Consider the following 115,718-nt stretch of genomic DNA (forward strand, 5'->3'; position numbering starts at 1 on the left):
TAGATTCAGAACAGATCTAGCTGCTCAAAACTGGGCATCCATGAGATGCTGTGGACCGTAAGAAGCAGCAGAATTGAATTCAACCACCATTCTACCATTACCATCAAGCCAGGGGAATCAATCCTGAGCCAATGAGGATTGCAGGAGAGCATGCCAGGAGCAGCACCAGGGATACCTAAAAATAAGGTGCCAATCAGGTGAAGCTACAACATAGGACTGTGTGCATGCTAAACAGTGGAAGCAGCATGTGATCGACAGAGCTAAGCGATCCCACAACCAATGGATCAGATCAAGGGCTGGATTTTACCAGCCCCTTGACGCCGTGGATCGTGGCCAGGAGGCCCGTAAAATGCTAGCGGGAGTGGCCCACCACGATCTAAGACGCCGATTAGGACTCGCCAGATATTAACGGTGGGGGCGAGGCCTCAGTGCGGCCCCCACCCCGCCACCAAGCGGCGGGGCCTTCATAAAAATATGGAAATTTTGATTACTTAAAATGCAAATGAACTTACCTGCTGCCAGCGGCTGTCCCACACTGAATTTACAGCCGCTGGCCACAATTCGTGCGCCTTCGGAACTCTGTATGAGGTTCCGAGGCGAGACACTGGTGGGGAGGAATAAAACTATCAGGGCAGGGGGGGAGCGGGAAAAACAATTGGCTGTGGGGATGGTGGGAAGGGGTTTAGGGTCAAAGGGAATAATAGCACGGGGACTCTGCGGTGATGCTTCTGTGTCGGAAGGCCGCCAGCTTCAGGCGGCGTGCTGATAGAATTCAGCCCCAAAGCTCCGCAATCCTGCCACATCCAGTCGTGAATAATGGTGGACAATTAAATTAAACAGAGGAGGAGACTCCACAAACATTCCCATCCGCACTGGTGGGAAAGCCCAGCACATCAGTGCAAAAGACAAGGTTGAAACAATTGCAAACATCTTCAGCCAGAATTGCCGCATGCATGATCCATCTCAGCCTCCACCTGAGGCCCACAGCATCACAGATGACAATCCAGCCAATTCGATTCACTCCATGTGATATCAAGAAATGGCTGAAGGCACTGGATACAGCAAAGGCTGTGGGCCCTGACAACATCCTATCTATTGTACTGAAGACTTGTTCTCCAGAACTAGCCGTGCCCTTAGCCAACCTGTTCCAGTACAGCTACAACATTGGCATCTACCCGACAATGTGGCAAATTGCCCGGGTATGTCCTGTCCACAAAAAGCAGAACAAATCCAATTTGCCCAATTACTGCCCCATCAGTCTACTCTCAATCATCAGCAAAGTAATGGAAGGTGTCATTGGCAGTGCTACTAAGTGGCTCTCACTCAACAATAACCTGCTCACCAATGCTCAGTTTGGGTTCTGCCAAGGCCACTTGGCTCCAGACCTCATTATAGCCTTGGCCCAAACATGGAAAAAAGAGCTGAATGCCAGAGGTGAGATGAGAATGACTGTTCTTGACATCAAGGCAGCATTTGACCAAGTGCAGCATCAAGGAGCCCTAAGCAAAATTGAAGTAAATGAGAATCAGGGGGAAAATTCGCTACTGGTTGGAGACATACCTAGTGCAAAGGAAGATGTGGTTGTTGGAGGTTAATCATCTCAGCTCCAGGGCATCACTGCAGGAGTCCCTCAGAACAGTGCCCTAGGCCCAACCATCTTCAGCTGCTTCATCAATGACCTTCCTTCCATCATAAGGTCAGAAGTGGGGATGTTTGCTGATGCTTGCAAAATATTCGCCTCCTCAGAAAATGAAGGAGTCCATGTCTGCATGTAGCAAGACATGGACAACATTCAGGCTTTAGCTGAGAAGTGGCAAGTAACATTCGTGCCATACAAGTGCCAGGGAATGACCATCTCCAACAAGAGAGAATCTAACCATTTCCCCTTGACATTCAACGACATTACCATTGCTGAATTCCTCGCCATCAACATCCTGGGGGTTACCACTGACCGGAAACTTAACTGGACCACCCATGTAATACTGATGCTACAAGAGCAGGTTGAGGCTGGGAATTCTATGGCAAGTAACTCACCTCCTGACTCCCCAAAGCCCGTCCACTATCTGCAAAGCACAAGTCAGGAGTGTGATGGAATACTCTCCACTTATATGGATGTGTGCAGATCCAACAACACTTAAGAAGCTCAACACCATCCAGTAGAAAGCAGCCCACTTGATTGTCACCCCATCCACCACCTTAAACATTCACTCCCTCCACCAGATGATGCATTTTGACAGAAGGAATAGGGAGAGGCAATATATACTTAATTGCACAGTTCTAATGAGTGTGCAGGAGCAGGGGAATCTGGGAGTGCATATGCATAGATCTTTGAAGGTGGCAGGACATATTGAGAGTGCAGTTAGTAAAGCTTATGGGATCTTGAGCTTCATAAATAGAGGCATTGAATCCAAAAGCAGGGAAGTTATTTTGAACCTTTGTAATGCTCTGGTTAGGCCCCAACTGGAATATTGTGTCCAGTTCTGGTCACCACACTTCAGGAAGGAGGTGAGGGTCCTTGAGAGGGTGCAGAGGAGATTTACCAGAATCGTTTCAGCGATGGAGGATTTTAGTTACAAGATTAGTTTGGAAAAGCTAGGGTTGTTCTCCTTAGAGCAAAGGAGATTGAGGGGAGATTTAATAGAAATGTACAAGATTATGACAGGCTTAGATAAGTTAGACAAGGAAGTTATTTCCATTAACCAATGGTACAAGGACTAGGGGAAACAGATAGAAAGTTTTGGGAAAAAGATGCAGGGGGAATATGAGGAAGAATTTATTGAAGCAGCGGGTGGTAATGACCTGGAACTCGCTGCACACAAGGGTGGTGGAAGTGGAGACGATCAATGACTTCAAGAGGAAGTTGGATGGCAACCTGAGAGAAATAGACTTGCAGGGCTACAGGGATTCAGCCAGGAAGTGGGACTGACTGGATAGCTCCTTGGAGAGCCAGCATGGACTCGATGGGCTGAATGGCCTCCTTCTGTGCTGTAGATTATTCTATGCACCGCTTCACAGTGGCAGCAGTGTGAACCATACACAGATGCACTGCAGCAACTCATCAAGCTGCTTTCGACAACACCTTCCAAACACGTGGCCTCTACCACCTAGAAGGACAAGGGCAGCAGACGCATGGAAGCACCACCACCTGCAGGTTCCTCTCCAAGCCAAACACCATCCTGACCTGGAACTATATTGCCATTCCTTCACTGTCGCTGTGTCAAAAATCTAGAATTCCCTAACAGCACTGTGGGTGTACCTCAACCACATGGACTGCAGAGATTCAAGAAGGCGGCTCACCTCCACATTCTCAAGAGCAATTAGGGATGGGTAATAAATGCTGATCTTGCCAGCGACGCCCAGATCCCATGAACAAATAAAAAAATCCATTCCTTGATTACTTATGTATCTGTGTTGAGATTAAGAATAATACAGCTGGACGTCCTAGATGTCGCAATTTATATGTCAAGCTTGTCACACACACTTCTGACCTGCAGCCTGAAATTAACCAGCACATTCCAATCTGCATCTTTGCCTGAGCAAACAACAATCACAATGGCACAGATTTTGCAGTCAGTGGTGACCAAATGGCCCTCATCTTTCATTACATTTACCCTTTCCCACAAACTTTCTGTGGGCTTCTGCACTATGTCTTGCAGCTATTAGAAGCAAAAGCAATGTGAACAGGGCAAGAAATGGGTGTGCCTCCTTAACCAATCAGATTGAAGAATCCTTACTGAGACACAGAGTCTAAGCCAGGAAGTGTAACTTAGAATAGTTAATTCAATGACAAATTATGTACAGAAAGCGAATAGAGGGAAAGAAAGATGGGATTAAGAGAGAGAGAGACAAAAGACAGAAATAAAAAGCAAAAAAAACATACATCTTTTAATTTTTCAAGGTCTCCAACAGTAATTAAAATATGAAGGAATGAGTCTCCACACGTGTAAAGGTTAATTTTTACACAATATTGCTTGACAGTAATTAAGACTTATAACACTGTTAAAATGCATTTACACTTAAATGGACAAGTCCTAACATTTTCTGGCATGTTTCATGCATTTCTATCATATATGTATTGCAAATACACACCATGCCATGAACCTCGTTGGCTGTAAACCACTTTGGGAATACAGAGGTCGTATAAGACATTATATAAATGCACATTCTTTATTTCTAATGCTATCACAATGGACTTATCATATTGCATTTGAGCCATAGGGATAATGCAGTTTACTGCAGCATTGAGAATCCTGCTTACATGCAGTCTAGCTGCTTCAAGGAGGCAGAAATTGAAGTGATGACCTTCTAGTATGAAACAATATTCTGCTTTTATTATGAACATTTTTTGCCTTTGTCAAGATGAGCGCATTATACAGCTTTCATCCTCCCAGAATCTCCCACTGGATGCTTCATCTAAGAATAACCAGAAAATCACTTTTATGCTGTTTAAGTGATATTCAGTTGACTTGCTGTAATTAAAAGCCTCTTCTGTAATGGCTTATCAAACATACCAGCGTGATTACTAGTATAAAACTTAATTTTAAAAACATCCCTAGCAGGGCCCATTACAAAAAATAGTCTATGGAAAAGCTGACTGAGGTCAATTGCCACATTCAGTAAATCCACTAATTCAGTGTTTTTAGAGCACAGAGTACATGTGTATATATTAACATAAATGTCCTGTGTGATTGTTAATATATAATACTAAGGTGATGGACAACAAGTCATAAATGGGTCTCTAGGAACAACAATATCTAATTTTACAGGTAAAGCTTTAAGTATGAAAAACAATGACTGTCTTTATATATCAACAAATGAATTGATCATAATCTTAGGTTTTTTTTGCCTTGTACTAAATTATGTTTATGGTACCTGCAAATATGCAAGATTTTTCATGAATCATCATTGATCTGTAATCAATGCTGAGTGAACTAATAAATGCCTGCCACATTAAGATAGCTTTTGTATCTGCACTTTTTCATCTTTAGTCCGAATTTCCAAATAAGTTGAAACTTCATTTTTTTATATATGAAATGCTAAATTGGTAGACCAGATATTTTAATGAATAATCCAGATGAAGAGAAAATAATTAGAAGCAGCCAGCAAGTGTTTCATAAGGGACAACCCTGATAAAGTTCTTTGAGGACATGAGAGATAGTGGATGGGGAAATGCAGTAGATGTGGACTTTCAGAAAGCCTTTGACAAGATACCAGGCAGGAGACTATTGGAGAAGGTTAAGATGTATGGAATTTAGGGGAAAGTAAGCAAATTGGTTTGAAACTTTATTAGAAGGGAGGAAGAAGAAAGTAGGAAGTATGGGCAGTTTCTCAGAGTGTTTCCAAGATTGTAGTAGTGTTCTATTCAGAGATCGCTTCCGTTTATCCATGTGCTGCCCCATGGCTACAGCATCTAAAAACACAATGGCAGGTTCCACATGTTCGCTGTCAACCCCAGCTCTACCTCACCACCAACTCAACCCCTCCACTACCCATTGTTTGCACTGAATGTGAAGAAGGGAGTTTAGTAAGTGAGTGAATTTTAAGGGTTAATCTCTCAAGATTAGTTTTTGTTTTGTTAACAGTTAATTGAAATTCTTGCTTCAGTTAAGAGGTAAGTTAGGCTTCTTGCAGTTTTAAACATGGGTATATTAACACGCTGAGAGTATCTGTAGCTGGTTAATTAGGTAGTTAGGTAAACTGGTTTCTGAGCTCTAGCAGAGCTGACACAGAATTGTTTTCAGAGTGTAAATTCAGAAGACTCTCAGTGCTGCTTGTCTGCATTGAGTGCTGCTGGAGGGCGCAGAGTGTTAAGAAGGAAGTTTGGTAATTGAGGGAATTCAGTAAGGAGGGGAACTATAAATTAAGAAGAAAATAAATTTGAGTGCACAGTGTGTAAAGTGGGAGTTTGGTGTGTGAGGGAGAGGCTCCTTTCTTTCTTTTGTCTACCTTTTTACAGCCTCCAACAGCTGCCTCTCTTTTCGGTACAGGGGAAGAAGTTGATTGGTGAGTAACTGGTAAGTTATTTTACTTCTCATTGTAATAAAAAGTTTTTAAAGTTACGTTATGGCAGGTTAGTTTGGTCAAGTGTCATGTACGTCCTGCGGTATGTGGGAAGTCGTGGATGCACCATGTGTCCTAGACAAACACATCGGCAGGAAGTGTCACCGGCTGCAGAAATTTGAGCTCTAGGTTTCGGAACTCGAGCGGCGGTTGGAGTCACTGTTGTGCATCCACAAGGCAGAGGACTACGTGGATAGCACATTTAGGGAGGTGGTCATGCCGCAGGTTAGGAGCATGCAGGCAGAGAGGGAATTGGTGACCGCCAGGCAATCTAAGAGAACCAGGCAGACAGTGCAGGAGTCCCCTGAGTCTATCTTACTTGCTAATCGGTTTTCCATTTTGGATACTGTGAGAGCGATGGCTCCTCGGGGAAGTGTAGCCAGAGCAAAGTCTGTGGCACCACGGGTGGCTCAGCTGCACAGGAAGGGAGGAAGAAGACTGGAAGAGCAATAGCGATAGGGGATTCGAAAGGGCACCAGACAGGCATTTCTGCAGCAGTAAACGTGACTCCAGGATGGTGTGTTGCCTCCCTGGGGCCAGGGTCAAGGATGTCACGGAGCGGCTGCAAGACATCCTTCTGAAGGAGGGTGAACAGCCAGAGGTTGTGGTTCACATTGGTACCAGTGATATAGGGAGGAAGAGGGATGAGGTCCTGAAAGCAGATTTTAGGGAGTTAGCAAGGAAATTAAAAAGCGGGACCTCCAAAGCAGTAATCTCAGGATTACTCCCAGTGCCACATGCTAGTGAGCATAGCAACAGGAGGATTGTTCGCTTGAACACGTGGCTGGAGAATTGGTGTCGGAGGGAGGGCATCAGATTTCTGAGGCAATGGGACCAGTTCTGGGACAGGTGGGACCTGTACAAGATGTACGGGCTACACCTTAACAGGACCGGAACTAATATCCTCGCAGGGAGATTTGCTCGTGCTGTCGGGGAGGGTTTAAACTATCTTGTCAGGGGGATGGGAATCTGAGGAGTAGCTCAAATTGGAAAGAAGTAAAGCTGGTAACAGGAGGTAGAAAAATAGAAAGTGACATTAGAAAGCAGGCGAAACAAAGGCATCAACTAGGCTTAGAATGCAGAATAATGTCAAGGAGACAAGGTTAAGGGCACTCTATCTGAATGCATGCAACATTCGCAACAAGATAGATGATTTAAAGGCCCAAATAGAGGTAAATGGGTATGATCTAATTGCCATACGGAAACGTGGCTGCAGGGTGGCCAAGACTGGGAACTGAATATTTAAGGATATTCAACATTTAGGAAGGACAGGCAAAAAGGAAAAGGAGGTGGTGTTGCACTCATACTATGGGATGGGATCAGTACATTAGTAAAGGAGGATCTCAGATCATAAGAACTAGGAGCAGGAGTAGGCAATTCAGCCCCTCGAGCCTGCTCCACCATTGAAGATGATCATGGCTGATCTCATCTTGGCCTCAACTCCACTTTCCTGCCCGTTCTCCATAACCCTTCAACCCATTTCCAATTAAAAATCTATCTCCTCCTTAAATTTACTGCACTCTGGGGTAGTGAATTCCACAGATTCACGACCCTTTGAGAGAAGTAATTTCTCATCTCTGTTTTAAATCCTAAAACTATGACATCTCGTTCTACATTGCCCCACAAGAGGAAACATCCTCTCTATCTCTACTTTGTCAATCCCCTTAATCATCTTATATACCTCAATTAGATCTCCTCTCATTCTTCTAAACTCCAGAGAGTAAAGGCCTAAACTGCTCAATCTCTCTTCATAAGACAAGCCCCCCATCTCTAGAATCAATCTAGTGAACCTCATCTGAACTGCCTCCAATGCAACAACATCCTTTCTCAAGTAAGGGGACCAAAACTGTATGCAATACTCCAGGTGCCTTGTACAGTTGCAGCAACACTTCCCTACTTTTATACTCTGTTCCTTTAGCAATAAATGCCAAAATTCCATTTGCCTTCCTTATCACTTGCTGTACCTGCAAACTAGTTTTCTGCGATTCATGCACGAGGACATCCAGATCCCTCTGCACCGAAGCACTCTGAAGTTTCCCTCCATTTAGATAATAATTTGCCTTTCTATTCTTCCAATCAAAATGGATAACCTCACACTTATCCACGTTAAAATCCATTTGCCAAATTTTGGTCTATTTATCTAATCTAACCATATCCATTTGTAGATTTCTTATTTCTTTATTGCAACTTATTGTCCCACCTATTTTAGTGTCATCTGCAAATTTGGCTATAGTACCTTCTATCCCTGCATCCAAGTCACTTATATACATTATAAATAGTTGGGGCCCGAGGACCAAACCCTGTGGCACCCCACTAGTTACATCTTGCCAACCAGAAAAAGACCCATTTATCCCGACTCTCTGTTTTCTGTTGGTTAGCCAATCCTCTATCCAAGCCAATAAATTGCCCCTAACCCCATGTGAACTTACCTTGTGTATTAACCTTTTGTTATCAGGAAACAAAATGTGGAATCTGTTTGGGTGGAGCTAAGAGAAAGCAAGGGGCAGCAAACGTTGATAGGAGTTGTTTATAGGCCACCAAACAATAGTGGTAGTGTGGGGCATGGTATTAATCAGGAGATTAGAGAAGCATGTGGCATGGGTAATACAGTAATCACGGGTGGTTTCAATCTGCATATAGACTGGGTAAAGCTAATGAGCACTAATGCTGTGGCGGACGAGTTTCTGGAGTGTGTTAGGGATGGTTTTTTAGAGCAGTATGTTGAGGAACCGACTAGAGAACAGGCTATTTTAGATCTAGTTTTATGTAATGAGAAAGGGCGAATTAATAATCTTGTTGTAAAAGAACCTTTAGGAATGAGTGACCATAATATGATAGAATTTTACATTATGTTTGAAAGTGAGGTAGTTCAATCTGAAGCAGGGTGTTAAATTTGAACAAAGGAAATTATGAAGGTATGAGGGGAAAATTGGCTGAGGTGGATTGGCAAACACATTCAAAGGTATGACAGTACATAGGCAATGGATAGTCTTTAAAGAAATATTACATAAGTTTACAGCATCTATACATTCCTTCAAGGCACAAAAATCCCAAAAGTAAAGGCAGTCAACCGTGGATAACAAAGGAAGTTAAGGATTGTATAAGATTAAAAGAAAAGGCCTATAAAGTTGCCAGAAATAGTAGTAAACCTGAGGATTGGGAGGATTTTAGAATACAGCAAAGGAGGTGACTAGTGGGGTACTGCAGGGATCAGTGCTTGGGTCCCAGCTGTTCACAATATACATCAATGATTTGGATGTGGGGACCAAATGCAGTATTTCCAAGTTTGCAGATGACACAAAACTAGGTGGGAATGTGTGTTGTGAGGAAGATGCAAAGCAGCTTCAAGAGGATTTGGACAGACTTAGTGAGTGGGCAAGAACGTGACAGATGGAATATAATGTGGAAAAATGTGAGGTTATCCACTTTGGTAGGAGGAATAGATGTGCAGAGTATTTCTTAAATGGTAAGAGATTAGAAAATGTAGATGTGCTAAGGGATCTGGGTGTCCTTGTCAATAAGTCACTGAAAGCTAACATAGGTGCAGCAAGCAATTAAGAAGGCTAATGGTATGTTAAGCCTTTATCGCAAGAGGATTTGAGTACAGGAGTAGTTAAGTCTTGCTTCAATTGTATAGAACCTTGGTTAGACCGCACTTGGAATACTGTGTGCAGTTTTGGTTTCCTTACCTTAGGAAGGATATTATTGCCATAGAGGGAGTGTAACAAAGATTCACCAGACTTATTCCCGGGATGGCAGGACTGTCCTATGAAGAGAGATTGGGGAAACTGGGCCTGTATTCTCTAGAGTTTTGAAGAATGAGAGGTGATCTAATTGAAACCTACAAAATACTTAAAGGGATTGACAGGGTGGATGCAGCTAAGATGTTTCCCATGATTGGGAAGTCCAGAACCAGGGGACACAATTTCAAAATAAGGGGGAAGCTACTTAGGACAGAGATGAGAAGAAATTTCTTTACTCAGAGGGTTGTGAATCTTTGGAATTCTCTACCCCAGAGGGCTGTGGAAGCTCAGTCATTGAGTATGTTTAAAGTAGAGATTGACAGATTTCTAAATACAAATGACATAAGTGGATATGAGAATAGTGTGGAAAAAGGCATTGAAGTGGATAATCAGCCATGATCATATTGAATGGCGGGGCAGGCTCGATGGGCTGAATGGCCTACTCCTGCTCCTAGGTTCCTATTTTCACACTACTTGTCTGGCATCCAGTATTGGATGCACAGAAATTTCTTTCAGTTAAATATTGGGTAGACTGAATCCATTGCCGTCAGCCTCTGCCACAAACTCCATTTCCTAACCATCAATTAAATCTCCCTCTCTGGCCACTGTCTGAGGCTGAACCAGACTGTTCACAACCTCGGTGTTCTATCTGATCCTGAGCTGAGCTTTTTACCCCATGTCCTCTCCATCAACACCACCTAGTTCCACCTCAGTAATATCATCCCTCTCTGTCCCTGCTTGCCATCTCCACTCAACCATTCCAATGCTCTCCTAGCCAGCTTCTCATTTTCCACCCTCCATAAACTGAGTTCATCCAAACCTTTGCTACCCATATCCTAACTTGCACCAAGTTCTATTCACCCATCACACGTGTACTCTCTAAATTATATTAGCTCCAGTGCAGCAACTCAAGTTTAAAATTCTCATCCTTGTATTAAATTTGTTCCATAGCATCACCCAGCCCATTTCTGAAATCCCCTCCAGTCCTACAATCCTCCATGAACTCTGCCTTCCTCCACTTCGGCCCATGTGCATCCCCAATTTTCTTTGCCCTACCATTTGGCAGGCATGCTTTCAGTTTTATTGTATTAAGTCACAGGACGTGGGTGTCGCTGGCAAGGCCAGGATAAATTGCCCAACATTAATTGCCCTAGAGGAGGTGGTGGTGAGCTATCTTCTTGAACCACTGCAAGTCCATGTGGTGAAGGTACACCCACAATGTTGTTAGGTCAGGAATTCCAGGATTTTGACTCAGTGACAATGAAGGATTGGTGATATATTTCCAAATCAGGATGGTGTGTGGAGGTGAGCCTGGAGGTGGTGATGTTCCCATGTGCCTGCTGCCCTTGTCCTTCTAGGAGGTAGCAGTCACGGGCTTGGGAGATGCTGTCGAAGAAGCCATGGCAAGTTGCTGCAGCGAATTTTGTAGATGGTACACACGGCTGCCATGTTATGGCAGTGGTGGACAGAGTGAATATTTAAGTGGATGAGGTCACTGTTGCAGAATTCCCAGCCTCTAACCTGATCTTGTAGCCACAATATGTGGCTGGTCCAGTTCAGTTTCCCATTAATGGTGACCACTGCACTCAACATCCCACCCCAACCCAACTCCAGAATGTTGTTCGTGGAGAATTCAAAAATGAAAAAGCTACCGAGTGTCAAGGGAAGGTGGTTAGACTCTCTCTTGTTGGAGATGGTCATTGCGTCCACTCGTGTGGCATTCATGTCACTTGCCACCTATCAGCCCAAGCCTGGATGTTGTCCAGGTCTTGCTGCATGCTGGCATAGACTGCTTCATTACCTGAGGAATTGCAAATGGAACGGAACACTGTGCAAGCATCAGCAAACGTTCCCACTTCTGACCTTATGATGGAGGGAAAATCATTGATGAAGCATCTAAAGATGCCCTGGGGCCGATAACCACAACTCTTTATGCCAGTTATGACTCCAGCTGATGGAGAGTTTTCCCCTATCTCTCATTTTCAATTTTATTGGGGCTCCTTGCTGCTGCACTCGGTCCAATGCTGCCTTGATGTCAGGGACAGTCACTCTCACCTCGCTTCTGGAATTCAGCTCGTTTGTACACGTTTGGACCAAGGCTGTAATGAAGTCTGGAGTTGTCCAAGTCCTAGACTCTGGAATCCCCTCACTAACCCTCCCCACCTTTCTATCTCTCATTCAAACAACCCTATAGTTCATCAATTTTCCACTGTGTGCTACCTTGGAGAAAATCTTGAAAACCAGTGGATATGAATAAAAGTATCAGGATGTTGCTCCCAAACCAACAGCAACTGACACCAGCTATCAAACATTCGTGTTGTAACATTCCTATTTACAAAATACAAACTGATACCTTTCCATTCATGACATTTCCTTGGAAAGCACCTTGCACAAAGATGCATCCTCTTTATTTGGTCACATCATTCTCCATCTGTAAACCACAATGGAAACAGATGAATTTTTAAACAAGTAAATTAAACGAGTTGGTGAGTATACACTCATGTACCTTGCTGTTGCAAGTTCACAACTACCATGCACTTTTGGGGAATACAGGAGAAAAAGATACAACATACCAAACACTTCAACTTAATGATAATAGTATGAATGTTCTAAATGCCAGTAGGGTTCGAACTGGCAACATATCTATTGCTGCAACACATTCTATCAAAGCTTCCAACTCTCAAACTATTTCTTTTTTTTCAGGTTTTAATGGATTTCTAGTGGGAAAAACACAAGTATCTTACCACAAGAGATCATGTCAATACATTACTTGGTCTCTATTTGTAACCAATATTAATATATTCAATTAATGCAAATATTACAAGACCACTTTAACTTAAAAGACAATGTGTAACTGGAGAGTGCTGGCAATCTCAAATAAAAACAGAAACTACAGCAAATACACTGATCAGTCAGCATCCAAAACAGAAAGATAGTCAGACATGAAATATTAGCCTAGCTTTCTCTCTCAGATGGGGCAGTATTTAATGTAATGCTAAAGACTGTGACCAGCAACAATCCAACAGGGATTATATGTGCTGTGGATGCCAACAAACTTTAAAATAAAACTGTTAACAAGTAAAATTGTTTTGACATTGCGAAGATTTTTGCTTGTGAATGTGAAGTAATTCAGTTCATGGCATATTTGCTTATTTTTAGCATATCTAAATGAAACTGGGGGTTATAAATGTAAAGCTACAGTAGCATTGCAAGGGTCACAAAGGTTGGTGTTCGTTTATGATATGCTGCTATATCTACAGCTAGCAAAAATCAACCTGCAGTTCAAAAAACATTTTACCAACTAGTCCAAACTTTGGTACTAGAAATAAATCCAACACTAACTTTTTGCAACCTTGATAAAGATTAATTTCCGTGCAGAACTCTCCTACAAATAAGTTAGCCAAAACACACAATCTAATGCAATCTTTTTAAAGAGTATCAAGGCCTATAAAATTGTTCTTTTCCTGTTCTCAATTCCTCAATTAATTTTTTTCCCCTCACAATAAAGCACAATCAGAATTTCATTGAGGTTTCGGTTTAATTTTGGGGAAGCAAAATGGTTAAAAATCAATACAGAAAAAGTATAATCTATTACATATATGTAATTCTACTCTATACAGAACATTATAAACAAGTTTTGTTGGAATGATATCCATTTCAAACCACAGGCCTTAAATTTGGAATATATGTATCATTCTTATCCTGAAGTCATTTTATGCAGGTCAGTGTTATAGTTGGAACAGGTTTCAATGCAAACAATACTCCGATTTGATTTATGAAACACTTTCAAAAGAAGCACATCTTTTAATAATTCTAAGCAATAACTGTTTGTTATATGTAAATGCATTACTTTACTAAATAGTGCTATTACAGTTTGTTGAAAGTACATTGGTCCGTAACTGGGGGTACAAGAGAGTACAGTGCTGTCATCCATTTTAAATTGTTCCTTTTGTTCGCATTATTTTTTTAAAAATCACAATTCTATTTTTAATCCATATATCTGACCATGGTAGGTGAATGGACACTCAACCTCACTTTCTTAATTCCTTTCCTTTTCTGATATCACAACAGATCATAGCATGCGTGATACAGCAAGAGTGAGGAAGTCTTCATAACTGATACGGATATTTCCAGAACGGTTGGTGTCTTTCTCTTTGAAGGCATCAGTCGTGCTCTGCAACTGTGTACAGATCTGGATGAAACTGTCCAGCTGAATGGTAGACCGAGCTGCCTTTTGTGTGTACCGAGTTGTGAGGAACTGGACAAACTGTGGGCTTAAGTTGTAACCCATCTGCGAGAGAGCTGCAAAACAGAGCAAAATCTAATATAAACAGCATTAGGTAAAATGTAATCAAAGATTCTAATGAGGAATAATTTGAGTATCCAATTAAAATTCAACTATGAAATATGCTTGCACAACCAAATCATAGAAAACAAATTATTGAATTGGGCACATCAACAAATAGCAGACTCCAAAAGATGGATTTACGAAAAAAGTTAATTTGTTCAAATTATAAAAAACAATGTGACAATTTTAATAAATCTCAACTGCTCGGTATTTTTCAGAACATTTCTATTCAGTCTAATAATTATTTACACCTATTAAAAGAACTTAGTCCTTATCAAATCCACAGGACATCCTAAGCGCTTTATGAACAGTGACTTTTGATGTACTGTCACTGTCGTTATGTGCGAAGCCAGTTTGCACACAGCAAAGACCAACAAACAGATGAATGACCTGATAAACTGTTTTAGCGATGCTGGTTGAAGGAGGACAGTTGGTCAGGACACGTGGACAGTTCCCTGTTCTTCTTCAAATAATGCTATGGAATCTTTTACATCTAACTGACCATGTAGACAGGAGCTTGGTTTAGCCTCTAATCCAGGGTTGTCCAACCTTTTCAGGCAGAGGGCCACGTTTTATGATTTTTGCTTGGTCCAAGGGACCGGTAAGCAAATTTCGAAAGATAAAGGCACTAAAAATATATGTTACGAATGAAAACAACTAATGTGCATTTTTATGAAAAAGCTTTAAATGAGACTAATTTATTGACTTATTTTCTTGTCACTATACTGAAAATTTAGCGACATACCAGGCATTGTTTCTGCTTGCATAAGTAGTCGTCGTGTGTGTGTGTGTGTGTGTGTGCGTCGTTCTCTCTTTCCCCCCCACCCACCTCCTCTCTAGGACTTGGGGACACAGATTGAAAGTTTTGTGCAAAAGATGCAAGGGGAATATGAGGAAGCACTTTTTTTATACAGCAGGTGACAATGGCCTGGAACTCGCTGCCCACGAGGTTGGTGGAAGTGGAGACGATCAACGACTTAAAGAGGAAGTTGGATGGCCACTGTGAGAAATAGACTTGCTGGGCTCAGGGATTGAGCCAGGAAGTGGGACTGACTGCATCACTCTGTGGTGAGCCGGCATGGGCTCAATGGACAGAATGGCCTCCTTCTGTGCCATAAGTAAATGACTCTTAACTCTCTGTCTCCCCCCCCACCTCCGTCTCTCCCTCCCGCTTTGTGTGCCTCCTTCTCCCACCACCCCCCCTCTCTCTGTGCCTCCGTCTCTGCCCCCCTCTCTCTGTCCCCCCCACCCACCTCACACAATTGCAGAGTGGAACGCTTAACAAATGTTTGGTCAGTTGTTTGAAAAAGATCATTGCTAGTGTCACAGGTGACAGCTCCTCACATCGGGAACAGCAGTTTCCTAGCAGTTTTCTGGTGGGCTTTTTGAAAAAAAAGTCAGAGCCCGCCGGAAAACCCCGAGTCTGTTGGGAAACAGCTGTTCCCAATTTCAGCAGCTGTCAGCTGTGAAACAGACAGAAATGTTTTTTTAACAGGCTGCTCTGTAAGAAGGTGATAAAGGGAAATTTCTCATCTTCAGTTACGGTGAGGATGAGGAACAGCCCCGGGAACAGTTTACATCTGCAGGCCGGATGGAAACATTTGGCAGGCCGGATCCTGGCCCAAGAGCCGTACATTGGACAACCCTGCTCTAATCCGAAAGACTTCATCTCAGTACTGCACTGGACCATCAGCCTGGACCTGTGCTCAAGTCCTTTCATGAGGCTTGAACCCACAACATTCTGACTCAAAAGGTGAGAGCGCCATCACTTGAGCCAAGCTAACTCTTGTCAATTATTCATAGATTCTATCCTCAACCCATGATTTTTATTATCATAGACCCTCTACATCCCAGTTAGAGTGTATGGCTGTTGTACTCAAGATAGCCTAACCCTTAACTAAAAAAAAAAACAAAACACACATTAATCCCACTTCTTGAAATCAGATCACAACCGTCACCTCTTCTGTGCTCTTCATTTTGATTAATTCTGTACAATTCAGATACTCTTTCCAGCAAGGTGCTATTATTGTGATGTAGAAACAAGCAGAGCAAACACAAAGAAGTTTCTTTGGCTTACCTTGGTGTAGCTCCTGGGGGTTCATGGCACCTGATCGATCCCGGTCAAACTGCTGGAACATGGTGCGCCACTGCTGAAGAAATCTCCACAGTGCTGAAAATCCGTACAGATCGATCTTACCAATTTTGCTTTTATCAAACATATCTGGAGGAGCAAAAAGGTAAAATTGTTTTAAATGATTTATCACATACAAGCTGAATAGTTGAACTTGGAAAAATTAAAACTACTCTGCTGGTCAATGTGGGGTGAGCATGAGCGAGAACAACTCCAGGCTGGATTTGCACACCTCCTGGTACTAGCTCAGAGTAGCAACAGTGACAGCCTGAAAGTAGGTCAGATGAAAGGTCTGCTAGAAAGGAGAGATAACCCAAGTTCTTTTTAAAAAAGAAACTTACCCTTTAAATGGTCATGATTTGCAAAATGAACACACATTTTATACTGCACACTGAAGCCATCAACAGCATGCAGTGTGTGTCATATTGCAAATGTATTATAAAAAAGTACATTTTTGATAAAAAATAATATATTTTTATATTTTCCAAAGTGATTTTTAAAGGGATATAATTTTCTAGCATGCCAGCCTTATCATTTAAAACACTTGTTCAACACTGAACTGAAAATTTGCCAAAATAAAGAATTCACTAAAAATACTAAATATGCAGGATGACAAATGGGACAAATGGGAAAGGATTCACTGGTCCTCAAAAATACTTGCTTCTCTGCCATTATAATACGATTTAAAAAAAAAAATCTTTGCTTGTTTCAACAGCCCATAAAATTTGGACCAGATGTCACTTTGACCACTGCTGCAGCAAAACAGGCCCTTATGACGCTTAATTTATAAAGGAGAAAGTCAAATTCAAATCTGGTTTAATTGGACCAATAAAATCACCCCATTTAGCAGCAACATTTATAAAGGATAAATAAGGCTTACATTGTGAGTTACTATGCAGGAGAAGACTAGGTTATGATTAACCAAACCAATATGTGCATATTATGTCCAAATGGCATACATTACCACATTAAATGGATACTGAAAGTATCCTTTCATTTTGATGAAGTAGAATTTACAGGCAGTCTGAACAAGATCCCTATAATCAATCAGTCACAAAGTATTAAGATGAACATTTTTGGTTTTATTCTTGAAATGTTTGGATATTTCTGTTCAAACTATGAGCGTTGATAACATAATTGAGATGATTAGCTTTAACAAATTAGTGAGGCTAACAGTTAGACAGCAGCTGTATAGATAGCTCCATCAACACAGTTGACGCCTGACATCATTTGTTTGCTAATTGCCAAAGTACTGAATAATAGAACTGAACAACAGAATGTGATAGCTTACCAGAATCATTTGTAACACAATGATTTTTAGACACTGAAACACAGTTTGAGTCACTAACTGAAAACCTGGAAATGTGTTCAGAATTCTACCACTTCATTCCTTCCCCGCCAATTGTCCTAGACTTTTAGTCTGTAATACAAGCTAATAAGGATTAATAAATGATCTTCAGTTCCCTCTAATGATTTAAAAACTGAAATGAGAACTATGAAAGGCTATGCTGCTTAATTTTATGAAGTTTCAGCAAAAATATTCCATATAGTTTATTTCTGAAAATAAGCCTCTCTGTTTTAATTGCTTCTGTTACATTGAGCCTCTTCTGTAGAATGCCAGAGTCATGAAAGTTTCTATTAACTGATGCTTATTTCACCTTTTTTGAGCGAATTTCTACCTGGTAGATGCCTTAAAGCTATAACTATTTGAGAAGTGTATCATATATACACACAGACACCAATGTACTCTGCCCTCAATGAAAACCTTCCTCCTTCTTGATGAGGAAAATATCAACTGTATGTAAATGCCCATAATGAAAGCAAATTCAAACAAAATACAACATCCTGATGCACCTAATGCAATGCATACACTGAAATTGGTTCCAAGATATATTGACGGTGCACTTTGGTACACCAAAGACTGTGAGGACATGCATTTATGTCACGATTCCCGAAACAGCAAGTTTGCAATCTCAGGTCAGTTGTCATGAGATGGTGCTAATGGAGAATGGGATCTTTTCCATTATGAGGGCAAGTCATTCTGGACTATTATTGTGCACATCCTAGTAATTGGTAACTGCAACATTGGGAGAACTCTTAACAAAAAGTGATCACTTCCCCCACCTCCTGCCCCAATCAAAAAGCATCAAATTCTGTACCGCATTGCCCACATTTGGGTTCCAAACTTACTGAGCAGCATGTAGCAGGTGTCATCATTAAACGTTGACCAGTTGCTGTTGACAAGTGCCTGCTTGAGTTCCTTCAGTGAGATATAGCCACTACGATCTGCATCCACTGACTGGAACCAGGAATAGGCTTCAGGATCTACCCCTGCTGGACCACCACCTGCACAACAGCAAGTTTACTGTCAATGTTATATTAAACAGGGAACAGTCAAAAGCTATGATTATTTCCATCTTTGCAGAGTGCACTACAATACAAATAGCAGTAATGAGCAAAAGGTTAAATTGAGGGCATGTAACAGACTCTCCTTTCACTTTCCACTTAATTGAAAGCGATATCATCACTTAAAAAGGTCTGTTATATACAATAGAAGACATACAAAAATCTAAAAATCTTAAAACCTTCAATGTAGTAAAATGTAGAATGGAAAATTTACAATAGACCAAGTTTTCACAAGATGAAGCTAATGGACAGCTTTGCTCATTTTAATTTGTGTGCCTATCATGACCATGTCAGCATGATTACCGGAACAAATCTTCAAACATGCCTTATTTTTGTCAAAATATAGGTGGACAGTAAAATAAATCCCAAACAAAATCTGTCAATTTAGTGACACAATCCAGTTATGCATAAATCTCTGGGTAAGCAAAAGTAGATTTTCTTTGCAAAAGATTAACTGAAATGGAAGCCAAATGGAGTTCTTTTTTTTTTACACAGGACCCAGCTAATGTATTAAAAAGTTTTTTTTTAAATACTCCTTAATGTGTTAATGAAATGTTTCCTCAGATCTACCACTTTAGGTCTCCTTTCCTCCGGGCTGCTCCAGTGCTGTCACTGAAGGAGAAAAATCCTTTGCGTTCCAAAGCAATTTCAGTTACTTTAATGAAGGTGGCAATTTTCGACTGCACTGGGAGCCAATCTGAAGCTGCCCAACCCCAGGAAAACGTGCTACTGGCTGGGGCACTGCACTTTCATTTCAATTATCCCATTTCATCACACTTATGGCATTCTACAAAATCATAATGTTCAAACCTCTAAGAGTTTGATAGTATCCTCATCTCAAAATACAACATAAAAGGCATGGATATTATTTCAGACCAAATAACTCTAAAAAGAATGTTTTGAGCAAGGCTTTGTAAATACCGCTTTGGGAGTCCATTTACAGAACTTCCATGAGTACCAATTGATCTGTTTACTTTGCAACACATGCCGCTATTATGTGAACACAAAAGGTAAAAAGAGACACCGTCAGATCAAATTACAGTATTTGTCAATGATTCTTAATTGGTACATCAGTACCTGAGGTAGTTCTTTCTCAAATTCCAACGTTCACACACTTGTAGATATAATCGTGCTATTCAAGTCCCTGATATTTGGATCCACTAGTCATGAACAGAAATTCAGATGAGTTCCAGGTCTCAGCCAGCCTGTTGCATGAGATGGCTCAGACGGAAAAATAAATGATATACTTCCTTTTGCCCTACCCCAAAACCAGTCAGCTTACAGATTCCATACTTGGAAACCGAATTAAACCATAGCCCACACATTCACCTCCAGAATGGTTAAATGGGCAATACAACTGCCTTTGAAGAGAAAACCCGATTTGACTCTTCATGTCACTAACATTAGCAGGACCACACCTCGCATTTCTCTCTAGAAATATTCCAGTTTACTACAACACATAGTTACCAGCTGAAGGAGCACCTGATCCATATGGCCCTTGCTGTGGAATTCCAAATGGCTGTCCTCCATATGGACCACCTGGTGCTGGCCCTCCATAATGTCCTGCTGAAGATGCACTTCCATATGGGGCCCCTGGAGCTGAAGGTCCATACTGACCTCCTTGTGCAGGGGCTCCAAAATGCCCTCCTGGTGGTGGAGCTCCATATGGTGCACCTGGTGCTTGGTTTCCATATTGCCCACCTGCTGCTGACGTCCCATAAGGTGCGCTCGGTTGTGGGCCTCCGTAAGGACTACCTGGAGGTGGGCCCCCATACTGGCCAGAATGGGGACCGTATTGACCACCAGTTTGGTGTTGCCTTGAGAAGTGGCTGCCTGGTGGAGCCCCTGGGGCAGGCCCCGATGACCCATTGTAATTCTGCAAGATGAAAGGCAAAATAACCAACAAATCATAACATGATTCACACAACAGCAGCTAAAGGCACCAATCTATATTCCATTCCTCTCAATGTGGAACAGAATAGATTACCAAAGAGTTTAAACCAAATGTTAGCAGCATACATGTCAAAAGGCAGCATGCAGCATTATGATGTTCAAACCTCTAAGAATTTAAAAAGAATGTTTTGGACAAGGTTTTGTAATACAACGGTATTACATTCTTTTTAAAGTTATTTGGTCTTAAATAATATCCATGCCTTTTATGTTGTATTTTGAGATGAGGCTATCAAACTCAGAGGTTTGAACATAGACAGAAATCCCAAGTAATGATTGGGAGATGGAGACCAAGAGTGGAGGGGGAAGATTATGTAGAATAAAAAATTCTGCTATAATAATAACATGAAGTCAAGAGTTTATTTGTTCTTCTTTTACCAGGCATTTACAACTGTTGTGGCAGAATTTAATAGTGGGCAATGCATATTCTTGTAAGATGACAGCAACAGTCTCATAAAAAGGCTCACTCTACCACGTGCAGCCAACAAGCACAAGCCCTGGTCCAAAGAAGGTGTACAGTCAATCATAGTCTTCATGATCTCTTGGACTGTCACCAAAACAGGATATGAACTAAACATCTGAACTAGTGTGTCATTCTGGCTAACCATTATCCTCCTGTAGCACGTCTGTGGAATGAAGTAGAGTAAACAATCTTGAGCTGTTTCTCATGCATAAATGTTAAGTGTTCCTTTTGAAAGGTATTGTATTTCTGAACGCAACATATTAAAATATTTCAAACCACTCGGGTAATGGTGGAAAAATAACATGTACATAGGATAGAAATGCCTGGTAGTGGGAAGGAAATAAGCTTTTGACTTCATGTCATCATTTTTTATTCCACATTGTGATTGTGAGGATCTGCCTTTATATCTTTCCTGCTGTCTGATGGCATATATCTCATTCCAAGGAAGTCTTCAGGTTTTTGTGTTGGCATTATATTTGGAGAAGACAGTGAACAAGGTGCAAAAGCATATTTCCTCCAGCAGCCAGTTCTCAGCCACAAACTGACTATCTTTGGAGCAGTATTCACTGTAGCTAATAAACCCCTCCAAATAAGCTTGCTTGGAGGTACCAATTATCTGCCTTGATGACAAGAAAATTTTGTCTTCTGGTTGTTGGAAAGATAAGCTGCCTTCTGTGGACATGAAAGAGTTGGCTTAACTTAAAATATCTTCAATAATAAAAACAGAAAATGTTGGAAATACTCAGTAGGTCTGGCAGAATCTGTGGAAGAAGAAACAAGAGTTAACACTTCAGGTTGATGACCCTTCATCAGAAGTGAAACGTGAATTCTTTCTCTCGCCACAGATGCTGCCAGACCTGCTGAGTATTTCCAGCATTTTGTTTTTATTTCAGATTCCCAGCATTTTGTTTTTATTTCAGATTCCCAGCATCCGCAGTATTTTGCTTTAATATCTTCTTCACCTCATTTTAGAATGCACTTCCAGATAACTAAATCTGAAAGCTCATTTTTGACTAAAATAGAAATAAAGGTCGATAGGCTCTCAATGGTTTTTTTTTCTGGGAATGAAATACCCTCAACTAACAGGATCACTGCTAAAAGTATACATGGTGCTATTGGATTTACAGTCTGCATCTGGCCATCTGAGCATCCTTGAAGGATTCCAGAACCAAACGATTTAAACATATAAAAGGTTAAGTGCTGAGGCAGAATATAAATTAGCAGATCCCATGTGAACTTAGCAATTCGACAGTGCTAGTTTTCAAGTTATGAAACCAAGTTCCAAGATTTTGCATTCATTACAAAATATTCACACAGAAGTTAACATATGTTAAGCAATAGATATACATAAATCATTGACCCAGATATTACAAAAACTAAATAAAGGTGTGAGGCCCCCTGAGTTCCCTTTAGATTTGGGGCCTACATAGGCAAAAGGGTTTGGAAGCATCTTTCCCAAGTTTACAGACAATTCAGGAATACATTCCAAGAGCGAATTGACGGATTAACCCTGGCCCCAGCCTCACACCTGGAGAGCCAGGAGGGACAGGAGTTATTTAAAAGGGGAATTCCAGCCACCACCTCTTTCCTGAAAGAGGAAACCTCCTCTATCCCTAATCCTGACTTAGGCACAGCAAGACTGGGCTCTCGGTGCACGGCTCCCCGTCCCTCCACCCCCGCGGCGGGACAGGAAAACACAGGCGCCTCCCTCAACTTTCAGCCAACTTCACTAGGAAGAGGCCGCCTCCCGCTCCAAATTAGCGCCTCCAGCCAGCTCAGCGCTGCCGTCCGACGGCGCAAGCCAGGGCCCAGCTGCCCCGCTCGGGGGGTTTAACAGGGAAGCTCCCCGTCTCCTCAGGCACTCACCGATCCGTACGGGAAGCTGGCCATCTCATCAACAAGCCAGCCGCACCAAGCGCCCGCCCATCCCCAGACTCCTTCATCTCATTGGCCCGCCGGCCGTAGCGGCAGTTCCGTTTACCGGCCTGGCTCGGTTTATGATTGGTTAAGATGATTGTCAATCGCAGGTGGCTCCCGAGTGTTATTACGTCGCGCTCTTTCGTTGTGACGCACAATCATCACGTGCTCTTCCGTGACGTCAGGAGGGGGGTTGACCAGGAAGGAATGTACCATATTTGTAACCAGTTCTCCCAATTCATCAGAGGAGATACTTTCCTTTTCACCCAATCAAAATCTTTCATAACTTCACAATTGTTTGTTACTTATTCACTTAACCTTCTCTGATCTAGTGAAAATAGCCCCAGAATTTCAGCTGTCTCATTACTACAGTTTATTATTCTTGGTAGGAATAGGTAGGTACTTGATGGGCCGAAGGGCCTATTTCTGTGCTGATATATGTCTACTGTACCCTCTCTATAGCATTAGTGTCCTTTCTATAACACAGCACCCATATTTGCACCCAGTACCCAGTAACCTAAACATTGCCTTTTACAAAGTTCTCATGGCCTTGTTGTTCTTGTACTTTATGCCCCTATTTATAAAACTCAAAATGCTTCTGATCTTTTTGCTGCTTTGTCTGCCTGCATTCAAACTTTCAACTAATTATGTATTTGTATCATTCGTTCTCTTCTCACCCTTCAGCATTTTTCATTTCATTTGTAATACTGTTCTGTTTTTCTCTCAAAATTGATTACTTCAAACTTCCCTAACTGTTCATTCCACCAATCTGAGTTCTCCTGCAGTCTTCTACAGCCCTCCTCACCATTTGCCAAATGTCCTATTTTTGCATTGTCAGCAGGAATTTTAAGTTGTTTCATATATAGACAAGTCCAATGGCACTGTTAATTTCCCCACAACCCTCAATTTCTTACTCTGAACAGACATCAATTCAGCTTCCTTCTAAATATATCAGTTGACCTTCTCTGAGCGTCTGTTTCTGGTTTCTAGAATATTGTAACCAAAAGTGTTTCTTCTAATCTCTAGCCTTACTCAAGATTTGTATTTGTGCTCTCTAACGCTATGTTTATTATCCAACTTAAGTAAATTGCTTACTTTAACCTTTCATTATTTTAATTTTTAAAAATACCAGGGTTCTGTTCAGTCTTTTCTCCAACGAAAACAAGTCCAGTTGCTTGAACTTTTCATCATAACTTGGTTCCTGAAGGCATGGAATGATCCGAGTTACTCTTCCTTTAATGCTTTCTAAGGTAACTACATCTTGGCGATCAAAGCTGCATATTACATAATTGCCCAAACCATTGAAAAGTGTCTTCTGTGACCAGTGAGTACTGTGTCATTTTTTGTTTTGATTTAACAATTTTGATTTATTTGTGTTATTTTCTGTTAGTTTGTTTAGTTTAGAAGTTATAGTTATAATTACACTTCATTGGTGTAGTGCCAGATGGATAGTTAATGTTATACCTATATTTAAAAAGGGAGATAGAACATGTCCAGGGAATGACAGTCAGCTTAACATTGGTGGTAGGAAAAATAATGAAATCCCTAATCAAGGAGAAAATAGAAAAAATCTAGAAAACAAAAATATAATAATGAATAGTTAGCATGGATTTCAAAAGAAAATTCTTACTTGTCCAACCACGTTGAATTCTTTGAAGAGATAACAGAGGGAGTTGATAAGGGTAATGCAGTAGATGTAATTTATCTAGACTTTCAAAAGACTGTTAATAAAGTGCCACATGATAGACCAAAGAATAAGGTCAGAGCATGCAGAGTCAGGAGACAAATAACAAAATGGATTTCTAGTTGTCTGCAAGACGGAAAGTAGAGAGTAGGGTAGAGGATAGCTATTCAGAGTGGCAGGAAGTGGAAAGTGGGGTTCCACAAAGATCAGTGCTGAGACCACTGTTGTTCACAATTTGTAAACTTTGGTATTAAAAACAATTTCTAAATTTGAGGATGGCACCAAATTGGGGGATATAGTCAATACAGAGGAGGAGTGCAACACATTACAAGAAGACATTAATAAATTTGCAGAATGGGCATATAATTGGCAAATTAATTTCAACAAGCATTACACCTTGGTAAGAAAAATAAGGTTGCATATTACTTGGAAAATAAGAATCTAAATGGGGTAGAGGAGCAAAGTGATCTGGGGCAACAAATTACTAAAAATAGCAATGCAGGTTAATAAGGCCATGGAAAAGCAAACCAACCACGAGAGTTTATTTCTAGGGGGATAACATTGAAAAGTAGACAAGTTATGCTAAACATGTATTGAACCTAGATTAGATCATACTGGTACTGTGTACAGTTCCAGTTGCTATATTATAAAAAGATTTAGAGGTATTGGAGAGGGTGCAAAAAAGATTTACAAGGATGATACATGAAATGTGAGGTTATACCCATCAGGAAATGATGAACAGGCTAGATCTTTTTTCTCTTGAAAAGAGAAGATAGAGGGGTGACCTAATAGACTTCTTTAAAATTATGGAAAGTTTTGATAGAGTAGACACAGAGAGAATGTTTCACCTGTGGGGAAGAGCAAAACTAGAGGCCATCAATATAAGATAGTCAAGAAATCAAGGAGGGAATTCAGAATAAACTTCTTTACCTAGAGAGTGGTGACAATGTGGAACTCCGGGAGTGGTTGAGGTGAATTGTATAGATGCATTTAAGGGGAGGCTAGATAAGTATATGAAGGAGAAGGGAATCGAGTGTTATGCTGATAGAGTTAGATAAGGAATGATGGAAAAAGGGTCAAGTGGAACATAAATGCCAGCATGGACTGGTTGGCCTGAATGACCTGTTTCTGTGTTGTATATTCTATGTAATTTTATGCAATTCTATGTCTACTTTGTCTCCAGTGCTACTTTCCTTCCAACTTTGGCAACCTCCTCAACACAAATGTTTCTTCTGCCACTTTTCCTTCTTCCCAATCTGGTCTAGTGGGCCTGGTCCCATCCCTGAACTCTACCATTGGCCAGAGAAATTTCAGCACTCTTGATCTGACTGTCTGGAATTAGAAATATAGCAACATAGAAGATTTACAGCATAGAAAGAGGCCGTTCTTTCTTGAACTCTCTGCCTTGCAAATTTTCTCCTTATCTTCTAAAGCTTCCTTTTGGTTTCCCTTTATTCAGATGCATTGTTTTTTGCACTTTATTTTAAAGGTTTGAACCTTTTACCTTTTTAACCACCTATCATTCAGAGGAATGTTACTGGGATTTGCAATAGCCAGTAGGATGGGCATTCCTTCTGAAATTCTTCTCACCTTCAGAAAGCTGGAAGACAAGGATGATTTCCCAAAGATGATCAGAAGGAGGTCTACCTGTGCCAGAGGTGGATGGCATGCAGCCCATCAGAGCTATTGAAGTGTATCAGAGGAGGGTGCCTTCACCATTTATGCTTGATCAGTGAGTCCTTTGTCCACATTGGGATTCTACCTCAAAGTGTCATCTTGTTGTGCCAGTAGTAATCTTGAGATGCTGAAGTTGAAGGAGCAGTTACACTGTGATATACATGTGCACAACCTGGTTGCCAATCTTGGTGTCAGCAAATCATTGAGCATTACATAGCTAGGTATATTACGAAGGCCTGAGGTGTTAGACCTTAGGAAGATGTGAATGTGGCAAGATTGCATGTTGCATTTTGAATGTGTGCCCTACTGAGGTATGAGTCATAGAAATTTATAGCACAGAAGGAGGTCATTTGGCTCATCGTGTCAGTGCTAGTTGAAAAAGAACAATCCAGCATGATGCTACTTTCCAGCTGTTGGCCTTGTAGGTTATACGCAAGAACACAAAAAATAGGAGCAGGAGCAGACCATATGGCCCATCAAGTCTGCTCCGCCATTTAGTATGATCATGGCTGATCTTAGGCTTCAATTCCACTTTCCCGCCTGCTCATTATATCCCTTGATTCCCTGAGAGATCAAAAATCCATCTATCCTAGCCTTAAATAAAACGTATTCAACAATGGAGCATCCATAACTCTCTGAGAATTACAAAGATTCATAACCCTTTAAGTGCAGTAATTTCTCCTCATCTCAGCCTAAATGATCGGCCCCATATCTGAAACAATCTCTCAATGTCTACCCTATCCAGCCCTTTCAAAATCTTATATGTTTCATACAAACATACAAACATACGAATTAGGAGCAGGAGTAGGCCACTCAGCCCCTCGAGCCTCCTCCGCCATCCAATAAGTTCATGGCTAAACTGATTACTCCACATTTCCACCTAGCCCGATAACCTTACACCCCGTTGCTTATCAAGAATTTATCTACCTCTGCCTTAAAAATATTCAAAGACTCTGCTTCCACTGCCTTTTGAGGAAGAGAATTCTAAAGACTTACAACCCTCTGAGAGAAAAAATTTCTCCTCATCTCTGTCTTAAATGGGCAACCCCTTATTTTTAACCAGTGACCAGATTCTCCCACAAGAGGAAACATTCTTTCCTCATCCACCCTGTCAAGACCCCTCAGGATCTTATATGTTTCAATCAAGTCACCTCTTACATTTCTAAATTCCAGCGGATACAAGCCTAGCCTGTCCAATCTTTCCTTGTAAGACAGCCCACCCATTCCAAGTATTAGTCTAGTAAACCTTCTCTGTACTGCTTGCAACACATTTACATTCTTCCTTAAATAAGGAGACCAGTACGCAGTACTCCAGATGTGGTATCACCAATGTCCTGTACAGCTGAAACATAACCTCCCTACTTTTGTATTCAATTCCCCTCACAATAAACAATAACATTCTATTAGCTTTCCAAATTACGTGCTGTGCCTGCACACTAACCTTTTGCGATTCATGTACTAGGATACCCAGATCCCTCTGCATCACAGACCTGTGCAATCTCTCACCATTTAGATAATATGTTTCTTTTTTATTCTTCCTGCAAAGTGGACAATTTCACACATTATACTCCATTTGCCAGGTCGTTGCCCATTCAATTAACCTATCTATATCCCTTTGTAGTCCCCTTACAGAAACATAGAAAATAGGAGCAGGAGTAGGCCATTTGGCCCTTCGAGCCTGCTCCGCCATTCATTATGATCATGGCTGATCATCCAACTCAGTAACCTGTTCCCTCTTTTGCCCCATACCCTTTGATCCCTTTAGACCCAAGAGCTAAATCTAACTGCTTCTTGAAAACATACAATGTTTTGGCCTCAACTGCTTTCTGTGGTAGCAAATTCCACAGGCTCACCACTCTCTGGATGAAGAAGTTTCTCCTCATCTCAGTCCTGAAAGGTTTATCCCATATCTTTAGACTATGACCCCTGGTTCTGGACTCCCCCACCATCGGAAACATCCTTCCTGCATCTACCTTATCAAGTCCTGTTAGAATTTTATAGGTTTCTATGAGATCCCCCCTCACTCTTCTGAACTCCAGCGAATATAATCCTAACCGACTCAATCTTTCCTCATATGTCAGACCCGCCATCCCAGGAATCAGTCTGGTAAACCTTCACTGCACTCCCTCTATAGCAAGAACATCCTTCCTCAGATAAGGAGACCAAAACTGCACACAGTATTGCAGATGTGGCCTCACCAAGGCCCTGTATAATTGCAGCAAGACGTCCCTGCTCCTGTACTCGAATCCTCTCACTATGAAGGCCTACATACCATTTGCCTTTTTTACCACCTGTTGCACCTGCGTGCTTACCTTCAGCGACTGATGTGCGAGAACACCCAGGTCTTGCTGCATATTCGCCTCCCTCAGTTTACAGCCGTTCAGATAATAATCTACCTTCCTGTTTTTGCTACCAAAGTGGATAACCTCACATTTATCCACATTATACTGCATCTGCCATACATTAGCCCACTCATTCAACTTGTCAAAATCACCCTGAAGCCTCTCTGCATCCTCCTCACAACTCACCCTCCCACCCAGTTTTGTGTCATCTGCAAATTTGGTGATATTACATTTAGTTCCCTCAACTAAATCATTAATATATATTGTGAATAGCTGGGGTCCTAGCACCGATCCCTGTGGTACCCCACTAGTCACTGCCTGCCATTTGGAAAAAGACCCATTTATCCCTACTCTTTGTTTCCTATCTGCCAAATAATTTTCTATCCATCGCAATACACTACCCCCAATCCCATGCGTTTTAATTTTACATGCTAATCTCTTATGTGGGACTTCTGAAAGTCCAAATAAACCACATCCACTGACTCCCCCTCATCAACTCTACTAGTTACATCCTCGAAGAATTCTAGTAGTTTTGTCAAGCAGGATTTCCCTTTCATAAATCCATGCTGATTCTACCACTGTTCTCTAAGTGCTCTGCTATAAAATCTTTTATAATGGACTCTAGAATTTTCCCCACTACTGACGTCAGGCTGACTCGTCTATAATTCCCAGCTTTCTCTCTACCTCCCTTTTTAAATAGTGGAGCTACCCTCCAATCTGTAGGAACTGTTCCAGAGTCTATAGAATCTTGGAAGATGAGCACCAATGCATCCACTATTTCTAGGGCCACCTCCTTAAGTACTCTGGGATGCATACCATCAGGCCCTGGGGATGTATCGGCCTGCAATCCCATCAATTTCCCCAACACCATTTCTCTACGAATACTGATTTCCATCAGTTCCTCTCTCTCACTAAGCCCTGTGTTCCCCAACATTTCTGGTATGATATTTGTGTCCTCCTTTGTGAAGACAGAACCAAAGTATGCATTTAGTTGGTCAGCCATTTCTTTGTTCCCCATAATAAATTCCCCTATTCCTGACTGTAAGGGACCTACATTTGTCTTCACCAATCATTTTCTCTTCACATACCTATAGAAACTTTCACAGTCGGTTTTTAAGTTCCCCGCAAGCTTGCTCTCATACTCTATTTTCCCCTTCTTAATCAATCCCTTGGTTCTCCTTTGCTGAATTCTAAACTGCTCCCAATCCTCAGGTCTGTTGTTTTTACTGGCAAATTTATATTAATGTTCCTTTGATCTAATGCTATCTCTAATTTCCCTTGTAAGCCATGGTTTGGCTACCTTTCCCATTTTACTTTTGCACCAGACAGGAATAAACAATTGTTGCAATTCATCCATGCGCTGTTTAAATGTTTGCCATTGCCTACCCACCGTCAACCCTTTAAGTAATGTTTCCCAGTCCGTCATAGTCAACTCGCCCCTCATACCTTCGTAGTTTTCTTTACTAAGATTCAGGACCCTAGTCTCAGAGTCAACTACATCACTCTCCATCTTGATGAGGAATTCTATCATATTATGGTCGCTCATCCCCAAGGGGTCTCACACAACTAGATTGTCAATTATTTCTCTCCCATTACACAATACCCAGTCTAGGATGGCCTGTTCTCTAGTTGGTTCCTCAACGTATTGGTCCAGAAAACCATCCCGTAATACACTCCAAGAATTCCTCCTCTACGGTATTGTGATTAATTTGATTTGCCCAATCTATATGCAGATTAAAGTCACCCATAATTACGGATGTTCCTTTATCAGATGCATCTCTAATTTCCTGTTTAATGCCATTCCCAATATCACCTGTACAATTTGGGGGTCTATATACAACCCCCACTAACAATTTTTGCCCCTTAGTGTTTCTCAGCTCTACCCATACAGATTCCACATGGTCAGAGCTAATATCTTTCCTCACTATTGCATCACTTTCCTCTTTATCCAGCAATGCAACTCCACCGCCTTTTGCTTTTTGTCTGTCCTTCCTAAATACTGAATATCCCTGGAGGTTAATTTCCCATCCCTGGTCACCTTGCAGCCACATCTCCATAATCCCGACTATATCATACCCATTTCCATCTATTTGTGCGATTAATTCATCCACTTTATTGCGAATGTTCCGCGCGTTAAGGCATAAAGCCTTAAGGCTTGTCTATTTAACATTACTTGTCCCCTTCCCACTATTTTTCACTGTGGCCCTGTTTGATTCTGGCCCTTGATTTCTCTGCCTATCACTTTTCTTATTCCCCTTACTGTCTTTTGTTCTTGTCTTTGATCCCCCCTCCTCTGACTCCTTGCAAAGGTTCCCATCCCCCTGCCATTTTAGTTTAAACCCTCCCCAACCACTCTTGCAAATTCTCCCCCTAGGACATCAGTCAGTCCCGGTCCTGCCAAGGTGTAACCTGTCCAGTTTGTACTGGTCCCACCTCCCCCAGAACCTGTCCCAATGTCCCAGGAATCTAAAACCCTCCCCCTCACACCATCTCTTCAGCCACGTATTCATCCGATATATCCTGCTATTTCTATTCTGACTAGCACGTGGCACTGGTAGTAATCCTGAGATCACTACCTTTACCTTTGAGGTCCTACTTTTCAACTTACTTCCTAGCTCCCTATATTCTGCTTTTAGGACCTCATCCTTCTTTTTACCTATGTCGTTTGTACCAATGTGTAGCACGAACACTGGCTGTTCAAGCTCCCCCTTCAGAATATCCTGTAACCGAGACATCCTTGACCCTCGCACCAGGGAGGCAACATACCATCCTGGAGTCTCTTTTGCGGTCACAGAAATGCCTATCTATTCCCCTTACAATTGAATCCCCTATAACTATTACATTCCCACACTTTTTACTCCTCCCCTGTGCAACAGAGCCAATTGTGGTGCAACAAATTGGACTGTTGCCGCTTTCCCCTGAGAGGCCATTCTCCCCAACAGTATCCAAAGCAGTATACCTGTTTTGCAGGGGAATAGCCACAGAGGATTCCTGAACTGCCTGCCTAGTCCTCTTGCTCTGCCTGGTGGTCACCCATTCCCTTCCTGCCTGTGGAGTGTGAGCCTGCGGTGTGACCACCTCTCTATACGTGCTATCCACGATACTCTCTGCCTCGTGGATGCTCCACAGTGTCCCCAGCTGCCAATCCAGCTCTGAAACTCGGGCTTCCAGGAGCTGCAGCTGGAGACACTTCCTGCACACATGCCGGTCCCGGGCACTGCAAATGTTCCCGGCTTCCAACATGGAGCACGAGGAGCACACCACGGCTTTGAGCTTTCCTGCCGTGACTTAACCCTTTAAATTAACCTTTTGGAAGATCTTAATGTCAAATAATATCAGTTACTCTAGGGCCCTTCTTTTCTGGTCCTCTTTACTACAGAACTCCCTAAAAAAAACACTACTTACTGTATATGAAATAAACTGTAAACCTTTCTTACCTTAGATACTTACCCAGCTATGTCCTCTTCACAAGTTACTTTCCTACCTATCTTTGTGTCATCAACAAATTTAGCAACCATACCTTTGGTCCCTTCATCTGAGTCATTTATATAAATTGTAAAACGTTGAGGACCCAGCACAGATCCCTGTGGCACACCACTTGTTACATCTTGCCAAACAGAAAATGACCCATTTATGCCTACTCTCTGTTTCCTGTTAGCTATCCAATCTTCTATCCATGCCAATATGTTACCCCCTACACAATGAGCTTTTATTTTCTGCAATAACCTTTGATGTGGTCCCTTATCAAATGCCTTCTGGAAATCTAAGTACAATACATCCACCAGTTCCCCTTGATCCACAGCATATGTAACTCCCTCAAAGAACTCCAATAAATTGGTTAAACATGATTTCCCTTTCACAAAATCATGTTGACTCTACCTGATTACCATCAATTGTTCCAAATGCCCTGTTATACCATCTTTAATAATAGCTTCTAACATTTTCCCTAAGATAGATGTTAAGCTAACTGGCCTGTAGTTTCCTGCTTTCTGTCTCCCTCCCTTTTTGAATAAAGGAGTTACATTCGCTATTTTCAAATCTAACAGAACCTTCCCCAAATCTAGGAAATTTTGGAAAATTAAAATTAATGCATCAACTATCTCACTAGCCACTTCTTTTGACACCCTAGGATGAAGCCCATGAGGACCCGGGCACTTGTCAGCCCGCAGCTCCATCAATTTGTTCAATACGATTTCCCTGGTGATTGTAATTTTCTTGAGTTCCTCCATCCCTTCCATTTCCTGATTTACAGCTAATACTGGGATGCTACATGTATCCTCAGTAGTGAAGACCGATGCAAAATATCTGTTCAATTCATCTGCCATCTCCTTATTATCCATTATTAATTCCCCAGACGCACTTAGTTAACTATTTTCTTTTTAAAATATCTCTTACTATCTATCTTTATATTTCTAGCTCGCTTTCTCTCATACTCTAATTTTACCTTCCTTACCAATCTTTTAGTCATTCTTTGCTGTTTTTTATATTCTGTCCAATCTTCTGACCTGCCTCCCATCTTTGCGCAATTATAGGCTTTTTCTTTAAGTTTGATACTATCTTTAACAGTTTTAGTTAACCACGGATGGCGGGTCCCACCTTTGGAATTTTTCTTTCTCGTTGAAATGTATCTATTCTGTATATTCTGAAATATCCCCTTAAATGTCTGCCGCTGCATTGCATCTCTATTGACTTATCCCTTAACCTGATTTGCCAGTTCACTTCAGCTAGCTTTGCTTTCATGCCCTCATAATTGCCCTTATTTAAGTTTAAAATACTAGTCTTGGACCCACTCTTCTCTCCCTCAAACTAAATGTAAAATTCAATCATTTTATGATCGCTGCTACCTAGGAGCGCCTTAACTATGAGGTCATTAATTAATCCTATCTCGTTGCACAATACCAGGTCTAGTATAGCCTGCTCTCTGGTTGGCTCCAGAATGTATTGTTCCAAGAAATTATCCTGAAAACATTCTATGTACTCCTCATCTAGGCTACCTCTACCCATCTGATTTTTCCAGTCCATATGTAGGCTAAAATCCCCCATAATTATTGCTGTACCTTTCTGACAAGCTGCCATTATTTCTTCCTTTATACCCAGTCCTACAGTGTGGTTAATGTTAGGTGACCTGTACACCACTCCCACAAGTGCCTTCTTGCCTTTATGATTTCTCATCTCTACCCAAACTGCTTCTACATCCTGATTTCCTGAACTTAGGTCATCCCTCTCTTTGCACTAATACCATCATTAATTAGCAGAGCTACCCCTCCAACTTTTCCTAGCTTCCTGTCCTTCCTAAATGCCACATATCCTTCAATATTCAGGTCCCAATCTATGTTGTCCTGCAACCATGACTCCGTAATGACTATCAGATTGTACTTCTTTATTTCTATTTGTGCTCTCAGTTCATCTGTTTTGTTTCAAATGCTATGTGCATTCAGGTACAGAGCCTTTAGTTTTGTCCTTTTATTATTTTTGTAACCTCTAGCCTTATCTGTTGATTTACTCTTAGATTTGTACACTGTCCCTTCCTGTCACAGTCTATCATTTCCCATATTAATACCTTTCTCTCTTGCCTTATCTCGACTCTTTGATTTGGCTTCCCAAATTTTATCCCTTGCCCCCATTATTCAGTTTAAAACCCTCTCTACTTCCCTAGTTATGCGACTCACTAGAATATCGGTCCCAGCACGGTTCAGATGTAGACCGTCCCAATGGTACGGCCACCACTTTCCCAGTACTGGTGCCAGTGCCCCACAAATTGGAACCCACTTCTACCACACCTGTCTTTGAACCACGTATTAATTTCTCTAATCTTATTTGCCTTATGCCAATTTGCACGTGGCTCAGGTAATAATCCAGAGATTATTACCTTTTAATTCTGCTTCTTAATTTCGTGCCTAGTTCCTCATACTGACTATGCAGAACCTCTTTCCTTGTCCTGCCTCTGTTGTTGGTACCTACATGGACCATGACGACTGGATCCTTCTCCTCCCACTGTAATTTCCTCTCCAGCCCTGAGCAGATATCCCGAACCCTGGCAGGCAACAGAGCCGTCTGGACTCTCGCTGTTTCTTCAATGAGATCGCCTCTCATTCTTCTAAACTCCAGAGAATATAGGCCCACTTTACTTACTCTCATCATAGGACAAGCCACTCATCCCAAGGACCAATTTAGTAAACCTTCGCTATACTTCCAATGCAAGTATATCCTTTCTTAGATGTGGGGACCAAAACTGCACATAGTACTCCAGATGTGGTCTCACCAAAGCCCTGTACAATTGTGGTAAGACTTCTTCAATCCTGTGCTCCAATCCCCTTGCAAGAAAGGCGAACGTGCCATTTGCCTTCCTAATTGTTTACTGTACCTGCATACTAACTTTCTGCATTCCTTGTACAAGCACACCCAAGTCTCTTTGAACATCAACACATCAAGTTTCACACCTTTAAAAAAAAATTCTGCTTTTCTATTCTTATGACCAAAGTGAACAACTTCACACTTCCCCACATTATACTCCATCTGCCATCTTGTTGCCCACTCACTTAACCTATCTTACAACTCTTTGCAGCCTCTGTCCTGCCTACATTTTACCTTTCCATCTACCTTTGTATCATTAGCAAGTTACTGTCTCTTCATTTAAATCATTAATATAGTTTGTAAATAGCTGAGGCCCCAGCACTGATCCTTGCAGCACTCCACTATTCACTGCCTGTCAATTTGAAAATGCCCTGTTATGCCCACTCTTTGCTTCCTGTCTGTTAACCAATCCTCTATCATGCTAATATATTACCCCAACTCCATGAGCCCAAATCTTGCCTATCAAAATTTTACGTGGTATCTTATCCAATGCCTTTTGGAAATCCAGGTATACTGCATCTACTGGTTCCTCTTTATCTACCCTACTAGTTACATCCTCAAAAATTTCTAATAAATTTGTCAAACAGGATTTCCCTTTAGTAAAGCATGTTCACTTGTTATAACCATACTGTGCTTTTCTAAGTGCATTGTTAAGACTTCCTTAATAATAAGATTCCAGCATTTTCCTAATGACTGATATTAGGCTAATTGGCCTGTAGTTCACTTTTTTCTCTCTCCCTCCTTTCTTGAAAAGCGGTGTGTTATGATCCTGTAGTTTTTTGTTTTGGGAAATATGTGGTGTGTCTTTAAGATAGCAAAGGATCAGTACTGCTTTAAGAACAAGCAAGCCTCAGGAGTTACCAAGAAGGTGCATGTTGTTTGCCGTTGGATATAGCCATTTGGACACTGCGATTCAAAGAGTGCATCTTCATTACCTTGGATACAGCCACTCAGACTGAGCATCGAGAGATACATTTGTTACAATTTAATTTTGAACTAGCTTATGGTGCAAACAGACTGTTCTAAGGGGACACAGACAGAGAGCTGTGTGTTAGCACCTGAAAGGAGGGCTCTCAGACCATTTAAACTGAAGGAAGAGAATTTAGTCTGTTTATTTATTACCTCTCAAAATTCTAAAAAAGTCAAGCCAAAACAGAGATCTCTGATAATTTAAACTGAAGGACGGGAAGTTAGACTGTGACAATCTTTTATCCCTCAAAAATTCTAAAGCCAAATTGATTCATTTAAAAAGTGTTTTCAAGTCCTTAATTGTGGAAATTCATTGCTGGAGAAGGAAAGCATCACTAACTGCTGAAATTAGACTACGGACTCTTCTACTATTGAAGAACCTTTTTCTCCTCCCCATTGGAAGGCTTGGATTTTTTTCACCTCCGACGGGAGCGTAAATTTACAAGGACTCTAATTTTTTTGTATTTTAAATGTTATTTATATGTTTATAGTGTTTAAGAATTTAGTTTTTCTAATTAAACAGTTAATTTGTTGATTTAAAGACACCTGGTTTGGTTAGCCTCATTCAGGGGTTAATAGATGGTACAATTTGGCTGGGGCTTTCTTTAATTTGGAAAGTTTAAAATGATGTGTTAGGTGATCTGTGGAGGGACGGGATTGAATTAACAGTGCGTTTCTCCCACCGCGAATCATATATTTTGATTGGGGGCTTTGACTGGAGCGGTCGGTCGTACAGGTATGACATTTGCCAACTTCCAATCTGATGGGACCATTCCCGAATCTAAGAAATTTTGGGAAATCATAGCTAGCGCATCCACTATCTCTGCAGCTATCTCTTTTAGAACCCTAGGATGTAGGCCATCAGCTCCTGAGAGTGTCAGATTTTAGGCCTGTAACTTTCTCCAATACCTTTTCTCTGCTGATCTTAATTTCCTCACTCTTTTTAGCCCCTAGGTTAACATCTATTTCTGGTATGAAACTTGTGTCTTCTACTGTGCAGACACAAAATATTTGTTCAATGCCTCTGTAATATTCTCATTCCCCATGATAATTTCTCATGTCTCTGCTTTAAGGGACCAACATTTACTTTAGCTACTCTCTTCCTTTTTATAAAGCTTTTAAAGCTCTTACAGCATTTTTATATTACTGGCAAGTTGACTCTCATTTTATTTTTTCCTTTGTATCAACTTTTTGGTGGTCCTTTGCTGGTTTCTAAAACACTCCCAATCCTCAGACTTGCTACTCTTTTTTTGCAACATTGTAAGCCTCTTCTAATCTAATACTGTCCTTAACTTCCTGAATGAGGTTATGGCACTTCAAGTACAAAGCCAGGTAATTTATTTTTTTAATGAGATGAGGGTTTCTGCCTCTACTGCCCTTTTAGGCAGTGAGTTCCAAACCTCCACCACTCTTTGGGTGAAAAACTTTCTCAACTTCCCTCTAATCCCTTTATCAATTACTTTAAATCTATGCCCCCAGTTTATTGACCTCATGTATAGGAGCATACATGAGGTGCAGTGAAAGAGCTTTAAGGTTGCTAGAAAGCATGGAATAAACAGAACATGTGGAACAGGTTGACAGGAAACGTTGTGAAATACAATCTCGGGCAGTCTATGAAAGACATGGTAAGTGCGTTATTTTCTTGCACGTCTGTTGCTAGATCCTGCAGGTAGCAGAGTGTTGAGCTGGACTACTACCTGCTGTTCTTTGGGAAGAATGCCCTAAAGCAGTGAATAAGTCAACCCTGCATGTACCCAGTTAATACAATTGCACTTGCGATTATCAACCATCAGGTATATGTTTGGGCACTGTACAATTTCATGACGTGTCAACAGCATGTTTTGTGCCTCTACACTGCTTTACATGAAAAGAATGTGAAAATGATTTGGATAGTCCAGTGACATTGTGCATTGATATATTCTCCACATGCCAAATTTTCAATCTCAGCCAGGCTATTGGGATGAACTGTCAAGTAGAGGGGCAGTAGTTCTCTCCAGTAGGTGTGAGGTGCTTTAGGAAATTGTCAGGCACATTCCAATGTTCAATAGGAGAACAGTATCTTCTGGGAGCAAGTTGCAGAACAGCAGCAGAGAAATCTATACCTTGTGATCAAACAGAGCCACAATGTCATCTCGTAAAGTTTTTTTTTTGTTAACACACATTTTAACATAACTATTCTTTAATTTTCAAAAGTAGAACAATATTGTTCCTTTATTTAATCTTAAATAGATGAAGTACTAAGCATAAATGTTAGCTTTGCCGTCAAACTCATCTGCCCTGATTGGACAAGTTCCAGCAGTTCTCAGGCACAGCATCCAAACTCAGGAGAAAAACTAGAAGAATGTGTCACGTCCTGCACAAATAAAACAACTCTCAAAGACATGAATTGTCAGAGTTTATAAACTATTATTTACAGAGTCTGGGGTTAGACTCTAGATTACCAAATATGGCCTATATAAATAATCAGAACAGGGGGAAAAGATTTTCTTCCAGAATAGTTAGCAAATTCAAGTATCGCTTAAGATATTTATTTTGAATTCCAGATAAAGGCATTGGTTAGTTTCCTCAAGCAGAGGCAGTTAATTTTAGACACAAAGGACAACATGGCATATTCAGCCCAATCAAATGAAAAGATCGTGGTTGAAATTGTGCAGAGAAATTTCAAGTTTCAGATGAGCACAACATCTTTCTGGAATGTAAGTGTTGGCATGTTCACAACTAACTAGTAGGTGCCACTATTGTTTCTCTCAATGATCTGGCATTCTAATTGATAGTTGTAGTATGTCTTTTCAGTCATAGAGAGGCATTATGGCACAGAAGAAAGCCATTTGACCCATCAAGTCCATGCTGGCTCACCGTAGAGCAATCCAGTCAGTCCTATTCCCCCGCTTTATCCCTGTAGCTCTGCAAGTTGATTTCCCTCAAGTGCCCATCCAATTTCCATTTGAAATCATTATGGTCTCTGCTTCCACCACCCTCGTGGGTAGCAAGTCACTACCACTCGCTGCATAAAAAATGTTCTTCCTCACACACCCCCTGTATCTCTTTCCCTAAACCTTAAATCTGTGTCCCCTTGTCCTTGTACCATCAGCTAATAGGAACAACTTTTGTTTGTCTACCTTATCTAAACCGGTCATAATTTTGTAAACCTCTATCAAATTTCTCCTCAACTTCCTTAGCTCCAAGGGGAACAACCCGAGCTTCTCCAATCTAACTTTGTAGCTACTTTCCTTTTCTTATGTTTTTAATTGTTGTGTTAATGTAATTATATTTTGGCATGGCATTCTTTATCATTCCAATGTTTTGGGATATTTTTGAGTGGCATGATAGGGATAGTCCGAGTCACCCCATACACAAACTAAAAGAATCTGTTATGTCTATCTAGAAATCATCTAATTTGCTTTTTAAAAAATCTAAATGGGGATTAACTCAAATTTGATGAACCAAGATTGTTGGAGCATGCATGAGGTTCTGGGAAATCTACATTGTTTGCTACCTAGTGCAATTTCTTCAGGCTTCTGTGTCCTCAGCAAACAACTGCAATTATATTTTAAAAATACAAGAGGTTGATGTCTAGCCATATATCTATATATATATATCAGCATCATTGAGCAAGATAAAATAGTTCAGTATAATTCATATTATATACCTACAGATAAAAAAAAACAAAATGGAGAAATGGAAATAAAGGTGCTCTGCTCTTGACTGGGGCCTTGAAGAGATTCAGTCCTGAATTAATACAAGGGAAGAATTCTCCTTCCCCCTCCAGCAGAAAACCTCAATTTATCCCTTGTACAGGTATCTATAATCCCTTGTACAAGACCCCGAGAATTTCCAAATAAGCAGATAAGCCTGAATGTCACTTTTTTTTTTAAATTAAGCATCAGGAACTATATTTGTTACAAGCCCTATTTCAAACCTAGGGACTAGCTAAAATTAGTTTTGGAAGCCATGTTCCACAATAGTTTGTCAAGATTTTGCGAAAGGGACTTTTTAAATCTTGGTCTACTGATATCTATCCTTTGAATCAAGAATCTTTCCTGAATCAGAACAGATTTGTTATTCACAGGTTTCTTTATGTAGGTATTGCTACTGATATATATGCCATTATTTTAAAGCCTACCTACCACTAGATCCAAATCAGTAGGTTAAGGGGAAAAGAGATGGAATCAATGTTCACATTGGAGATTTGGTTGGATGCAGTCCACATTCATAAGATACATCGTGTGCACGTCGGATGTGGGAAATAGGGTTATCACAATAAATAAAAGGAGGCGGTGACGTAGTGGTATTGTCACTCGACTAGTAACCCAGAGACCCAGGGTATTGCTCTGGGGACATGGGTTTGAATCCCACCACAGCAGAAGGTGGAATTCAATTAATAAAAATCTGGAATTAAAAAAGCTAGTCTAATAGCCATGAAACCATTGTTGTAAAAACCCATCTGGTTCAGTAATGTCCTTTAGGGAAGGAAATCTGCTCTCCTTACCAGGTCTGCTACATGGGACTGCAGACCCACAGTAATGTGGTTGACTCTTAAATGCCCTCTGAAATGGCCTAGCAAGCAACTCAGTTTATCTAACCACTACAAACTTAATAAGGAATTAAACCGGACAGACACCCGGCATCGACCTAGGCACTGGAAACGACAACGGCAAACCCAGTCCTGTTGACCCTGCAAAGCCCTCCTTACCAACATCTGGTGGCTTGTGCTAAAGTTGGGAGAGCTGTCCCACAGACTAGTCAAGTAACAGCCTGACATAGTCACACTCACTAAATCATACCTTGCAATGTTCCAGACACTGCCATCACCATCCCCTGCCCTCCCAGCAGGACAGACCCAGCAGAGATGGCGGCACAGTGGTATACAGTCGGGAGGGAGTTCTCAACATCGACTCCAGACCCCCATGAAGTCTCATGGCATCAGGTCAGACATGGGCAAGTAAACCTCCTACTGATTACCACCTACTACCTGCCCCCCCCCCCCCCCTCGGCTGATGAATCAGTACTCCCCCTTGTTGAGCAGCACTTGGAGGAAGTACTGAGGTTGGTAAGGGCACAGAATGTACACTGGGTGGGGGACTTCAATGTCCATCAACAAGAGAGGCTCAGTAGCACCACTCCTGACCGATCCCCAAAGGACGGAGCTGCTAGACTGGGTATGCAGCAGGGTGGTGAGGGAACCAACAAGAGGGAAAAATATACTTTACCTTGCCCTCACCAATCTGCCTGCCACAGATGCATCTGTCCATGACAGTATTGGTAGGAGTTTATTTATTTATTTATTCATGGGATGTGGGCGATGCTGGCCAGGCCAGCATTTATTGCCCATCCCTAATTGCCCTTGAGAAGGTGGTGGTGAGCTGCCTTCTTGAACTGCTGCAGTCCATTTGGGGTAGGTATACCCACAGTGCTGTTAGGAAGGGAGTTCCAGGATTTTGACCCAGCGACAGTGAAGGAACGGCTATATAGTTCCAAGTCAGGATGGTGTGTGACTTGGAGGGGAACTTGCAGGTGGTGGTGTTCCCATGTATTTGCTGCCCTTATCCTTCTAGTTGGTAGAGGTCGTGGGTTTGGAAGGTGCTGTCCAAGGAGCCTTGGTGCATTGCATCTTGTAGATGGTACACACTGCTGCCACCGTGCGTCGGTGGTGGAGGGAGTGAATGTTTGTAGATGGGGTGCCAATCAAGTGGGCCGCTTTGTCCTGGATGGTGTCGAGCTTCTTGAGTGTTGTTGGAGCTGCACCCATCAAGGCAAGTGGAGAGTATTCCATCACACCCCGGACTTGTGCCTTGTAGATGGTGGACAGGCTTTAGGGAGTCAGGAGGTGAGTTACTCGCCGCAGGATTCCGAGCCTCTGACCTGCTCTTGTAGCCACGATATTTATATGGCTACTCCAGTTCAGTTTCTGCTCAATGGTAACCCCTAGGATGTTGATAGTGGGGGATTCAGCAAAGGTAATGCTGTTGAATGTCAAGGGGAGATGGTTAGATTCTCTCTTGTTCGAGATGGTCATTGCCTGGCACTTGTGTGGCACGAATGACCACCGCACAGTCCTTGTGGAGACAAAGTCCCATCTTCACACTGAGGATGCCCTCCATCGTGTTGTGTGGCACTATTACTGTGCTAAATGGGATAGATTTTGAACAGATCCAGCAATGCAAAACTGGGCATCCACGAGGTGCTGTGGGCCATCAGTAGCAGCAGAATTGTAAACCACAGTCTGTAACCTCATGGCCCGGCATATCCCCCACTCTACCGTTACCATCAAGCCGGGGAACCAACCCTGGTTCAATGATGAGTGCAGGAGGGTATGCCAGGAGCAGCACCAGACATACCTCAAAATGAGGTGTCAACCTGGTGAAGCTACAACACAGGAATACTTATGTGCCAAACTATGTATGCAGCATGCGATAGACAGAGCTAAGCAATCCCACAACCAATGGATCAGATCGAAGCTCTGCCACAACCAGTCGGGAATGGTGGTGGACAATTAAACAACTAAGTGGAGAAGGTCGCTCCACAAATATCCCCATCCTCAATGATGGGGGAGCCCAGAACATCAGTGCAAAAGATAAGGCTAAGGCATTTGCAACAATCTTCAGCCAGAAGTACCGAGTGGATGGTCCATCTTGGCCTCCTCCTGAAGTCCCCAGCATCACAGATGCCAGTCTTCAGCCAATTCGATTCACTCTGCATGATATCAAGAAATGACTGAAATCACTGGATACTGCAAAATATGGGCCCTGACAACACTCTAGCAATAGTACTGAAGACCTCCAGAACTTGCCGCGCCCCTAGCCAAGCTGTTCCAGTACAGCTACAACACTGGCATCTACCCAGCAATGTGGAAAACTGCCCAGGTATGTCCTGTACACGAAAAGCAGGATAAGTCCAACCCAGCCAATTACCACCCCATCAGTCTACTCTCAATCATCAGTAAAGTGATGGAAGGTGACATCAACAGTACTATCAAGTGACATTTGCATAGTAATAACCTGCTCAGTGACGCTCAGTTTGGGTTCCGCCAGGGCCACTCAGCTCCAGACCTCATTACAGCCTTGGTTCAAACATGGACAAAAGAGCTGAACTCAAGAGGTGAGGTGAGGTGAGAGTGACTGTCCTTGACATCAAGGCAGCATTTGACAGAGTATGGCATCAAGGAGCACTAGCAAAACTGGAGTCAATGGGAATCGGGGGGGAAACGCTCCGCTAGTTGGAGTCGTGCCTAACACAAAGGAAGATGGTTGTGGTTGTTGGAGATCAATCATCTCAGCTCCAGGACATCACTTCAGGAGTCCCTCAGAGTACTGTCCTAGGTCCAACCATCTTCAGCTGCTTCATCAATGACCTTCCTTCAAATCATAAGGTCAGAAGTGGGGATGTTCACTGATGATTGCACAACGTTCAGCACCATTTTGCAACTCATTAGATACTGAAGCAGTCCAGGTAGAAATGCAGCAAGACCTGGACAATATCCAGGCTTGGGTTGATAAATGGCTAGTAACATTCGCGCCACACAAGTGCCAGGCAAAGACCATCTCCAACAGGAGAGAATCTAACCATCTCACCTTCACATTCAACAGCATTATGATCGCTGAATGCCCCACTATCAACATCCTGGGGGTTACCATTGACCAGAAACTGAACTGGAGTAGCCATATAAATACCATGGCTATAAGAGCAGGTCAGAGGCTAGGAATCCTGTGGTGAAAAACTCACCTCCTGATTCCCCAAGGCACCAAGGCTCCTTAGATAGCACCTTCCAAACCCGTGTACTCTACCAACTAGAAGGACAAGGACAGTAGATACAGGAGAACACCACCATCTGCATAAAGCGGTCACAGCTTCCACCATCTTAATCATTAATATTGATTTAATAACTGACAAGGGTTTGAGATAAAAAAAAGTTACCGATGAGTTGTAAAAGAGATGGTGTCCCCTGCAATTTCTCCTGTTTGCTGCCTAATGAGATCATACAGCAAGCATAAAGATTAGTATGTTGATAGTTGTGACGTTTTGTGTAACTATGACTGGTAGGAAGGGATGAAGAGCACAGTTTTCTAAGATATCAAAGTGAACAGACTCCATTTTCAAAGTGATGGGTTTAGTGCAACAGTTTTCTAAATGGCACATTGACTGGATATTGGATTGATCTTCAATTTACAAAAACACTGTTTGTGGTTAACAGGGAATTCAGCAAGCCAACAGTGCATTTGATAAGTTTCACAGTTGCATTTTCATATACCCACTCTCCATGTGGACACTATTTTGGGTCAAATTTTATGCCCATTAAAGGCATGCTAATAGTGGAAAAGATAAACACTATCTTTTGTTGTACTCAGCGTAAGTAACAAGCATTCCTGGATGAAGTACAGCACAGCCAGACAACAAAGTTGCTTCTATTCTGCCTTTGCCCAGTATTTGAACAATACCGCCAGGGGGCAGATTTCTGCTTTCATTTACACACTCTAGGAACTGGATTGAGACCACTAGAACTACTTTCACACAAGTCTTTACATCCAGCAGAGAGGAGCCTGCATCTTTGCTAAATTCAAGCATAAATTTCAGATTTGAAAAGTTAAACTAGGGTTCTAACTCACCTTATCACCTGGTTCTCCTCCCTCACCCCCAAACATTTTCTTATTTTTACAACAGTTGTTCAGCTAAAGAAATGGTATCTGACCATAATCCAGCAAGTACAGAGATCATAACCATGGTGGAAGCATACCAGAATAAACTTCTGTTCCGTATTTTAACAGTACTATTTAGTACAACTGCCTTACTATTATAAATCGAGAAAGGTTAATATCAAGAATGAAAATGATCAGAATTAAATGGATCCATTTGTGAAGAATGTTTTATTTGCATTGCATATTACTTTCAGTTACCAGCTTCAAACTTTAAAAACAAAATAGGGGAATTCCGTCATTAAAATTTTACGTACATATACATACATATATATTTATATATATATATTATATATGTATATATTAAAACACAGCAGTGCTGGATTAAATACTGCCAATATTTTCACGATGACAAAACTACCATCAAACCTGACATACCATAGGTCCTTTTAAGTTCTTTTAGTCCAATTTGTTTTGTCAGTTTTCACCTCAAAAATATTTAATAGAAAATAACACAGCACTTTACAGATGTTGAACTGAATCAATAACTAATAAAACAAGTTACTTCTTAAAATAAGGGGCACAGAGTATCTAACATTGCATGAGCCAATAAAAAATATACCAAACTACTATAAGCTACAGGAAATGGTTCAGTTAACATTTTGCATTTTTACCAAACACCACAGATTGACAGTCAGATATTCTGTACCAACAGTAATTTCTCCCTTTCATTAACCTAGCTGAAATTGGATTTCTTTCTAACATTATTCCTAGTCTATCCTCCTAGTCCTAAACTAGTCAAGTTTACTGATGGATGAATCCGGAGTAGAAGGTGGTTGACTGATTTGGTAGGATTGGAAGAGAAAAATCAAACAGTTTTGGCTGGTTTAAGAATGAGAATAGAAATCGATTCAGCTGGGTTAGGAAAGATCGCTAAACTACATAGTTAGGATATAAGGTCTGTTATTACCAGAAAGGAGACAGGTGGAGTTATTTAGAATTCTATTTTGTTGACACTTTTAATGCAGAGCTTTTAAACAAATGTTCCCCATTTCTCCACCCACCCCCAACCCACACCAGTCCCACCCAACAAAAACAAGACTAGTAGCTGCCATGCAACTTCCCTTCAGTAGGAATGAAAAGCAATACAAAATTTGACTATAATGGGGTTCTAGCAAGGCATCTGAACAATAGAGAAAACTTATTATACAATGAGTTCAGAGCAACAGACAGCTCTGGGATTTGAACGTTGATCGGCCAGCTCAGAACTCAAAAAGTAAAATGCTAGATTGCCAAGCAGCTCCAAAAACCTCGTTTTAATAAATATTGATCCACCTTCAGGACCATGACACTCAAAACTGAATACACAATTTTTTTGGGCAACAACGTGCTTATATCTGGCATACACCATCTGGTGTATATCAAAGTATGCACATATCAAACTTGAAATATCGAGCAACAGTCTTTACGAGTCAATGGCCATATATAAAGTGCTACTCAAACACTTTCTATTCTGTGTTTTGGATTTTAATAATTTTCCAGTCTCCATTCATTAAAAATAGCTGCTCTTGGCAATCATGAACTTCCTTTGCAAACCAAAAAGGACCTATATTAACTTATTCACAAACACGCCGCAAATTTAATCTCTGCTGTTTGTGTAGCAGGTGCCCAACTGCACACTACAAAGTCAGAACAATTAGCAAAAGAAAGCTAAGGAATGGCATTTGTTCCAAGCTGCAGATTTTCATAGGCTAAATTGTGGCATTCACATGTGCATCTATTCAGTATTGGTGATTGAGAAATTCCTTTTTTGGAATTGTCAGTGGAACACTAAGGAATGAAGACATGTAAAAGAGGTTTGGACAGCAGGTCCCTCTGTGCAGTTAGTTCTCTCCCCCTTCTCCAACATCAGCGTCATCTGCCGCATTATCTGATGTCCATAACTGCAAAAGAATCAACAATCTTTTAAGCCTATATTAAAAAAGTACTTTTGACATTGCAATATGCACAACTCGAATTCAAACTAACTACTTCTTGTCCCAGGTGGTTAATTTTGTGAATACCAAATATCCTTTTAATTGTCAGAAAACATATTGGCAAGGCTGCAAAAACAATACATGCACAATGCAGTGTCAAACTTCGCAGTAGTTCATGACTTGAGGCCTGCAACTGACCTGATTTTTATATTTATTAAGGATATCTTGTTATGTTCTGATTTCTGATAATGTTCATGTGTTTAATATTGAATGCGATTTGGCATATTCTATCCCAACACTTATATGAAGAATAAATGTTAATAAGAATATTTGTTACAACTACTACCATTAACAGAGTAAATGATTAAGCTGCTTTACAGAGGAAAGAGGAATAGGAGGATTAGAAGAGGTAATGAAAGTTTAGTCAATGAAGAAGGGCTTAGAGAAATCTTATAAATATGCGAGGAAGGAGAAAAACAACCAGTTTTGTGTAAAACAGAACACCATGTTTGCATGCAGTCCATTTCAATGTGAGTGAGCCAGCAGGAGATGAATGGAGTCAATGATGAGGGTGCGAAGTTTTTGATGGGGGCTAAAAACCCTTTTTTGGTCTTTCCAATGTTCAGTTAAATGAAATTCTGCCATGCTCCACGGGGTTAAACACCAGAGAGAGATTATTTGTACTTTATATATAAAGGACCAGGCAAAAAAAAGATAACCGTTAAAAAGATGCTTTAATGCATGTTTATCCCCAGCTTGCATTACATTTCTGACCAAGAATTTGCAAGTGCTGAATTGTAGCATTCTTCTAGAAGCTGTCCAATGTTCCAAATTGCTGTAAAAGTTAGTTCAGTTTGGATAACATACCATGAGATTTTCCATTCCTTAGAATGGCTTAAAAATATAAACATTTCTATTAGTATTATTAGCAACTCTTAGTTACATTATCATATTGAAAAACAGGAGCATGTCTTACTGGTCTTTAAAGACAGAAACTGTCTAGATTTTATATTCTTCTCATTGTCAACTCAATAACCATTCTTTGAAATATTGTTGCAATGTTGTAGAATTTCACTCACCGTCAGGTTATCTCTGAGTAGTTGCATAATGAGTGTACTATCTTTGTAAGAGTCTTCATTCAGCGAATCCAGCTCTGCAATAGCTTCATCGAATGCCTGAAGACAGCAGAGAACAAAAAATAATTAAACTATTTGAACACCACAGTTCTAGAAATTCAATTTAACTTTGCAAAAAGTTGATGAAAAAGGACAATGCAACTTAATAAGTGGAAGAATAAGCCATTTTGGAGTAAAATGCCATGCTTTGGGATGCAAACTAAAAAAGAAACATAATTGTAAAACTGTATTCTGTATTTAATAACTTGATGGCGAAAATTACCGGACTTTAAATAATATGGAAGGAGAACCACCAGAAGTCATAACGAATGACATAGGAAGGAAAAGGTCCTGCAGTCAAAAGGTTTCAGGAGCTAGGGAGCAAGTTAAACAACAGAATCTCAAAAGCTAGTGATCTCTGGATTACTCCCAGTGTCGCACGTGAGTGACTATAGGAATAGCAGGATAAAGCAGGTTAATAGGTGGCTGGAGAAAGCTGCAGGAGTCAGGGCTTCAGATTCCTGGGACATTGGGATCAACTGAAGATGGACGGGTTGCACCTCAACAGAGCTAGGACCAATGCCCTTGCAGGAAGGTTAACTAGTGCTGCGAGAGAGGGTTTAAATTAATTTGGCAGTTGGGTAGACACCAGGATGAAATATTACAGAAGAGAAACATGGTGTACAGTGGAACTTAATATTCCTGGTTATAACCTATTTAAGAAAGACAAGCAAAGAAAAAAAAGATGTAGGGGGTGTAGCAGTGTTGATCAAAGAAACTATTATAGCACTGGAAAGGGATGATGCAGTTGCAGGGTCAATGAATCTATTTGGTTTGAATTAAGGAATAAAAGAGCCATTATGCTACTGGGTGTATACTATAGGCCACCAAATAATGGGAGGGAGGGGTGCAAATTTGCAGACAAGTTACAGAAAGAACTATAATGTAGTGATAATGGGGGACTTCAATAATGACATTGTGGAGGGCAAAGATGGGGAGGAATTTCTGAAGTGTGTTTCCAGCCTAACGAGGAAGGAAGCAATGCTGGATATAGTTCTGAAGAATGTTTCAGAATGGGAGCATTTGGGGAACAGTGATTATATTATCATGTTTGGAACAGTTACAGACAAGGAACAAACGAGCTTAAAAATACCTAACTAGAGGAGGGCTAATATCAATGAATGGAAAAGGGATCTGGTTTAGATGGATTAGAATCAAAAATTAATAGCGAGAGTCATTGAACAATGGGGATCCTCCAAAGACGAAATGAATTGGGTACAGAGCAGACACATTCCCATGAGAGGTAAAGGAAGGGCATCCAAAGCTACAGCTCTCTATATGACGAAGTATATAGGCTGGAATTTTGCGCTTACCGGTGGCTCCGGGGCCAATGCGCCCGAAGCTGATCAGGCCCCCGATCCCACTTCGCGTCACCTGGTTGCCGGCATCACGCGCTGATCACCTAATCAGCGGGCCCGCGGCGTAACTCCGAAAAGAAATGGTGCGCGCATGCGGGAACTTCAACATCATTGGGGGCGGGGCCACATACAAGGAAGGCTGATTGTAAGCCCTACATAAAGGATTACTGAATTTAAACAGAGCAGTGAGTTCTTCATTGGATGTCAAGGAAGATACAACTGTCATAAGATCTGGAGATTTCAAAGGCTCCATACCTTGAAACACAGTAAGACTGGGAGACAACAATTTGCTGGTAGAGGTGATGGAGGGCAGAAGCAATCGCGTTGCCCCCTCGATTCTCTGATGATTCACTGCAGGTCCTCCTCCAGGCCGTTGAGGAGAGGAGAGGAGAGACATTCTATTCAGCTCAGAGAGAAGGAGACCCTCCGAAGTGACCAAGAGGGCCTGGCTGGAGGTTGCAGAGGTGGTCAGCAGCCGAGGTGTAGTGAGGCGTACATGGATACAATGCCGCAAGCATCTCGATGACCTGGTTCACTCTGCCCGGGTAAGGGGCATTCCTCATTCATCTGATCGGTTATGTGCCAAGGAAGGTTTTTTGTGTATCCATGATGCAATGTGGAAGCCCTGTATGATCAATGCCTGGCTGCTGCCTTGAAATGGGACGCATGATGGGCAAGTCTGAGATGAAAGCTGATGCTGTGGAATTAAAGTTGCGCCCAACACTGTCACTGCAGTGAAATGCAACACCAACCCTTTGGGTGATAGTGCCATATGCCATTGACTATGTATAAAATAAGTATTTTTGTTTATTCAGGAAAAGAGGGCACACAATGCCCGGGAGAGGTCAAGTACTGGTGGCAGCGTAGCCACCCAGGCATTCCTCACCAGAATGGAGGAGGATGCCTTAATTATAGCAGGGGAGGAAGGAGGACACGCCGTGGCAGTTGGCGAGGCCGGAGGACCTGGCCATGAGAGTGAGTGTTCCAGAATATCACCCAGATGTAACCATGCTGGAGGCACAAACTTGTGCTTAACTCTGGATTGATGATGAAACTGATCACAATGCTTTTCCCAACAGGTGAAACCCAGCATGTGCCAGGAAGCGTTACCGTTGCCCGACCATCCACCTCTGAGGTGGAGGAGGGCGCCTCAGAGGGCGCACCGTCGCATCATCACGACGCACCAAGTACCACAGCAGATACTGACACTTTGGTTGGGATGACTGTGTCTGGGGAATCAATGTCACATACTGGTGTGAGCACAGTTGCCGGGCCAGCCACCAGAGGCAGAATCGGCCGATGCATCACACACTCGGAGGAGAGTGTGATGCCGTGCCAGTGCAGAGCCGCAAGCTGATGATGTGCCCCTGAGATCATCCTTTCGTCAGGCCATGTTGCAGGTACAGAATGCGGTGCATGGAAATCTGGCGGAGTTGCCGGAGACGTTGTGCGCTATGACTCATACTCTGGAGACATCCATCCAGAGTATGAGTTCAGCAAACTCACAGGCCTTTGACCATCTGGCTTCCTCCGTTGAAAGACTGGCAGCTGCAGTGGAGGGACCAGTTTTTCATGCAATTCGGGACCTCAGAATGAGTGTGGCCTTCCTGGACCAGAGCATCAGAAAGCAAAATCTGATGCAACTGCACCAGGCTGAGGACACTCAGCGCTCTGATGCCACGATTGAGGACCACCAAAGCCTCACGAGGGCACAGGGGCAGCAGATCGCATATGGGAGTTCCTCTCACGGCGCCTCTGATGCATCCTGCAGCTCCTTGCTCCCTCTGCCAGGGACATGTGAACCGCTAAATCCCGGGGTGATAGAGGGTGCTCGTGATATTTGTCATGAGAACCCTGAGATGCCAGGGCCCTCACGGCCACGAGCATGCAGAGAACGTCCGCCACCTGCCTCTGTTAAGTCTGGTGGCGAGGGATCATGCACAGGAATGAGCACGCATAAACGGATTAAGAAAACACTTTAATTTCACTACTGGTGCACTGGGTGACTTGAAATACATTTATTTTATTTGTAAAATAATAGTGTTTGATTAAATTGGAGATTTTACTATTGGACATGTCATTCCTGAAGTCAGATACTACATAGTCAGTCAACTCAAGTTGTCTCAAATGTGAAGCCACACAATTGGGTCGCGTCCCTCGTGATGTGATGGATTGGTTTGTTGCATTGTCTCACTCCCTAAAGGTTAGAGATTTTTCACTGTCAGATCCTCACAATGATTAATGTCATAAAGCAGTTTGAAATGTGTGAAGATTTATATCATTTCAATTGAAACGCGTTCCTATTAGAGAATCCCTTGTTTCTCTAGCACTTAGAGCCAAGTTACATTCAGCTTCCTCTTCATGATCATCATTAGACTGATGCCCATCTTCCTCATCAGAAACGTTGTCATCAATTGATGACACATCACGCTGACATTGATCATCCTCTAGGGCATCTCCATGTTCAATCGCCAGGTTATGCAAGGCGCAGCAGACGACAATGATTCTTGAAACCTTCGATGGCGCGTACTGCAGTGATCCACCAGAGCAGTCAAGACACCTAAATCTCATCTTTAGGAGGCCTATAGTTTGCTCGATTGTCACTCTGGTGGCCGCATAGCTCCCTTTCGTTCCTCCGCCTCACCCTTGGGTTCCTCGCTGGTGTCATGAGCCATGTCTTCAGAGACACTGCACAATTCTGCAGCTGAGGCCTGGAAGGAACCAGACGCACAGAAGTTAAGAGCTATTGTAACCTTTAGAGCGACTGGCATTGGATGGCCACCCGGACAGTTTGATGCAACATTCAATGACATCATCTCACAAAGAGATGCAACAGTCTCCCGTGACAGCCGCAGTCTTCTGCACTGGCGTTCTGACAGCTGCAGGTAGTTCAGACGCGTTCAGTATGCCCTTACTACTGGGTAGGCACGTCTCCTGACATTTGGTTGCTCCCTGGCGACTCTGCGAACTAATCTCCCTCCAGCAGCACGAGGATACACTGATGCAGCTTGCTGTACGTTCCCCTGACCATTTGTACTTCTGTCATTGAATCATTGTCCTCCTCATTTGATGATCCACCTCCAGAGTGAACAATTCCCATTGTTGAACAGCAGAACAAATGCTTTGACCACAGGTTATAGCTTCCAGCTTTTGTGACTGGCTCACTTCAGGTACTTCCATCAGGCAATAACTAATATTACATGGGTCCCAATCAGCAGTGCATAACATTCAGATTAAACCTTCTGCACAACCTGCAAGTTACACCCCTTGTTAGGACACACAATGCATTAATAAAGTTCAATAAATACATTTTTACCTCCAACTCCCTCATGATTCAATGCCTGCCACTGTTTTGAACCTGCCGGGTTCCCGACACGCCCCACGACCCGATTAACGGCCGTAAAATCAGATACGTAGCATAAAATGTCTGTCAATTGGATTCTGAAGTACCTTAAGTACTTCTCAATTGATGTTAGTTGGGCGGCGAGCGCAAACTCGATCGCGCCCGACTTCCCACGCTGGTTAAATTGTGTCAGCGCGTAATGACACCGGGGACCCGGCTCGACGTCTTCACACACCATTTTTCCCTCCACACAACCTCGACGGGACCCAATTCTTAACGGTAAAATTCCGGCCATCGAAATTAAAATGAAACAAAAAAGGAAGCTTACACAAATGTAAGGTGCATTATAGAGCAGAAAACGGATCCAAATACAAAAAGTACAGAGGAGATCTACAACAGGGAATAAGAGGGGCAAAGCACGAGAACAAGGCTAGATTAGTAGCTAAAAGCCTTTTGTAAGCACATAAATAGTAGAACGGTGATCAATGGCAGAATGTGGCCGATTAGGGACCCTAAAAGTTCCTCTTGTGTAGGAAGAGGGCATGGCCGAGATACTAAATGTGTACTTTGTATCTGTCTCCACTAGAGAAGAGGATGCTACCAACGTAGTGGTAAAGGAGGAAGCAGTAACAATGATGGATAGGATTATAACAGACAAAGAGGAGGTACATAAAAGGTTGGCAGTACTCAAAGTAGAAAAGTCACCAGTTTAGATGGGATGCATGCTAGGTTACTGAGGGAAGCAAGGATGAAAATTGCAGAGGATCTGACCACCATTTTCCAATCCTCCTTGGATATGGAGCTAGTGCCAGAGGACTGGAGGATTGCAAATGCTACACCCTGTTCAAAAAAAAAAGAGCAATAAACATGGCAATTACAGGCCAGTCAATCTAACGGTGGTAGTGGAGCAACTTTTAGAGACAATAATCCAGGACAAAATGAATTGGTACTTGCAAAAGCATGGGCTAATAAATGAAAGCCAGCACCGATTTGTTAAAGGTAAATGATGTTTGACAAACTTGATAAAGAGTTCTTTGATACAATGACAGAGAGGATTGGTGAGGGTAATAATGCAGTCCATCCCATTTTCCGCACTTTTGTTCTCACTCCTTCCCCTCCCTCCCAGAACCACCTCACCTTCCAAACCGCCAGCCTCCGTATTCAATGGATCATCCTCCGCCACCTCCAGCATGATGCCAAATACATCTTCCCCTCCCCTTTCAGCATTCTGAACTGACTGTTTCCTCCTGATACCCTGGTCCACTCCTCAATCACCCCCTAATACCCCTCCCCTTTCCACAGCACCTTTCCATGCAAGTGCAGGAGATGCAACACCTGCCATTTCCCCTCCTTTCTCCTCATCATCCAAGGACCCAAAAACTCCTTCCTGGTGAAATAGCTATTTACATGTACTTCTTTCAGTTTAGTATACTTTATTCACTGCTCACAATGCAATCTGCTCTACATTGAGGATATCAAGCGCAGATTGGGCGACCACTTTGCGGAACACCTCCATTCAGTCTGCAAGCGTGAACCCAAGCTTCCGGCCGCCTGGCATTTTAATTTTCTACCTTGCTTTCATGCTGACCTCTCTGTCTTCAGCCTCCTGCAGTATTCCAATGAAGCGCAACTTCAGCTCGAAGAACGACACCTCATCTTTCAATTAGGCAGTTTACAGCCTCCAGAACTCAACATTGAGTACAACAATTTCAGAACCTAACCTCTGCCACCATTTTGTTTCCTTTTGCTTTGTAGGTTTTGAATTTCTCATTTTTCTCTTGTTTTTTGTTTTTGGGTGGCAGCTGTTCATTATTCTGCCATTCACACCTCCTCTAGACACATCTTTTGTTTCTTTATTTGTCCCATTACCAGTCCCTTTGGCCTTGCTCGACCAACTATTTTGTCATTTAATCTCTCCTGTCCCACCCTATCACAGACCTTCCCTTTTGTTTTTTTTTCTCCACCCTCTCCCTTTCACTTGAGTAAAACCTATTACATTTCTAACTTTTCCCAGTTCTAATGAAAGGTCACAGACCTGAAACATTAACTCTGTTTCTCGCTCTATAGATGCTGCTTGACCTGCTGAGTATTTCCAGAATTCTCTGTTTGTAATATCAGATTTCGAATTGGCAGTATTTTGCTTTTGTATTAGTGCAATTAATGTTATGTAAATGGACTTTCAAAAAGTGTTTGACAATGTGCTACAAAATAGACTTGTTAGCAATATTAAAGAGGCAATGACAGCATGGTACAAATTTGGCTAATAGTCAAAAAGTACAGAGTAGTAAACTTGTTTTTCCACACTGGTGGGAAGTATACAGTAGCGTCCTGCAGAAGTCATCTTGATACATATTAATGACCTGGACTTGGAAATATAGGAAATAACTCCAAAATGTAGTAAACAATGAGGAGGATAGTAACAGACTTCAGGACATAGGCAAACAGATAAAATGGGCAGACGCATGGGAGATGAAAATTAACACAGAAATATAAAGTGTTACATTTTGGTACGAAGAGAGGCATTATGAACTAAATGGTACAAGTAAGTGGGCGCAGTAACAGAGGGATCTGGGTGTGTATGTACACAAATCTTTGAAGGACAATTTGAAAAGGCTGTTAAAAAAGCATACGGTTGTGTGTGTGTGTGGGGGGGGGGGGGATGGTGGGGGGGGGGAAAAAGATATCCTTTACTTTATTAATGTAGGCGTAGAGTGCAAAAGCAAGGAAATTACGTTAAACCATTATAAAACACTGACTAGGCCTCAGCTGGAGTATAGTGTTGAACTCTGAACACCGAACTTCAGGATGGATGTCAAAGCCTGAGAGAAGATTTACTAGAAAGGAGAAGGTGGGGTAATTCTCCTTAGAGCAGAGAAGGTTAAGAGGAGGTTTTGATAAGAGTAAATAAGGAGAAAAAGTTTCCCTTGGCAGAAGGGTCAGTAACCACAGGAGACAGATTTAAGGCAACTGGCAAAAGAATCAGAGGCAAAATGAGGGGGGAGAAAAGTATGCACCCCAAGTTGATGTGATCTGGAGTAAGCTGTCTGAAAGGGTGGTGGAAACAGATTCAGTAGTAACTTTCAAAGAGGAATTGGATAAATAGGTGAAGGGAAAAAATTTAATGGGCTAAGAAAGAACAGGGGAGTGAGACTGATTGGGTAGCTCTTTCAAAGAGCTGGCAGGCACTTGGGCCAAATAACCTCCTTGTGTTTTGTATGACTCTAAGAGAAACTAACAAGCTTACCAACACTGACACACAGGAACTTTCCAATGAAAATAGCTTGCTACAAATTTCACTGCATATACTGTTCATAAATGGCAAACATTTGCTTAAAACAAGAGTAAGCAGCTGTTCATGCACATCAGTGATAATGAAAAATTACAATCAGATGTTAATCCTGACTCGGTCAACTGAATCTGAACAAGGCTCACAAGCAAAGACATGACACAAGACATTAACAATCCTTTAAAAGAGGCTGTGTATAATTTGTACTATCGTAAATCACAAGTTATTTTATCTCCCTTCAGGATAACTGACAAAAACAAGAACAAACTCTGAAATTTCTCAAACCACCTCCTACCAAATTGACAAACCCCACTTGGTGTCAGCATTAGTAAATTTGTGAGTTTACCTTGTCCCATAATTATAATCCAACAAAATTCCAGAATGTCAGTTATTACTATTTGGCTCATCTGGTAGCACTCTCATCTTAAAGTCAGAAAGTCATATGTTCAAGCCCCAATCCTGGACTTGAACACTAAATCTAGGCCAACATTTCAGTAAAAAAAATGAGGAAGGTTCTACACTGTTTGAGGTTCAATCTTTCAGATAAGACCTTAAACCAAAGGCCTGCCTGTCTAGGTCAATGCAAAACATTTCAAGGCACTATTGCAAGAAGAGCAGTGCACTCTGATGCCCTATCCAAAACTCCTCCTTCAACCAAGGATGCACTGCAGCAAGTGTCCAAGGCTTCATTGACAGCAACTCCAAAACCCACAATCTCGAACACCTGGAAGGACAGCAGGTGCATGGGAACATCACCATCTCCAAGTTCCCCTCAAAGTCATACACCATCCTGACTTGGAAACTGCTCCTTCACTGTCACTGGGTCAAAATCTTGTAACTCCTCCCTAACAGCACTGTGGGAGTACCTTCACCACATGGACTGCAACAGTTCAAGAAGGGGGCAATCAAGGGCAATTAGGGATGGACAATAAATGCTGGCCTTGCCATCGCTGCCCACATCCTTTGAATGAATTTTTTTTTTTAAAAATCACCACGCACATAAAAATGCATATGATAATTCATCTAATTTGTTGTTTGTGAGACCTTACTGAATGCAGTCAGCTGCTCATAAGTGATTACAATTCAAAAGTATTTCACTGAATGTGAAGCATTTGTAGGACAAGCTTTTTCTTATATTATTCAATTGTGATTGATTATACTCTGTGGCTGTCTTTTCCAAAGCCCTAACAGGAGAAAACCATAGAATATGACCAATTTTCACAATTACTTTTAATATGTTTGCTCTCTTAGCCAGGTATTTATCCAGTTCCTTTTTTAGAGAGTTAAATAGCACTGACTATTTTTTTTTTAATCAATGGAAGCCCATTCTCCAGATCTACAACCCAATGGGAAACAAACTAAATCTTAACTTGTTTGAAGTTTGCCACTTTTGTATTTATTTTCTAGTGATGTTATTACGTGGTCAACTAAATAGCAAACACTTCAAATGAATCAACATCTACATTTTTGATAAGAACATCTCTGCTCCAGTAGCAATTTTTTGATATTCCCTACCTCTGTTCCCTTCTTCTCAAACCAGATACCATAGCCAGTTTGTTTAAACAGGAAAAAGTCAGAAGTCCTCTCTTGATTTTTAATCAGATTGATACCAAAGGGTTGAGCATATATAGGTATTAAAATTTATATGTCCTTAATTTTCAAGCCCAAGAAACACAAGTAAGCAGAAGGCATCATATGCTTAGAGAATTTATTTGCTTCACCCTATTATTTCTATAAAATCTAAAGATCAGAAAATTGAATGGCAATTGTGAAGCAGGAAGAAAAAAATGGCAATCCAATTAAAACCAGTTAGATTTTTCTCAAGTGAGAGAAAAGAAAATGTTTGATACATAGACTTTTCTACATTCCAAAGATAGGGTATGTAACATGGTCAATTAACTAAAGAGATTTAAAATTTAAACTGGGCATATAGCAAGAAATTCAATTAAATTAAAACTAATATTACTACGCAGATTTAATAACAACTAATTCACCTGACGATTCTAAGTAGAACCCAAATGACCACAGATAAGGTGGTCAATAAGCATGTTGTGGAGATGGGAGGAAACTAGTACATTTCATTTGCAAATGCCCCTAAATCCAAGACTTTTCAACTGTAGTCTAGAAATCAATCTCAACACCCTCACAATGCTGTCCTTGTGCACACTCCAGGAAACATTAACTAGGTTCAAGTTAATGGCCAAATCAAAAAAATCCACCATAGTTGCAATATTGCTAAAAAAAATTTGTTACTCCCAAGTGCATATTTACAAATTACAATGTGCAATAGAATAGCTGGCTTTTAGTACACAATGTTAGCTGGAAAAGTTAATACCAAAGTTATATCAAGTCTACAGCACAGAAACAAGCCAGTTGGCATTAGTGGTCTACGCCAGCATTTATGCTCCACATGAGCCTCCTCCAACCCTCCTTCTTCTAATTCTATCAGCTTACTCTTCTATTCTTTTTCCCCCGCGTGTGTTTATCTAAATTCTCCTGAAATGCATCTACGCTATTTGCCTCAACTACTCTTTGTGGTAGCACATTCCACATTCCTACCACTCTTTCGGTAAAGAAGTTTCTCCTGAAATTCTTTATTGGATTTATTTGTGATCTTATATTTATGACTGACATTTGTGAAGCCCCTACAAATGGACACATCATTTTTATGTCTCTCCAATGGAATCCCCTCATTATTTTAAAGCCCTCTAATCAGATTATCTCTCAGCTTTCCCTTTTCTAGAGAAAAGAACCTCAGCCTATTCAGTCTTAGTTATAACACCTCAGTTCTATTATCATACTTGTACATCTTTTGTGCACCATCTCCAATGCCTCTATATCCTTTTCATAATATGGAGACCAGAACTGTGCCTAGTGCGCCAAATGTGGTCTAACCAAAATTCTATACGAGTTTACTGTGACTTCCTGCTTTTCAATTCCATCCTCTCGTTTTACTTTTTTTTTTAATGGCGTTATTAACCTGCATTGCTACTTTGTGATTTGTCTATTTGTAACTCTAGATCCCTTTACTGCTATACCCCATTTAGACTCTTTTATCCAAGCCTCCTCATTCTTCCTACCAAAATGCACCACCTCACATTTATCTAAATTGAAATTAATTTGACAATTAGATGCCCATTCTGCATGTTTATTAATGTTTTCTTGTATTTTGTCAATCTTTTGTATTAACTATACTCCCCAATTTATGTTGTCCACAAATTTAGAAATTTTACTTCCAATTCCAGAGTCTAAAATGTCAATGTAAATTCTGAACAATAATGGTCCCAATTCTGATTCCTGTGTAACACCACTTCTCACATTTTGCCCATCTCAGTAGTTGCCTTTAACCCCTACTCTCGGTTTTGTAGCCAGCTTGCTATCCATTCTGCTACCTAGCCCTGACTCCAAATGATATGACTTTAATCATGAGTCTATTATGCAGTACTTTATCGAATGCCTTTTGAAAATCCAAATAAATTACATATATTACACTACCTTTGTGTACAATAACTTTAAATATGGGCTTTGTTCAAACATTACACAACTACCACCTCCATTTATAAGATACCTTTAACACAAGAAATATCCCAAAGCATTCCACAGAATAAACATATGGAAAATGGATGCCAAGACAAAAAAGCAGAGATTGAAAAGATTGATCAAAGAGAGGGATTTTGAGGATTTTGTTAAATGGAGAGAGAAATGGAGAGGGAATGGGAGAACCCAGAAGGCTAAAAGCCCTAGCAACAATGACAAGGTGAAGGGATAGAAAAGGTACATAACAGGCTAGGGATGGAGGGAATGAGTTGTTCAGTAGAGATAAGTAGATGGAGGAAGTTGCAAGGATAAGGTGGAGCAGGGCCATGGAGGAATTTAAAGACAAGAACGAGAATTCTAAATGTAAGGCTTTGGGAGGGGGGGGGGGGGGGGAAGCCAATGTAGGCTAGCTAGAGCAGACAATGAGCAAGTGGAACTTAGAGTAGGACAAGATACGATTCGCACAGTTTGACAAGGTGGAGTTTATGGAAGGTAGAAGATTGTAGATCAGCAAAGAACACGTCATAATAATCGAGTCCGAAGGCAATGAAGACGACGTTATGAGTGTTTCAGCAACAGAGGGTTGAAGTAAGTGCAGAGGTCGGCAATTTTGTAGAAGTGGAAGTAAGCAGTTGATGAAGATATGAGTTCTGAAACTAAGCTCAGGGTCAAACATGTCTGTCATTTCTCATTAGATGTTCCTAGCTAAATCATATTTGAAATATTCCAGTTATTTCTCATGCATTTTAAGGTGGAGGAGATGAAAACCAAACAGAGGAACTACTAAGTCTTCTCCAAAAGTAGTATTGCTTTGATGTGACAACTTATCAAACATTCATCCATCAAAACTACAAAATGTTGTACACCAAATGTACATGATAAGAAGAAAGAATATTTAAGAAAGTTAGTCCCCGTCTTTATTGCTTACCGCCTTGGCCAGTGCACAGGCTTGCTCTGGAGAGTTGAGAATTTCATAGTAAAATACTGAGAAGTTCAGGGCAAGACCTAATCGGATAGGTTGTGTTGGTTGCATGTCCGTCTTACTGATGTCAAATGCTTCTTGATATGATGTCTGGGAGTTCTCAACAGTTTCTGTAGCAAGACAGAATAAAAAACTGAAAACATCCTCTCTGTTTGAGCAGTGTCCTCATTTGGGATAAAAAAAACTGCAAATACATGAGTATTCCCTTGTCTGTCATTTTAGGCTCTCTCACTCACACACCAATTTCTTCCATCCTATTGCAGCCTCATCCTCACAGCCTACTCCTCAGAATCTACCAAAGCTGTCTTTATACATCACACGTATAATCACAAGACATATTCATCGGGCAACCTCATGTACAACCATCCCCACTAACTCACAGGAGAGGCAAAACACCATAAAGGTTTGTGCACTGCACCCTTTCTTCCTCCACTGACACCAAAATGAGATTAGTAACTCAGTATTTAAAGAATTCATAGATACAAGCTTTTCGATCATTCTACATCATTGTACATTGGCGAGTTAACATGCAGTACCACAAATACCTTCTATATTATTTGCAGCAAACAGAAACTTACGTTTTTTGTTTTCTGCCATAGCTACTTCTGCAAGGTATCGGTAATAATCTCCTTTCATCTTAAGGTAAAAGACTTTGCTCTCTGAATTGGTAGAATTTGGTATTAGATATTTATCCAGCAAACCCTGCAAGAAATAAAGTTATTTGAGTTATATTAGACTCTTTATAAAGCATCTAAAAATTGATTTTAATAATCACTCCTATAGCTTTTATCAAAAAGGCATTATATTTAGACCATTAGTTACAAATTTTATAAATTTTTTGCAAAAATACATTACAATTATGTTTATGTGGGACTTGTGTACATATACATGTTGTTTAATTCGTTCATGGGATGCGGGCATCATTGGCAAGGCCAGCATTTGTTGCCCATCACTAATTGTCCATTACAAAAAAACTGCAATTCTATTACAAATGTACAATATTTGAGTTCCTGTGTAAATTATGATGGGTTAATTTTAAGAACATCAGGAGTTGCAGGTCAAAGCACATATCTGATGAGAAAAAAAATCAGCAAAATAAATTTTAACTAAGCTCTGATAATACATGCAATCTTCTGAAAACAACCATAAGAAGTAACAATTTATTGTATAATTAAGTACCAAAACACAGCATTACATCAAGATGCATGTCTGAAAAAAGCAATATTCAACAGTGTACTTAAAACATAACCATCTTGTAAAAATGTACAAAATGCTCCCTTCATGTGCTAGCTTTAATGAATGCCTGTACTGATAAGATATAAGGGAAGAATTTCTAGCATAAAGCATTTAAAAGAAGCACATTATGTCATTCCATCACGTGACTGCAACTTCCCCCTTCAGCACCATCTCTTTAGCTTTCCAGAGTGGTGGGGAGATTGACACAAACACAGCTATACATATAGCTCCCACCTTTTAAGATAATTATTTTCCACAACACATCTCCCAAGGATGGAAGCATTTTTCTTTTCAAAAAAAAGTATAGCCTCATAAGCTTTGAAATATTTGTGGTTATGCCATAGGGACAGGATTATGATTAACTCCTCAATGTAAGATGTAGGCCTTTATTTGAAAAGAAAGGAAAAGATACTGCAAAATATCAAAGTCCTCAGTACTGAAGGTTCAAAGATATAGGAAAACTTCAAAAGAATGAAGACTGCATTATCTATGCTAATTAATATATTTACACTTGACTTGTTATCCTCCACTTGTCACCAACCAACACCACCAAAAAAGATTAACTGATCATTTACCTCATTGCTGTTTATGGGACCTTGAAATCTTCAGATCATGAAGCAGTGCATGCAGCAAGATCTTGACAACATTCAGGCTTGGGCTGATGTGTGGTTTGATTGTTACTTGCCAGTTAAGTGCCAGGCAATGACCATCTCCAATAAGAGAACCCAACCATCTCCCCTTGACAATCAACAGCATTACCATCACTGAATCCCGTCATCAACATCCTTGGCAGCAGTGTGTACCGTTTACAAGATGCACTGCAGCAACTTGCCAAGGCTCCTTTGACAGCACCTTTCAAACCCATGACTTCTACCACCTAGAAGAACAAGGGCAGCAGGCGCATGGGAACACCACCACCTGCAAGTTCCCCTCTAAGTCACACACCATCCTGACTTGGAAATATATCGCTGTTCCTTTGCTGTTGCTGGGTGAAAATCCTGTAACTTCCTCTCTAACAGCATTGAGTGTGTACCTACACCACATGGACTGCAGCAGTTCAAAAGGTTGGCTCACCACCACATTCTGAAGGGCAATTAGGGATGGGGAATGAATGCTGGCCATGGACAAATAAAAAAATGTTCAAATTGTTTTCTACAGAACAACAGTGGTTATCTTTCAAAATAGATCACTGACTCTGAAGTGTTTTGGGACAGGTTGAGGATATGAAAAGTGCTAAGTAAATGCAAGTTTGTTCCTCCTTTTAGACTAAGGGGAACATAACGTAGTGGTGCTGATATGACCTGAGAACAACGTGCGATCCCCTTCACCTATAACTATCAGCAGACTTAATGCACCACATCTGCAGACCTCCCTCTTGTAGAACGTTGACTAAACAATAACTTATATTTATATAGCACCTTTAACATAATAAAACATCCCAAAGCGCTTTACAGGAGCATTACAAAACAAAGTATGACACCGAGCCACAGGAGGAGATATCAGGTCAGATATCAAAATCTTGGTCACAGGTCGGTTTTAAGGGGTGTCATAATGGAGGAAAGCGAGGTGGAGAGATGTAGGGAGGGTATTCCAGAGCTTGGAACATAGGACACAGGAACAGGGGTAGGCTATTCGGTTCTTCGAGCCTGCTCCACCATTCGATAAAAGATCATGGCCGATCTGATTATGGTTTCAAATCCACTTTCCTGTCTGTCCCCCATAACCCTGGATTCCCTAGTCTATCAAAAATGGATCTAACTCAGCCTTGAATAAATTCAATGACCCAGCCTCTGTCACTTTCTGGGGAAGAGAATTCCACAGACTAATGACCTTTGAGAAAAATAATTTCTCATCTCTGTCTTAAAAGGGAGACTTCTTATTCTTAAACTGTGTCCCCTAGTTCTAGTCTTCCCCACAAAAGGAAACATCCTCCCGGCTTGGGGCCGAGGCAACTGAAAGCGCAGCCACCAATGGCGGAGCAATTAAAATCAGGGATGCACAAGAGGCCGGCATTAGATCAAAAATTAGATCAGAATCAAACTGGAATCCAGCATTCTTTCCCCTTTTCTTATTCCTATTCCTAAACAGGAGTGTTTGGCCTCTACATGAAAATTACGCATAATGGCATAATTGAAATCCGGAACCCTGAATGTAGTGATATCACAGGTCCAAGTCTTATCTTATGCAACCCTTTTGTCATTTAATCTCTCCATCCACCACCCTATCACACAATGACCTTCCCTTTTGTTCCTTCTCCTACTTTCACTGACTCTGTACTTGCTTAAAACCTATTACTCCTCTAACTTTTCCCAATTCTGATGAAGGGTCAGCGACCTGAAATGTTAACCCACTCAACCTTTCTCTCCACAGATGCTGCCAGACCTCAGTATTTCCAGCATTTTCTGTTTTTATTTCTTATTTGGACTCCTTGCCTTTGCTAATTTTGTTCAAACTGTGAGTACTGTTGAGATGAGGAACCTAGTTTAGAAACGTTACAGGGACCAGTATTGTGAAAGCCAAACTCTAACAAATGTGGCCATTAACCATGAATACTTCATTTAAATATGTCATTTCAGATGTTCGAAATTGATCTCTCACAATCTTAAATATCTCCCTCCTTTTATGAAAACATTGGAATCATGCCTAAGCATGAGTACTTTGAGTCAAAAATATGTCAGCCCAAGAGACCATTCTTTATACACAAGCCTGGCACTTACTGCTTGCTATTTCACTACTGGGGCATCACAGGCAAATTCAAACTTTTCCTTGGATGTCTATATTTCCATACATCCAGTAGAGATAACTGGATAATGATGAGCAAGAACTTGGCTGACTTTCCTCTTTTTGCTTAATTAAGAGACAGTGAAGTCAACTGAAGCATCCATGTGACTGTCATGGATGATATTAGCTAGCAAAATAGGCCAAATATCAAACCTGGACCTTCCTAGTCTGTGTGGCTCAATTTCACACTGTTTCATTAACATGCTGAACCAGATACTACAATTCACTGTGACCATTTGGATTCTAAATTGTGAATTGATGGCGACATCATTTCTACATGATGGCAGATGTTACAGCAACACTTCAGTTTGCATAATTGACAGCAAGAATGACTACATTTTATTGGATTGCTCTTTGTTATAGGTACGCCCAATATCCCTAATTTCTAGGGCAGCTCCACTTGTCTTCACTGCAACTGAGTTCCTATATGCTTCCATAGAGTTGAACCTATGGTTATTTGCAGACAACACTACAGACGAAATTCTAATCTCATGTTATGCAACTGACAATACCAAGAGAAAACCGGATGAAGGACAGGTGTGTCAAACAGAAAGTACAGCAAGTTCCTGACACTAAGCATTTTAAAAACACAGACATCTCCAATCTTCCAGCAGCATGGTTAGACTTGCCCACAGTAAGGAAAAGACAATGAATGAAGAATTCGCTTTTCTGGTAACAAAACCAAAAATTAGTAGGGAGTGAATTCAATTTTTAAAATTCTTTCATAGGATGATGGCGTCGCTGGCAGGCCAGCATTTGTTGTCCATCCTAATTACCCTTGAACTGAGTGGCTTGCTAAGCCAAAATAAGTAATTCTGGGGGCAGGGAAGAGTAAAAGGATTTTTAAAAAATTGATATTAGTGCTGAGTAGTGCTGAAGATCAGTACACCAAACGTAAACTGTATTAAGCTTGCTTCTTCTCCTCCCCAAGTGCAATCAAGCAAGATCAGTTAAATCAATAACGCAGTAATTTTTACTGCTCAATGATACTGCAATATCACCAATCAATCCCATCCCTGCTGTAGCACCCGGAGCTTAAAGTGAGTGAGAAAATCCATGCTTTGTCCTCTTCCAGCACTGAAAGGGCCTGGTTCCTTCTAAAGATAACATTTTGTCCCAAGTATTTCTCAGAATTCATAAACAGGAATGATTTAATTGTGGAGCAGTGCAGAGAAATAATGTTATCTTAGAAGGAATCAGGCTCTTTCAGTGCCGAAAAGGGATGAAGAATAGATTTTGTTGCTAGCTTTAAGCTCTGGGTGCTGCAGCAGGAGATATTCTTAATCGATTCTCAGAGCAAAATGTCAAATTGCATTCCCTCTTCTTCCCCCAACCCCTTAACTAAGAAACTAATTTCAAATAGCCTTGGTTTATGAGAAAAAAAGTCACCACTTCAGGTCACACTTGCACGCGGTCTAATCCTAGCAGTTGGCTCAATTTGCAGATACCAAGGAGCCCTTAATCGGGGAAATATACACTGTCTAAATCAGGTCTAACAATTAAGAAACAAAAACAAGTATGTTGGAAATACAGGTCAGAGAACAGGTAAGTTATTGTTTCAGATGTGGACCCTTCTTCAGAAAGGATACATTAAATGTTGGCTTTCAAAAATCCTGATTATTGCTGAGAAATGTGGCTGCAGAAAGAAGAGGAAGTAGTTGGGAATTTATGGTGACGATGTTGGGAGAGATAAGCAAATCCAAGCACCAGTTTTACCAAGGCAATGAAAGGAGATTTTTAAAATTGAAACAACTCTGTAAAGGTGATATTGCTGGTAATACACTAGAGGTATCAAAGGGGAACATAAACAAATATAAAAAGACAGCTAATAATTCGAATATATTTATTTTTATTTTAGAGATACAGCACTGAAACAGACCCGTCAGCCCACCGAGTCTGTGCCGACCAACAACCACCCATTTATACTAACCCTACAGTAATCCCATATTCCCTACCACCTACCTGCACTAGGGGCAATTTACAATGGCCAATTTAACTATCACCTGCAAGTCTTTGGCTGTGGGAGGAAACCGGACCACCCGGCGAAAACCCACGCGGTCACAGGGAGAACTTGCAAACTCCGCACAGGCAGTACCCAGAATTGAACCCGGGTCCCTGGAACTGTGAGGCTGTTTGCAGTTCATTGAACCAATTAAGATTTCTGGCATGGGAAATGGAAACATTCACACTGGAGATACATCAACTGAAACAAAGGTATGGAGTTAGGACACTGTACATGAAACTTGGTATATGTCCTACCACAAACTGACCAGTGTGTACTGAAAGCTGACAATGGGGCATCAAAAATGGAAAGATATTCCATTCTCAGCATTATCATTCCCCCAAAAGAAAAATTACAATTGGAAATTTTAGAGAATAAAATGACTTCTCGGAAACTAGAGAGAAAAAAACTTAAAGTACCCCGTCATCATTGCTTAATGTGTAAATACATCACATCATACAGTGCTAAACCATACAGACTAGGTTTGATTCCTGGTCTGTGCTAAGTTAGCTATCTCAGCTAGATATAGCATGTAGAGTACTACAACTGGCTTCCGGGTCCTTAGCGTAGGGAGAGGAGAAACAGGCAAGGTTCATGCTCTTGATTGTCTGGTGGAAAGTGTGAATCTGTGGATGTTGAATGTAATCTGAATTTTAGCAATAAAAATACTTCTACACCAAATTCTGCCACCAACATTCCTCACTTAGAATAAAATTACCTCCACCGCCTTGCATCTATGTCTCAGCAATTACAAGTACTTGTTTTAATAATTCAACCCTTCATTCTGGAGACTTATACAACTGCCTCACTTTCTGAAGCATTCAGTTGATCATCAACTTCATTATCGTGCAACTACCAGGATTTTTCCATCTAGCAATTCCTATATTACTTTGTCAAGCTGCATCCTGTGAACAAAGCTGTGTTATTACTAAGAGTTAAATTGCCCCATCTCTATTAACTGGACCAATATCCCTAGGTTTGTTTGAAACATTATTTGCTCTAATGACTTTGTAGGAATTGCAAAATTTCAACCTTGCTAAAATAGAGAAAAATATAGGGAAAACAACTTGGATAGGAAAGAGAGAGAACGAGAACTCAGGGTACGTATCACAAGTGTTGAACATCATTGTTCTAATCATTTTGATCACAGTTCAACCTTACATTTGAATTCTTAGCTTCAAATCAAGACTTCTAACAAGACGCATGCAACAGTTATAAAAAGAGGATTTACTGCACACTAACGTATGATATATGCACCGTTTAATTAGGACTTGTATAGTAGATACATCAAAAATATAGTACCCACATAATACAAGGAAGCAAGTGACCATGCTTTACATTTTAAGAACTGTATTTGTGTAGAATTAGAAGAGGATGAGACATATTTGGGAAACAGAAGACACAGATATAATGGTTAGTATTTTTCAAGTTAGGCCTGAACAATTAAATCTTACTGAAATAATCAATAGGATCACTTTGGCATCCAAATAGCATGCGGCATAGATGCTTTGTTTTACTGATACCAAGATTTTAAAACAGATGGGTAGCCAAGCTAAACATTACAAAGCAATTTTGCATTTTGCAGTGCTGTTTCTGCTGAGATACAGAACATAGGTTAACACTGGAAATGAATTTCCCCCCAAATTTGGCTAACACATAATATCCTCACATCACAAAAAATACTTTCCATAGACCTCTACTACTGCATCTAAAGTAAAAAGCATTATTCTAATGCTGTAGCCATGATGTAAATACATGCTTACAAAACAAATATTAAAAATAAGTAATATTTAAAATGTTTAACTTGTGAAACATAAACAAGCTACAGATCACTTAGTAAAAAGTTGTTCAAAATTATATTTTTGTTCATAATACAATTAGATCAATTAATTTTTTTAAAATGGGAAATGATCCATCAAACTTTCTCCTCTTACTGACCTCATCTGTCCTTAAAATTGTCAGAACTCCCATTTTGGAAATAAGGCCAAGCTGCCAGACAATCATAACATAGTTCATCTCGTAATGAATATATAGGTTAGACGGGTGGGCGGGGAAAGGAGCTTGACACTATGACTTTTTAAAAAGAGTGATCTTGCTTTTAGAAAGTGTTATAGGTATGGAATCCAAAACTATCTTCAGTTAAAATAGTCTTGGCCTGCATTCATAGAACACATTATCTTTGTTGCAACTGAAAACTGTTGTTTAAGAATGCTGATTGATACTTATAGTTTAAAATGTCCTTGCTTATGATCAAATATACTAATACAGTTAGCGAGTGTGTGAAATGGATAATTCAATCAGCACAAGAGGTGGATTATGCATCATTCATTCTAATGATGCACAGTGGCGCAGTGGTTAGCACCGCAGCCTCACAGCTCCAGCGACCTGGGTTCAATTCTGGGTACTGTCTGTGTGGAGTTTGCAAGTTCTCCCTGTGTCTGCGTGGGTTTCCTCCGGGTGCTCCGGTTTCCTCCCACAGCCAAAAAGACTTGCAGGTTGATAGGTAAATTGGCCATTATAAATTGCCCCTAGTATAGGTAGGTGGTAGGGGAATACAGGGACAGGTGAGGATGTGGTAGGAATATGGGATTAGTGTAGGATTAGTATAAATGGATGGTTAATGGTTGGCACAGACTCGGTGGGCTGAAGGGCCTGTTTCAGTGCTGTATCTCCAAATCAAAAAAAAATTAAATCAAATCTGCTATTATTTCCTGCTTCCTTTTCCCACAAATCTTCTCCCTCAACTGAAGCTGCATCTTTGTGGAGATATGGTTCTACAGATGCCAGATGGCCTCTAATACTTCAGCCAAGTAACCATTTTTCATGTAAATCCTGACAATCTATGTTGACTGTCTATTCAACCACAGGGGGCAAAACTAACCCCTGTCCTCACCTGACAGCCACATCGTAGCACTTTCAAGAACAGTCATTAAATTGAATCAGGAATCCTGATCTATCTTCTGCTCGCTAACCCAGGGCACTAAGACCAGTTGTAGCACCCCTACCGCAATCCCAGCTATTAGCAGCTAACTCAACACAGTCCCAAGATCAAACCTGGGCCTAGATGACTGTCTTAATCAGCTGAGACAGTATTTTTGTTTCCGTCTTAGCTCACTGCTGCATTGCCAAGTGAAACATCTAGTCTTGGCAAGGGGGTGAGGAGAAAAACAGAAGTAACAAATCAGCCTCAGTGAGTAATACTGGCACTAATGGTGGTTATCTAGAGGAACGAAAATGGTAATCAGCAATTATCCTTTCAAATCTGCAGTCATGCCAATGAATCCTGTAACAAACATTGAAATGGATGGATGTAAGGATTCCGTAGTAATATTTGAAGAGTAGTGTCCTCCAGATAAAGCAGCCAACATTTATCTCTCAATCAACACCACCAAAACAGAACAACTGGTCATTTATATCACTGTTTAACCTTGCTGTGTGCAAACTGGCTCCTGCATTTGTCCACATAATAATGAATACACTTCAAAAATAATTAATTGGCTGTGAAGCACATAGTGATATCCTGAGGATACGCAACATATTATTATAATAGCAAATTCTTTCTTCATTTCTTTATTACTCAGTAGATGAATGCACCATCAGTGGGATAATGAGTTATATAGGAAGGTGTCAAGCTTGATTGCTGCCCTCTGCTGAGTTAGCTGGTTTAGGGTAGTACAAGTATATGTGCTCCTGTTTTATTTTTTTTTGGGGGGGGGGGGGGGGGGGGGCAGAGACACAGAGAAAAAAAATAAATCAACATTGGGTCCCATTCCCAATCCAATAGCCCCTGCTGGAAACAAAAAGCAAAATAATGCAGATGCTGAAATAAAAAACAGAAGTAACTTGATAGCTGGAAACACTTTGCTGGTTAGGCAGCTTCTATGCAGGCAGGAAAAAGGTTAAATTAACATTTTGGGTCTATGACCTTTGCTCAATTCATAGACTTTAAATATTAACCTAACCTTTTTGTTCCTTTCTCCACAGCTGCTGCCTGGCCTGCAGAGTGTTTCCAGCATTTTCCTTTATTATTTCAGACTCCTTCAGCAAAGTGAGCAATGGTTCCAATAGTCAAATAGCTTGCTATTCATTTATTATCTGTGTTCATACTCACTAATAACCATTTGGGTGAGGTACCAAAGGGCTGCATCCACCTGTGAAACTGTATCCCAGCAGCCTCCAGGCAAAGGGAAATATAGAAAATAGGAGCAGGAGTAGTCCATTCGGCCCTTCAAGCCTGCTCCGCCATTCATTATGATTATGGCTGATCATCCAACTCAGTAACCTGTTCCCACTTTCCCCCCATATCCCTTGATCCCTTTCGTCCCAAGAGCTATATCTAACTCCTTCTTGAAAACATACAATGTTTTGGCCTCAACTACTTTCTGTGGTAGCGAATTCCACAGGCTCACTACTCTCCGGATGAAGTAGTTTCTCCTCATCTCAGTCCCGAAAGGTTTACCCCATATCCTTAGAGTATGACCCCTTGTTCTGGACTCCCCCACCAGCGGGAACATCCTTCCTGCATCTACCCTGTCAAGTCCTGTTAGAATTTTATAGGAAAAGGAGCAAAAAGTTGAGGAAAAACCACCCGAGAAAATTAAGCATTTTAAAAAGTTATGTAACACTATGGAATATCAAAAGAAATTAATCTCAAGGTTCAGATGATATGGGCCTGGTTTACAATTTTTGATCCTGATTAGATTTATGACTTGCAGATAAATGAAATTGGCCACTTTCTCTACAAATGCATTTCTAACTCCAAATGTGCACATATTGTGATAGAACTCGCTCACCTAATACAGTTCAATATTTTAAGACATACAGTCATAAGCTCACAGGTGTTTCATGTTACATTACAGTGGTATCCATTAAAAAAAATTCCTTAAATGCACTTCTCAATGCTGCAATGAAAACACTTATAGAATAGCTCATATCATTTTGAAACTAGGCAAACAGAAGGTGCAGTCAGATGGAATTGTAAAATGAAGGTCGTTCAATATTTGCACGCAGCAACACCAATTCATGTGATAATGTTCCATTTATTCTTCAAAAACCATGCCTTTTATAGCCAAAAATACATTAAAAAGTTGAGAACATTTGAACCAACTACCGTAGTTGATCTTTTGTGGCATTGTGTTGATTCCCCACGTGCAATGTGTCGTCTTCAGGTGAAGTGGGTTTAGAAAGCCAGGATATAATGCCCATAGAATAGCTCCCTATTCCTTCACTGCTGATTTTTCAACCAACATACTTCATACATGAGCAAGAACAGCAGGACAATCTAGGTCACGGTCTTATCCAGAATTACCTATTGGAAAGTGCATTTGCAACAAGGACTTGTTCCAAGGCACTTTATCAAAGCATCTGGAAACTGCCAAAAATAATCTAATAAGCATAAGTGAGGTTGACATCTTTTGAGGGTGGTATTCAAATTCCTAACTCTGCATTGCTCTATTGTTCAAAGAACAGGGCCTCCCTTTCCCTAGTGTTAGATGACGGTTTCTTCCCCCACCCCCAGAAAGCTAACAGCAATTCCAACATCTTTAACAAACTTTGGAATTACAGACATCTTAAATTGTGCCTTCAAGCATTTATGATTATCTGATAATTATTTGAAAGGGCAGACAAATAGGCATAGAAAATAGTAAGTAAAGGTTTAAAGGGTAAATGTGAATGCTATGTAGTCAACTGGTATTATCTACTTTATCTGGGAGTGTTAAGCAGCTGGAAAGTACTAGCATATTTACGTAGGACTGATGCTGATTTTTTTTGTTTGAGCATGGAAAAGAAAAGCTTGTAGGTGATCATTTTCTAAGCAGATCGGGTATGTTTCCAACATTAGAGATTTAAGAATCAGCAGGTGTTATCTTTATTGCAGAAGCAGACAACACAGAGCTGTATCTCAGTTTACCTTGTCTGCACTCAGATGATTTTAAATTATAGTTTTCTACATCTTTGGTGCCAAAACTGGAAAAGGGTGTGCACAGCTGTAATCTGCCAACCAATCCAGTTGCCGTGGCAATAGGCTGCACATTGGATCTTTAACATTACAGAAATGGGCGGGCTTGAAATAAGTATTGTCCACATGACAGCAGCTTTCTTCACCTCCAGGTACTGGCACACTGCATTGTTAAAATATTTTATATGCAGGGAGAAAATCCACCACTGAAAAATACTCTACTCCCTATTAAATATGAACATTGTGACGGAAACCACACCTGCCAAATGGAAACATATTAATTTTGGCATATGGAACACTATTTGAACTGTTGCTGGACCTTGAACATAACTTATTTAAAAAAGACCACACAGCATTGGCTGTAAACATGGCTGCACATTTGCATTCTGACAGTTGCCTAGGGAGACAATGGGAGTGCTCCATGATTCAATTAGCCAGGTGGGTTTTGTCAATAGTGATGATCAAAAGACATTGTCTGAGTAAGAGCCAGCCTTCCACCCCGCCACTGAGTGAGCTTTGAAGAATCAACCTCGCAGGTGATGCTGTCTCAAACAAAGAGCTAGTCACATGACTAACCTGCTGGCCAACCCGGGAATTGAATGAATTGTGCTCACTGTGAAGTTTTGAGACAGATGGCTTTTAAAGACCAAGGAGAAGCAAGGTCTCTCTCTCTCTCCCTCTCTCACAAAGTTCCAGCGACCCATAGAAGTTACATAAGCCTCAAGATAAAAGACCCCTGCAGCCTTCTGGTACCAGCAAAACAAGTTTGAAAGTGTGCACTGGGCTCCGAGAACTGCAAGTCTTAACTTCAATTAAAGTCTTTACGTCTGACCCAAAAGCCAGTAACTGAATTCCAACTACTACTTCAAACCTCCCCCCTTTAATCCTTTCTCCCCCTCTGTATCTATTTGTGTGTGTTTATCGCGTATGCATGCTAGTGTACTTGCGTTGCGTATTCTTAATAGTTTTAAGTGATTTAGAGTTTTAAGGTTAATAAACTTATACCTTTCTTGTTTAAATCTGAGAAAACCTGTCTGGTTGATTCCTTTACAGTTACAATTAGAGAGTAGTGAGCAATGACTCACTGAGGGGAAGCTAAACACACCATGTTTTAAAATTTAAACCCTGTTACGGCCAAACCAGGAAAAGGCCAAGAGGGGAGCCCTAGACCCCTTCCTCACCTGGTCGCAACAACATTAACAGATCAATTCACATTTTGAGTACTGCATTTCTTATGTTTGTTGTCTCTGTTTTATTTGTATTAAATTGAATAGTTTAAAATATTGATCTGTAAATTGCAACTAAATATTTATTAAACAGTAAAGGATAACCTTGTCTTGAAGATTATTCACTTCATGTAAAAATATAACAGTACCCAGTTAAATATAATGTTCTTATTACATTTCTGTCTTATTTCAAGATCAGCTCAAAGCTCACCAAAACTGCCCCTACACACAACAGAAAAAGCTAAAAATTGTAGACATTTGCTAACTGATGGAAGGATAACAAGTGCCTTTTAAAAGTACTCTCTTGATGCTGAAGTGGCAGTTTTAAAATGATATCTCATACATAGTATTAAAGTCTCAGCCTTGGTTCAGTGGTAATACTCTCATCTGAGTCAGAAAGTCATAGGTTCAAATACTCTCTCCAGAGCCTGAGCACATTATCTAGGCTGACACTTCAGTGCAGTAGTGAGGGAGTGCTGCACTGTCAAAGGTGCCACCTTTTGGCCAAGGTATTAAAGCAAGGCCCATATGCCCTCTCAGGTGAAAATAAAAGATTCCATGATACTAGATGAGGAGGAGCAGGGAAGTTCTCCCAGTGCCCTGCCTGACATTTACTCCTCAGCCGACATAAAAAAAACTGTTTATTTATATCTCTTGTCATCTATGGGACCTTGCTGTGCACACATTGGCTGCAGTAGTTACCTATATACGCGATTACACTTCAAAAAGCAATTCAACGGCTGTGATGAATTTTGGGACGGACTCAGGATGTGAAAGATACTGTATCACTGCAAGTTCTTTCTTTTGTAAAAAAGCCGCTTATTTCATTTAAACACATCAATTAGGAAAGTTCAGTATTTTGGTAATAACTGGTCCAGAGCTGAGATTTGACATTTGACAAAGATATTTGGTATTGTAGTCCCATTATTTGGAATTTCAGCAACAAAATACACTGTCAGCCATATATAGCAGCGCAACACTAATTTATACGTATATGCTCTTTTACGCAGTGCTACTGGAGATTTCCTGCAGAACATATTCTGCCCCCCACCACCCCCCGCAATTGTGGCCTCCAAAAGCACATTGTTCCAAAGCCTGCCAGCTCAACAGCCAGTAAAATGCATGTCCGAGTTTGTTTTAACAAACAGCAAAATGAACAGCTATTGCAATTATGACCAACTGAGTTCAAATAAGTTCATTAGCGATAGTCAGCACGGTTTTGTGAAGGGTAGGTCGTGCCTCACAAACCTTATTGAGTTTTTCGAGAAGGTGACCAAACAGGTGGATGAGGGTAAAGCAGTGGATGTGGTGTATATGGATTTCAGTAAGGCGTTTGATAAGGTTCCCCACGGTAGGCTATTGCAGAAAATACGGAAGTATGGGGTTGAAGGTGATTTAGAGCTTTGGATCAGAAATTGGCTAGCTGAAAGAAGACAGAGGGTGGTGGTTGATGGCAAATGTTCATCCTGGAGTTTAGTTACTAGTGGTGTACCGCAAGGATCTGTTTTGGGGCCACTGCTGTTTGTCATTTTTATAAATGACCTGGATGAGGGTGTAGAAGGGTGGGTTAGTAAATTTGCGGATGACACGAAGGTCGGTGGAGTTGTGGATAGTGCCGAAGGATGTTGTAGGGTACAGAGGGACATAGATAGGCTGCAGAGCTGGGCTGAGAGATGGCAAATGGAGTTTAATGCGGAAAAGTGTGAGGTGATTCACTTTGGAAGGAGTAACAGGAATGCAGAATACTGGGCTAATGGGAAGATTCTTGGTAGTGTAGATGAGCAGAGAGATCTTGGTGTCCAGGTACATAAATCCCTGAAAGTTGCTACCCAGGTTAATAGGGCTGTTAAGAAGGCATATGGTGTGTTAGCTTTTATTAGTAGGGGGATCGAGTTTCGGAGCCACGAGGTCATGCTGCAGCTGTACAAAACTCTGGTGAGGCCGCACCTGGAGTATTGCGTGCAGTTCTGGTCACCGCATTATAGGAAGGATGTGGAAGCTTTGGAAAGGGTGCAGAGGAGATTTACTAGGATGTTGCCTGGTATGGAGGGAAGGTCTTACGAGGAAAGGCTGAGGGACTTGAGGTTGTTTTCGTTGGAGAGAAGGAGGAGGAGAGGTGACTTAATAGAGACATATAAGATAATCAGAGGGTTAGATAGGGTGGATAGTGAGTCTTTTTCCTCGGATGGTGATGGCAAACACGAGGGGACATAGCTTTAAGTTGAGGGGAGATAGATATAGGACAGATATTAGAGGTAGTTTCTTTACTCAGAGAGTAGTAGGGGCGTGGAATGCCCTGCCTGCAACAGTAGTAGACTCGCCAACTTTAAGGGCATTTAAGTGGTCATTGGATAGACATATGGATGAAAATGGAATAGTGTAGGTCAGATGGTTTCACAGGTCGGTGCAACATCAAGGGCCGAAGGGCCTGTACTGCGCTGTAATGTTCTAATTCTAATAAAAAAAACGACATATCCTAAATGTACAAAACTGGCACTCTGGAGTACTAGCTCAAAAAAGACCCTAGTACAGGGTCTGTGTTAATTATTCACTGTGGTATGCTAATCTATAACTCCGGAGAGCCAGAAAGATGCAAAAGTTGTAAATCTGGAGTCTGATAGTAGGGACAAAGATGATGTTGGTTACTTCCAATTAAACAATTTTTAAATAAAATTTAAAATCAGTGGATTTTAGGCCTCTCTTGCAGACTACTGGTGAATTACAAAGAAGCACCGAAGAAGCCCGAGAATGGGTTATCTGCCCACCTCTCGACCAGGAATAAAATATGGCTGAAGGAGACACAAAGTGGAGAAATAATTCAAAAGGGGGACAAAACAATATTTCTGGAATCTACATTATTTGCAGAGACCAAACATCTCAAATTCATCCCTACGAGGGTGTCAGTTACAGCCTATTTAAGTATTATTTCTACACTTGGAATCAACTTCCAGGTACAACTATCTATATTAATGACTTGGAGGAGGGGCCAGAGTTTAATATATCCATATTTACTGACGATAGAAAAATAGGTGGGAGGGCATGTTGTGATGAGGATATAAGGAATCTGCAAGGGGGTAGAGATTGGTTGAGTGAGTGGGCAAAAACTTGGCAGATGGAGTTTAATGTAGGAAAGTGTGAGGTCATGCACTTTGGTAGGAAGAATCAAAAGGCAGACTATTATTTAAATGGAGAGAGACTCCAAAAAAGTGCAGCACAGAGGGATCTCGGTGTTCTTGTGAATGAAACATAAAAAGTTAGCATGCAGGTGCAGCAAGTAATTAAGAAGGTAAGGGGAATTTTGGCCTTTATTGCTAGGGAGTTGGAGTTTAAAAATAGGGAAGTCTTGTTACAACTGTACAGGGTGTTGGTGAGGCCGCACCTGGAGTACTGTGTATAGTTTTGGTCCCCGTACTTAAGAAAGGATATACTGGCATTGGAGGCAGTTCAAAAGACATTCACTAGGCTGATTCCTGGGACGAAGGGGTTGACTTAACAAGAACAACTAAACAGGTTAGGCTTTTATTCATTAGAGTTTAGAAGAATAAAGGGTGATCTTATTGAAATGTACAAGATTCTGAAGGGGCTTGACAGGATAGATGTTGAGAGGATGTTTCCACTAGTGGGGGAATCTCAAACTAGGGGACATAGTTACAGAATAAGGGGATACTCATTTAAAACTGAGATGCAAAGGAATTTCTTCTCTGAGAGAGTAGTGAATGTCTGGAATTCTCTACCCGAGAGAGTTGTGGAGGCTAGATCACTGAAAGTATCCAAACAGGAGGTAGATAGATTTTTGAAATATCAGGGAGTTGAGTGCTATGAGGAGCTGGCATGAAAGAGGAGTTGAGGTCTGGGGCAGATCAGCCATGATTTATTGGATGGTGGGGCCGAATGGCCTACACCTGATCCTATTTCTTAAGTACATGTTCTAACTGATAACTATACCTATACAACCTGTTGGGAAATTAGCTAGGAAGGTGCCAGGTTAAGTCCCTAGTTTTTGTAGACAACTAATTTCAGCCTGGACAGCAGCAGGAGTGCTACAATTGGCCTCAATGTCTCTGGTTGGTGAAGGAGTGTCAGCCAAAGTGTTCACTTCTGATCACTATCGGATGTCCCTTGCCAGAAAATCTGTGACAGCGTGTATTGGGTGAGGACAAGATCTAGCATGATTGGAATGCCCCCACAGTACTACAACTCGTCAACATTCACTCATATGAACAAGGAGCACTTGATTGAAATACTAGTTATTTATGAAGCTGCAGTTAAACACTAATGAGAAAAGGTAGGTTAAGAGAGTCAAATCCAAGAACATTCTAACCAGATTAGCAAAGTGTTCAGACCTACTAAATTTTCAAGTGTATAGTGTTTGAGCAGAATTCCAGTTGAAAGAATTTCATCTTGTTTAATCATATTTTTTAAAACTAGCTTTACAAAATGATAAGATACTGAAATGATTTTTAGTTGTACAACAGAAATGTTGAACTATTCTAAATTAAAGTACGATCCACAATTTGACACACATATATATATTATCGGGGTTACCAATTATCTAATGCCCCATCTTAATCACAAGTGAACCAATTTCTGTGCATCTCTGTGGTATATATTTTACAGTAAGGAATGACAGTCATCTCATTAGCACAGGATTTCAGATGTCCTTACTAACTGTCCTGAACTCACCCCATTGGTGCTGAAAGTCTCTTCCACATCTTTGAAATCACATTTCCAAATCCAACCCCCCACCTTGCTACCTGCATTCTATACCAATCAAAATCCTACTAAAATCAACCCAACTCTAGCTCCGGATCTCATCAACTTCAAAATGCACATCTTCGTCTTGAATCTCTCTAGCATAATTCACCCCTCCTTATGTTTGCAACTTTCCAATCCCCAAGAATCCTTCCTACAGCCTCATTTTTTTTTTAACCAAAGCTGTTCTATATTGTTCCACCACTGTGTCTGCATTACCATCAGTGGCAGATTCTTCCCCCATATAATCCCCCAACTCTGGATCTTCCCCCTCAAATCACCTCTGAATTGCTACATCTTTCCCCACCTTCAAAATTCTTCTATAAATCCTAGCATCTCAACAGCATTTTTGGCTCCATCTCTACTCCCCTTCCAACTTGGATCTAATCCTAAACTTGGCTAAGTCAGTGCAAGTAGTTGTTGTTCCTGCTACAATTAGCTGGTGTAAATTATTTTTTTTTAAATAGATAGTCCTTTATACCCCCAAATCTTGCATACAGTATTCTAATAAAATATTCACAAAGACTGAAAGTCTTGCTTACTACAAATACAATCAATGAGAAATACTAGTATTTAGTTTTAATTCTCATATTAAGTTTAAATGTGTGACTAACTAGTTAAATAGAAGTTTATGCTTTAATACAAATTAGAAAACTGTGCAAATGTAGATAGGATATGAGGCAATCATTTTGCTTTCAGTCGAACAACACAGCATTTTTCACTATATAATCTTAAAGTTTGAATGACTAAAAACCTGACAAGAGACCGAAATTTTCTCATGAATGGTCTTGGCTATTCAAATGGTATATTACTGGAACAAAAAATACATGCCAGTTTCGTTGGAGACCCATATAATGCACAATCAATTGCGTGTATGCAATAAGAATAAAATGTTACTGATTAATTACAGTACGGTAAATTTCTAATCTCAGTCGGTAATTGGGAAGGTGCTTAAGTGTTTTTCCCTATGCATTTCCCTATAAAAATTGATTTTTTTTTAAACCGAATTAGCAATTCACCCTCTGGCACGCTTCAAATGTGGCGAGCAGCTACAGTGATCTCGGAACATGTCACCGACATGCTTTGATAGTCAGTATCGGGGCGGGGGCTGTGGGATTTGTAAAAAGATGTTCAAATTGCTCATCATTCCAGTACCATCAAGCACTGTTAATGCCACTATTTCCACTTTGCTAAGGAAGCGTGGTGCTCTTTCCCACGTAAAACAATTGTCAAGTTGCTGAATTAATGGCAGTTTCCTCGATCCGAAAGCTCAGCCTCCACAATGTTCCCACGCTTATAAATCTGATAAAAACGCAGAGGCAAAATTGTAGCTTCATTAAAAAAAAAACACCCGGTTACACCGCTTAAATAGTTTCATATTAAAAATACAATCGTTCATTTTCAAATATTAACGTTTCACTCTAAATGAATGAAATGTCATAACTTGCCAATTAACAAATCAGGCTGAGTGGCGGTTACTGAATCTGAATTTTATTTCTTTTTAGGAATAGATCATTCCTCGCGTTCAGGCTGAAGTGAACACATAGGACGCTGAGCGAGGACGTTTTTGCATGGTGTACGTTGGCATTTATAACCGCCCACCCCGCCCGATACCCGCAGCTCAATGCAGAAGAAAGGTAGTCCTCCTCCATTTTCTACAGGTTACTCATGTCTGATACAGAGATGATGATGATGATGGAGAGGAGCCGCTTTAAAGCAGCAGATAGTTATAACCAGGTTTCCAACGGCCTGGGGGCATGTCAGTGACAGGGATGCTGCAGCTCATCGCCCCTTTCCATTTTCAAAACGATGCAGACACAAACTGAAGGGACTGCAGTTGTTGTTAAATTGAATGTGACTTGCAAATTCGCACCCCCTCCCTTCCCTTCCTCTCCCTTACCAACACATCATTGCAGATCTCCCTGAGCTCAGCCTCCACCTTCTCCCGGTACTCCTTCACCATATGCAGCTTCTTCTCGCTGCTGCCGCCGCCCTCGCTGGTTTTCTGCTCGATGCTGGAGATGACCCTCCACGCCGAGCGGCGGGCCCCCACCACGTTCTTGTAGGCGACCGAGAGCAGGTTCCGCTCCTCGTTTGACAGCTCCTCGCCCCACTCGGTGACCGCCTTCATCGCGGCCGCCATGTCCTCGTACCGCTCCGCCTGCTCCGACAGCTTGGCTTTCTGCACCAGCTCGTTCTTATCCATGGCCACCTTGTTTTTTTCCCCTTCCCCGCGAAGCGAACCTGGCCCGTTAGCGGCGACTATTGAAGCCCAAAGGACCGACTATCGAGCTCGCTTTCACTTTCTCGCCCTCTCTATCTCACAGACGATCCGCTCCTCGAAACCAAATGGCGGTTGAGATCTTGTTCCCGGGGTCTACGCAGGCGCTGCTGACACCGCCTCCCCTCCCTTCCCTAAGACTGACGTCAATGAGTGACCAAAGCTGCAGAAAACTGACCTGAGTCATCCAAATGGTTATTTGATTTGTGCATTTAATACTCTCATATAGCAGGTGGGGTGGGGGTGGGTGTGGCTTCTTAGAGAAAGCTGCTCAATCAACATTATAAAATGCTAAGTTGATGCATTTGCAAGCAAACGTGGAACTGAGACAAACAAAATGGCAAGGTGAATCTTAGTCAATGGAAAAGGAGAGTTTGCAACAATTGGTCTCTTTGCTTGTGGGGTAGAGAAGGGAACTAAGCAGCCAGGGCCTACGCCGAGGGTAGGGAGGTGAACCACGTGGGCAGATCTTACTCATCCCTAGTCAATGATTTCTGTCAAAATGTATGTGGATGGTCGGTAATAGAAGTGGGCTTTTCATGATATCTCCCAACCAAACACCCTCCCACTTCTCACTGCCCAGGTGCACAGATAAAATCTGACTTACATAAAATTGAACTAGTCAGGGCAGGTGGAAGAATAAATATATAAAATGTCATTTATGCATTCAAAATGCATCTCTGCAGTCTCACTAACGTTTAGTGAATCACCAAATTCTCATTTGTTCAGCTCTCAACACAATTACGAGCTTAAATGGACAGGAAACAAACCTACACTTTATATTCGTAAAGGCATGACAGGCAGTACTGACTAATGTGAACATATTCAAATATTTTAATTTTGCAACTATTTCAGCAGTATACTTTTAAAACCAAGATTGATAGTGTAGCCTGTTCTGTTTTTCAACAGGCTATACCAACTGAATATATCTGGAGAGGAAATCTGTTCAAAATCTATTCCAGACCCTTGCCGCCCCCACCACCCTGCAAGTATAATCCTTCCCTTGTCTACATGCTGTTCCTTGGCAAAAATGATCCAAAAACATGGGGATCAGGTAACACAGGCCCACTGATAATACCCAGCTCTACTACTCCACCACATCTCTCCATCCCTCCACGCTTGTGTCGTAGGACTGTTTGACTGACATGCAGTCATGGATGAGCTGCAATTACTTCCAGCTACAACATGCCACCATCTGGAACTTCTGCCACAAACTGTGCATCAATTCCCTCCCTGAACATGATCTCAGATTGAACCAGACTATTTGCAACTTCACGATATGTACATACGAACATATGAATTAGGAGGAGTACGCCACTCGGTCCCTCGAGCCTGCTCCACCATTCAATAAGTTCATGGTTGAACTGAATACTCCACATTTCCACCTACCCCCGATAACCTTCCACCCACTTGCTAATCAAAATTCTATCTACCTCTGCCCTAAATCTATTCAAATACTCTGCTTCCACCACCTTTTGAGGAAGAGAATTTTAAAGACTCACGGACCTCAAAAAATTTCTCCTCATCTCGGTCTTAAATGGGCCATCCCTTATTAGCAGCAACGCAAAAGTATGGAGCAAGGTTAACTAAGAGGGCTGTAAGCAATCTTAAGGAGACAGTTTAGCTAGAAAGATGTTAGATGAAATGTAATACAGATAAATGCAAGTTGATACATTTGGGGGAGGGATAGTAATGAATAAGAACAAGCCATATGCTGCACGATAAACTTTAAAAGATCAGACCCAGTGGTTCAGATATGGAAGTATATAGAAGTGGAAGGACAAGTTGTTAACCATTAAAAAGTACTTTTGGGCACATTTATAAATAGAGGTATAGAACACAAAAAGAGGCAATACTAACCCCTATGCAAATCATTGGTTCAACCCCTGTGGCCAGTTTTGAGTGCCTTTTAAAAAAAATGGCAAGGACAGGCAGAGAGTTTAGAAAAAGGAATTCACCAAGTTAATATCAGGGGTGAGGCTTTAGTTAGGAGGAGACACTATAGAAACAGACACTTTTTATTCGAGCAAGGAAGACCAAGAGGAGATCTGAGAGATGTTCAAAATTGAGGGGGCTTTAATAAGGTAAAGCAGGAAAAACTAATTCCACTGGTTAGTGATTCAGTAACTAGATAGCATACATACATGATGATCACCAAAATAACAGTGGTTAGAAGAATTTTTGTTTGATATAAATAGTTGGTAGCATATGGAGTACTCTACAATAAAGTGAGAATCCACAACAACTTTAAGGGAAATGGACATTATTTGAAGAAATATAGGAATGGGCAGGGAAATGGAACTAAGTGGATAGCTTTTTCATGAACTGACATAGGCACAATGGAAAAATGATTGTGTATTAAAAATGTTGGCATTCTATGATTCATTGTAGTGCAAGAGACAAAGAAACCCCAAAACACAAGTCACCACTGAAGTTAAGGCACATTCATTTTTCCTGGTTGAATCACAATAATAAATAGAGTCAGAGTTATACAGCACAGAAACAGGCCCATCATGTCTGTACCAGCCATCAAGCACCTAACTATTCTAATCCCATTTTCCAGCACTTGGCCCGTAGCCTTGTATGCTATGGCATTTCAAGTGCTCATCTAAATACTTCTTAAATGTTGAGGGTTCCTGCCTCTACCACCTCTTCAGACAGTGCATTCCAGATTCCAACCACCCTCAGTGAAATTTTTTTTCCTCAAATCCCCTCTAAACCTCCTGCCCCTTATCTTAAATTTATGCCCCCTGGTTATTGACCCCTCCACTAAGGGAAAAAGATTCTTCCTATCTAATCTATCAATGCCCCTCATAATTTTGTACACCTCAATCATCCTATAGTGTGGTGCCCAGACTGTACACAGTACTCCAGCTGTGGCCTAACTAGCATTTTATACAGCTCCATCATAACCTCCCTGCTCTTATATTCTATGCCTCTGCTAATAAAGGCAAGTATCCCATGTGCCTTCTTAACCACCTTATCTACCTGTGCTGCCTTCAGTGATCTATGGACAAGTACACCAAGGTCCTTCTGACCCTCTGCACTTCCTAGGGTCCTACCATCCATTGTATATTCCCTCGCCTTGTTATTCCTCCCAAAATGCATCACCTTGCACTTCAGGATTAAATTCCATTTGCCACTGCTCCACCCATCTATATCATCCTGCAATCTAAGGCTTTCCTCCACACTATTTATGACACCACCAATTTTCATGTCATCTGTGAACTTACTGATACCTCCTATATTCACGTCTAAATCATTAATGTACACTACAGACAGCAAGGGTCCCAGCACTGATCCCTGTGGTACACCACTGGTCACAGGCTTCCACTCGCAAAAACAACCCTCGACTATTAGCCTCTGCCTCCTGCCACTAAGCTAATTTTGGATCCAATTTGCCAAATTGCCCTGGATCTCCTGGGCTCTTACCTTCTTAACCAATCTCCCATGCGGGACCTTATCAAAAGCCTTACTGAAGTCCATGTATACTACATCAACTGCTTTACCCTCATCTACACATCTAGTCACAGCCTCAAAAAATTCAATCAAGTTAGACACGATCTCCCTCTGACAAAGCTATGCTGACTATCCCTGATTAATCCCTGCCTCTCCAAGTGGAGATTAATCCTGTCCCTCAGAATTTTTTCCATTAGTTTCCCTACCACTGATGTTAGACTCACCAGCCTGCCATTACCTGGTTTATCCCTGCTACCCTTCTTGAACAATGGTACCATATTCACCGTCCTCCAATCCTCTGGTACCTCTCCTGTGGTCAGAGAAAATTTGTGTCAGCCCTTGCTATCTCCTCCCTTGCCTGACAACAGATAAGCTATTTGGCTCTCCATCCAGCACACAGTCCCATCCAATGATCCTGAAATGATTCCACTCTTTTGTTACTTCCACTACTATGCCCTAAAGTCCATTCTATTTGCTGATCTGAAAAAGCATTGCCATCTGTCCCATATTACCCTGTGCCATCTTGAACCTTGTCCTCCTTTCAAGTCTGAAGTAGTTTACTAGCATATACCTCTACAAGGTTGCCCTCCTTCAAAGTTGAAATGCCCATATTTCTCACATCCTCCCCATAACTTAATCCTCTGATGCGTGGGAGCAATCTTGTTCTGAACTGCTTTCAGAGCTTGAATGTTCCCCTTGTGTCTCCATAACTGGACTGGGTACAGCATTCAAGGTTTGGTTTGACTAGGGATACAGTAAAAATATATAATTTATATTATGCATGTTTTGTTGATTGCTGCTTCACAGTGATTGAACACATCGAATCTATTCACAATAAAGAACCTAACCAAGGTAGCCCTTCAGCCCATTTCATCTCGTACCTGTAAATACCAGCTCTACCATCCTCCTAGTTATTTCTCGCTGAAGTCCATGTATTGGCCTCACTTTTTGTGGCTACCCGCCCCAACTCTCAAATACCTTCAATGTGAATACTTCAAAAATTTGCCTTTCACAACACAACGTATTCCTTCTTGTCCAATTTAGATATTTGACAACCTATTCTGTAGTGCTCGAAATGCCTCCACATATTCAACATTCCCTCCTGGCTTTGTTTGCACTGAACTTGATTTACAATTATGTAAATTAGAAGTGAACACAGATTCCCCAGGACACTCCACTCAGTACCTGCCTCCATCAAAATCAGAAATAGCCCCTTCAATCCTACTATTCATCCACTTTCTCATCCATATCTATATTTATTTAACATTCCTAACACTAAGTTTTAGTAATAGCTTTGCATGGAATTCTGCAAATGATTTTTGGAGATCAATTCATAAAACTTAATTATTGCAATTTGTTTCCATAACACCATGGCTCCAGCAGTTCAGTCTAAAAATCAACTGATTAGTTTGCACAAAAAACTGTTATGACTTTTATACCTCAGTCTGGATTCTCTCAAAGAATGAACAATAAATTCAACTAAAACCTTGAGAATAAAAAGTTACATGGTGATATGAACTTCCATCCTGAATAAAATGGGTATAAGAGCTAATGCTACAACATGAACTGAAACTTTTTACCAGTGTTCAAGGATTATGTGGAGGACAGAGAAAAAGGACAGGGAACAAAGCATCAGCACTAGTGAGGGCATTGATAAAGATAATTATGCAAGCTATTTGCCTTACCTAAAACCATTTTATTATATACAAGTTGCCTTCCTATTTCCATTAGTTGAGAACTACTTTGCAAAGTACTCTTCCCATAAAGAGTCTTGCAGCTACAACTGCAGGTAAAAATATGATCCCTCGGTCAGTACTTCTAGTAGAAAAGTTTTTCCTAAAATTTAGGAAAGATGAAAAAAATGAGCCAATTAGGAGATATTTGAATTTACTTTGCCTTTTGCGGAGATCGAGGGTGGTCATAGAAACATAGAAAATAGAAGCAGGAGGCGCCCATTCGAGCCTGCTCCGCCATTCATTATGATCATGGCTGATCATCCAACTCAGCAACCTGTTCCCGCTTTCGTCCCATACCCTTTGATCCCTTTAGACCCAAGAGCTATATCTAACTCCTTCTTGAAAACATACAATGTTTTGGCCTCAACTGCTTTCTGTGGTGAATTCCACAGGCTCAGCACTCTCTGGGTGAAGAAATTCCTCATCTCAGTCCTGAAAGGTTTACCCCGTGTCCTTAGACTATGACCCCTGGTTCTGGACTCCCCCACCATTGGGAACATCCTTCCTGCATCTACCCTGTCAAGTCCTGTTAGAATTTTATAGGCTTCTATGAGATCCCCTCCTCGCTCTTCTGAACCCCAGTGAATATCAATCCTAACCGACTCAATCACTCCTCATAAGTCAGTCCCGCCATCCCAGAATCAGTCTGGTAAACCTTCACTGCACTCCCTCTATAGCAAGAACATCCTTCCTCAGATAAGGAGACCAATACCGCACACAATATCCCAGGTGTGGCCTCACCAAGGCCCTGTATAATTGCAGCAAGACATCCCTGCTCCTGTACTCAAATCCTCTCGCTATGAAGGCCAACATACCATTTGCCGTTTTTACCACCTGTTGCACCTGCGTGCTTACCTTCAGCAACTGGTGTACAAAAACACCCAGATCACACTGCATATTCCCCTCTCAGTTTATATATTATCCCTTCAGATAATAATCTGCCTTCCTGTTTTTGCCAAAGTGGATAACCTCACATTTATCCACATTATACTGCATCTGCTATGCAGTTGCCCACCCACTCAACTTGTCCAAATCACCCTGAAGCCTCTCTGCATCCTCCTCACAACTCACCCTCCCACCCAGTTTTGTGTCATCTGCAAATTTGGAGATATTCTATTTAGTTCCCTCATCTAAATCATTAATATATATTGTGAATAGCTGGGGTCCTAGCACCGATCCCTGCATTACCCCACTAGTCACTGCCTGCCATTCGGAAAAAGGCCCATTTATCCCTACTGTTTCCTGTCTGCCAACCAATTTTCTATCCATCACAATACACTACCCCCAATCCCATGCGCTTCAATTTTACACGCTAATTTCTTATGTGGGACTTTGTCGAAAGCCTTTTGAAAGTCCAAATAAACCACATCCACTGGCTCCCCCTCATCAACTCTACTAGTTACATCCTTGAAGAATTCTAGTAGTTTTGTCAAGCAGGATTTCCCTTTCGTAAATCCATGCTGACTCTGCCCAATTCTACCACTGTTCTCTAAGTGATCTGCTATAAAATCTTTGATAATGGACTCTAGAATTTTCCCCACTACCGACATCAGATTAACTGTTCTATAGATTAGATTAGAGATACAGCACTGAAACAGGCCCTTCGGCCCGAGTCTGTGCACCGATTCCCTGCTTTCTCTCTACCTCCCTTTTTAAATAGTGGGGTCACATTAGCTACCCTCCAATCTGTAGGAACTGTTCCAGAGTCTACAGAATCTTGAAAGATGGCCAACAATGCATCCACTATTTCTAGGGCCACTTCCTCAAGTACTCTGGGATACATACCATCAGGCCCTGGGGATTTATCAGCCTTCAATCCCATCAATTTCCCCAACACCATTTCTCTACTAATACTGATTTCTTTCAGTTCCTCTCTCACTAAGCTCAGTGTTCCCCAACATTTTTGGTATGATATTTGTATCCTCCTTTGTGAAGACAGAACCAAAGTATGCTTTTAGCTGGTCAGCCATTTCTTTGTTCCCCATAATAAATTCCCATTTCTGACTGTAAAGGGACATACATTTGTCTTCACATACCTATAGAAACTTTCAAAGTCCGTTTTTATGTTCCCCACAGGGTTGCTCTTGTACTCTATTTTCCCCTTCTTAATCAATCCCTCGGTCTTCCTTTGCTGAATTCTAAACTGCTCCCAATCCTCAGGTCTGTTGTTTTTTTCTAGCGAATTTATATGCCTCTTCCTTGGATCTAATGCTATCTCTAATTTCCTTGTAAGCTATGGTTTGGCTACCTTTCCCGTTTTACTTTTGCACCAGACAGGAACAAACAATTGTTGCAGTTCATCCATGCGCTCTTTAAATCTTTGCCATTGCCTATCCACCATCATCCCTTTAAGAAACATTGCCCAATCCATCATAGCCAACTCATGCCTCATACCTTCGTAGTTTCCTTTACTAAGATTCAGAACCCTAGTCTCAGAATCAACGACGTCACTCTCCATCTTAATGAAGAATTCTATCAAATTATGGTCGCTCATCCCCAAGGGGTCTCATACCACTAGATTGTCAATTATTCCTCTCTCATTACACAATACCCAGTCTAGGGTGGCCTGTTCTCTAGTTGGTTCCTCAACGTATTGGTCCAGAAAACCATCCCATAATACACTCCAAGAATTCCTCCTCTACAGTATTGACTAATTTGATTTGCCCAATCTATATGCAGATTAAACTCACCCATAATTACAGATGTTCCTTTATCACATGCATCTCTAATTTCCTGTTTAATACCATTCCCAACATCACCACTACAGTTTGGGGGTCTATATACAACCCCTACTAACTTTTTTGCCCTTTAGTGTTTCTCAGATCTACCCATACAGATTCCACATCAGAGCCAATATCTTTCCTCACTATTGCATTAATTTCCTCTTTAACCAGCAATGCAACTCCACCGCCTTTTGTTTTTTGTCTGTCCTTCCTAAATACTGAATACCCCTGGATGTTAATTTCCCATCCCTGGTCACCTTGCAGCCATGTCTCCATAATCCCAACAATATCATACCCTTACGTCTATTTGTGCAATTAATTCATCTACTTTATTGCAAATGCTCCACGCGTTAAGGCATAAAGCCTTAAGGATTGTCTTTTTAACGTTACTTGTCCCCTTCCCACTATGGCCCAGTTTGATTCTGGCCCTCGATTTCTCTGCCTATCACTTTTCTTATTCTCCTTACGGTCTTTTGTTCTCGTCTTTGATCCCTCCTCCTGACTCCTTGCAAAGGTTCCCATGCCCCTGCCATTTAAGCATTTCCATAGGAAATCACACCAAGTTCATCCTTCATGACTACCCATCAAATTTAAGCATTAGACAAATTCACATGGTATTTATCTGCCTTTCTAGTTTAACAAACTTTTCCATGGCAATTTATAATGGGTCCATAATCACTACAATCATGGGCCACTTTAAAATGAAGACATGCTCTCTAGTTCTTTTATTTTTGATTTGCAATTAAACATTTTTTGGAACTAAACAGTATTATTTGGGTTAGAGAATTTCCTCACCAATGAAAGCCATAGCAAATGGAGCTGTTGAATCAAATACAGTTTTGCCTTAAAACAATTTCCAGCTCTTAACATATTGCATAAACTAGTACTAGCTCGGATTTATTTCAGGAGTTTCAAGTAGACAATCACTGTTTAGAAACAGTATTTCACTGGTAATTTCGTGGCTGTGAAGCATTTGGGATGGTCAAAGGACATGAAAGGTGCTTATATAATCACAAGTTCTTTATTAAAAGTCATCTGTAAAGATCTCTTACCACCAGATGGCTCTATTTGCTAGAATTATATAGAATTTCCTGTTGCAAGTATGCTCTCAAAAAGATAATGGATGTCACAAACTTAAAACAATTTTACAAAATGTAGTTAGAGCAGTTCATCTCACCAATACTTAAATTTTCCCCATATATTTAAAGGAGCCAAAGCAGTGCAAAATGCAATTTAATTGGATATGCATCTAGTTCTCCTTAAACAAGACTCAAAACCAGAGGTTTACAGAAATTGCCAACAGTTGACAGATTGAATTTCCCATTTTCATTCAAGACAAATTTGCAATGTTTGATGTACACCACCTTCCATTTATGACCATGAATTAAATTCCAGAGTTTTCCAGATTTAGATGTTCAGGAACCGATTGTACAGTTTAAACCAAAAGAAAACTGACACAAATGGTCACAAGAACCAAAGCACCAGCTGAAAAGTTAAATTGCTGAAATAGTGACATTCTAGTTTTTGTATGCCTACAGTAAATGAAACAGCATACTCTGTGCACCAGTCCACATTTTAAATGTAGCTCCCCCAATCCCATTTCAGTTGGGCCCTTCTTGTCCAATTTTACATGCCAGGAGTAGGCAGATATCCAGTATTACAGATCTCCACCCAATTTTCAAAACAAATTTATACTTGTAATTTGGCCGGACTAGACTGAAAACCTAAGATAGTTGATGGAAACTGGCTTATCAATCTTGCAGAAAGCTGAACAGCAAGTATTTCTTGCTCCATCCCTTCCCCACTCAAGTGAAGAGCATATCCAGATCTTGCTATTTGCAACCACAATTTCTGAACCTGTATCCTCTTATAGCACAGAAATATTTAGCCCAAACTAAAATGGCACAATGTGAAGTTTAACATCTATTATGAGATCATTCGAATGGAGCACATCAAAACATTAATTGCTGAAATGTTAAATTAGACTCAAGGCTATCTTTCTAGAATCCATTGAAGTTCTTACACCAAATTTGGCAATTTCCCCACTTTGTCAACTGTATTCTCTTTCCCATTTAGTAAGGTTCTGAAGCTAGTTTTCCTTGCATCAGATTTAGCTTCTACTTAAGTGAATCTTTTAACTGACTTCTTCTTTGATGCACTGGAAGACAGTACTCAAGATGTGCACTTAACTCATTATTAAGTGGAAACATTATCTATCTGTACCCAACTACAACTCCTCTTAACTACACACCTCAAGATATAATTGTCTATTTTACTTAAACCAACTGCCACCCTGCACATCATACACAACAGTAGAAATACTTTCATTTGTCCATTTTATGTATTTATAAAGCTGATTCTACTTCCATCCAAACCAAAGTAGTTACAAGAAACTCTGTTAGACTACACCATGCAGTTTACAGTACAGATTCACTTTAATCCAGAAATGTTATTGACGATTAAAATCAAGTGCTACATTTTGTAGGGAACAATACATCAGCAATACTAGACTCAGTTCAGCACTAGGAAGAATAAGGAATTCCGAGCCATTCCATTTACAAGAAAATGTGCTTCGATATTTATTAAAGAAATTACAATGAACTCCAGATAAATCACAAAATACTGCACATGTATGATTATGCAAGATTGCTACAAAACTGAGACACTTAAAATAGGGCTAAAGTATTAGGAGCAGAACTAGGTGAAATACACAAGCTATTGCAATCCTAGTCATTGTGGTTTCAAATAGAATTTTCTCATCAATTTTAGAATTAGCTTTCCTCTATATTTGAGGAACCCCTTCAACTTAAGTTTTAGACAAAAAAAGCACAACTAGTTAATAGGCATGTTACATACTAACCTGCCAGCTTTGCAATAAGATGTTAACTCTACAATTGTAAGCTACAAAAGCAACAGTTTGAAAACATTAAGTCAGCAAAGCTCAGACACATCCACTTATTAGCATTTATTTATCAAGAAACTGTCAAGTGTCTTCTCCACATTAATGTATTTTAAACTGTTAGGGATGCTACAATTTGATTTGCAATAGAAAATTCATGGAGCTCACAAGAAATCTATTATTTTCAGATAATCAAACACTCTTCATAAAATAAATGGTTTTAAAACAAGAGAAGTGGTTATGAGTTTAAACTGCTCTGCAATCATCTGGAAACATCCAATTTTGCCCAGTGAGAAAGACCCTATTTTTGTCTTCAGAATTCTTCATGGTTTGATCACAATTATCATTTTTAAGTTAAGATTGCAACAGGGATACAATTTTTTAATATATTGCAACAACCCTTGTACAAAGAAGGTGCTGAACACAAACTGTACAATGGGTACGTATCCTAATGTAGATGACTGGCCTGTGCTTAGCAAGGTCAAGGAATTTTATTAGTGACAGGCCAGTACATTAACCTAACCAAACTTGTAAAAGCAACAACATTCACTGAGAGGCTCCTGCAAAACCAACATAACTGTAAGCCACAGATTACCACCTCCCATATTATAGTTTTGCAATATTCTCCAGCAGTACCAGTATCACAATGATGCCAGTGCTTAAAAATAGTGAATGGAAGAGATAAGTAAATATTAGTGCTGGTCTATCACGAGATCAGTACCACTTTCTCACCCAGCTCACTTGAAGAATTGGCAGCTTTGTAATGTCTGAACAAAAAAAAACCTTCACTCCAATGCTCCCTTGTCCCCAAAACATGAAAGGAATAAACATCGACAGTTCAGTAGTAAGTAGAAAGTGAAAAAGGTTGAAGAATCAAATATTCTTCATCTTTTCCAGGCCTTGTGTAGTAGGTTCAGTGCATCATGTCAGCAGAATTCCAAGTCTAAAAGTAATCACAAAATAAAAGATAGGATAAAAAGTGTCATAAAAACAAACTCTTCCACTAGCAAATATCTATAAAATCTCACTTAACAGTAATTGTTCATTTGATTTTTCCTTTTGTAAAATTTACATTCACATTAGTAACAGTATAGACTACAAAAATTTAAAATCAACAATCAACATTGTTGTGCACTAGTCAACAAGGTAAATTGTTCAACTTGAATATATTTGAAGATGTTAACAGAAATTTAGACTACGATAATGTTCATCTATATAAATGAATCTGGAATTAGTTAGCAAGCAAAACATCCAATATGGCTAAATCAACCACAGCTTTACACGTTGACAGAATACACAGATCTTCCAATGAAACATCTGGTGCACGCCACACCAAGCAATGGCAGCCGGGGGGGGGTTAGATGGAAAGGGGAGTGGGCATGTGCCAGATTGAAGTACAAGGTACAAGACAGAACTAACATGCCTATATCCAAAGAATGGCTGAATTTTTAAAAAGCACCATGACTCGACAGACAGATCACATGGTAGACTACCCTAGCACAATATTCGTTTTCTACCTCTTCCAATTTTCAAAGCAATGGTGCCAAATCAGAATTTTCTCATGTCTACAGGTGATCAATCAGCCTCACAGCAGGTAGATCTTTTTGCTAAAGCTGTTCACATGGAGGGATACATTAAGCAGCACTGGGTTTCAAATATCTAAAAGATTCAAATGGTTGGTATATTGTAAACTGTCTTGTGCAGGTTCTTCCACAACTCTGAAAACAGATGTTATTGAGAAGAGAACAGCAAGAAGGCACTACCTCAAAGCTACGTAGAAAAAATGAAGAGTTTTAATCAGAGAAGTAAGCACTTTCACCTACACCACATTCTGTGCAATGGATATGATGCATCATATATTCAGGATAATGGACACATTTTATGGCAGGTTCTGCTGTTCATGACACGAGTAGCTGCTATCCTTCTAGCAGGGGTTCAATCATGCTAATCAATGGCCCCAGTCCACTTTGGTCTTACTGCCCCCATTATAATTTCACTACTCTGTCCTCAATTTGCCTGCATATTTTCTCTCAGTACTCCTCCCACACCAGCATGGTCACCTCTGGTATGCCCCAATATTTCATTCCTGGCCCTCATTTAATCCTTATCTAGTTGTCACACAGCAACATAATTTGCCAGCTTCTTTATTATGTTGATCAGACTTCATGTCACCACTGAACAATCCCCTTCAACTTCACAACATTAAGTGCTGTCCCACTGCTGATCCAATATCAAACTGCAGATGAGCCAGACATTTTTCCAGCCTTTAGTTATTCTGTTTAGATATCAAAACTTCACAAGCTGGAAAACCACTCATCCCATCATTTCATCTAATGAAAGGTCATCGACTCAAATCTTTCTCTCTTCACTGACACTGTCAGATCTGAGTACTTCCAGCATTTCTTTTTATTCCATCTCTTACTGGCAGTTTGCAACTTCAAAAGTTAGTTTGATCTTGAGCCGAGCTTCAAACCCACAGCCCACCATCCATTATGGATACCTCCCACTACCTCCCAAATCACTCCCATTAAAACAGCACATCCAGGTCTGACTTTTCCTCTCAAAGTTCACCTTATACAAACTCACCCTAAACTCTACTCACATCCTATCCAGTGATTTGTCTTGCTTACCCATCACCCCTGCCTTAAGCCAGCATCCCCAGCAGACTGATATCAAACTCCCCACCTACAAATTTCTCCATGACTCTGCTCCATCATACACGTGCAAGTTCAACTTCATCTCAGCTTACAGACCAATAGTCCAATTATGGTGCGTTATGCATTTTTCCCTTAGTGGCAAAGCCATTGCATCCCAGAACTCATTCTTACTTCACCTTCAAAACTCTGAACTTCAGTCATTTCCTCTGATTATGCCTCTTCCTCTATGTCCATTACTGTTCCCCACCCCTGAAGCAGCGCTATACAGAAATTATAAGGATGATTTGTCTAATGACCAATGAGAAAGGGAGAAAGGTAATGTAACTAAACGATCAGATAGGATGACTATGCAGTCAAGTCAAATCCAAGAAGGCATGTTTGATGATGCAAGGTTGGAACTAAGTCACTCTCAATGGCAGAATCTACAAGCAGATTTAAATAGAAATTGCAGGGGTATTTCAGTAGTGTGGATTTTTAATAGGCTTTGGAAATTCTGAACCAGTATGATGGGCTTCCAAGCTGACCAAATGAAAGGGTTACCAAGCCCCATTTTTCAGCTCAAGTCATCTATCTTTGCAAAAGCCAAGCACAGGTTGGTCCTGATTGGTCTACTTAGGCTTAAGTACCTGAATTTTAAGCAAGTCTTAATATGAAAATCTCAGTTTCAGCATTTTCTTTTACATTCAAAATTTAAAACTAAAATACTTTGTGTTGTATGTTGATGAGCATAGACTGTTGACAGCAACATCAGCCAGTTACCATGCCTCAACTGGATTCATCAGCACTTTGAATAAGGAATTTGAACATGGAACACAGTTTGAACAGTACTTTGTGCTCTGGCTCTACATTGCACCAATATAGTGTGTTGTAAATACCCTATAAAACAGACCACAAGTTTGGCTAGCTATTGCTCAACGCCTAGCTGTCTCAGCCAGCTAGGTGAGACGGCTAAAGTTTGGCAGCCAGATATTAAGTGACAGATAACTGAAGTATATTTATTTTAAACAGCTCAACATATCCACTTTCAAAGCATCAGCACTTTAATCTAAAGCTACACTGGAAGAGTATTTCAGAAACCTGCCAGGGGGTATGCATTTTTCTGCTGCAAAATGTCAGCTTGGCTATAAAAATTATTTACCTGCAGCAAAATTCTAGGACCCGGTTTGTAACTGCAAAATCTGCTATGATGTGAAAGAATGTGGATCTTCCAGCAGTTACTTGTAACCAAGTTTCTAGCCCTGCTGCAGTAAGAGAGTGCCTAGTATAAAGATAGGCATTTGCTATTGGTTAAAAAATGCAAAGATATGCCATGCAACATTCATGCACACGATGCTTAGAGATTTAATCAGTCATCTTCCAGCCTCTTAGCCAGACATGTACAAGGAGGTATTAAATGAGAAAAAAAAAAAGTGTAATGGTAGTCAGTTCAAGCAGCAAAATTTAGAAATTAACTAGATTAAAAATATTAGTCATAAAACTTTCCAGCTATTAGAGGTTAGTCCTTTTGTTTCAGATTTAGCTTAATATCGCTAACATTTATCAAATTATAGCTTCAACATCAGCATTAAACAATTAACAATTCACAGCCGCAGATTCAAGTTTCAATTACTTGTGTCTAAGTTTGAGTCATAATTGTGACTGCACGAGTTCTTGAAAGTGCCTCTCATCTGATCATTCAGCAAAAACATGGAAATGATAGCTTAGCCATTCTCTGAAGCTTAAAGGCTACACACTTAGAAGATTTTCTTCTGGTCACATTTAGTTCGAGATGAACTTCAAAAAGTTTCTCACCCAAATCCAAGTTTTTCTTTCTTTTTATGCCTGCACATCTACCAATTCAGGAGGCAAAGGAGATTTAGGGTGTTTACTCTCAAAATGCTGTTTGAAAGTTTTAGGATCTGGCATCTGTGTCTAAAAGAAAAGAAAATTAAGACCATTATATCATAGTGCTCAAGTAACTAGTACTATATTTATTGCACTGCCTAGTAACTTCGAAAAAGAAACAGCGGTAAGAACCTGAGAATTACCCAGTGGTTCTCTGCATCACTGCACTGCAGTGTGACATTCAGACATATTGAGCAGTCCAGATTGAATCCCTAACCAGTGTTGAAATTAACTGATCTGAGCTAGGGTATTTGTTTGTCCCCCTAATGAACCCAGGGGCACTGAAATTATTTGTACATTCTTGTTGTACCCCTGTTTGTGATCCATTAATTCAGTATGGACAGAGGTATAAACCAGAGATCTCCCTGGTCTGTATGGCTCAGGTATTCACTGTCTTAAATCAGTTATGCCGTTAATTGTAATATCAAGATCATCACTAAGTACTAATTAAATACAAGTTGTCAAATTGGCAACCCATGAATAAAATTGAATAACTAGCCTGGAGTAAATACTGCAATTAACTCTCATACGGTTAGAATTAGTCTGGCAGCATTGCCTCAATTTCAAAAACCTAAGACCTGATACAATTAGAACACAACAGCTCATAGCAGCTAATCTAAACAGCACAATAGGTACTTCCAAAAGACCATGTAAAGTAGAAGGACTTCAATGGCCTACTCCTTTACCTTGCAGACAGGACATGTGTGCACAAGTGCTGCTTTTGCGGCTGCTTTTTGATCAGATCCACCCTTTTTCTTTTCAGCTTGCCTCTTAGCATTCTTCTGCTGGGCTTGTATTTTCTGCTGTCCACGAGCCATGACGAAACTCAGGAAATCTAGCAAAAAGCAAATTTCAGTTATTGTACTGGATAATGATATTCACCTCTGGTAACATAGAAGAAGCAGGCTGTCATACTAAAGCTACTACACTAAATCAAGACTTTTTTTTTAAATAGAACATTCTCAATTTGAGCAGAACCACTTTTAGGCATCCTGTGCAAAATTAAAGCAAATTGTCACATGGTTGTTAAGAGACAAGTGAGAAAGAAATGGACAGAGTACAAATCAGTCACTACAGCAAGGCAAAAACTCAAGTGTACTGAAAACAGCAGTTCTGTAGATTAGTCCAAATTTGAAAGTAAAAGTAGTATTTAGTTCACACTGGATTGACAACATAAATGGATGTCAGGTTGACTACAAAGAACTAGTAAATTACCTGTGGCATTGTGAACACTAAGTACTGGCACAGAATTTGTTGCCAAATAAGTTTAATGGCATTTGCCATTATTGTGTAATTCATCCAGCAACTTGATGGAAAAAAACTACATGAATTACAAATCTCTACAAGTTGCTGCAAGATTTGCACTGCTATGCAGTTAACCAATGAAAACAGCAGCTCACCCTCAAACTCCATGAGTTACACAGGTTGCTGTAATTGTGTTAAGGCTGCAACTTAACAGAATAATGAAGCAGTTCTGCTTTACATGGTCTTTTGGAAGTACCTACTGTGCTGTTTAGATTAATTGCTGTGAGCTGCTGTGTTCTAATTGTATCAGGTCTTAGGTTTTTGAAATGAGGGAAAGTTGCCAGACTAATTCTAACAGTATGAGAGTGCACTGTAGTATTTACTCCAGGTTAGTTATTCAATTTTATTCACGGGTTATCAATTTGACTTTTAATGAAGATTTATGATCCCATGATACCAATTTACTTCCAAGCCAATTTAAAGTGCACACTGCATCACACCTACAGGTAGCAAATTATTAGAGATCTCTTAAATTTAAAGGAAATGTGGCAATGACACCACTGTAAAACATTAACAAAAGTATGACCAATTATAAAAGGATTTAGTTTGTGGACAGAAAGCGCAAATCCTATGCAAGATTTTATAAACATGTGGAAAGCTACAAAAAGTTGGAAAGACTCAGAATACCCAAGGAAATCAGAAAACAAAAAGGGCTTGCTATAGGCACATTAGTAGAAAGAGTATAGTCAAGACAGAGTCACTAGAGATGAAGGCAAGCTCGTAATGGAGAATGTCAGAATGGCTAAAAGACTAGCTTAGATGAATATTGGCATTGTAGATGCACCAGATAAAAAAAAAATGTAGAACTTTCCAAGAGAAATGGTGCTGCAAAGATCACAAACTCAAGATTAACAAATCGCGGGATCTTCAACCATCAAATTCCCAAGAACGGGGGAATTAAAAAAAGTGGAGACAGTAATTTTCCAAAATTCTAAGTTTAAAAAAATTGTGGTTGAAGGTTGGTATATGCAACAATCTTCTTCAAAAAGATAGACATAAGCCAATTAGTCTTGTTGTTGGTAAACTACTGGAATCTACAACACAAGATGAAATTACTCAGCACTTGGAGAAACATGAATTAATTGGGAGCAGTCAGCATGGATCTCTGGAAATAGGTAATGATTGAACAAGAACATAAAGGAAAAGCATTGATTTATGAATTTGCAGAAAACCCATTACAAGAGACCATTTAAGAGACATAGCAAAAATGGCACATGGAGAATGCATCAACATGGATGGAGAAATGGCAGGAGGATAGATAGCAGCAGTGTGGTATTTACATAGCACCTTTAAAGTAATAAAATGTTTCACGGCAATTCACAACAGAACTGCACAGCAACCAATGGTGGAGCGATCAAAATTGAGGATTCTCAAGAGGCCAGAATTGGAGCGGCACAGATATCAGACAGTTATAGGGCTGGAGTTTACATATAGGGCAGGGCAAGGCCATTGAGGGATTAAAAAAGGATGAGAATTTTAATTTTGGCTCCTGGTTAAGCAATGCCCATGTAGGTGAACTGGACTTGGGACAAATTAGGACACACACAGCAGAGTTTTAGATGATGTTAAGTTTAGAGGGTATAATGTGGCAAGCAGACTAGGAGTGCATTACAATAGTCAAGTCTAGAGGTAACAAAACAATAGTTGAGGGTTTCAGCAGATGAACTTAGGCAGGGTGTAGATGGGCAATGTAAGAGGTGGAAATAGGCAGTCTTAGCAACGACACGGATATATGGTCAGAAACTCATCTCTGGGTCAAATGTGATGCCAAGGTTGCAAACAGTCTAGTTCATTTTCAGATAGTTACCAGGGAGAGGGATAAAGTCAGTGACGAGGGATCAGAGTTTGTGGCGGGCACCAAAGACAATGTCTTATATTGTCCCAATATTTAATTGGAGGAAATTTCTGCTTGCATAGTTCCACAAGTCAGACAAGCATTCTAACAATTTAGAGGTAGCGGAGGGGTCAAGGGAGTGATGGAAAGGTAGAGCTGGTAGTTGTCAGTGTACATGCAGAAACTGATACGTTTTCGGATGATGCCAAGGGGCAGCATGAAGATAGAGGGGGCCAAGGATAGATCCCTGGCTAGGTAAATAATAGAACAAGGCGAGAACAGTTCCATCCTGCCGGACGATGGTGGAAGCACACTGCGGGAGGATTGTATGATCAACCATGTCAAAGGCTACAAATAGGTCAAGAACAATGAGGAGGGATAGTTTGCCTTCATCAGTAACATAAGATGTCATTTCAAACTCGCAGCAAATAAAAGGAAATTTCGCAAACTGGAAAGATGCGTGTTGGTGTAGCTGTTACTATATACAGAAATATTTAGAGTTAAACCTTGAGGGAAGAATATCAATTTGATAAACTTGGGAAGATGGTACATTGTGGTAAAGGACTGAATTATAGGACAGTGGTAAAGGTTATTGGACTAGTACTCCAGAGGCCCAGACTAATGATTCTGAGACTCGAGTTCAAATTCCACGACAGCTGGAGAAATTTGAATTCAATTAATTAATAAACCTGGAATAAAATGCTAGCCTCATTAACAATGATCACGAAACTACAGGATTGTCATAAAAACCTATCTGATTCACTATGTCCTTCAGGGAATCTGCTGTCTTTACCTTGTTTGGTTTACATGCGACTCCAGACCCACATCAATGTGGTTGACTTTTAACGACCTTCTGAAATGGCCTAGCAAGCTGCTCAGTTTTAGGCAACTCCCCACCATCTGCTCAAGGGCAATCAAGGATGGGAAATAAATGCTGGCCTTGCCAGCAATACTCAAGAATAAATTAAAGTTAAAAAGGAACATAGAAACAGGAATAGGCCATTCAGCCCTTTGAATGTATTTCACCAATGAGATCATGGCTGATTTGTGACTGAACTCCAGACCTGCCTTTGCCCCATATCTTTCAATACCTATTAATATCCAATCAATTTCAATTTTAAAATTAACTACTGACGTAGCATTAACTGCTGCTTGTTGATATACCTGGCTCTAATATTTAGGCTATGCCCCCTAATCAGAGACTCCCCAATTAGCAGAAATAGGATAGACGGAGAGAAACAATAAGCTCCCCTTAATAGTTTAAGCTTCAATTAAGTCACCCTATAACCTTCTAAATTGCAGAAAAACACAATCCCAGTTTGCGTAATCTCATCATTTTACCTTTGGGGACCAGGTATTTTAGTAAATCTATGTTACACTCCCTCCAAAGCCAATACATCTTTCCAACGGTGTGGTATCCAGAACTGAATACAGTACTCCAAGTGCGTTCCAACCAGGGCTTTGTAAAGCTGTAGCATGATGTCAACTTCCTTGTATTCTAGTCCTCCAGTTACAGGACAGCATTCCAATTAGCCTTTTTGATTATTTTCTGTACTTGTCCATGATATTTTAATCAGCTATGTACATAGACCTCCCACCTAAGTCTCTTTGGAGCTCCAGTTTCTCACTTTTCACCATTTAGAAAGTAATCTGATATATCCTTTTTTGGTTCAAAGTGGACGACCTCATTTGTCCACACTGAAATCCATTTGACAGTTTTGCCCATTCACTAAATCTATTATTAATATATCTTTGTTACATTATACTTCCAGCTACATGGTTTAACAATTCTGCCGGTGTGTGATCGACAAACTTAGATGATGGCACAGAGAGCCACTTTTTTTTTTTTAATTCATTCATGGGATGTGGGCGTTGCTGGCTCGGCCAGCATTTATTGCCCATCCCTAATTGCCCTCAAGAAGGTGGCAGTGAGCTACCTTCTTGAACCACTGCAGTCCATGTGGGGTGGGTACACCCACAGTGCTGTTAGGAAGGGAGTTCCAGAATTTCAACCCAGCAACAGTGAAGGAATGGCAATATGGTTCCAAGTCAGGATGGTGTGTGACTTGGAGGGGAACTTACAGGTGGTGGTGGTCCCCATGCATCTATTGCCCTTGTCCTTCTAGGTGGTAGCAGTCGTGGGTTTGGAACTCGCCATCTAAGGAGCCCTAGTGCGTTGCTGCAGTGCATCTTGTAGATGGTACACACTGCTGCCACTGTGCGTCGGTGGTGGGAGGAGTGAATACTTATGGATGGGGTGTTAAACCAGCGGGCTGCTTTGTCCTGGATGGTGTCGAGCTCCTTGAGTGTTGTTGGGAGGTGCACCCATCCAGGCAAGTGGAGAATTCCATCACAATCCCGACTTGTGCCTTGTAGATGGTGGACAGGCTTTAGGGAGTCACGCGGTGAGTTACTCACCACAGGATTTCTAGCCTCTGACCTGTTTTTAGCCACAGTATTTATATGGTTACTCCAGTTCAGTGTTTGGTCAATGGTAATCCCCAGGATGTTAATAGTTGGGCAGTGATTGTAATGCCAATGAATGTCAAGGGGAGATGGTTGGTTCTCTCTTGTTGGAGACCGTCATTGCCTGGCACTTGTGGCGCAAAAGTTACTGGTCACATTTCAGCCCAAGCTTGGATATTGTCCAGGTCTTGCTGCATTCCTACACGGAATGCTTCAGTACCTGGAGTTGCAAATGGTGCTGAACACTGCAATCAGCAAATATCCACACTTCTGACCTTATGATGGAGGAAAGGTCATTGATGAAGCAGCTGAAGATGGTTCAGTGATGTCCTGGAGCTGAGATGATTTCCTTCCAACAACCACAACCATCTTCCTTTGTGCTGGGCACGACTTCAACCAGCTGAGTTTTCCCCGATTCCCATTGACTCCAGTTTTGCTAGGGCTCCTGGATGCCATACGGTCAAATGCTGCGTTGATGTTAAGGGCATTCACTCAGCTCATCTCGAGTTCAGCTCTTTTGTCCATGTTTGAACCAAGGCTATAATGAGGTCAGGAGCTGCGTGGCCCTGGTGGAACCCAAACTGAGCAGGTTATTGTTAAGCAAGTGCAACGTGATAGCACTTTGGGCAGTTCAGCGGTTAGCACCGCAGCCTCAGCTCCAGCAACCCGGGTTTGGTTCTGAGTACCGTGCGGAGTTTGCAAGCTCTCCCAGTGACCGCGCGGGTTTCCTCCGGGTGCTCTAGTTTCCTCCCACATGCTAAAGACTTGCAGGTTGATAAGTAAATTGACCATTGTAAATTGCCCCTAGTGTAGGTAGGTGGTATGAGAATTAAGGGAAGGTGGGGATGTGAGAGGGAAATGGGATTAATGTAGGATTAGTATAAATGGGTGGTTGATGGTCGACATGGACTTGTTGGGGCGAAGGGTCTGTTTCGGTGCTGTATCTCTCTATGACGCTATGACTGTCGACGACACCTTCCATCACTTTACTGATGATTAAGAGTAGACTGATGGGACGGTAACATATCCAAGTCATTAATGCAGTGAATTGTTGAGACCCCAATAGGAAATCACTAGTCACATCCTTTCAGTTAGGACACCTGCCCCTTATCCCTGCGTCCAGCCAATTTCCTATCCAGGTCAATAATTTGCCCACAATTCCATGAGCTTCAACTTCAGGTGACGATCTCTTCTGAGGGACATTATAAATACAAAGTGATTCCTGACAATGCAGCCACCTGCAGTGCTGCACTCCTGATGAGACTTCATACATTCTCCGAGTGTCCAACATATCCACTGTGCGCTGCCATGGGTTTAAGTTGCCTTTCTGTGATTTGAGTAGCACCATCTTTAGCCCTGGAAGCTGCCTGCACGTTGCAGACTGACATTTTAGTGGAAAAGGCTGCATTTGCGCACGTGCCAGCACAGCGCCTCCTAGTGGTTGTGCAGTCAGCAAACGCAGCTTTATAAATAACATTCATAGACACTTCCTGATCCACTATTTTAGTCACCTCTTCAAAACATTCAGATTCATCAGTCGTGGCCTACCCTTTACAAATCCATGCTGGCTCTCTCTGATCAACTGAAAGTTTTCCATGTTCAGTGATTCTATCTCTCATGCTCCGTCATTATCATTAATGATAGACTATAGCAGTTTCATAACAGATGTTCGGCTAAACAGTCTATTAATTCATTCCCTGGTTCCCTCCCACCCCCCACTTCACCTTTCATAAAGGCAGCGAGGCCTGGACAATGTATGTCAGCCAAGAGCGACGTCTCAATTCATTCCATCTTCGCTGCCTCCGGAGAATACTTGGCATCAGGTGGCAGGACTGTATCTCCAACGCAGAAGTCCTCGAGGCGGCCAACATCCCCAGCTTATACACACTACTGAGTCAGCGGCACTTGAGATGGCTTGGCCATGTGAGCCGCATGGAAGATGGCAGGATCCCCAAAGATACATTGTACACTGGTATCAGACCCACTGGCCGTCCATGTCTCCGCTTTAAAGACGTCTGCAAACGCGATATGAAGTCCTGTGACATTGATCACAAGTCGTGGGAGTCAGCTGCCAGTGTTCGCCAGAGCTGGCGGGCAGCCATAAAGGCAGGGCTAAAGTGTGGCGAGTCGAAGAGACTTAGCAGTTGGCAGGAAAAAAGACAAAAGCGCAAGGGGAGAGCCAACTGTGTAACAGCCCCGACAAACAAATTTTTCTGCAGCACCTGTGGAAGAGCCTGTCACTCTAGAATTGGCCTTTATAGCCACTCCAGGCGCTGCTCCACACACCACTGACCACCTCCAGGCGCTGACCCATTGTCTCTCGAGATAAGGAGGCCAAAGAAAGCAGTTTCATAACAGATGTTCGGTTAAACAGTCTATTAATTCATTCCCTGGTTTCCTCCCACCCCCCCCCCCCCTTCACCTTTCATAAATAGTGGAATGGCATACAATTTTCCAATCTTAACAGAATTGTTCCTGAATCTAAAGAACGTTGAAGGATTATAGTTCAGGCATCTGCAATGTTCTCACCAGTTCCTTGAAAACAGAAACCATCGGGTCCTGGGGATTTGTCACTTTGTGGTGTTACTAATTTCATTACTGTTAATTTGCTTACTTAATTATGATTCGTCCACATCCCCGATTCAAATTAGTTTCCTTAGTGCGGCCAGGATACTAACCTCTATCTACTGTAAATACTGATGCAAAGTAATTATTTAACATGACCATTTCCTTTTTCATTTACAATATCACCAGTTAAAGGGCCAACATTTCTTCTGATCAAACTTTTTCCTAATAATTGTAAATGATATCTTGATAACCTTTGCAAGTTTTCCATACATCTTTTTTGTAGCTGTTTTGCCACCTTAATCTTTGCATTACTTCGATTCATCAGGATCTGTGCTTTTAGTGTAATGTTGTCCTTTACCTCTTTAGTCATCCATGGCTGTATTCTTTTGGGAAAGTAGAGCTCTTGATCATAATGGGTATAAACTGGTACTATCACATTTGATTTGTTTTTAAACATCTCCCACTGATCTTTTTTGCCCATTAATACATACGTATGAGTTTACTGTGGACAATCTGTCATTCCACTACAGTCAGCTGTACTTAAATCTAGCATCTTAAATCACTGTTTTAGTATTCCCCCTTTCAAACACACCAAACTTATCATTCTGGTCACCATCAGATAAGTGTTCATGCACCATTAGATTTAGTTAACAGCCTATCTTATCCATTATTAAATCTAATATAGCCTGCCTCCTTGGTGGGTCTAAGACATGTTGCTGCAGGAAACGGTCCTGAACACACAAGAAATTTGCTACCTTTCTGACACTAACCATATCTGCTTATGCCAATCGACATGGAAGTCAACCCCACCCCCCCCAATAAAGCCACTCCACCTTTCCCACATGCTTGTCTAATCTCTGCATTTATACATTGTCACTTCACAGTGCCTACTAGGGGGCCTATACATAATTTCCACGACAGTCTTAAATCTTATTCAAAGTCTCAACTGCTTGCTTAACTCTCATTACATCCTCTTAATGAAGTAATTTCATCCTGATCACCAAGGCTACTCTTCCACTTCTAAGTTTCCTTATCCTTCTTGTAGACCTTTTAACCTGAACGACTTCAGGTGGTCTTAATAGGTTGGCAGGTTGGACAGACAGGGGCAAGCAACGTGAAGCAATATACATTGGAAGAATAGGAAAGGAAGTAATCCAAATTAGTGAAATTTTAAATAGAGTAGAGGATCAGAGTGACCTTGATGTGTAGATACACAGGTCATTTCAAAGGTGTAGTACAAGTAGATAAGGGCAAAGAAAAACAGTATCTTCAGTTTTGTGTACACACAAGAACATAATGACAAACTTACATTAAACCACAGCTGGAGTAATGCACAGAGTTTTCTGCACCTTACCTATAATACAAAAGCAATAGAAAATGGGCAGCTAAGATGTGACCGGGGTGAGTGCTTATAGAATGAAAAGGTGCGAGAAGTTAAAATTTTCTCATGCCCAAGAAGGTTGAAGGGTAACTGATAAGCATTCAAGATTATGAATAGCAGTGATAGATTACTTTCAATGATCACTGAACAAGACGACACACTTAAAAGTAAATAAGAAAATCTGGGGCGTGGATAAGGGTACCAAGGACATTAGAAAGCAAATTTCTCCGTCACACCCTATTGTTGCAAAGTCCATGAATTTTATTGAGAATTAAGCTATCAACTCAAGCATACCCTCACCTCCATCTTTGAGGCCCTAAACTCCACAAAAACCATTACTCTCCCCGAGCCTGGCTGTTTCCCTGCTACCCTTAATTTCAAGGGACCCAGAGTTGAATGGATATAGCAGACAACTGGTTTGGTCATTCACTGCTAGACCTCAAAGTACTATAGGGTCCTGAAGTCATCTGTGAAAACTGCTCACAATTCCAGGATCATCATGGAATGCAAAAACAACACGGCATCATTTCTCTACTGCAAATCATCTGGAACACCTCTCTCCTACACCCTCACCAACAACTGTGAGGTGCTTATAGACTTCTTTTGCACTAGGTTTGAGACTATCCAATCAGGTGCCTCTGCCACTTTCCTCCCTTCCCCTAACCCACCTGGCCAAACTTCCTCTAAAATTCCCCCTGCACAAGCCCTGAATTTACATCACTCTCTGGTTTCTCTGGCTCCCCTAATAACCTCTCCTAGTAGACGAGACTGACGACCTGCTCCCTCAACTCTTACCATTAATCTGCTAACCCTCTCCTTCAAATCTGTCATCCCAAACAAAACCTTGATCCCTCTATCCTTGCAAACTGCTGCTCCATCTCTAACCTCCCTTTCCTCTCAGGTCCTCGAACCTGATGCAACCTCCCAAATCCATGACCACCTTGCCTGGAACTCTGTTTGAATCCCTCCAATCAGCTATTACACCCCACGCTACAGTACCAAAACGGCTCTCGTCAAAGTCACAAATGAAATCCTACAAGACTGTGACCATGGTAAACCTCTTCATCCCTCTCAACTTGTCTGCAGCCTTTTACACAGATGATCACACCATCCTCTGCCAATACCTCTCCACCAGCATCCAGCTGGGTGGAACTACAATTGACTGGTTCCACTCTATCCTAAGTCCTATCCTCAGTCCTAACCAGAGAATCACCTTAAATAATTTCTCTTCCCACTTCTGCATGGTTACCTCTGGTGTCCCTCGAGAATCTACTTCTTGGCCACCTCCTTTTTCTCATCTACATGCTGTCCATCACCCAAAAACTCAGTTTCCACATGTGCACTGACGACACCCAGCTCTGTCTCACCGCCGTCTCTAAACTGTCAGACTACTTGTCTGACATCCATTATAAGACGAGCAGAAATTTCCTTAAATACTGGGAAGGCTGAAGCCATGGTCTTTGGTCCCTGCCACAAACTCCACTTGCTAGCCACAAACTCAATCCCACTTGCTGGCAACTACTTGAGTCTGAACCACACTATTCACAGCTTTGCTGTCATTTCTGACAGATGAGCTTCCGACCACATATCCGCATTATCACTAAGACCACCTATTTCCACCTTCCTAACATTTGCCCAACTCCACCCCTGCCTCAGGATATCTGCTGCTGCCTTTGTTACTTCCAGACTTCACTATTCCAATGCACTCCTGGCCTGCCTTCCATTCTACCCTCCCTACACTTGTCATCATCCCAACTTCTGCTACCCATGTCCCAACTCGCACAAAGTCCCGTTCACCCATTCACACCTGTTCGCCCTGACCTACACTGGCCCCCTGTTAAGCAACGTCTCAATTTTAAATCCCTTCACAGCCTTGCCCCTCACTACCTCTAATCTCCTTCAGCCACACAACCATTTTAGATATTCCTGCTCTTCCAATTCTGGCCTCTTGAACACCCCAGATTTTTAATGTGTGCCTTCAGCTGCCAAAGCTCCAAGTTCTGGAATTGCCTCCCTCAACCTCTCTGGCTCTCTTACCTTCTTGAAGACGGTCCTTGAATCCTACCTCTGACGAAGCTTTTGGTCATCTGCCCTAGTATCACCTTATATGGTTTGTTAAATTTTTGTTTGATAACGTTCCTGTAAGCACTTTGGGATGTTTTACTACAGTAAAGTCGCTTATATAAGTTGTTGCTGACTTAGATAGTTAATGGAAAAACAGGATTATTAAAGGGTCTGTGGTGTAAGCAAAAAAGTGGGGTTAGGCCACAGAAAAACAGCAGACAAGATGTACCTGGATCTGTTTGTCATGCAACATGCTTGCATTTAACTCAACACATGTCTTAATTTGTATACCTATTCAGGTCAGAGAGACAAAACACCACTGCTTCAAATACATGGTCAGGAAACAAAGATTTCTATTTCGTAATTACTTGCTATCTGTCATATGAGATGAGTACATCAATTCTCCCAGACTAACACTTTTCCTTCATCTTACCACTCACTAAAAAGATAAAGCAACCTTGCTCCCTACAAAAATAGGAAAGATAAATGTAAAGGAACAAAAACCACAACATTTATTGGCAGGGAAGCTTTACACATACAAGGTGGTCATACTCTCATCTCCAAGTCAGAGGACTCAAGTCTCACTCGAGAGAGGAGTACATAATCTAAACAAAATTTCAGTTCAGTACTGAAGGAGAACTGTCCAGCTGAGTTTCAAATGACACTTCAGGTGGGTATAAAAGATCCTACAGCAAAATATGAAGAGCAGGGGAGTTCTGCCAACATCACAGCCAACATTTATCCCTCAGTCAACACCTAAACAGGTGACCTAATCAATCATTCACTTCATTGCTGCTTGTGGAAGCTTGCTGTTTGCAATATTCCTTGTAATTACAACAGTAATTACAAATCAGAAGTACTTCATTGGTTCTAAAGCACTTTGGGACATCCTGAGGTCATGAAATGCAAGTCCCATCCTTTCTTTTACTTTAGCTGTATTTTTCTCTTGTTCTTAGAAGACTGACAACAATACACATTTCTGAAGACCTGATGATTTTATTTAAATTTGTACCTTGGATGTTGAATGCAACACCAAATCAGTCACTGTCACATCGAGATTCTCCAGCACTTTGAATTCATCTAACTTGAAACTGGAATAGTTTGAGCAATAGTTATGTTCCAGCTTTAGTTAGACCTCATCTGGAGTACCGCATTTAGTTCTAAGCACTGTACCTCAAAGAATACATTGCCCTCAAAAGGGGTGCAGTGCAGATTCACCAGATTTATACCAGGGCTCAAAGGGGTTAGATTATGAGGAGCAGAGGATATATGTGCACAAATCATTGAAGACCATAGGGCAGGATGAGAAAGCAATTAATAAAGGATATGGGATGCTGGGCTTTTTAAATAAGGCATATAGTACAAAAACAAGGAAGTTACGATCTTCTTTGGCCTCCCTATCTCGAGAGACAATGGATAAGCGCCTGGAGGTGGTCAGTGGTTTGTGAAGCAGCACCTGGAGTGGCTATAAAGGCCAATTCTAGAGTGACAGGCTCTTCCACAGGTGCTGCAGAAAAATTTGTTTGTCGGGGCTGTTATACAGTTGGCTCTCCCCTTGCGCCTGTCTTTTTTCCTGCCAACTGCTAAGTCTCTTCGACTTGCCACACTTTAGCCCAGCCTTTATGGCTGCCCGCCAGCTCTGGCAGACACTGGCAACTGACTCCCACGACTTGTGATCAATGTCACAGGACTTCATGTCGCGTTTGCAAACGTCTTTAAAACAGAGACATGGACGGCCGGTGGGTCTAATACCAGTGGCGAGCTTGCTGTACAATGTGTTTTTGGGGATCCTGCCATCTTCCATGCGGCTCACATGGCCAAGCCATCTCAAGCGCCGCTGACTCAGTAGTGTGTATAAGCTGGAGATGTTGGCCGCCTCGAGGACTTCTGCGTTGGAGATACAGTCCTGCCACCTGATGCCAAGTATTCTCCGGAGGCAGCGAAGATGGAACGAATTGAGACGTCTCTCTTGGCTGACATACATTGTCCAGGCCTCGCTGCCATAGAGCAAGGTACTGAGGACACAGGCTTGATACACTCAGACTTTTGGGTTCCGTGTCAGTGCGACATTTTCCCACACTCTCTTGGCCAGTCTGGACAGAGCAGTGGAAGCCTTTCCCATGCGCTTGTTGATTTCTGCATCTAGAGACAGGTTACTGGCGATAGTTGAGCCTAGGTAGGTGAACTCTTGAACCACTTCCAAAGCGTGGTCGCCAATATTGATGGATGGAGCATTTCTGACACCCTGCCCCATGAGGCTCGTTTTCTTGAGGCTGATGGTTAGGCCAAATTCATTGCAGGCAGCCGCAAACCTGTCGATGAGACTCTGCAGGCACTCTTCAGTGAGAGATGTTAAAGCAGCATCGTCAGCAAAGAGGAGTTCCCTGATGAGGACTTCGCTCTTGGACGGGCAAGGTTGAACAACCTGCCCCCAGATCTTGTGTGGAGGAAAATTCCTTCTTCAGAAGACTTGAACGCATGTGAAAGCAGCAGGGAGAAGAAAACCCCAAAAAGTGTGGGTGAGAGAACACAGCCCTGTTTCATGCCACTCAGGATAGGAAACGGTTCTGATGAGGAGCCATGTTGAATTGTGCCTTTCATATGGTCATGGAATGAGGTGATGATACTTAGTAGCTTTGGTGGGCATCCAATCTTTTCTAGTAGTCTGAAGAGACCACGTCTGCTGACGAGGTCAAAGGCTTTGGTGAGATCAATGAAAGCAATTTAGAGGGGCATCTGTTGTTTACGGCATTTCTCCTGTATCTGATGAAGGGAGAACAGCATGTCAACGGTCGATCTCTCTGCACGAAAGCCACATTGTGCCTCAGGGTAGACGCGCTCGGCCAGCTTCTGGAGCCTGTTTAGAGCGACTCGAGCAAAGACTTTCACCACTATGCTGAGCAGGGAGATTCCACGGTAGTTGTTGCAGTCACTCCGGTCACCTTTGTTTTTATAAGAGGGTGATGATATTGGCATTGCTCATGTCCTGGGGTACCGCTCCCTCATCCCAGCACACGCATAGCAGTTCATGTAGTGCTGAGAGTATAGCAGGCTTGGCACTCGATTATTTCAGGGGTAATGCTGTCCTTCCCAGGGGCTTTTCCGCTGGCTAGAGAATCAATGGCATCACTGAGTTCCGATTTGGTTGGCTGTATGTCCAGCTCATCCATGACTGGTAGAGGCTGGGCTGCATTGAGGGCAGTCTCAGTGACAACATTCTCCCTGGAGTACAGTTCTAGGTGGTGCTCAACCCAGCGGTCCATTTGTTTGCGTTGGTCAGTGATTGTGTCCCCGATTTAGATTTCAGGGGGGCGATCTTCTTGATGGTTGGCCCAAGAGCTCTCTTAATGCCATCATACATTTCTCTGATGTTTCCGGTGTCTGAGGCCAGCTGAATATGACTGCATAGGTGTTGCCAGTAGTCGTTTGCGCAGCGCCTGGCTGTTCTTTGTGCAGTGCTTCTGGCTGCTTTAAGCTGCGGATGTTAAATCGCTGGGGGCTTTCTTGTAGTTCAACAGTGCAACGCGCTTAGCGGCTATGACAGGTTCCAGCTCTTCATTATGAGATTGAAACCAGTCTGCATTTCTCGTCGCACTTTTGCCGTAGGTGGTCAAAGCTGACTCATAGATGGCGTCTCTGATGTGGGCCCACTTGGTCTCAGCATCCCTTGTGGGAGTGTTTTGAAGGGCTGTTACAAGTGAATTTAGAAATTTTTGTAACAGCTGTGGGTGAGAAATTCTGCTCGTGTTGATGCGCGGGTGGCCCTTCTGCTTGGAATGATGCAACTTCTTTGGTCTGAGTCTAACCTTGCTGCACACCAGGGAGTGGTCAGTGTCGCAGTCCGCACTGTGGAAGCTGCGTGTGATTTGAACACTGTTTAAGGCGGCTCGCCTTGTGACAATGAGGTCTAGCTGGTGCCAACAACGCGATCTTGGGTGCTTCCATGAAACCTGATGACAGGGTTTAGTGTGAAAGAACGAGTTGGTGATGCAGAGGTTATGATAGGTACACAACTCAAGTAGTCTCTGCCCATTCTCATTCATCCTTCCAACGCCATAGCGCCCAAGGCAGGAGAGCCATGAGTCATGGTCAGCCCCAACCCTGGCATTAAAGTCCCCCAGCAGGAATAGGTGTTCGGTGTTGGGGATGCTGCTAATGATGTTATGGAGTTCCTCGTAGAACTTTATAAATAAGGCATATAGTACAAAAACAAGGAAGTTATGATAAACCTGAATAAAACACTGGTTCAGCCTCAACTGGAATGTTGTGTCCAGTTCTGGGCACCACCCTTTCAGAAGGGTGTAAAGCCATTAGAGGGGGTGCAGACAAGGATGGTTCCAGGGATGAGGAACTTCAGTTGCATGAATAGGTTGGAGAAGCTAGGTCTGTTCTCCTTGGAGAAGATTAAGGGGAAATTTGATGAGGTATTCAAAAGCATGAGGGATCTAGACAGAGTAGATGGGAGAAACTGTTCCCATTGGCTGAAGGATCCAGAATCAGAGGACACCAATTTATTTTTTTATTTATTTATTTAGAGATACAGCACTGAAACAGGCCCTTCGGCCCACTGAGTCTGTGCCGACCAAGAACCACCCATTTATATGAACCCTACAGTAATCCCATATTCCCTACCACCTACCTACACTAGGGGCAATTTACAATGGCCAATTTACCTATCACCTGCAAGTCTTTGGCAGTGGAAGGAAACCAGAGCACCCGGCAAAAACCCACGCAGTCACAGGGAGAACTTGCAAACTCCGCACAGGTAGTACCTAGAATTGAACCTGGGTCACTGGAGCTGTGAGGCTACGGTGCTAACCACTGCGCCACCCTAATGGTGACTGACAGAGAAGCAACAGCAATATGAGGAAATACCCTTTCTTTGTTTAAAATACAGCTCTTGGTTAGGATCTGGAATGCACAGCCTGAGTGTGTGGTGGAGTCAAATTCAACTGAGGCCTTCAAAAGAGAACTTGATAATTATCTGAAGAGAAAAAACTTGTAGGGGAGTGGGACTAGGTGAGTGGCTCTTGCAGAGAGCCAGCACAGACACAATGGGCTGAATGGTTACAGCACAAAAGGAAGCCATTCTAAATTGCATAGATCAGGCCTGTATGCCCTTAAGTGGTAATCTAATTTAAGTGTTTAAGATGATTAAAGAAATTGATGGGTAGATAGGGAAACAATTTCCTGATGGGAGCGTCCAGAGCAAGGATACATAACTTAAAATAGTGTTAGGACATTCAGTGGTGTCAAAATTACTTATTCATACAGAAGTTAATGGCAATTTTCAACTTTCACCCCCCAAAAGCAGTTGAGACTGGAGGTCAGTTGAAAATTTCAAAACTGAGACACGATTGTTAAGCAAGGGTATTAAGAGTTGCAGAACCCAGGCAGGTAAGATGGAGTTGAGGTACAGATCAACTCGAGGGGCTGAATGGCCTATATCCATGAATTCTGTGTAAACGATTTAAAATTCACTTTACACCCAGTGCAATTAAACAGGCGGCGCCAGGGGAAAATAGCAGATCTGCTGGAAGAAATGCAATTTACCTCACTCACGAGAAGGCTGCATAATATTGATATTGCTCCGTGGAGAGCCGGCATCGACTTGGTGGGTCGAAAGGCCGCCCTCTCTGCCAGAAATTACTATTTATTCTAACCAATCTGGGTTATTTTGCCATCTTATTACGTCCTTATCGTGCACAAGAAAACCTTCACGCAGCAAACAAAAGACCGATCTAATTTCAATTCCTCCCGCTATGGCGGCGAATGCGCCAGCACCTCCTACCGCCGCTCCGAGCCCGGCTGAAGCGAAGCAAATTCGCTGCTGTACCGGAGGCGGGGGAAGCGGGAATTCGGGCGAGAAATTACGTGCCTGCCTCTGGGTGACCTCAATCTAAGTTAGGCCCCTCCCGCTCCCCATTCCAGCCAGTAGGAAATCCCCGAGGCGCGGCGTGCGGCCTACAGCTGGCGGTTTGATGACGAGAAGCTGCGCAAGGGCTCGCAACAAACCGCTCCGGGATTAACAGCGACAGCGGCCGGGAGATTCCGCGCCGAGGACAACCCCAAACACATTTATTTACTCACCGGCCGACCCGGATAGCAGCTATACCGTGGATAACAACCACAACTCGCAACCCCCGACGCCGCAGCAACCACTTCAGGGCGCTCGTCCTCGCTCGGAGGGTGGCTGAGTGTTGCGTCAGTGATGACGTAAGTACGCATGGGGGCGGAGTCACGGAGGGGAGAATCACGTGGTTTTTGAGCGTCACTGCAAAAGATTGAAAAGATACTTTGGTTCGCAGCAAAGGTGTTCCATTGTTTGTCGTTGTACCCCAGTGTCTGCCCCCCCCCCCCAAGAAAATTGCTGATTGAGATTTAAGCCTGCAAAGAATTAAACAGCTTGTTTAAACAAATGGAGCTATTCATCTTAAAGAAACTCTGCACTCTCTTTGCCTTTGCTCCAATGATCTCGTTGTCAGTTAATCTCTCAGGCCCTCTGTCCTATCACACACTTTCCCTTTTGTTCTCTCTCTTTTTCTCCCCCCACCGTTTACTTGCTTAAAACCTATTACATTTCTAACCTTTGCGAGTTCTGATGAAAGGTCACAGACCTGAAACGTTAATTCTGCTTCTCTCTTCCACAGATGCTGCCAGACCTGCTATTTCCAGCACTTCGTTTTTATTTCAGATTTCCAGCATCTGCAGTATTTTGCTTTTATTCATCTTAAATATGATGTATATGGAAATAGGCTATGTTTTTAAACCAATAGAAATGCCACTCCTTGCAGAGTAAACAGATATCTGGGTCACCAAGGCCCTCCTGCCATCGTATACCGAGGGCTGGAACCCAGGTAAAACTCCTGGGGCGGTCGGTATGCACCAGAGAATGACCTGAAATGTAAATGTACATTTTAAATATAATCTGTAATGGCAAGTGTAATGAGGCACTTCATGTACTGTATTGAAAGAAACTGTATGTAATTTCAAATTTGATCTGTTACCTAATGTATTTTTACAAATGTTATGAATAAAGTATATTTTTGGGAAAAAATGCTTGCATTGCCACTTTAACAGTGTTTTGCCCAACACACTGTTATTGACAAAATAAACATATTTAAATAGCACCTTTAGCTTCAAAAATATTACAGAGAAGGAAGAAAACATGCGATAAAACAGATGAAAGGAATGGATGCTTAGCCATCGGAAGAGTTGATGGAAATGGCCAAAAGTCAGTTGAAAAAGGAGTTTATAAGAACGTGTTTAAAGGAGAGAGAAATAGGAAGTTCTGAACAATGAGACTGAGATGTCTAAGGCTGTGTCGACAATGGTGGAGAGAAAGGAGGAACATGTGTTATCCAGATATATGATTCAACCACAGTCAACTGGTGGCAGAGTGGTGGATATTGAGCCCAGTGGTAGGATCAAGTTCTATCTAAGATGGTGTTTGTTGCAGCTGCATCCATCCACGCAAGCAGCGAGTATTCCATCACGCTCCTGATTTGTGCCTATAGATTGTGGAGAAATTTTAATGGATCAGAACATAAGCCACACCTATCAGTGTACCCAGCTTCTCCCTTCTTCTTGTAGCATTGATATGACTGATACAATTAAGCATAGAAAATAGGAGCAGGAGTAGGCCGTTTGGCCCTTTGAGCCTGCTCCGTTTCTAGTCAAGAGCGATTTCCAAATTGTTAATGGCATTGAGGTTGTGGAGGTGATTGAGCTTTTTCTTGTTGAAATGGTCATTGTCTAACACTTAAATGTTATCTGCCACCTGTCAATCCAAGCCTGTATATTGTTCAGGTCCTTCTTTAGGCTGGCAATATTTCTTTCAACATCAAATTAAACTGTACCCTTGAATCATCAGTGAACAACCACCTCACTTGTTTATAATCTGTGACTTTTCTAATATTTGTCAGTTCCGAAGAAGGGTCACTGACCCGAAACGTTAACTCTGCTTCTCTTTCCACAGATGCTGCCAGACCTGCTGAATGACTCCAGCATTTTTTGTTTTTGTACCAGAGTGAAGGTGATTGATGAAGCAGCTGAGAATACTCTTCCATCCTCATCATCTACAAGTACAAGGGGGGCATGGACTTCTTTGTCACTAAAATTGACACCATCTGTCCAGCTTCCTCTGGTGCTTACCCCCTTCAATTTGTCCAATT

General features: G+C 41.3%; 3 protein-coding genes across 6 annotated transcripts; all 3 read right to left on the bottom strand.

Moving 5' to 3' along the window:
- Window positions 1–12,638: 12,638 nt before the first annotated feature.
- pef1 (penta-EF-hand domain containing 1) lies at window positions 12,639–23,064 on the bottom strand. 3 transcript variants are annotated; one of them, XM_068011380.1, is made up of 5 exons: window positions 22,968–23,064; window positions 20,306–20,564; window positions 18,473–18,628; window positions 16,229–16,372; window positions 12,639–14,105 (listed from the first exon to the last, which is right to left on the bottom strand). In XM_068011380.1, the coding sequence occupies exons 1-5, from the start codon at window positions 22,989–22,991 to the stop codon at window positions 13,876–13,878; spliced, it is 813 nt and encodes a 270-aa protein (XP_067867481.1). In that variant the 5' UTR covers window positions 22,992–23,064; the 3' UTR covers window positions 12,639–13,875. The 3 variants fall into 3 exon arrangements, with proteins under 3 accessions (XP_067867481.1, XP_067867480.1, XP_067867479.1); XM_068011379.1 differs by having other exon boundaries at window positions 20,171–20,564; XM_068011378.1 differs by having other exon boundaries at window positions 20,156–20,564.
- A 21,822-nt stretch (window positions 23,065–44,886) lies between these two features.
- LOC137347186 (14-3-3 protein beta/alpha-1-like) lies at window positions 44,887–80,688 on the bottom strand. Its single transcript, XM_068011381.1, has 5 exons — window positions 80,188–80,688; window positions 60,910–61,033; window positions 60,278–60,441; window positions 47,730–47,825; window positions 44,887–46,617 (listed from the first exon to the last, which is right to left on the bottom strand). Exons 1-5 carry the CDS (start codon window positions 80,491–80,493, stop codon window positions 46,558–46,560), a joined length of 750 nt encoding a protein of 249 aa, XP_067867482.1. The 5' UTR covers window positions 80,494–80,688; the 3' UTR covers window positions 44,887–46,557.
- A 10,352-nt stretch (window positions 80,689–91,040) lies between these two features.
- Window positions 91,041–113,758, bottom strand: zgc:91910 (Zinc finger protein 706-like). 2 transcript variants are annotated; one of them, XM_068011383.1, is made up of 4 exons: window positions 113,635–113,758; window positions 96,613–96,761; window positions 95,834–95,953; window positions 91,041–92,328 (listed from the first exon to the last, which is right to left on the bottom strand). In XM_068011383.1, the coding sequence occupies exons 2-3, from the start codon at window positions 96,742–96,744 to the stop codon at window positions 95,858–95,860; spliced, it is 228 nt and encodes a 75-aa protein (XP_067867484.1). In that variant the 5' UTR covers window positions 96,745–96,761; window positions 113,635–113,758; the 3' UTR covers window positions 91,041–92,328; window positions 95,834–95,857. The 2 variants fall into 2 exon arrangements, with proteins under 2 accessions (XP_067867484.1, XP_067867485.1); XM_068011384.1 differs by lacking the exon at window positions 113,635–113,758 and adding an exon at window positions 113,098–113,331.
- Between the last annotated feature and the right edge of the window lie 1,960 nt (window positions 113,759–115,718).

Source organism: Heterodontus francisci, chromosome 31 (genome assembly GCF_036365525.1).
Source record: "Heterodontus francisci isolate sHetFra1 chromosome 31, sHetFra1.hap1, whole genome shotgun sequence".
Lineage (NCBI taxonomy): Eukaryota > Metazoa > Chordata > Chondrichthyes > Heterodontiformes > Heterodontidae > Heterodontus > Heterodontus francisci.

Excerpts from the sequence above, each read along its gene's own strand:
- LOC137347186 (XM_068011381.1), bottom strand. The coding sequence starts at position 80,493 with ATGGATAAGAACGAGCTGGTGCAGAAAGCCAAGCTGTCGGAGCAGGCG. Across the intron at positions 61,034-80,187 it reads AGATCTGCAATGATGTGTTG|GGTTTGCTGGATAAATATCT; the intron begins GTAAGGGAGAGG and ends TATTTCTTGCAG. Across the intron at positions 60,442-60,909 it reads TATGGCAGAAAACAAAAAAC|AAACTGTTGAGAACTCCCAG; the intron begins GTAAGTTTCTGT and ends GTCTTGCTACAG.
- zgc:91910 (XM_068011383.1), bottom strand. The coding sequence starts at position 96,744 with ATGGCTCGTGGACAGCAGAAAATACAAGCCCAGCAGAAGAATGCTAAG. Across the intron at positions 95,954-96,612 it reads ACACATGTCCTGTCTGCAAG|ACACAGATGCCAGATCCTAA; the intron begins GTAAAGGAGTAG and ends CTTTTCTTTTAG.
- pef1 (XM_068011378.1), bottom strand. The coding sequence starts at position 22,991 with ATGGCCAGCTTCCCGTACGGATCG. Across the intron at positions 18,629-20,155 it reads ATCAGGTGCTCCTTCAGCTG|GTGGTGGTCCAGCAGGGGTA; the intron begins GTAACTATGTGT and ends GCTGTTGTGCAG. Across the intron at positions 14,106-16,228 it reads CCCCCAGGAGCTACACCAAG|CTCTCTCGCAGATGGGTTAC; the intron begins GTAAGCCAAAGA and ends TCTGTTTTGCAG.